Source organism: Ranitomeya imitator, chromosome 2 (genome assembly GCF_032444005.1).
Source record: "Ranitomeya imitator isolate aRanImi1 chromosome 2, aRanImi1.pri, whole genome shotgun sequence".
In the NCBI taxonomy this organism is placed as follows: Eukaryota; Metazoa; Chordata; class Amphibia; order Anura; family Dendrobatidae; genus Ranitomeya; species Ranitomeya imitator.
The window spans coordinates 764523948-764668126 of NC_091283.1; the positions used below are offsets into that span (position 1 = coordinate 764523948).

The window sequence follows — 144179 nt, forward strand, 5'->3', positions numbered from 1 at the left end:
CATGTCCGAGGTAGGACACATCCTTTGTTGGGCCGAGGAAAACCGCTTAATGATATCAGCGGTTCACATCCCGGGAGTGGAAAATTGGGAGGCAGATTTCCTCAGCCACCAAGGTCTCGACTCCAGAGAGTAGTCTCTCCATCCGGAGATCTTCCACCAGATCTGTTGTCGTTGGGGAACCCCGGACGTGGATCTGATGGCCTCACGGCTAAATTCCAAGGTTACCAAATTCATAGCTCGATTCCACAATCCGGCGGCCATCGGGGCAGATGCACTCGTTCTCTAGTGGCATCAGTTCCAGCTTCCGTACATTTTTTCCCCGCTCCCCTTACGGCTGAGAGTCATCAAGAAGATCAGAGCGGAGGGGATACCAGTAATCGTCATTGCACCAGATTGGCCGCGCAGGGCATGGTACACCGAACTAGTTCAACTAGTCGCTGATGTCCCCTGACTATTACCGAATCGCACAGACCTGTTGTCCCAGGGCCCCATTTACCACCAGAACTCCGAGGCCCTGTGTTTGACGGCATGGCCGTTGATTCCTAGGTCCTGACACAGGCAGGCTTTTCTCAAAAAGTCATTTCTACTATAATTAGTGCTAGGAAGCCTACGTCCATGCGTATATATTATCGCATTTGGAAGACCTTCTCATGGTGCCAGGACAGAGGACGCTCTCCTCTTGAATTTTCAGTTCCTTCCATCCTCAAATTCCTTCAGTCAGGTTGGGACTTAGGTCTCGCCCTTAGTTCTCTCAAAGCGCAGATTTCAGCCTTCTCAGTCCTGCTCCAACGTAAAATTGCCAACAGATTACAGGTGAAGACGTGCATTCAGGGAGTCTCCCATGTGGTGCCGCCCTATAAGATGCCGTTGGTACCATGGGACCTTAATTTGGTCCTCGGAGTCTTGCAGGAGGCTCCTTTTGAGCCTCTGCAGGACGTTTCCCTGTCTTTTCTGTCATGGAAGGTTGCCTTCCTGGTTGCGGTCACGTCTATCCGATGAGTTTCAGAACTGGCGGCCTTGTCTTGCCAAGTTCCTTTCCTCATTTTTCATCAGGATAAGGTGGTTTTGAGAACATCCCCATCTTTTCTACCGAAAGTTGTCTCATCTTTCCACCTCAATGAAGAGATTGTCTTGCCTTCACTATGCCCGGCGCCGGTACATCGCACCGAGAAGGCTCTCCACACACTGAATTTGGTGAGAGCTCTTAGGAGATACATCTCGATGACGGCATCTTTGCACAGGTCAGATGCCCTGTTTGTGCTCCCGGTAGGGCCAAGGAAAGGTCTAGCCGCTTCCAAGGCTACGATAGCCAAGTGGATTCGTTCAGCTATCCAGGAGTCCTACCGAGTTAGAGGTCACTCCGTCCCAGCAGGGATTAAGGCTCATTCTACTCGGTCAGTGGGTGCGTCTTGGGCCATCCAGCACCAGGTGTCGGCGGCACAAGTCTGCAGGGCTGCGACCTGGTCCAGCCTGCATACGTTTACGAAACATTACCATGTCCATTCTCAGGCCTCAACAGATGCATCCGTTGGCAGAAGAATTTTGCAGGTGGCAGTACCGCATCTGTAACTTGTGGGTACAAGGAGCAATTGCAGTGGATTGTTTTCCACCCAGGGACGGCTTTAGGACGTCCCATGGTCCTGTGTCCCCCAATGAGGCGTAGGAGAAATAGGGATTTACTCGGACTCCCATGACAGCACGACAGAGAGAGGGGATCCGCCCATTAGGAACAGGAAACCTACAGATACAAAAGGGCGGTACCTCTGCCTTGTCTCAGTTTGGTTTCCTGTTCCTGAGGGGACGGGTTCCTACAGAGAATGGAAGCCCAGGCCGGTCGGCCGATTACGGTAGCGGGGGGGTCTCCTACCTCGGCCGGTGCGGAGATCCCTGGAGACACCACGGTGGTCCTGGATGGATTGCACGCGGTGGCGTTCGCAGCAGGGAGCGGAGTCTGGAGGATTTCCTGCATCCAGGAGAGTCAGCGCAGGTAAGTATTCCCATTGGTGGCGCAGCGGTGCGGCATGGCTGCGGGTACCGGGCTCGGATGCGTGGTCGAGCTCCGGAGCGCTGCCGGTCCGTCCCCAGTGTCCTGCACCGCTCTCAGCGTGTGCTGGAGCGTTTCCGGGTGCGGTGACGTCTGGGGGCGGAGTTTGGTTGTCGCTTCCGGGTCGCCGGGCGTCTGCGCATGCGCGGGCGTTCCAAGATGGCGGCGCCCATTGCATCTGAATGCCGGTTCACCCAGATAGCCCTCTGCCCTCCTTGCGGTGTCCAGGGCCAATAGGGTTAGCGCTGACCTATCTGCTGACCGGATCCAAGGGGGATATAAGCAGGTCACATGGTCAGTACCTTGCTTTTGGTTGTATTCCGTCATGGAGAGTGGTGGTGAGCAGCAGCAGCAGCAGCAGCTGTCAGACGAGATGCGTCAGAAGCCCAAGAAGGATAGAGGTGACCAACCCAGTCGAAAGAGCTCATCCGAACAAGGATCCAGAGCTTCGACTAGAAAAGAACCCCCTCGGATTTCGGTACTTGATTGGGCGCACGGGTAAGTGATCTACGTGAAAGTTCACTCTGTGACGCGGGGCCCTTATACTTTATCTTTCTAGGGGAAGAAAAGTACGGAGAAATCCAAACATAAGGAGTGTGCCCTCTGTGGAGTCCCCTTACCCGACGCCTGTACTAAAAAGTTATGTGCCCCCTGTATACAACAGACGGTGAGGTCTACAGGAGTGGTTGGGTGGAAGTGACCTTAGGTCAGATAGTGGTTATCACCTATATTGTCCTCCCCCAGGTAGCAGAAGAGTCCGTGAGTACGGCAAATTTAAAAGAAATGATACGGCTGGAAGTAAGGGAGTCGTTACGATCCCTATCCCAAGCGGAAGGCCCGAAACATGGGAACCCTCTGGACGCTAATTCGTCAGAAGAGGAAAGAGAAGAAGATACTTATCTCTCTAGTCCTTTCTCCTCTTCATCAGACGAGGAATCTGGACGATTTTGTCTACCCCTAGATAAGGTTGATAAGGTGGTCAAGTCAGTTAGAGGCACGATGGGTATAGAGGAACCCAAATCACAGCCTTCTAAACAGGAGTTAATGTTTAGTGGGTTAGATCGTAAGAAACATAGATCTTTCCCAGTAAATGAGAAGATCAAAGAGTTGATACTCCGAGAATGGAAAAAGCCTGAAAAAAAGGGGGCCTTACCGCCAGCTTTAAAGCGCAGATATCCCTTTGATGATCCAGTGGTGGAGACATGGGATAAAGCTCCAAGGTTGGACGCGGCTGTAGCAAAGGCGTCAAAGAAAGCCTCATTACCCTTTGAGGATATGGGGACCCTCAAAGATCCCCTAGACAGAAAAGCAGATATCTTTCTAAAAAGTACCTGGGAGATGGCGGCTGGATCCCTCAGACCAGCAGTGGCCACGACATGCACAGCCAGGTCATTAATGGTCTGGCTAGACCAGTTAGAGTCTCAGCTGAAGGATGGGGCATCCAGAGATTCTATTCTCAAAGCGCTTCCGACAATTCAGAACGCTGCAGCCTTCCTATCGGATGCTTCTGTGGACTCTGTCAGGATGGCGGCCAGAGCGGCAGATCTGTCTAACGCAGCTCGCAGGGCCTTATGGTTAAAATGCTGGTCAGGTGACATCCAGTCCAGAACTAAGCTCTGCACCATTCCATGTGAAGGACAGTATCTCTTTGGTCCAACACTGGACGAGTTGCTGGAAAAGGCAGGCGATGATAAAAAGAAATTTCCCAGCCTGTATTCAGCATCCTACCGCAGACCCTTCAGTCGAAGAAGATTTGGTCGTGGAAAGAAAAGAGGGTCCTCTCCCACTAGAGAGAGTTTCAGATGGGAAGATAGACGCGGTAGAGGTACGGGATATATGTTTCGTCGTTCCTCAAAGGATCAGAAAAAACCAGATCAATGACTAGCAGTCCCTGTGGGGGGCAGACTGTCAGCATTCTCCGCAGCATGGCTTGACATTTCAAACAGTAGATGGGTCATTGACATTGTTACTAAAGGTCTAAAGTTGGACTTTAATCATTGGCCTCGGGATAAATTCAAATTAACCCCTTATCGTTCCTCCCCCCTGGAGCAAGCAGCCCTAGAGGCTGAAGTCATAAACTTATGCACCAAGAATGTAGTGGTGGAGGTTCCAGTTTCAGAAAAAGGAAGGGGATTTTATTCTCCTCTTTTTCTGATCAAAAAACCAGATGGATCGTTTAGAACGATCATTAATTTAAAGTGTCTTAATAAATTCCTGGTTAATGAGTCCTTCAAAATGGAAACAATTAATTCCGCAATAAAGATTTTGTTTGATCACTGCTTTATGGTAGTCGTAGATCTTAAAGATGCATACTATCATGTTCCAATACATGAGGATTTCCAGAAATTCTTGAGAGTAGCAGTGTTAATGGAGGGTAACATTCGCCATTTCCAGTTTAGGGCTCTTCCCTTTGGCTTATCAGCGGCTCCTAGGGTATTCACGAAACTAGTGGCTGAGGTCATGGCACACTTGCGAGAGTCCGACATCCTGATCATTCCTTACTTGGATGACTTCCTTATAGTAGGGAGCTCAGCAGATCATTGCTTGTCCCAGCTAGAGTCGGCCACATCCAGACTGGAGCGTCTGGGGTGGATCATAAATTATGAGAAATCTCGCTTACAGCCTCAAAAGATACAGAGATTCTTAGGTTTGTCATTAAACTCAGAGTTACAACAGTGTTGTCTGCCACCCGACAAAACAGTGCACATCCAGCAACAAGTATCTAAGGCAATTGACAAACCATCCATGACCCTTAGACGGGCTATGTCTCTATTGGGTTCCTTAACTTCTTGCATTCCCGCTGTCCGTTGGGCCCAATTTCACACCAGACCATTACAATCCGAGGTCCTGGTTAATGATAAGAGGTTACAGGGGTCCCTGCAGAGTCAGGTTACTTTAGGTCCAAAAGCGCTCACTTCCCTTAGGTGGTGGCTGGACAGTGAGAATTTATCAGCAGGGGTTCCCTGGGTGTCTCACGTAACACGTGTGGTAACAACTGATGCTAGCCCAGCAGGGTGGGGAGCACACATAGATGACATGACGGTTCAGGGGCTGTGGCCCCCTTCCCTAACATCAACCTCCTCCAACCAGAAAGAGTTAATGGCAGTAGAGTTTTCAGTAAATAAATTCCTCTCATATCTGCAGGGTCATCATGTCAAGATCCTATCGGACAACCAGGTGGCGGTCGCATACATAAATCATCAGGGTGGAACTCATTCCGAGTCACTGATGAGAGTGGCAGATCGTCTGTTCCAGACAGCAGAGAGTCACTTTTTATCCCTATCTGCTCTGCACATAAGAGGGAAGGAAAACGCCAAGGCGGACTTTCTAAGCCGCAACACCTTGAGGCAAGGGGAATGGTCCCTAAACAATGGCGTATTCGATCAGATTGTCCGCAAATGGGGACATCCAGAGGTAGATCTATTTGCTACCAGGGACAACCGGAAGACAACAAAATTCTGTTCCCTAAATCCCAGGGAGAATCCTCTGGCAGTAGACGCCCTTCTGATCAATTGGGATTTTCAGCTGGCTTACGCATTCCCTCCACTAGGCCTATTACCCTTAGTAGTCAGGAAAATAAGAGAAGATCGAGCCAGGATTATATTGATCGCCCCATTCTGGCCCAGAAGGGCCTGGTTCACTTGGCTCAGGATCATGTCAGTGGAGGATCCCTGGGTGCTTCCGGAGATTCCGGATTTACTCTACCAGGGGCCGATCAGTTATCCGCAGATAAAGAACCTGCATTTAACGGCATGGAGTTTGAAAGGGCGTTACTGAAAGACAAAGGGTTCTCCCCGAGTTTGATTGAAACCCTTATGAAAAGTAGGAAACAAATAACTACAACGATCTACGCTAGGACCTGGCGAAAGTTTCTGGCCTCTTCTGAGTTCAATTTAGAAGAAGGAATTCCTGTAAATCAGATATTAGAATTCCTGCAAAAAGGCTTAGAACTAGGTCTATCTACTAGTACTTTAAAGGTACAGGTCTCGGCCCTAGGGGCTCTATTCTCCTGTAACATCGCCAATAATTATTGGATTTCAAGGTTCATTAAGGCATCCAGTAGATCTAGACCCATTCAGAAAGATAGGTCTATGCCTTGGGATCTCAACTTAGTTCTATCAGCCCTGACTAAAGAACCATTTGAACCTTTACGATCAGCTTCAATTAAGGCCCTTTCTCTTAAAACAGCGTTTCTGGTAGCTATTACATCTGCCCGTAGAGTAGGAGACATACAAGCTCTCTCCAGGGTATCCCCTTATACAGAGTTTCTACCAGACAGAGTAATCCTCAGACCGGACCCAGCCTATTTGCCTAAAGTGTCATCACGGTTTCACAGGTCACAAGAGATAATTTTACCATCCTTCCTCCCTAATCCTGCTAACCCTAAGGAAGAGATACTCCATACATTAGACGTTAGGAGATGCCTGCTAGAATACATCTCTGTTACCGACACATGGAGGAAAGATGATGCATTATTTTTATCCTTCCAAAATCCTAGAAAAGGACTCAGGGTATCTAAATACACACTAGCAAAGTGGATTAGGGAGGCTATCTCTCTGGCTTACACTGCAGGTGGGGGTCCAGCTCCGCAGAATCTGAGGGCGCATTCCACCAGGGCCATGTCTACATCCTGGGCGGAAAAATCTGGAGTATCAATCGACCAGATATGTAAGGCGGCCACATGGTCATCCCCGTCCACCTTCTTTAAGCACTATAGGTTGGATTTGGGAGCTTCCTCTGATCTCACATTCGGGTTAAGGGTGCTACAGGCCATAGTCCCTCCCTAAGGTACCTTACATCTCTGTAATTCTCTCTGTCGTGCTGTCATGGGAGTCCGAGTAAAGCATTAAGCTACTTACTGGTAGCGGCGTTTCTCGGAGGCCCATGACAGCACCCTTAGTTCCCTCCCTATTCACGTGGGGGTTGCACTTCCTATAGATATATATATCTCACACATGATACCAGTTCCAAATATATAGTTGGGAATCTGTATATAATCTGTATATAATTTTGTATATAGTGTATATTTTTTGTGCCACTAACCGCGGTAGTCCTCTCAAGACTCTGAAATACAAACTGAGACAAGGGAGAGGTACCGCCCTTTTGTATCTGTAGGTTTCCTGTTCCTAATGGGCGGATCCCCTCTCTCTGTCGTGCTGTCATGGGCCTCCGAGAAACGCCGCTACCAGTAAGTAGCTTAATGCTTTTTGTGTACTCACCGTAAAATCCTTTTCTCCGAGCCAATCATTGGGGGACACAGTACCCACCCTGTTAGCTTATTGGCTTTAGTTTTTTTTTTGTTGACCTGGTTTTGACATAGTTCATTCTTGCTACTTGTTAACCTCCTACTGCTTTGTTACCGAACTGGTTCACTTAGAGCCAGCAGGAGGGTGTATACTGCAGGGGAGGAGTTAATCTTTATGTATTCTGCCACCGATATACGTGGATGAGATGTGTCTGAGGGATGTGATCACGAATCGCTATATAAACAATGGCAGGTAGCGTTACTCACTAACTGTGCCACCAGTCTCTATCAGCCGCGCGTGGTGATCCGGAAGGATGATGCAGTGATACAGTCAACAGGTTTATTTACAGTACCTTGGTGAGATGAGGACTGTAGGTTAGAGCTGTTACAGAATCACCAGATAGAGATAATAGAAGCTTCAGGTTAGAGGTAACAAGAGAATCCTTTCTCCAGCTCTGCAGCACATGTGGGATCCAAGATGGCACGGAGTACAAAACAGGAAGAGAAGGAAAAAGATAGGAGGAGCTAAAGACAGAAAGGTGTTGTGGGAAAATTCCATAACAAATATTACAGTGATATAGCAAACGGCCAGTAGATGGCAGCAAAGTATAACAAATGATAGAACCAGGCTTATTAGCACTACATAATGTCCATGTATGGCTGAAAGTCTATCATAATAAACTGAGCAGCACACTCCCAGTCTGAAATCCTTGGATTTCACTATACCATAAGTCTCGAATTGGGAGTGTTCACCAGAAGTGCATGGAGGGATACCTCAACCTGTAAGATAAAAACAACGCATGCAATGCAACAATAACATATTGAATAACAAGTCTAGAACGATTTCTTGAAGTAATCCAAAGGATAACCCATCTTCGGATTGGAGAAGCCGCGCTAGGCCAAACTGTCTCCAACCCATTTGTAATCCAAAGGTTGAAGTTCCTTGAAAGAGTTCCTACTGATTGGATGGATAATCAATCCTCAACCGGTATGAGTAAAATAATCTCTGATATAGGCCTAATGAAAGTTTTGGGGTCACCTTGCTTAGTAACTGTCACTTCTACCTTGCGTACCTTGCCATCGTCACTTGGAAAGGTTTTAGATATAAGTCCCATAGGCCATTTGTTTCTTTCCTCCTTCTGGTATTTCATGAGGATATCATCTCCTACTTGTAAATTTGGCTTTACTTGTTGCCATTTTCTTCATTTTTGGAGAAGTGTCAGGTACTCCCTCTTCCATCTATTCCAGAAACAATTAGCCAGATGTTGCACATATTTCCACCGTCTCTGATATTTGTTACCAGACACAGAGTCTTCAGGCGGGTTTGGAACAGTTCCAAGTTTCTGGGTGAGGAGAGTTGCCGGAGTGAGAATTGTAGGAGATTCTGGATCCGTAGATATGGGTACAAGAGGTCTTGAGTTTACTATAGCAGAGACTTCTGCTAAGAAAGTAGTCAAGGTCTCGTGAGTGAGTCTTGAAAGATTTGAGTCCGTCAGCATAGATTCCAGTTCCTTGTGAAAAACATTCTGCTGCACATTGCGTATCACAATGAGTTCACTCAGAGCAATGTCTTCTGCAGAGAGAGGCTTATGGCAGATATGCCAACCGTGACAATCAGTGTTACTGTCCTTATTGCGATAGCATTGTACAATGTGTACTAACCTTGCAATGGCACGAACCAGCCTCGTCCATCTTGAGAAGCGATCAAAACGCCGACAGTCCAAGCCAACCTCCTCCTTGAGTTTGGTGATGAAGGTGCTGACATCAGGACGGATCTCTGGGTCGACATCTGGATCCTCAAGGCTGAAGCTGTCTTCAACGGCAGTCTCTTTGCACTGTTCGTGAAGGAACTCCGGTCCTGTCAACCAAGAAGAGCTTGCGAAGGCACCAATAGACACTGGTCTAGTAGCAAGGTCCGCAGGGTTAAGATGGGATGGGACGTGCTGCCATTGCTGGGGTTTGGAGGATTTCCTGATCCTTTCCACTCGGTTACTGACATAGACGTAGAAGCGTTTCGTCTGGTTGTATATGTAGCCCAGAACTACCTTACTGTCTGTGTAGAATCTTATGTCATCCACGTGAATAGCTAGTTCGCTCTGTATGAAGTCTGCAATCTCTATGGCTAGTACAGCCCCACAGAGCTCGAGTCTGGGTATGGTGTGCTCGGGTTTAGGAGCCAGTTTAGCCTTTCCAAACAGAAATCCAACATGGGCTTCATTGTTAGAGTCTACAACCTTCAAGTAAGCGACAGCGGCAATAGCTTCAGTGGAGGCATCAGCGAATACATGAATCTCCTTCCTTTGACTTGTAGTTAGGGATGCTGGAGTGTAACAACGTGGTATGTGGATCTTATCCAAGGCGCAAAGAGATTCTCTCCATGACTTCCACTTTAGTTGTTTGTCTGCAGGGAGTGGTATATCCCAGTCCTTAATGTACTCTGAGAGTTGTCTCAGCAGGAGCTTGCCTTGTATAGTCAGGGGTGCGACAAACCCAAGTGGATCATATAGACTGTTCACCACTGACAGAACCCCACGCTTAGTAAATGGTTTTTCTGCACCACTAACCTGAAAGCTGAAGGAGTCATTTAGCAAGTTCCACCTCAGGCCTAGACTTCTCTGTACTGGTGGATTGTCTGAGCCTAGGTTCAAGTCCCTAAATTCTGCGGCATGATCATTAGGGTGAAAGGCCTTCATGACAACAGCACTATTGGAGGCAACTTTATGCAATCTTAAATGAGCTTTAGAAAGCATACCTTGTGTCCGTTGGAGCAGATCTATGGCTTCCTCCACTGTAGGAAGGGATTTAAGACCGTCGTCCACGTAGAAGTCCTTTTCAACGAACTGTTGAGCATCCTTCCCGAACTCTGCTGCACCATCGGAGGCGGTCCTACGTAGGCCGTAGGTGGCGACTGCAGGAGAAGGACTGTTTCCGAAAACGTGCACCTTCATGCGGTATTCGATCATTTCCTTGTTGGTGTCGTTGTCTCGGTGCCATAGAAAACGGAGATAATTTCTGTGATCTTGTTGCACGATGAAACAATGGAACATTTGTTCGATGTCGGCGGTAATGGCGACCGGTTCCTTTCTGAATCTCATGAGCACTCCCACCAGGTTATTAGTCAGGTTCGGACCAGTGAGGAGAACGTCATTCAGAGATACGCCGTCATGTTTGGCGCTTGAATCAAACACCACCCTGATTTGTTTCGGCTTTCTTGGATGATACACTCCAAAGGAAGGTAGATACCAGCATTCTTCATCAGCTTGCAATGGTGGAGCTGGCTCTGCGTGATCATTGCGAAATATCTTGTCCATAAAAGCTATGAAATGTTCCTTCATTTCAGGCTTGTTCCTTAATGTTCTCTGCAGTGAGATGAATCTAGATAAGGCCTGTTCTCTGTTGTTAGGAAGCCTGGTCCTTGAAGCCTTGAAGGGTAAGGGAGCAACCCAGCGGTCAGATTCATTTTTGAAGAATCCATTGTCCATGATTTTAAGAAACTCCTTGTCTTCTATGGATAAGGCAACTTTGTTGTCATCTTTTGTTGTGTGAAACACTGTTCTCCCTAAGTCATCACCGTAGGGAGTGGGAATGATGTCAGGCTCCTGGATGGAATCAGAGAACCTCTCTTTCACTTCGTAGTGATGAAGGCATGGCTTAAAGTGAGTTGCGCGACCATTTTGGAGCACATACGTTTTACAGGCGTTGACTTCGGATGCCTTGTGACTCCTATCCAGACATACATCGCCCACGATTACCCAGCCTAGGTCGAGTCTTTGGGCGTATGGAGCATCATCTGGGCCGTTGCATTGTTGGCGTACCTTGTGGACCTTCAGAATGTCCCTTCCGAGTAGGATTAGAATATCAGCATTCATGTCCAGAGGAGGAATTTCATTAGTCAGGTGCCTCAAGTGGCGATGATAAAGTGCGGCTTCCGGAGTGGGAATCTCCTCCCTGTTATCAGGTATCTGGTCACATTCAATTAGGGTTGGCAAAGGTATATGCACGTTTCCCTTGATTGAAGAGACTATGTACCCAGAGGCTCTCCTGCCAGAAGTCTCAATACGACCAGAGCAGGTGTTGAGGGTGTATGGAGTCATTTGTCCCTTTATGTTGAAGATCTCAAAGAATTTGGGCCTTGCTAGAGATCGGTTACTTTGCTCATCTATTATGGCATACATTTTGGAGGCCTTGTCGGGTTGTCCTTCTGGATAGACCTTAATCAGACATACCTTGGCACAGCATTTAGGATCAGTCCCTTCTCCACATACCTCAGTACATGAGGAGGAAACAGCGGTTGCAGTTGGGTCAGGGACCTGTGGCTCCCCGCCATGCTTTTGAGCAGGGTTAGATGCTGCAGAAGGTTGTGAGTTGTATGGAGCTGGCGTGGGATGCATGGCTGTGACGTGTTTATCACTGCTGCATTCAGTGCACTTAATGGCGGCCTTACAGTCCTTAGCGAGGTGGTCTGAGGAGGTGCAACACCTATAACATATCCCAAGCTCCTTGAGGGTATCTTTACGCTCCTGCAAAGTCCTTGCTCTGAATCCACGGCATTCTTTAAGTGGGTGAGGCCTTTTGTGGATAGGGCACATACGGTTACTGTCCATGACTTTAGGAGCAACATTATTTGTCTTAGTGAAGGCAGGTGTAGTAAGTGGAACGTCAGTCTTTCTCACAGATACTGTGTTCCTTGAATCTCTACGTTTGGCAATGTTATCATACCTTGTAGATGATGATGATGCTGGTGGAGTAGGCTCAGTGAAGTCGAAGCTGGGATCATTCTTCTTCCGAGCTTGGTCACTGATGAACCTGGAAAAATATGAAAAGGGGGGAAAGGACACATTATACTGCCTTTTATACCGTGAGCCGTGGTCTGCCCATTTATCCTGCATGCCGTGTGGCAACTTGGACACTATTGGATTAACGCCATGAGCAGTATCTAGGTAGCTCAGTCCTGAAAGACGTGGGTCTAATTTTGCCAATTCTATTTCCTTTAGCAGGTCGCTCAGATCTTGAAGTTTTCTATTGTCCTTGTTAGTTATCTTTGGGAAGGTTTGCAGTCTTTTAAATAAGGCACATTCTATAGCTTCTGAGCTGCCATAGGTTTGTTCCAGTCTCTCCCAGGCTGCAATAAGACCTGCATCTGAATAGTCCACATGAACTGCCCTTATTGTCTTTATGCGCTCTGCTGATTCAGGGCCTAACCAGTTAACAAGCAAATCCAGTTGTTCCTTGCCGGTGAGATTAAGGTCTTGGATCACTGCTTGAAAGGTGGATTTCCAGGCTCTATAATTCTCAGCACGATCATCAAACTTTGAGAGACTAATGTTTATTAACTCCCGGCGAATCATGTATCTGGCGAAGTCAGACATATCCGATCTCCCGGTCATTGTTGCAGGATGAACTTGTGGTATCCGTAGGGAATGTAAGTTCTCTGGCTTATATGACTGCGACAAATCAGGACGAAATGATGCGGCATAAGGGTTAAACTGCGGTTTAGTCTCTATAGGTTCTGCTGGCTGTGGCCTAAATTGTGAGTTAGTGCTGGAAGTTACCTTGTCGGCAGTAGGTGGCGACATTTCTTGACTTGCGGGCGCATCCGTGTTAGAAACTGGAGGTGGTGCTGGTGCAGATGTTAGATGTCTTAGCACGTAGTCAGAGGTTCGATCAGCTGCGTCTTCCATTTCTTCTGGAATAAGACAGTCCGGATTATCATCTTGTCCCAGTGCTTGTTCAAGGACCTTCAGTTTAGCAAGGGCTGTTGCTTCTTCCTTTTCTGCTTGGAGTATTTTTTAATTTCCTTTGAGCTTCCATCTCATTTCTTTGAGCTTCCACTTTGTTTCTTTGAGCTTCCACTTCCACTTCAGCCTCCCTTTTAGCAAAGGAGCTTTTTACCCTAGCTTCCTCTGCAGCTGCACGGATCTCCAGTAGCTTGTCAGACAATGTTGATTTCCTGGAGTGAGATGATCTGGAAGACCGAGCTGTGATTTTGGTCGATGTTGTGCGATGTGACCTAACCTCTTGGAGGTGAGCGACGCAGAGTTCTGCTTTATCCTGGGCATCTCGTACTAATGAGGTCTTTTCTTGGAGAAGAGTTTCCCTTTCAGTTACTTCTGCATGGGCATCTTCCATGTCACAGTTACTCAGGAATGTGATGTACTTTGCAGACAGTCTCTGGTAGCGATCATAGGCGGCAGATAAACTCTTCAATGTGGCTGTTAAACCTGCAGCGTCACTGTGATAGCGTGGAAGAGCTGCTGAATAGTGATCAACTCTGCCCCATAAATGTTCTAGGTTATAATGGAACTCGTCTCTAGTAGTCTCAAAGTTCTCTCTGGCCTTTTGTGTCGGCTTGGTTACACGTTTGGGTCGTACGTCCTGCTCTGCAGTAAGTGTGGACTCTGCTCCTGCAGCATCTATGGTGTCGGGAACCTGATGTGCTTCACTTGCAGATGGGTCCACGGTGCCCTTCGTGGACATGTTTTAGATAAGATGGCGGACGGTTAAGACTTGCTAGCAGACAATGCATATGCACACAGACACTATTGACTTAGGTCTCTTGTTACTATTCTGCCACCGATATACGTGGATGAGATGTGTCTGAGGGATGTGATCACAAATCGCTATATAAACAATGGCAGGTAGCGTTACTCACTAACTGTGCCACCAGTCTCTATCAGCCGCGCGTGGTGATCCGGAAGGATGATGCAGTGATACAGTCAACAGGTTTATTTACAGTACCTTGGTGAGATGAGGACTGTAGGTTAGAGCTGTTACAGAATCACCAGATAGAGATAATAGAAGCTTCAGGTTAGAGGTAACAAGAGAATCCTTTCTCCAGCTCTGCAGCACATATGGGATCCAAGATGGCACGGAGTACAAAACAGGAAGAGAAGGAAAAAGATAGGAGGAGCTAAAGACAGAAAGGTGTTGTGGGAAAATTCCATAACAAATATTACAGTGATATAGCAAACGGCCAGTAGATGGCAGCAAAGTATAACAAATGATAGAACCAGGCTTATTAGCACTACATAATGTCCATGTATGGCTGAAAGTCTATCATAATAAACTGAGCAGCACATTATGTGTTAACTTGGTGTCCTCCTAGTGGCAGCAGCATAACACCCATGGTCCTGTGTCCCCCAATGATTGGCTCGGAGAAAAAGATTTTACGGTGAGTACACAAAAATCCCTATTTTCCACTGGAACTGACATTTTCTTAATATCTTCTCGTTTTCTTTCCGATTTAATAGTATTGAGTTTCACTGATGGCTCCCTATAAAATGTGTGTTGGATGTCAGGTGAAGGGGCTAAAATTACCATCCCCTTTGCTCTCAGATGAGCACTTACATTGATGGTTATGGTCATGGTGAAAAGGCAATCTCCTTTTTATAAAGAAGTTATAATTGATTGATTGTACTTTTTCTCCTTCCTCACTGGATGTTATTACATAACATAAAAACCTGCAGCATGCAATTCTTACTCTTTTGACTGGCAATAGTTTGAAAAATGATCTGTGAACAATTACAAAAAATATACTAATTTGCCAATGTGTTCTGTTATGGCCATGTTGAAGAAGTACTCAAAATGTTGCAAATACATTAAAAAGTATTTGGTCACTCTCCACATGTCTGGTAGTGATCCTTTTGGCTCGACATGCTTAAAAGTTAATATTGATGAACTATTGATGGTCCTTACAGTCAGTTTTTTTTTTATTCCTATAAGATTATATAGGATCATTTTATCTCAAGACTCCTGTGCACTCTCACGCCATGCACTTTTGTGTTGTATGTTGCATCATAAGAATGTGTCTGTGCAAATGACTCATTCCTCGCAGCTTAATCAATATCTAGTCCCAGCAATAAACCCAGAAAAGAGTGTTAATGATTTAACCAACGAAGTGAATCACTGCAGCCTTTGTCATTTTCTCAGTCTTCCGGTGAGAGTTTGATGTGGACCCTACTGCTATAGACTATTATTTTATACGCCTTGATTGAAAATGTTTGCTGTACATTTAGTATCGTTTTGGTTCACAAAACTAAAAGAAGATCAGATAACAAAGGTAAGTACTGTTATTCTATTTTTACCTGTCAACAAATTTATCAGGTAATAGAATTAGTAAATAGGTGTATTTTAGGTCATTTGATCTCTCAAAAAACGTTGTGTTTTTTTTTTTAAATACCTAATCCTAATACTTGCTAACCTGCATCTTTTGGGTGATGGTATGAATTATTTATTGTTTGGCTAGCTTTACATTTTTACCTTGCTCTCTGTTGAGAACTTTGTCAGGGTCATTATCGGACTCCTTGAAAAAACAGTATTCCCAGGGGCAGACAAATCATTGGTGCAACCTGAGCAGTAGCACAGGGGCCCTTAGGTAAGGAGGCAACTTCTACCTCCAATATAGGTTGAATTGTGCATTATAATGAGCTGTTTAATTGCAAAGGGCCCATATATTGTTTTTGCTGAGTGGTCCTCTTCTGTCTGGGTCCACCTGTGAGTAAACCAAGCGGAAACCTGACACAGCCATAATCGCGTTTGCCAATCATTGCCATGGTACCCCTGATATCATTTGATTACCGAGGGTACGGTGGCCTGTGAGGTCAAGCTATAAACTGGGTCTCATATGCTGTGTCAGTGATTGACTGACAGATCTCAGGCACTGCAGTATCGCTTCACTCCTTCCTGCAGCAGTGCCCCTACCTCATGGGTCTCCGCTTCACCGCAGCCACTTCCCTTGGTAAGCTACCGTAAAAGCAGTATAAGGCACACCACCATTCTATAAAAAATAAAAAGTCCCCCCCAAAAAAAAAAAATTGTGGGTGCGCCTTATAAGCCACAAAATCTGGTAATTGATATATCCACACCTGGAACAACCTGATCTATAAAACTGGCACGTTATTTTTTCATTACGGCCAATGCGGTAAGAGAATAAGAAAAAAAAATAATTGAAACAACAAAACTATATCTTTTTTCATCATGCTGACACAAAAAAAAATGAAGTGATCAAAAAGTCATGTAAAAAAAGGTATAAATAGAAATGCCAAAACATCTTGCAAAAAAAACAAGCCCCAATATGGCTCATTCAGGAAAAAAAAGAAAAAAAAGTTGTAGCTCTCTGAGAATATGGTGATGCAAAGGAAATTCATTTTTGTCAAATATTGTTTTTAGTCTGTAAAAGCAGCAAAGTATAGAAAAAATATATAAATGTGGTATCACTGTAATCTTACTGACCCAACAATCAAATCAGTCTTCTCATTTTTATCGCATGGTAAACGGTGCAAAAAAAAAAAAAAAAGGTTAAATAATTACTAAATTGCTGATTTTTGTTTATTTTGTGTCTGAAAAATCTGAATAAAAAGTGACCAAAAAACAGTAAGTGCTTCAAAAGTTGTCTCTCAAAAAGTACACCCTCATATAGCTCTGTTCACCAAAAAATAAAAAAATTAGAGTCCTCAGAATTTGGCAACAAAATAACTATTATTGTTTTTTAAATAAAAAATAATTTTTACTGTGTGATAGCAGTAAAACCTTAAAAAAATATATAAATTATTATTATTATTTATATAGCACCATTAATTCCATGGTGCTGTACATGAGAAGGGGTTACATCAAATTACAAATATCACTTAGAGTAAACAAAACTAACAATGACAGACTGAAACAGAGGGGTGAGGACCCTGCCCTTGCGGGCTTACATTCTACCGGATTGTGGGGAAGGAGACAGTAGATCAAGAGTTGCAGTAGCTCCGATGGTGTTGAGGTGGCCGTGTGGTCATTGCAGGTTGTAAGCTTCTTTGAAGAGGTGGATTTTCAGGTTTCTTTTGAAGGATATAAATGTGATGAATAACCGGATGTGTTGGGGCACAGAATTCCAGAGGATGGGGGATATTCGGGAGAAGTCTTGGAGGCGATTGTGTGAGGAGCGAATAAGCGTGGAGGAGAGAAGGAGGTCTTGGGAGGACCGGAGATTACGTGAGGGAAGATATTGAGAGATTAGTTTGGAAATATACGGAGGAGAAAGGTTATGGATGGCTTTGTAAGTCAGTGTTAGTAGTTTAAACTAGATACGCTGGGAAATTGGGAGCCAGTGAAGGGATTTGCAAAGAGGGAAAGCAGGAGTGTAGCGAGGAGAGAGATTAATTAATAAGAATGGACTGGAGGGGTGTGAGAGTGTTAGAAGGTAGGCCACAGAGGAGGATGTTGCAGTAGTCGAGGCGGGAGTTGATTAGGGCATGCACAAGCATTTTAGTAGAGTGAAGGTTGAGGAAAGGACGGATTCTGGAAATATTTTTGAGCTGGAGGCGACAGGAGGTGGCGAGAGCTTGGATGTGCGGTTTGAAGGACAGGGCAGAATCTAGGGTTACTCCGAGGCAGCGGATTTTGGGGACAGGGGAAAATATGATTTCATTTATTTTGATAGATAGATCAGGTAGGGAAGATATACGAGATGGAGGAAATAAAATTATTTCAGATTTGTCCACATTGAGCTTGGGAAGTGAGAGGAGAAGGAGGATATGGCTGATAGAAACTCTGGGATTCTGGAGAGCAGAGAGGTGACATCTGGGCCAGAGAGGTAGATCTGATTGTCATCAGCATATAGATGGTACTGGAAGCCATAGGACCTTATGAGTTGTCCGAGGCCGAGTGTTTAGATTGAGAAGAGTAAGGGCCCAAGGACAGAGCCTTGAGGGACACCAACAGAGAGGGGGCAAGATGAAGAGGTAGTATGGGAGCAGGAAACGCTAAATGTGCGGTTGGTAAGGTATGAGGAGATCCAATATAGGGCGAGGTCTATGACCCCAAAGGAAGCGAGGATCTGTAGTAGGAGGCAGTGGTCAATTGTGTCGAAGGCAGAGGACAGTTCTAGAAGGAGGAGTATAGAGAATTGTCTGTTAGCTTTGGCTGTAAGTCGTTAGTAATTTTGGTCAGGGCAGTTTCAGTGGAATGGTGGGGACGGAAGTCAGATTGTAGGTTGTCGAAGAGAGAGTTAGATGCAAAGTGAGAGGAAAGTTCAACATGGACGTGCTGCTCAAGGAGTTTGGATGCAAATGGGAGCAAAGATATGAGGCGATAGCTGGACACAGTGCTTGGGTCAAGGGATGGCTTTTTGAGGATAGGTGTGATTGTGGCATGTTTGAAAGCAGAAGGGAAGGTACCAGAAGTTAGTGATAGGTTGAAGAGATGGGATTAGTGTGGTGGTGAGGTTGGGGAGGAGGTGGGATGGGATGGAGTCAAGTGCACAAGTGGTGAGGTGTGATTTGGAGAGAAGATGAGCAAGCTCCCCTTCAGTGATTTTGGAGAGGGAAGTTATGGGTTTGGGCATTGGTCTGGTATACAAAGGGTATCACAAAGGGTATAAATCTGGTATCAATGTAATTGCTCCAACCCGAAGAATAAATTCATCTTACCACTTATACCATATATAATCATCAACATTAACAGAAATAAACACTTGAAATAGACCACTCTGTTTGCTAACACTATATATATATGAGTTTCACTTTTTGTATTGAAGAACTGAAATAAATTAACTTTTCAATGATATTCTAATTTTGTGAGAAACACCTGTATATACGGAACCAGCTTGAGGAGTTGACCCATTCTTTTTTTTTTTTTAACCCCTTTACCCCCAAGGGTGGTTTGCACGTTAATGACCAGGCCAATTTTTACAATTCTGACCACTGTCCCATTATGAGGTTATAACTCTGGAACGCTTCAACGGATCCCAGTGATTCTGACATAATTTTCTCATGACATATTGTACTTCATGATAGTGGTAAAAATTTCTTTGATATTACTTGCGTTTATTTGTGGCAAAAATGTTGAAAATTTCGCAATTTCCAACTTTGAATTTTCATGCCCTTAAATCACAGAGATATAGTTAGGTCCATATATATTTGGACAGAGACAACATTTTTCTAATTTTGGTTATAGACATTACCACAATGAATTTTAAACAAAACAATTCAGATGCAGTTGAAGTTCAGACTTTCAGCTTTCATTTGAGGGTGTCCACATTAAAATTGGATGTAGGGTTTAGGAGTTTCAGCTCCTTAACATGTGCCACCCTGTTTTTAAAGGGACCAAAAGTAATTGGATAGATTCAATAATTTTAAATAAAATGTTCATTTTTAGTACTTGGTTGAAAACCCTTTGTTGGCAATGACTGCCTGAAGTCTTGTACTCATGGACATCACCAGACGCTGTGTTTCCTCCTTTTTGATGCTCTGCCAGGCCTTCAGTGCGGTGGTTTTCAGTTGCTGTATGTTTGTGGGCCTTTCTGTCTGAAGTTTAGTCTTTAACAAGTGAAATGCATGCTTAATTGGGTTGAGATCAGGTGACTGACTTGGCCATTCAAGAATATTCCACTTCTTTGCTTTAATAAACTCCTGGGTTGCTTTGGCTTTATGTTTTGGGTCATTGTCCATCTGTAGTATGAAACGACGACCAATCAGTTTGGCTGCATTTGGCTGGATCTGAGCACACAGTATGGCTCTGAATAACTCAGAATTCATTCGGCTGCTTCTGTCCGGTGTCACATCATCAATAAACACTAGTGACCCAGTGCCACTGGCAGCCATGCATGCCCAAGCCATCACACTGCCTCCGCCATGTTTTACAGATGATGTGGTATGCTTTGGATCATGAGCTGTACCACGCCTTCGCCAAACTTTTCTCTTTCCATCATTCTGGTAGAGGTTGATCTTGGTTTCATCTGTCCAAAGAATGTTCTTCCAGAACTGTGCTGGCTTTTTTTAGATGTTTTTTAGCAAAGTCCAGTCTAGCCTTTTTATTCTTGATGCTTATGAGTTGCTTGCACCGTGCAGTGAACCCTCTGTATTTACTTTCATGCAGTCTTCTCTTTATGGTAGATTTGGATATTGATACGCCGACCTCCTGGAGAGTGTTGTTCACTTGGTTGGCTGTTGTGAAGGGGTTTCTCTTCACCATGGAGATTATTCTGCTATCATCCACCACTGTTGTCTTCCGTGGGCGCCCAGGTCTTTTTGCATTGATGAGCTCACCAGTGCTTTCTTTCTTTCTCAGGATGTACCAAACTGTAGATTTTGCCACTCCTAATATTGTAGCAATTTCTCGGATGGGTTTTTTCTGTTTTCACAGCTTAAGGATGGCTTGTTTCACCTGCATGGAGAGCTCCTTTGATGTCATGTTTACTTCACAGCAAAACCTTCCAAATGGAAGCACCACACCTCAAATCAACTCCAGGCCTTTTATCTGCTTAATTGAGAATGACATAACGAAGGGATTGCCCACACCTGTCCATGAAATAGCCTTGGAGTCAATTGTCCAATTACTTTTGGTCCCTTTAAAAACAGGGTGGCACATGTTAAGGAGCTGAAACTCCTAAACCCTTCATCCAATTTTAATGTGGATACCCTCAAATGAAAGCTGAAAGTCTGATCTTCAACTGCATCTGAATTGTTTTGTTTCAAATTCATTGTGGTAATGTCTATAACCAAAATTAGAAAAATGTTGGACAGATTAAATAATTTTAAATAAAATGTTGATTTTTAGTACTTGTTTGAAAACCCTTTGTTGGCAATGACTGCCTGAAGTCTTGAACTCATGGACATCACCAAACGCTGTGTTTCCTCCTTTTTGATGCTCTGCCAGGCCTTCACTGCGGTGGTTTTCAGTTGCTGTTTGTTTGTGGGCCTTTCTGTCTGAAGTTTAGTCTTTAACAAGTGAAATGCATGCTGCATCTGAGCACACAGTATGTCTCTGAATAGCTCAGAATTCATTCAGCTGCTTCTGTCCTGTGTCACATCATCAATAAACACTAGTGACCCAGTGCCACTGGCAGCCATGCATGCCCAAGCCATCACACTGCCTCCACATTGTTTTACAGATGATGTGGTATGCTTTGGATCATGAACTGTACCTCGCCTTCGCCATACTTTTCTCTTTCCATCATTCTGGTAGAGGTTGATCTTGGTTTCATCTGTCCAAAGAATGTTCTTCCAGAACTGTGCTGGCTTTTTTAGATTTTTTTTAACAAAGTCCAGTCTAGCCTTTTTATTCTTAATGCTTATGAGTGGCTTGCACCGTGCAGTGAACCCTCTGTATTTACTTTCATGCAGTCTTCTCTTTATGGTAGATTTGGATATTGATACGCCTACCTCCTGGAGAGTGTTGTTCACTTGGTTGGCTGTTGTGAAGGGGTTTCTCTTCACCATGGAGATTATTCTCCTATCATCCACCACTGTTATCTTCCGTGGGCGCCCAGGTCTTTCTGCATTGATGAGTTCACCAGTGCTTTCTTTCTTTCTCAGGATATACCAAACTGTAGATTTTGCCACTCCTAATATTGTAGCAATTTCTCGGATGGGTTTTTTCTGTTTTTGCAGCTTAAGGATGGCTTGTTTCACCTGCATGGAGAGCTCCTTTGACCGCATGTTTACTTCACAGCAAAACCTTCCAAATGCAAGCACCACACCTCAAATCAACTCCAGGCCTTTTATCTGCTTAATTGAGAATGACATAATGAAGGGATTGCCCACACCTGTCCATGAAATAGCCTCGGAGTCAATTGTCCAATTACTTTTGGCCCCTTTAAAAACAGGGTGGCACATGTTAAGGAGCTGAAACTCCTAAACCCTACATCCAATTTTAATGTGGACACCCTCAAATGAAAGCTGAAAGTCTAAACTTCAACTGTATCTGAATTGTTCTGTTTAAAATTAATAATATATGGACCTAACTGTGTATATATATATATATATATATATATATATATATATATATATATAGTTATGATCTGGTGGCCTAGGAGCAGCATGGGACAGACTCTGGAGAGGGTGGTCCCTGTACTGACCGCAAACCCTGAAACTAGCAGCACAACTAGAAGTAGCCGTGGGGGGTACCTAACACTCCCTAGACCCCTCGGCACAGCCTAAGATCTAACTACCCCTAAAGACAGAAACAGGAAACCTATCTTGCCTCAGAGAAAATCCCCAAAGGATAGATAGCCCCCCACAAATATTGACTGTGAGAGGAGAGGGAAATAACATACGCAGAAATGAAATCAGATTTTAGCATAGGAGGCCACACTAGCTAAAAAGAAAGAATAGAACAGAGTACTATGCGGTCAGTATAAAAACACTAAAAAATATCCACCACAGAACATACGAATCACCACATCTGACTAAAGACATGGGGGGCACATCTGCATCTCCAGAGGAAAAGCTAGGCTGCAAAAAATCCTTCACAGACTAAGCTGGACAAGACAAAAACATGAAAATGCACAGAACTATAAGGTCCACATCAGGTGGACAGCAAAAACAAAGCCAGGACTTATCTTTGTAGAAAAGCACAGCAAACTGGAAAGACCAGCAGGGAAGTGAAACCTTCAAAAACAATGGACAACTGGCACTGACTAAAGGATCCTGCAAAGCTATATACCCCAGTCATATATATATATATATATAATTTTTTTTTCTTTCTTTAGGTTTTTTTTTTTAATTTTTTTACAGAGTGTAATATTTTTTTTTTTTACATTGTCCCAGGGTGGGACATCACTATATATTGTCAGATCGCTAATCTGACACTTTGCAGAGCACTGTGTCAGATCAGCGAACTGACAGGCAGTGCAGGAGGCTTCTCAGCGCCTGCTCTCAGCAGGCACTGACTAGCCACCTCCCTGTAGGACCTGGAAGGACCCGGCAGCCATCTTGGATTGCATTGTTCTGAGGGTCTCAAGGAAGCACGCAGGGACCTCCCTCCCTGCGCGATGCTTCCCTATGCCACTGGAATGCTGCGATCTTGTTTGATCGCAGTATTCCGGGGGTTAAATTGCCGGTAGCGGTCCGTGACCGCTCCTGGCACATAGTGCCAGATGTCAGCTGTGATAATCAGCTGACATCCGGCCGCAATCGGCCATGCTCACCCCGTGAGCACGGCTGATCTCATATGACGTATTATCCCATCGATGGTCATACGGGCCCAGGTCAACTCGACGGGATAGTACGTCTGAAGTCAGAAAGGGGTTAATCAAGTACTTTTTATTAAGGCATATATCAAAAATGTAATACAGTCTGACACAAACTTCAGACAGATACCAACATTACAAAGCAGATTGATACATTTTCATGTAACATGAACTAGCCCCTTTACCAGTACCTCCCCCAAAGCTCAGCCACACAACTACAATTTCTGCAGAGGTAATTAACCGACTCCCAACCTACTCTGCAAAAGCTCAACAGACGCCACGCCCGGACAATCCATCCATCCGCCCCACACATTTTCAAATTTTGTATGTTGACCTCTCTTAACGTATATATTCCTTTCCATGAGGACAATAAAGTTTATTTTATTCACAAACTCTTTTCTGACTGGTGGTTTTTCATCTAACCAATGCATCGCAATAAGCTTCCTAGCAGCATATAGTGATCTTGCGATAGCCAGTTTCCCACATTCATCAGTAGCATTATCATCCATACATCCCAGGAGGCAAGTCAGCGGGTTACGCACAATATTTACCCCCATCACTTCTTGAATCAGATTGAGCACTTTCACCCAAAAGGGCTGAAGGCGAGAACACGACCACATCATGTGTAGAAGGTCGGCTCCTTCCTCAGATCACCTTGGACATTTTGAGTCTCCTCTCAGACCTGGCTTCATCATCCATAACGGGGTCCTGTAAACTCTATAGACTAAATATAGCTGTGACACCCTTTTAGCCTCACTTTAAGAAACCGTGAGAATATATTGTAGTATGGACTCCCACTGAGACTCCGATAAAGGACCCAGATCTGCCATCCATTTTTCTCTCAACATTAACGGATGTCTCAGTAAAAAAGTGTCCAACAGGCCCCTGTACAACAAGGTGATGAACCCCCTCGAATTCCTCCGAGGTCCTATGAGATTCAACAAACTATCTGACTGCAAAACCACATGTGACACTTCGTTTTATTTATTTAGGGCATGTCTCCGCTGCAGATACTGGAAAAACATCTTCTGGCTCGAAGGAAACTCATTCCTGACTATTTCAAAAGTTTTAATAAGACCCATTCAAGTTGTTAATGTGCCTTACAACATGGACATGGTTAGAGGTGCGAACAAGATGTCATCTATCAGTGCCTAAAAATAAAAGTAAAAAGTCAAGAAAAAAAACCTTTACAAACGATCTAAAAAAAAATACAGAAGTTTAAATCGCCCCCTTTTCCCCATTCCAAAATATAGAAACTTACCAGTTCAAGTTAACGTCATTTTCACTCGTTCCTGGTTTCAAGTATTTTCACATATGCAGTTCAACGCTGTAATGTAATATTACGTACATGTACGTGATTATAGGGGTGATCGCTAGTGATGAGCGAGTATACTCGTTACTCGAGATTTCCCATGCACGCTTGGGTGATCTCTGAGTATTTGGGCGTGCTCGGAGATTTAGTTTCTGTTGCCGTAGCTGAATGATTTGCGGCTGCTAGACAGCCTGAATACATGTGGGGATTTCCTAACAAACGGACAATCCTCATATGTACTCATGCTGGCTAGGAGCCACAAATCATTCAGCTACGGCGACAGAAACTAAATCTCCGAGCACACCCAAATACTCGGAGATCACCTGAGCATGCTCGGGAAATCTCATGTAACAAGTATACTCGCTCATCATTAGTGATCGCATGTGAGAGGGCACAGGAGCTGGACTCTATGAATGCTTGACAGATACCTCAGCTATAATAAATAGCCTGCATCTATATCTAACAGACGTGGCAGAGATGAACTCACACCATGGCTGTTAACCATTTAAACACTGCTGTCAATCGTGACAAAAAAAATGGCCTTTGGGTTAGCATTATTGAATGGGGTTACTCCCTATGCTGATCACAGCAGCTGAATATGCAAATCCGCATCAGAAATCCAAGGTTCTCCCGCAGATCTTTATCATGGATTCCTGAACAAATATTATACCCAGCAGATTTTTCTAATGTGTATATACTTCATGAGACTACAATATATACCCTGTCATTTATGTGATTAGATATCAGGGAGGAATTTGCTCCAACTGCAAATGCATGCAAGCATGTAGCAAACCAGTCAGGGAAATCGAGTTCTTTAATATCAACTGAGTATTTTAAGTTTGTAAACTTAAAGGGAACCTGTCACCCCGAAAATCCCGGGTGAGGTAAGCCCACCGGCATCAGGGGCTTATCTACAGCATTCTGTAATGCTGTAGATAAGCCCCCGATGTAACCTGAAAAGGGAGAAAAAGACGTTATATTATACTCACCCAGGGGCAGTCCCGCTGCTGGTCAGGTCGGATGGGCGTCTCCGGTCCGCTGCGGCGCCTCCTATCTTCTTTCCATGACGTCCTCTTCTGATCTTCAGCCACGGCTCCGGCGCAGGCGTACTTTGCTCTGCCCTGTTGAGGGCAGACAAAGTACTGCAGTGCGCAGGCACCGGGCCTCTGACCTTTCCGGCGCCTGCGCACTGCAGTACTATCCTCTGCCCTCAAGAGGGCAGAGCAAAGTACGCCTGCGCCGGAGCCGTGGCTGAAGATCAGAAGAGGACGTCATGGAAAGAAGATAGGAGGCGCCGCAGCGGACCGGAGACGCCCATCCGACCTGACCAGCAGCGGGACTGCCCCTGGGTGAGTATAATATAACGTCTTTTTCTCCCTTTTCAGGTTACATCGGGGGCTTATCTACCGCATTACAGAATGCTGTAGATAAGCCCCTGATGCCGGTGGGCTTACCTCACCCGGGATTTTCGGGGTGACAAGTTCCCTTTAATTAATAGTGGACGCCAGAGCAGCCATTGTAGCCCTGATATGTGGTAACTTATTCATTAAGTGTATTAATGTCAATAATTTTTAGGTTGACCGATTCCTGTACCATATGCGCCTGTCAGATGAAACTTTGCTGGATATTATGGCACGTTTCCAAGCAGAGATGGAGAAAGGCCTGAAGAAAGACGCAAACCCAACAGCAACAGTGAAAATGTTACCAACATACGTCAGGTCAACTCCTGATGGATCTGGTAAGTGGTCCACTCTACTGATATCAGATATGATGGGTGGATTAGAAGGTCACATTATATCATAAGACGTCTGCGGCTCTCTTCATTTTGATATACATTTGTCCTAAGATCCACATACACCTAAGTCTAACGTCAGTCGATATCGACGAGCTTGGCCGACACTCTGATGTGTATGGGTGCCCCAGATTGTCAGGTGAGATGCTAATCAGGCATGTCTGTTTCAGACTGCCGAGAGCTTTGTTCTCCCTGAGCTGCCGGCAAAGATGTCTGTTGACGACTTTCTCATAGAGAACAGCAGAGCACCGCACCTCTGTGAATAGGAGATTTGACCGAGATGGCTGAAAGCTAAATGGTTGTCTGAAACATTGTTCAACAGCCATCTAATGTATATTGGAGGCTTTACTCTTGAAGGCAAGTGCAACATGTTGATAGAGTTTGTATGTTCTCTCCATGGTTGCATTGATTTTATACTTGAAAGGTATACTACTATGACCCCACAAGGACAGGGATGGTTGTTCACATTGTCTTACTTCACAGTATAGGTAAATCTCAGTGCACATAGGGCATCACCAATATAAGGGAATAGAGGATGGATCAAAGATATCAGATCTGCAAACCTGATGGTTGCATAGTTACATAGGTAGAAAAAACGACCTAGGTCCATCAAGTTCAATCTTTCTTCAACAATTATACATTTTGTCACTAATTTAACTATTACCCACAATATTATTTGTACTGAGGAAGTCATCCAGCCCTTTTTTTAAAGCTGTTAGTGTCTGCCATTACTACCTCTTGTGGTCGGCATTCCATGTTCTCACTGCTCTAACTGTAAAAATCCCTTTCCAATTTAGCTAAAGGGATCGCCTTACTTCCACCCGTAATGAGTGCCCCCTGGTCCTAAGTATGGTCTTTATAAGGAATAAGTAATGTACTCGTCCTTTGTATTAACCGCAAATGTATTTGTACATATAAATGAGATCTCCTCTGAGATGTGTTTTCTGTAAGCTAAATAAGGCCAACTTTTCCAACCTCTCATCATATGAGAAGCCTTCCATCCCTTGCAATAATCTAGTTGCCGCCTTTGAACTGATTCTAACTTCTGAATATCCTTTTCAAAATGTGGAGCCCAAAACCAGATCCCATATTTTAGATGTGGTCTCACAAGTGATTTATAAAGGGGTAATAATACGTTGGGATTGCAGGATTTGTTTGCTTTTGCGGCGGCTGCTTGACATTGAGTGCTGCTGCTCAGCCTACTTGTAATCAGAATACCCAAATCCTTCTCCTGTTCTGTAGTCCAGCGTATGCGCCCATTTAATATATATGCAGCTATAGGATTATTCCGTCCTATGTGCATTATCTACATTATATACATTATATAAATTTATCTACATTAAACTTCATTTCCCAAGTGTTTGCCCATTCAGACATATTATCCAGATCATTTTGCGATATTGTAAAGTCAAGGTCAGATTTTAGTATCCTACATAGTTTGGTGTCGTCAGCAAAGACTGACACCTTACTCTTAATCCCATCCACAAAGTCATTAATAAAGAGGTTTAGTAATTCAACTCACGTGGCGGTATACGGAGGTAGAAATTAGGAACACTGTGTCTTTAAATCTTCGGTTGTTTTAATATTATGCGGCATAAACCAACAAGACGGGAAAATAAACACCGCCTTTCCAGCTAAAACAGGAAAAACAGTAAGGCCTTTTTCACACTTCCGTTTTTACAATCTGCACAGGATCTGTCAAAATGTTGAAAAGACGGATCCTGTGCAGATTGTAAAAAAACGGGTGCACTGGGTTCGTTTTTTTGACGGACCCGTTGAGGCTATGACGTAGCGGTCATCTGGGGTCATTGCCGCGATGCATTACTGGGAACAGGAGCATCGCGAGTGTCACAAGCATCGGGAAGGCTGCGGGTGACGCCGGAAGGTAAGAATATCAAGATTTTTAAAATTATTTTTAACATTCTATCCTTTTACTATTGATGCTGCGAGACCACTACGTCATCACAGGTCATTGCCGCAAAGCATCACTGGAAACGCGAGCATCACGAGAAGAGGGAAGACTGCCGGGGACGCCGGAAGGTGAGAATATCATGATTTTTTATTTTAATTCTTTCTTTTCTTTTTTTTTTTAACAATTATATGGTTCCCAGGGCCTGGAGGAGAGTCTCCTCTCCTCAGATCATGAGTAAGACTCTATAGTTGAAACGCGTTGATCGTCCTCACTGATGTGCCTAGGTGTTTGCTATGTATAGATTTTTTTGAAAAACGCTATATTGTTTTAGTTGTCCAATAAAGTTTCACAAAGCTTGAATCACCTCCACCTTCAGCTGGATCATTTCTCCTCTTGTCTTCGAGAGTCTCCTCTCCTCCACCCTAGGTACCAACCGCACATAATCCGCTTACTTCCCGCATGGTGGGCATAGCCACATGCGGAAAGTAAGCGGATCAATGCATTCCTATGTGTGCGGAATCCCCACGATTCCGCACAAAGAATGAACATGCTGCGCTTTTTTTCCCGGAACGCGATTCCGCCGTGGGAAAAAAGCGCAACATGTGCACAGAAGTTGCAGATTGCATTCTAATAATTTTTTTCTCATTTTTATCACGTTATTATAGTGAAAAAACGCGAATATTCCTGAACGTGTGCACATAGCCTTATGGTTGCTGCTTCCCAAATGCTCCATGATGACCTGTAGATCTGAAATTGTATCTAGTTTATGTGACAGGACCCGATCCAGCAAATTACCTCCCCTGGTTTGTTCATTCACCAGTTTAGAGAGTTTTCTTGAACTGCGGATAAGAACATGCAGTTTTTAGCACATCCAGAAGATAGCTAAAATCCCCAATATTAAGGACTCTATTTTTATTTGCTGCCTTTTTAATTTGTTGCACCATTTCATCCTCAACCTGTTAAGCTATATTTGGAGGTTTGTAGCAAACTCCATTATTGGAGTTTATAATCATTCCCATGTACATTTAGCCATACTGACTCTATATTGTCACAGCTCCCCCCAATGTCATCATTTAACCAAGGTCTTAACTTGGATTTAAGGAAAATACACCCCCACCTTTTTTGTCTTTCCTGTTTTTTCTGAATGTAATGTAACCCTGTGTGGCTGACATAAGAGTATCCAATTCATTAATTCTGTTTGCAAGACTTCATACATTTGCCAGCAGACATTTAATACTATTAGCACATTTATTACTCCTACTCACCTCCCTGCTTTCCTTGCATGTCCCAGACTCCTAATCCTCATTTACCTGTACTGTCTCACACTCTCTCTCCATATATCCCTTTATTTGCACAACTATCCTTCCACCCCCCCAGATCCTAGTTCAAAAGCTCCTCCATCTGTCTAACCCTTTTTCCCCAAGGACAGGTGCACCCTCCCCAGGGCCGGCATCTGCACCCGATTCACCCGGGCAAGTGCTGGGGCCCTGACGAGACGGGGGGGGGGCCCATTCACGGTACGACCTCCCAACGTCCCGGATCCAGCGGGGCAGTCCCGATTTTGAGTCTGCCTCATGGTCACGGGCGGGATCGTACTTTTCCCGCACTGCACTGACTGTGATGGATCACCGACTAGTTGCTAAGAGACGTTGGGAAACTTCGGATGGCTGCTCTATGCGCACAGGACCTATGATGAGGTCATAGGAGGGGAGGAGTCATGGGTCACATGATCAGGGACTCTGTGTATTCAGGACTCTGCTGTGCTGAACTGGTTGTCATGGTCATAGGTCCTTTTCACGCATGGCCTCAGACCAAATGTACCGCTGCTTTAAACTGCTAGCGCGATCGCTAGCTGTGTCAGATTGGAGCAGATATTGCTCCTTGCTCCAACACTGACTGGCACAAGAGACACGGAGAGGTCTTTATCAGTGGCGTACCGGAGCTGCAGTGACGTGAGCAGTCAGCAATGCGGCTGGATGAGATCATTCAGCGCCGCGGGAGAGGAAGCTGTCGGCTGCTGCGAGGGAGCGCGATGAGAGGTGTGTTTGTGTGTGTGTGGTGTTGGAGAAAGCAATGATGGGGGTGGGGTAACTATGTGTTGCCATTATACTGTACGCAGCATCATGTAGGGCCATTATACTGTACCCAGCATCATGTGGAGCCATTATACAGTATGGAGCATCATGTGTGGCCATTATACAGTATGGAGCATCATGTGGAGCCATTATACAGTATGGACCACTATGTGTGGCCATTACACAGTATGAAGCATCATGTGTGGCCATTATACAGTATGGAGCACTGCGTGGCCATTATACAGTATGGAGCACTGTCTGGCCATTATACAGTATGAAGCATCACGTAGGGCCATTATACAGTATGGAGCACTATGTCTGGTCATTATACAGTATGGAGCATCATGTGTGGCCATTATACTGTATGGAGCATCATGTGGGGCAATTATACTGTACACAGCATCATGTGGGACCATTATACAGTATGGAGCACTGTGTGGCCATTATACAATATGGAGCATCATGTGGGGCCATTGTACAGTATTGCGCATCATGTGTGGCCATTGTACAGTATTGCACATCATGTGTGGCCATTATACAGTATTGAGCATCATGTGGGACCATTATACAGTATGAAGCATCATGTGTGACCATTATACAGTATGGAGCATCATGTGTGGCCATTATACAGTATGGAGCATCATGTGGGGCCATTATACAGTATGGAGCATCATGTGTTGCCATTATACAGTATGGAGCAGTATGTGGGGCCATTATACAGTATGGAGAATCATGTGTGGCCATTATACAGTATGGAGCATCATGTGTGGCCATTATACAGTATGGAGCATCATGTGTGGCCATTGTACAGTATTGCACATCATGTGTGGCCATTATACAGTATTGAGCATCATGTGGGACCATTATACAGTATGAAGCATCATGTGTGACCATTATACAGTATGGAGCATCATGTGTGGCCATTATACAGTATGGAGCATCATGTAGGGCCATTATACAGTATGGAGCATCATGTGAGGCCATTATACAGTATGGAGCAGTATGTGGGGCCATTATACAGTATGGAGAATCATGTGTGGCCATTATACAGTATGGAGCACTATGTGTGGCCATTATACAGAATGGAGCACTGCGTGGCCATTATACAGTATGGAGCACTGTCTGGCCATTATACAGTATGAAGCATCACGTAGGGCCATTATACAGTATGGAGCACTATGTCTGGTCATTATACAGTATGGAGCATCATGTGTGGCCATTATACTGTATGGAGCATCATGTGGGGCAATTATACTGTACACAGCATCATGTGGGACCATTATACAGTATGGAGCACTGTGTGGCCATTATACAATATGGAGCATCATGTGGGGCCATTGTACAGTATTGCGCATCATGTGTGGCCATTGTACAGTATTGCACATCATGTGTGGCCATTATACAGTATTGAGCATCATGTGGGACCATTATACAGTATGAAGCATCATGTGTGACCATTATACAGTATGGAGCATCATGTGTGGCCATTATACAGTATGGAGCATCATGTGGGGCCATTATACAGTATGGAGCATCATGTGAGGCCATTATACAGTATGGAGCAGTATGTGGGGCCATTATACAGTATGGAGAATCATGTGTGGCCATTATACAGTATGGAGCATCATGTGTGGCCATTATACAGTATTGAGCATCATGTGGGACCATTATACAGTATGAAGCATCATGTGTGACCATTATACAGTATGGAGCATCATGTGTGGCCATTATACAGTATGGAGCATCATGTGGGGCCATTATACAGTATGGAGCATCATGTGAGGCCATTATACAGTATGGAGCAGTATGTGGGGCCATTATACAGTATGGAGAATCATGTGTGGCCATTATACAGTATGGAGCACTATGTGTGGCCATTATACAGAATGGAGCACTGTGTGGCCATTATACAGTATTGAGCATCATGTGTGGCCATTATACAGTATGAAGCATCATGTGTGGCCATATTTTTTTGTTTATAATTATTGTTTGTGAACAGTGTGATCAGCAGTGCTAAATGGGTGTGGTTGGGGTATGGATATGGGTGTGTCTAGTTGTGAAATGGGTGTGGTCAGAGGCATGGCCTAAAATTTGCTACGTGGTCTGTGTTATAAACTACATGGGTTGTGTTATATGCTACATGGTTGGCTGTGCTATATACTACGTGGGCTGTTAGGCCAGGTTCACATTGCATGTCAAAGGCAATGGGCTGACGGCATCCGTTACATAGCGGCACTAACGCTATGTAACGGATGCGTTAGCGCACGCATTGACTGCCACTATGTAGCGCATCGTTAACGCATGTCATAATCGGCATGCGTTAGCGATGTGCCGTCATTCTGTGATGGACCCTTGGACGCGGGCTGCAGCATTTCTGGGCCCATCACAGATAGCGCAGATGGAGCATCTGCGCGATCGCATAACGTGATCTTGAAAAGGCACTAGCGTTGCGCAGTCCGTTTAACGCATGCGTTGAACGGACTGCAGCAACGCAACATGAACCTAGCCTTGTATACTATGTGGCTGTGCTATATACTAAGTGGCTGTGCTATATACTATGTGGGCTGTGTTATGTACTACGTGTGCTGTGTTATATACTACGTGGGCTGTGTTATACACTATGTGGGCTGTGCTATATACTAGAAGGGCTGTGTTATATGCTACTTTGGGTGTGCTATATACTATGTGGGCTGTGTTATATACTACATGGCTGTGCTATATACTATGTGGCTGTGCTATATATTACGTGGCTGTGCTATATATTACGTGGCTGTGCTATATACTATGTGGGCTGTGTTATATACTACGTGGCTGTGCTATATACTACGTGGCTGTGCTATATGCTATGTGGGCTGTGTTATATACTACATGGGCTGTGTTATATACTACGTGGGCTGTGTTATATACTACTTGGGCTGTGTTATATGCTACGTGGGCTGTGCTATATACTAGAAGGGCTGTGTTATATGCTACGTGGCTGTGCTATATACTATGTGGGCTGTGTTATATACTACATGGCTGTGCTATATACTATGTGGCTGTGCTATATATTACGTGGCTGTGCTATATATTACGTGGCTGTGCTATATATTACGTGGCTGTGCTATATACTACGTGGCTGTGCTATATACTACGTGGCTGTGCTATATACTACGTGGGCTGTGTTATATACTACGTGGCTGTGCTATATACTATGTGGCTGTGCTATATACTACGTGGCTGTTCTATATGCTACCCATTTTGCACTTTTACAAATGTTCTAGGTTAATACGTTAATGTTTTACTTTAAAAAGTTTTCCATTAAAACATTGTCATATTCAATGTATGCCGTTTTTTCTTTGCAGCAAGTTCAGCTAACAATAAAATGTCTACTGGTAACTGAGGAAGAGGGAGTAGGTCACAAAAATTGGCATATAAGGGGTTGCCTTATATAAAGCCCCTCTGCTGTATGGTATTGTAGAATTTACAATAGCTATCACTCATGTAAGAAGTGAAATCTGGCATTGTACTATACCTATATTTCTCTGCTGTATCTGTGCATCATGAATCGTGGTATGTGTTAAAGGCGGGGCTCACTGAGACACTTTTGCCCGGGGCCCTCAAAAACCTGGAGCCGGCCCTGACCCTCCCCATGCAGGTGCAGCCTGTTCCTACCATAGAGCCTGTGGCCGACAGAGAAGTCGGACTAGTTGTCCATGAACCGAAACCTTTCCTTTCTGCATCAATTTCTAAGCCACATATATTCATCTCCCTAAGCTCCCTCTGTCTTTTAAGTGACGCTCGTGGCACTGGCAGTATTTCTGAAAACACCACCTTGCAGTTCCTGGCCTTCAGCTTCTCTCCTAGTTCCCTGTAATAATTTTTAAGAACATTAAACCTCCCTCTAACTTTGTCATTGATACTTATATGTACCATGACCACTGGGTTTTCACCAGCCCCTCCCAGCAATCTGTATATCAGATCCACAATATGCCAAACCCAAGCACCCGGCAGTCACCCGGTCTTATGCTAGGTGCAGGACAACCATGAGGACATACAATACTGATAACAGGATGCTGCCCCCTACGGTCTCATCAGAATCCAGCCATCAGATAGAGCAGTGATCCCCAACCTTTCTTACCTCGAGAGTCACATTCAGCTCTAAGCGAGAGTAACATAGTAACATAGTTAGTAAGGCCGAAAAAAGACATTTGTCCATCCAGTTCAGCCTATATTCCATCATAATAAATCCCCAGATCTACGTCCTTCTACAGAACCTAATAATTGTATGATACAATATTGTTCTGCTCCAGGAAGACATCCAGGCCTCTCTTGAACCCCTCGACTGAGTTCGCCATCACCACCTCCTCAGGCAAGCAATTCCAGATTCTCACTGCCCTAACAGTAAAGAATCCTCTTCTATGTTGGTGGAAAAACCTTCTCTCCTCCAGACGCAAAGAATGCCCCCTTGTGCCCATCACCTTCCTTGGTATAAACAGATCCTCAGCGAGATATTTGTATTGTCCCCTTATATACTTATACATGGTTATTAGATCGCCCCTCAGTCGTCTTTTTTCTAGACTAAATAATCCTAATTTCGCTAATCTATCTGGGTATTGTAGTTCTCCCATCCCCTTTATTAATTTTGTTGCCCTCCTTTGTACTCTCTCTAGTTCCATTATATCCTTCATGAGCACCGGTGCCCAAAACTGGACACAGTACTCCATGTGCGGTCTAACTAGGGATTTGTACAGAGGCAGTATAATGCTCTCATCATGTGTATCCAGACCTCTTTTAATGCACCCCATGATCCTGTTTGCCTTGGCAGCTGCTGCCTGGCACTGGCTGCTCCAGGTAAGTTTATCATTAACTAGGATCCCCAAGTCCTTCTCCCTGTCAGATTTACCCAGTGGTTTCCCATTCAGTGTGTAATGGTGATATTGATTCCTTCTTCCCATGTGTATAACCTTACATTTATCATTGTTAAACCTCATCTGCCACCTTTCAGCCCAAGTTTCCAACTTATCCAGATCCATCTGTAGCAGAATACTATCTTCTCTTGTATTAACTGCTTTACATAGTTTTGTATCATCTGCAAATATCGATATTTTACTGTGTAAACCTTCTACCAGATCATTAATGAATATGTTGAAGAGAACAGGTCCCAATACTGACCCCTGCGGTACCCCACTGGTCACAGCGACCCAGTTAGAGACTATTCCATTTATAACCACCCTCTGCTTTCTATCACTAAGCCAGTTACTAACCCATTTACACACATTTTCCCCCAGACCAAGCATTCTCATTTTGTGTACCAACCTCTTGTGCGGCACGGTATCAAACGCTTTGGAAAAATCGAGATATACCACGTCCAATGACTCACCGTGGTCCAGCCTATAGCTTACCTCTTCATAAAAACTGATTAGATTGGTTTGACAGGAGCGATTTCTCATAAACCCATGCTGATATGGAGTTAAACAGTTATTCTCATTGAGATAATTCAGAATAACATCCCTCAGAAACCCTTCAAATATTTTACCAACAATAGAGGTTAGACTTACTGGCCTATAATTTCCAGGTTCACTTTTAGAGCCCTTTTTGAATATTGGCACCACATTTGCTATGCGCCAGTCCTGCGGAACAGACCCTGTCGCTATAGAGTCCCTAAAAATAAGAAATAATGGTTTATCTATTACATTACTTAGTTCTCTTAGTACTCGTGGGTGTATGCCATCCGGACCCGGAGATTTATCTATTTTAATCTTATTTAGCCGATTTCGCACCTCTTCTTGGGTTAGATTGGTGACCCTTAATATAGGGTTTTCATTGTTTCTTGGGATTTCACCTAGCATTTCATTTTCCACCGTGAATACCGTGGAGAAGAAGGTGTTTAATATGTTAGCTTTTTCCTCGTCATCTACAACCATTCTTTCCTCACTATTTTTTAAGGGGCCTACATTTTCAGTTTTTATTCTTTTACTATTGATATAGTTGAAGAACAGTTTGGGATTAGTTTTACTCTCCTTAGCAATGTGCTTCTCTGTTTCCTTTTTGGCAGCTTTAATTAGTTTTTTAGATAAAGTATTTTTCTCCCTATAGTTTTTTAGAGCTTCAATGGTGCCATCCTGCTTTAGTAGTGCAAATGCTTTCTTTTTACTGTTAATTGCCTGTCTTACTTCTTTGTTTAGCCACATTGGGTTTTTCCTATTTCTAGTCCTTTTATTCCCACAAGGTATAAACCGCTTACACTGCCTATTTAGGATGTTCTTAAACATTTCCCATTTATTATCTGTATTCTTATTTCTGAGGATATTGTCCCAGTCTACCAGATTAAGGGCATCTCTAAGCTGGTCAAACTTTGCCTTCCTAAAGTTCAGTGTTTTTGTGACTCCCTGACAAGTCCCCCTAGTGAAAGACAGGTGAAACTGTACAATATTGTGGTCGCTATTTCCTAGATGCCCAACCACCTGCAGATTTGTTATTCTGTCAGGTCTATTAGATAGTATTAGGTCTAAAAGTGCTGCTCCTCTGGTTGGATTCTGCACCAATTGTGAAAGATCATTTTTCTTGGTTATTAGCAGAAACCTGTTGCCTTTATGGGTTTCACAGGTTTCACTTTCCCAGTTAATATCCGGGTAGTTAAAGTCCCCCATAACTAGGACCTCATTATGGGTTGCAGCTTCATCTATCTGCTTTAGAAGTAGACTTTCCATGGTTTCTATTATATTTGGGGGTTTGTAACAGACCCCAATGAGAATTTTGTTACCATTTTTCCCTCCATGAATTTCGACCCATATGGACTCGACATCCTCATTTCCTTCGCTAATATCCTCCCTTAAAGTGGACTTTAGACAAGACTTTACATAGAGACAAACCCCTCCTCCTCTCCGATTTTTACGATCCTTTCTAAACAGACTGTAACCCTGTAAGTTAACTGCCCAGTCATAGCTTTCATCTAACCATGTCTCGGTTTTTCCCACTATGTCAAAGTTACCTGTAGATATTTCTGCTTCTAGTTCTTCCATCTTGTTTGTCAGGCTTCTGGCGTTTGCGAGCATGCAGTTTAGAGGATTTTGTTTTGTTCCAATCTCCTCGCTGTGGATTGTTTTAGAAATGTTCTTACCTCCCATCTGAGTATGTTTTCCTGGGTCTTCTTTGTTCAAGTCTAATGTTTTTCTTCCCGTCCCCTCTTCTTCTAGTTTAACGCCCTCCTGATGAGTGTAGCGAGTCTTCTGGCGAATGTGTGTTTCCCAGGTTTGTTGAGGTGTAGTCCATCTCTGGCGAGGAGTCCATCGTACCAGTAATTCACACCGTGGTCCAGGAATCTGAATCCTTGTTGTTTGCATCAAGGATCCTGTTCCATCTCCTGGTGCCATGCCCGTCTACTGGAAGGATAGAAGAAAAAACTACCTGTGCATCCAGTCCCTTTACTTTCTTCCCCAACTCTTCAAAGTCTTTGCAGATTGTCGGTAGGTCTTTCCTTGCCGTGTCATTGGTGCCAACATGTATCAGAAGAAATGGGTGGACGTCCTTGGAGCTGAAGAGCTTTGGTATCCTATTGGTCACATCCTTGATCATCGCACCTGGAAGGCAGCATACTTCTCTTGCAGTTATGTCCGGTCTGCAGATGGCTGCTTCTGTGCCTCTCAGTAGTGAGTCTCCCACCACCACCACTCTTCGTTGCTTCTTGGCTGTACTTTTTGCTGTCACATGTTGCTGTGTGCCCTTTTCTTTTTTGCTTGCTGGTATTGCTTCATCCTTAGGTGTGCCATCTTCATCCTCTACAAAGATTTGATATCGGTTCTTCAGTTGTGTGGTTGGTGATTTCTCCATGGTCTTCTTGCTTCTTTTGGTCACATGCTTCCACTCATCTGCTTTTGGAGGTTCTCTGACACTTTTTTCACCTTCTGTGACCAGTATAGATGCTTCTGTTCTGTCTAGAAAGTCTTCATTCTCTTTGATGAGTTTCAAAGTTGCTATTCTTTCTTCCAGACCCCGCACCTTTTCTTCTAAAAGGGCCACTAGTCTACACTTCTGACAGGTGAAATTTGATTCTTCTTCTGGTCGGTCTGTGAACATGTAGCACATGCTGCAGCTCACCATGTAGGTTGTCACATCTGCCATGTTGCTCCTAGATCCTGCTGACTTGGAGCTCCCCTGATTATTCAGAGCTCCCCTGAATAATAACATCCAGCTCCTGCCTCCTCCACAGTAAAATGGTGGGGACATCTAGAGTTCCAAGGAGTCTTCATAGAAATCACACAAAGGCAGAATACTTTCGTCTAGGTGTTACCACCATAGTAGGTATTCTTGTTTCACCTACTACCACCAAGCTATCACATGCAGATTCAAGCACTCCCTCTATCTGGCTCTATCATCATAATTCCAGCTTAGAACTTACTTCATTTATCTCTCCAACCCCAAGGGTTTCTCATCCAGATCTGCTTTTCTGTGTGGGGCTACTCCCAAAAGTAACCATCTAAACACCTACTCTTCATAGCTTTTTGCTATCCCTGGTGCTAATGCATCAAGCTGCCAAACAGCCACGAACCACATATTATGGTCCCGCAAGGCACATGTGGCTCCCAAGCCACAGGTTGGGGATCCCTGACATAGAGGATCAGGAAGTGTGCAATAGAGACTGATCATCTTGCTCGGCACTGCTTCCCCAGAGGTGTAAATAGTTCCATACAATAAAAAATTCATCAAAAGAGTTCCTTTATTGAAGTTACTCCTTCATCAGGTCTGACCCTGGATCCCAAGATATAGTCAAGTCATTAATCATATGTGTTGCTTGTCCTGGATGCGGTAGCATATAAAGCATGGGTTCCCAACCTGTGGCTTGGGAGCCACAAGTGTCTCGTGGGCCCAGGATGTGTAGCTCGTTGCTGTCAGCCAGCTTGGTACATTAACCCCAAGTCTAGCAAACAGCTATAAAGAGCGGGTCTCCAGATTATGACTTTTGTCACAGAAGAGCGGATTTAGATGCACATATACTGTCCTTGAAGGTTTTTGAGATTAATTACGGATAGTAATCTAGAGATCCTTAAAGCTTGATGTGGTAATATGGTGGGGTGCCTGATATGAGAATACCAAATCGGGGTGAGGTGGGAACCCCTAGATGTAAGTAATCAGTGTGAGATTACTTTGAGAAAACTTTGGCTGTCATTATACCTTTAATGGGGGCTTTGTGTGTCGCTACTTTTGAGGGGTATGCATGGAAGCAGTATGTAACAACTCCAGAGGGAGGTCTTCATGTGGTTTGCAACCCTCTCTCTGAATGTTGCTCTTCAGGTAAAATAAGATTGGGGACTACTGATATAAAATATTAAAATGAAGTTGTTTTATAGACACAGTTGTATGTCCTCTAACCTACATCCAGGCAATCCAATGTATCCTAACTTTGACACCAAATTATTTCTTCATCCCTTGCTGTACAGAAAAGGGGGACTTCCTTGCTCTGGATCTTGGAGGATCAAAATTCAAAGTTCTTAGAGTGAAAGTATCTGAAGATGGAAAACAAAATGTTCAGATGGAAAGTCAGTTCTATCCCACGCCCAGTGAAATAGTAAATGGAAGCAAACATGAGGTATGTCTGACTACAATTCACACATTACTACACGCATTTATAAGGAGCAATATAAAATATATAAGTAGTTACTATTATTCATACACATATTTCTGTGCCTTTGCAGCTCTTTGATTATGTTGCGGACTGTCTGGGTGATTTTATGAAGAAAAGACAGATAACAGAAAAGCTTCCGCTTGGTTTCACCTTCTCGTTTCCTTGCAAGAAGACGAGGCTCGATGAGGTTAGATGTTTATTGAGTCTTATACTGGATTTTACCATAGTTAAGTAACCAATAGTCATTAATAAATCAAAAAAACCGTTTGACACTTCTACAGAGGCTGGACAGACATCCGTCTGAGATGGTTTAGTGAATCCTGCATTGAGCAGGGGGTTGGACGTGAGGACCATGGCCGTCCCTTCCAACTCTAACATTCTAGGATTCTATGTTTCTAAGGGTGACCAGAAAAATGCCCACAGGAAAAATACCCACAGGAAAAATACCCACAGGAAAATTGCCCACAGGAATATTGGCCACATGGAAATTTGACCACACGGAAAATTGACCACACAGAAAATTGCCAATTGCAGCATCACAAAGTTTCAGATCCATGATATTTGAGGTGCAAGGTGAAGAATGCCCACAGAAAATTGCCCACAGGCTGAATTAGAGGTTAAATGCTCTGCAGGACAGGGGATAGTATGCAGGTATACGTGAGATGCTCTGCAGGGCAGAAGAATAATATATAATTATAGGTGAGATGCTCTGCAGGGCAGAAGAATAATATAGAATTATAGGTGAGATGCTCTGCAGAACAGAAAATAGCAAAGACCTATAGGTTAAATGCTCTGCAGGACAGGGGGATAGTATGCAAGTATACGTGAGATGCTCTGCAGGGCAGAAGAATAATATAGAATTATAGGTGAGATGCTCTGCAGCAGAGAATAGCAAAGACCTATAGGTTAAATGCTCTGCAGGACAGGGGGATAGTATGCAGGTATTCGTGAGATGCTCTGCAGGGCAGAAGAATAATATAGAATTATAGGTGAGATGCTCTGCAGGGCAGGGCAGAGAATAGCAAAGACCTATAGGTTAAATGCTCTGCAGGACAGGGGGATAGTATGCAGGTATACATGAGATGCTCTGCAGGGAAGAATAATAATATAGAATTATAGGTGAGATGCTCTGCAGGGCAGAAGAATAATATAGAATTATAGGTGAGATGCTCTGCAGGACAGAGAATAGCAAAGATCTATAGGTTAAATGCTCTGCAGGACGGGGGATAGTATGCAGGTATACATGAGATGCTCTGCAGGGCAGAAGAATAATATAGAATTATAGGTGAGATGCTCTGCAGCACAGAGAATAGCAAAGACCTATAGGTTAAATGCTCTGCAGGACAGGGGGATAGTATGCAGGTATTCGTGAGATGCTCTGCAGGGCAGAAGAATAATATAGAATTATAGGTGAGATGCTCTGCAGGGCAGGGCAGAGAATAGCAAAGACCTATAGGTTAAATGCTCTGCAGGACAGGGGGATAGTATGCAGGTATACATGAGATGCTCTGCAGGGAAGAAGAATAATATAGAATTATAGGTGAGATGCTCTGCAGGGCAGAAGAATAATATAGAATTATAGGTGAGATGCTCTGCAGCACAGAGAATAGCAAAGACCTATAGGTTAAATGCTCTGCAGGACAGGGGGATAGTATGCAGGTATTCGTGAGATGCTCTGCAGGGCAGAAGAATAATATAGAATTATAGGTGAGATGCTCGGCAGGGCAGAGAATAGCAAAGACCTATAGGTTAAATGCTCTGCAGGACAGGGGGATAGTATGCAGGTATACATGAGATGCTCTGCAGGGAAGAAGAATAATATAGAATTATAGGTGAGATGCTCTGCAGGGCAGAAGAATAATATAGAATTATAGGTGAGATGCTCTGCAGGACAGAGAATAGCAAAGATCTATAGGTTAAATGCTCTGCAGGACAGGGGGATAGTATGCAGGTATACATGAGATGCTCTGCAGGGCAGAAGAATAATATAGAATTATAGGTGAGATGCTCTGCAGGGCAGGGCAGAGAATAGCAAAGACCTATAGGTTAAATGCTCTGCAGGACAGGGGGATAGTATGCAGGTATACATGAGATGCTCTGCAGGGAAGAATAATAATATAGAATTACAGGTGAGATGCTCTGCAGGGCAGAAGAATAATATAGAATTATAGGTGAGATGCTCTGCAGGACAGAGAATAGCAAAGATCTATAGGTTAAATGCTCTGCAGGACAGGGGGATAGTATGCAGGTATACATGAGATGCTCTGCAGAACAGAGAATAGTATAGAATTATAGGTGAGATGCTCTGCAGCACAGAAGAATGTCGGTGAAAATTGCGCACACAGAAAACTACCATCAAGTTTATTAAGAACAGTTTATTAAGGAGTTCTAATAACAACAATAACTTAAGTTTATTAACCCCTTAACGACCGCCAATATGCCTTTTAACGGTGGCAGTTAAGGGTACTTAAAAGTGAATAGCGCCCCCAGAGTCGGATTTTCTCTGGGGTCTCGGTTGCCGGGGGTAGCCGAGACCAGAGAGAACATGATTTGTTTGTTTTTTTACCGACTCCCGGGTTGCGATCGCAGGTGATAAACAGTTTACCGGCAGTCCCAAAAAAAACCCAAAAATGCGATTTCCCATTTAATTTCTCTGTCCTCCGATGTGATCGCACATCAGAGGACAGAGAAATGGGGTCCCCGATAGCCCCCGATACTCACCTGTCTCCCCCGGTGCTCCTCGTGGCTCCCGATGGGCGCCGCCATCTTGCAAGCACTCCTTCTCTTCCAACCTCTGCGGTGCACCCAAACAGTGGTTTACACCCACATATGGGGTATCGACGTACTCAGGAGAATTTGCACAACAACTTTTGTGGTCTAATTTCTCCTGTTACCCTTGTGAAAATAAAAAATTTTGGGGCAAAAAGATCATTTTTGTGTAAACAAATTAAATTTTTTATTTTCACGGCTCTACGTTATAAACTTCTGTGAAGCACTTGGGGGTTCAAAGTGCTCACCACACATCTAGATAAGTTCCTTAAGGGGTCTAGTTTCCAAAATGGTGTCACTTGTGGAGCGTTTCCACTGTTTAGGCACATCAGGGGCTCTCCAAACATGACATGGCGTCCAATCTCAATTCCAGCCAATTCTGCATTGAAAAAGTCAAACGGTGCCCCTTCTCTTCCAAGTTCTGCGGTGCGCCGAAACAGTGGTTTACTCCCACATATGGGGTATCGGCGTATTCAGGAGAAATTGCACAACAAAATTTATTGTTAAATTTATGTTTTTACACTTGTGAAAATAAAAAAAAATGGTTCTGAAGTAAAATGTTTGCAAAAAAAGTTAAATGTTAATTTTTTCCTTCCACATTGTTTCAGTTCCTGTGAAGCACATAAAGGGTTAATAAACTTCTTGAATGTGGTTTTGAGAACCTTGAGGGGTGTAGTTTTTAGAATGGTGTCACACTTGGTTATTTTCTATCATATAGACCCCTCAAAATGACTTCAAATGTGATGTGGTCCCTAAAAAAAAATGGTGTTGTAAAAATGAGAAATTGCTGGTCAACTTTTAACCCTTATAACTCCCTAACAAAAAAAAGTTTTGTTTCCAAAATTGTGCTGATGTAAAGTAGACATGTGGGAAATCTTATTTATTAACTATTTTTTTTGTGACATATCTCTCTGATTTAAGGGCATAAAAATACAAAGTTTGAAAATTGCAAAATTTTAAAAATTTTCGCCATATTTCTATTTTTTTCATAAATAATCGCAAGTAATATCGAAGAAATGTTACCACTAACATGAAGTACAATATGTCACGAAAAAACAATCTCTGAATCAGCGGGATCTGTTAAAGCGTTCCAGAGTTATAACCTCATAAAGTGACAGTGGTCAGAATTGTAAAAATTGGCTCGGTCATTAAGGACCAAATTGGCTCTGTCACTAAGGGGTTAAGCAATCATTGCACACCTGCAAATAATTAGCTGCCGGGTGATAGTCATTGACTTCCATGGGCTCCATTGAAATACAATACAGCACAACACAGGCAGCAAAGAAAATGCAGAATGGATTTCAACAAAGGTCTCTGGGCCCAGTTTACTTCTCCAGGTTCTACAGGTTCGGGTGACTCATCCCTAGTCCCAGAGTACGGATTCAGTAGTTGTCATTCCACTCAGGTATGGACTGGTGTTGGAATTCAGCCCTGGCATTTGAAATCACACAGGCCCATGCTGTCCTCGTCCCCAAGCATCAGATGTGGATATATTACTAATATTACCCTGGATGGAGGAAAGGAAGATTTTCTACAAGACCAATATGTCTACTGATACCCGTGGTCTGCTGGTTTAAGTGATGGAGTCAGCAACTTTGTGCTCCATCAAAACTCTTGACAGTATGGGTGTCTTGAGAACACCAATTCTGTTAATAACGTAGCAGACAAGGCAGCCCATGACCAGACTGGCCCTTCTGGCATTTGCCAGAATTGCCAGATGGCCAGTCCGGCCCTGATTCCACTGTGATAACAATAATTCTACTCTCGGTGTGCTGTGTCTGTGTCTGTGTCCCTTACTCCACTCTGTGTGGTGTGTCTGGACCTAGAGACCCTTATTCCACTCTGTGTGGTCTGTCTGGGCCTAGAGACCCTTATTCCACTCTCATTGTGGTGTGTCTGGACCTAGAGACCCTTATTCAAATTCACTCTACATTTCCTTCCATCCTATGCCGGCCTGCACCTGCAGTATATGTGTATGATATATAACTAGGTAGGGTCTGTTCACTCTTACTCTTGGTAGTCATAAGTGGTCAGGGAAGGAAGTGCAGGCGCCAGATTCACTGCCACTGAAGTCAATGGGAGAGCGGAGCTGCTATGGCACTTCCGCTCCTCTGACAGATTCTGACAGAATCTCACCTTTCTGTGGTGCCTTCTGGGCTTCCAGGACCATCTATCTCAGCCAGCAGCACCCTGCTTTTGGTGGGCTCCCACTGAGATGATAATGTATTAGATCTGACCTGCAGTCCCATGTAACTCCACAGATAATACAGTGATTCTTTTGCGGGTACTGATAGCAGTGATGGCTCCTCTGGATCACACTGCTGCTGGTGGGAGGAGTAAGGCAGAATCATGAGAGATGAGAGAAGACTAGATCTATCTATTGCTGATAATGACAGACTGCTACAAACCACAGATCTTCAGCATGTTTGCAGTTTTGCACTAGGTCATCTGTAAATCACAATTTGATCACACATCATGTGAACATCCTCACCTTTCACCTCAAATATCATAGATCTGAAACTTTGTGATGCTGCATTTGGCAATTTTCCATGTGGGCAATTTTCCGTGTGGGCAAATTTATGTGTGGGCAATTTTCCGTGAGGGCAATTTTTCGTGTGGGCAATTTTCCTGTGGGCATTTTCAGGGAACCATTTCTAAGAAATACAGAGCTCATTTACTAACAGCGAACTGATCTCTTTAGCCCCTTAACCCCCTGAGCTTTTTTCGGTTTTGCGTTTTCGTTTTTTGCTCCCTCATAACTTTTTTATTTTTCCGTCAATGTGGCCATGTGAGGGCTTGTTTTTTGAAGGACGAGTTGTACTTTTGAACAACACCATTGGTTTTATCATGTCATGTACTAGAAACCGGGAAGAAAATTCCAAGTGCCGCGAAATTGCAAAAAAAGTGCAAACCCACACTTGGTTTTTGTTTGGCTTTTTTATTAAGTTGACTAAATGCTAAAACTACCCGGCCATTATGAATCTCCAGTTCATTACAAGTGCATAGACACCAAACTTGCCTAGGTTTTTTTTTATCTAAGTGGTGAAACAAAATTCCAAACTTTGTTAAAAAAAAAATACAATAATAATAATAATAAATTGCACCATTTCCCGATACCCATAGCATCTCCATTTTTCGTGATCCCGGATTGGGTGAGGGCTTATTTAATGCGAGCTGAGCTGACGTTTTTAATGTTACCATTTTAATGCAATGTCACTGCGACCAAAAAAACGTAATTTTGACGTTTTTACTTTTTTCTCGCTACACCACTTAGCGATCAGGATAATCCTTTTTTTATTGATAGATCGGGTGATTCTGAACGCGGTGATACCAAATATGTGTAGGTTTGATTTTATTTTTATTGTATTATTTTGAATGGGACGAATGGGGGTGATTTTAACTTTTATATTTTTAATTTTATTTTATATTTTTAAAAACATTTTTTTTACTTTTGCCATGCTTTAAGGCTATGTGCACACGTATTCTTGGCTACTGCAGATTTATCGCGGATTTACCGCGTTTTTTCTGCGGTTTTTACTGCGGTTTTACAACTGCGGATTTCCATAGGGGCAGTTGTAAAACCGCTGCGGAATCCGCAGAAAGAAGTGACATGCTGCGGAATGTAAACTGCTGCGTTTCCGCCCTTTTTTTTCCGCGGCATGTGCACAGCGTTTTTGGTTTACATTGAACTGTAAACGCATGGGAAACTGCTGCGGATCCGCATCGTGTGCACATACCCTAATAGTCTCCATATTAAAAGCTGCCATAGCCCGATCGGCTCTGCTACATAGAGGCAATTGTCAGAGCCGACCACTGGGTGGCGCTCACAGCAATCCGGCACTGACAACCATAGAGGTCTCCAGGAGACCTCGGGTTGTCATGCCAACACACTCGTGACCCGCGATCACGTGATGCAAGTCTCCGGTGTGCGTATTTCCGGCGTGATTGCTAAAAGCGACATTTAAATGCCGCTGTCAGCGTTTGACAGTGGCATATAAATAGTTAATAGCCACGGGTGGATCGCAATTAAACCCGCGTCTATTGCGGGCACATGTCAGCTGGTCAAAACAGCTGGCATGTCCCGGGAAAGATGTGGGGTCACCGCCGACGCCCACATCAAAGGGAGGGATACCGACATCGGCGTACTATTACGCCCAATGTCAGTAAGGGGTTAATATGACAAAAAATTGTAATATGAAGAATATTAGATTTGCATAACTTTTAATTTACATGATAATTAGGCATTGTTAAGGATCAATATCTTCAGGAATCAATCCATACATTGATAAAAGACTGATGGAAATGTTTAGTTTACAATGCGTGTATAAGAGGAGCAGATTTGACTAAAATGAATGTCATCCTTTATGGTGTAGGGAGTCTTGTTATCATGGACAAAAGACTATAAAGTAAGAGGGGTTCACCAAACAGATGTCGTTAAAGCACTGAGGAAAACGCTGAAGAAGAAAAGGGTATGTAAAAAAAATTTCTCAATATGACGTATAGTAGGAATACACAAGCTTTTCTGATCTCTTGTTCATGGATGGCCATTTTCACATATCGGGCTACAAGGAAAAGAATTGGCTATTACCATCTGAGACATTTATGTCCTGTCATAAGTATATACTATAAATGTCTTATAGGTGCAGGTTCCACTTCCAGGAACTAGGAAAGTGGAAAACAGTTCCCTTCTCTCCTAGTCAGGACTCCAGGAAAGAGAAGAACATGCATGTGGCTCTCGCCATAGAAGACTATGAGTATTGTAATATCAGTCCAGTATTTCACAGCTCTTATCTACCATAGAGAGAGCTGTATGTAACAGTCTCTCCTATAGCTCTTCCTGGCTTGCCCAAAAGGGATTTAGAGACTCCATTCCCCTTATCTATGGAAGACATCATGAGGGAGGGCTAGGGTACTATATAGTGCCTGTATCTGCTACATTTGCAGCCATGTACAAAATATTTTTTGTGTCCCAATGGTTTGGACTGTATGGTATGACCTTGTGGGCCACATGTGGTACACCACTGATGTGTGGCTATCAAGATCTCAGTTGCTCGTAAGATGCTGAAAATTGCCTTGTACTAGAAACCGAATAAGATATGTTATGTTTGATTTCTTTGACATTAGGGATATTTTCTATGTATATTGTTTGATTTCTTTGACATTAGGGATGTTTTTTATGTATATTGTATACTTTTTACACAACTTACTGCCCTTTGTTGATTTACATGTGAATATTTTTCTCTTATTAGAACAATAATGTGGAAGTTCTGGCTTTGGTTAATGATACAGTGGGCACCATGATGACCTGTGGCTATGACGACCAGTTGTGTGAGGTTGGCGTTATTGTAGGTAAAAGAACTTTATGAATGTTTGGATCGGGCTTTTAATGGGACAAGATGTAAAATAGCCCGATTATTACTGCCATGTAGCAAATAATTGTAAAGTTATTATCATCTAGTACTTCCTTGCACCTGGTAAAACCTTGATGTCTTTGCCTATGAAGGCAGAGATTATTTCCCATCAACTGGAAGTCTTAACCTAACCCTCTTCAATCATAATAACGAACTGATTGAAGGACTTTTTTTCTAGTGATTAGTTGGAGAGACACTAGTTGTAGCCCTGGCAATCAATCTTTGGTTGTAAATACTTCTGAAATGCCTTAATTTCTCAATTGAGACAACTTCTTTAGTTTATTTCTAAGTCTCAAGGAATTGCTTTGGTCATGTGCATTTGTGAAGGACATGTTCGTGTAATGTAAGCCTGTAGGGAATTTGTGTGTCACTGCAAAGGGTCTAGTTCACGTCATAAATTTGGCTGCATTTACAACAGGGCAATACACAGATAAAAAGGACCATGTGCAGGCACAATATATGGGCCATTTCTAGTCCAATAGCTCATCATAATGCACAATTCCACCTGGTTTGGATTGAGAAGTGGCCCCTTACCTCTTGGGCTGCTGTATGGCTGCCCAGTTTGCGCCACTGGTATATCTGACTTCCAGCACGGTCAGTGGAATGCAAGTTCCATTTATAGCCACTATATTCCATAAATCCTGCAATCAATGTATATTAGTAAATCGATAACTTGCATATTACTAAGATTTCTGATTCCTTGTTGTGCAGGGACTGGAACGAATGCCTGTTACATGGAGAACCTGAATAATATTGACCTAGTAGAAGGTGATGAGGGGAGGATGTGCATTAATACAGAGTGGGGAGCATTTGGAGACGATGGTGTCTTAGATGACATCAGAACACACTTTGATAATGAAATAGATTTAGGATCAGTGAATCCTGGCAAGCAACTGTAAGTATATACCGTATTAAGTATATTTATTTTTATCATTGTGATATGGACACAATAGAATGTTTTTTATAACTTAAAATAAGCAAAAAAGGACATATTACATGCCCCATTAGATAAGATGTTCCACCTTGAAATAAAAAAGCAGCATAATACTTACGTATCTCATTAACAAACACTTTCCAGGAACAAATAAATAACATTTAGCACAGTAAAAAAAATAAGACTCAGCGTTCCTTTAAGTCTATACCGTTCTGTATGTACACACTGTAATGATAACTTAGTTTTCCCGGACTATGAAATTGATGGTTTCTCCTTGACTTCTAACATCCCCAATCTTATGATTTATGTGCCTGCTAGGCTTCAGTGGCTATAGGCTACAACAATGACTAATAAAGAATGTATATGTAAACAGGAACAAAATATATCTTGGTACCATGTTAGCCAGTAGATAGAAAAATATTTAGAATTGAGAGTCCTCAGTGGTTGATACCTTTTAATGGCTAACTGAAAAGATGGTAACAAATTGCAAGCTTTTGAGACTACACAGGTCTCTTCATCAGGCAAAGACTAAAAGAAATTCTGAATTCAGAATTTGTTTTAGTCTTTGCCTGATGAAGAGACCTGTGTAGTCTCGAAAGCTTGCAATTTGTTACCATCTTTTCAGTTAGCCATCAAAAGCTATCAACCACTGAGGACTCTCAATTCTAAATATTTTTGTATATGTAAAGACGCTATAACCACAGAATATCTGTCATGCTAGACTACATCCTTCATGTAAGCAGCACCTAGGTTTTTTGTCAGTCCCTTTTGTCTTTCTTGTCCCACCAAATTAAATAAATGTCCAAAAACACAAAATTCAAGCAGGTATTTATATGCCAATTTTCCCTCTAGCTAGCGCCATTCCTGTGGGGCCACTAATATCCTCATATCTATTGTGTTTTCTAGGTAAATCCTGCCCCCTCCACTTATACATTAAGTTACTGCTGGCTGAACCCATTAATTTTGGAGAACCATCTGATCTGTATACTCGACAGATGATATTGGGGGAGATAATGATTGGGCAGTTTAATGTAATATTCAGATCGTTTTGTTCGCAGGACAGATAAGCCTAGGCCAAAAGTGTTTGGCAGCTGCTTTCTCTCCGCTCTCTACTGAAAATACATGAATTCTCAGATAAGCAGATATGTGTATAGAGGAATCAGGAGAGATAGCTGTTGACAGCTATCCCATAAGATTGGGTACCTTAAGGCTTAAGGCCCCTTCACATTTAGCGACGCTGCAGCGATACCGACAACGATCCGGATCGCTGCAGCGTCGCTGTTTGGTCGCTGGAGAGCTGTCACACAGACCGCTCTCCAGCGACCAACGATGCCGGTAACCAGGGTAAACATCGGGTAACTAAGCGCAGGGCCGCGCTTAGTAACCCGATATTTACCCTGGTTACCATCCTAAAAGTAAAAAAAAACAAACACTAGATACTTACCTACCGCTGTCTGTCCTCCAGCGCTGCGCTCTGCTTCTCTGCTCTCCTCCTGTACTGTCTGGGAGCCGGAAAGCAGAGCGGTGACGTCACCGCTCTGCTTTCCGGCTCACAGCCAGTACAGGAGGAGTGCAGAGCACAGCGCTGGAGGACAGACAGCGTTAGGTAAGTATCTAGTGTTTGTTTTTTTTTACTTTTAGCATGGTAACCAGGGTAAACATCGGGTTACTAAGCGCGGCCCTGCGCTTAGTTACCCGATGTTTACCCTGGTTACCAGTGAAGACATCGCTGGATCGGTGTCACACACGCCGATCCAGCGATGTCTCCAGGGAGTCCAGCGACGAAATAAAGTTCTGGACTTTATTCAGCGACCAACGATCTCCCAGCAGGGGCCTGATCGTTGGTCGCTGTCACACATAACGATTTCATTAACGATATCGTTGCTACGTCACAAATAGCAACGATATCGTTAACAATATCGTTATGTGTGAAGGTACCTTTACACTTTCATTTCTGTAATTTTTTAAATTTGTTTTATTTAAAAAAATTGCAATTGTGTCTTGTTTTATGATAGATTCGAGAAAATGATCAGTGGTTTGTACATGGGAGAACTCGTCAGACTCATTCTGCTAAAGATGGCAAAAAAAGGTCTACTTTTCGGTGGCAAGGTCTCTACTGCTCTCCGTACCAAGGGAAAGATCGAAACAAGTCATGTGGCTGCCATGGAAAAGTAAGGACTGCTTCATAATATGCATTTGCTACTTATAGAGAAATAGCACAGTATAGAGGTCTAGCAATTCCTGCTTAAACATGTGTATTTGGTTTCCTCATGCAGATATAATGAAGGTCTAGCTAACACTAGACAAATACTACTGGACCTTGGCCTGGAAATATCAGAGGATGACTGCATTGCAGTTCAGCATGTCGCCACTATAGTATCATTCCGATCAGCCAACTTGTGTGCTGCTGCTCTTGCCGCCATCTTGACAAGACTTCGTAAGAACAAGAAGTTGGATAGAATGAGAACAACTGTTGGAATGGATGGCACAGTTTATAGAACACATCCCCAGTAAGTAATCATATATGGAATAATTTGATATATATAAAATAATAAAAATATAGTAACATTTTCACCATCTTGCCCATTCTGGGTCATTAACGATTGCAAGGCGGCCATACACATTAGGTAGCACAAGGTTAATGGTTGAACCAATGACCATCTGGTGAAGAATTGCTTTAAACACCCAGTGTCATGACTCAGCTGTCGCGTGGCCTGGGACCAGGGGCTCCTTCCCTGTCCCTAACACTAGTTAGTGCCCTAGCTCGCCCTGTTCCCCAGGATTCTTCTGAAGGTGAAGATGCTGGGGCTGCCACCCTTGCCTAATCTCTTGAGTTAGCCCTCCGTCTGTTGTCTTCCCCCACCCAGGGAAGAGGAGCACTACTGTGCACTGTAGTACACCAACCCGATAAACAAGGCTACACAAACAAGGGTAAACTGAAAACATCAGCCATACAAATATTCACTCACATACAACAGAGGAATGCACCTGGGAGTGGAGGATGCGGAAAAAAAACAAAGTAGAGGAGGGAAGGGAATTATCACACTTACAAACCACGCAACAGTCACAGATAACTCCTCCAAAACTCCTCATATGAACACCTCTCCTCCTACGCCATGCAGCAAATGCTAGCTCTGACATGGATTTGAATCAGGACCTAGATTATAAAGGGAATAGGAGTGGTTAACTGAACTCAGCTGAGAGCTCAGAGCTCCCAACATGGCTGATTAACCCCTGTTATGTCAAAAGAAATAAATACTATTAAAACGAAGAAGTGCTTCTTCTCAGCACAGGAATAGGAGCAATCAGACGCTGCAGTCTTCTGACTCCTCTCTGTTGCAGTAAAGGCCCCTTCACATTTAGCGACGCTGCAGCGATACCGACAACGATCCGGATCGCTGCAGCGTCGCTGTTTGGTCGCTGGAGAGCTGTCACACAGACCGCTCTCCAGCGACCAACGATGCCGGTAACCAGGGTAAACATCGGGTAACTAAGCGCAGGGCCGCGCTTAGTAACCCGATATTTACCCTGGTTACCATCCTAAAAGTAAAAAAAAACAAACACTAGATACTTACCTACCGCTGTCTGTCCTCCAGCGCTGCGCTCTGCTTCTCTGCTCTCCTCCTGTACTGTCTGGGAGCCGGAAAGCAGAGCGGTGACGTCACCGCTCTGCTTTCCGGCTCACAGCCAGTACAGGAGGAGTGCAGAGCACAGCGCTGGAGGACAGACAGCGTTAGGTAAGTATCTAGTGTTTGTTTTTTTTTACTTTTAGCATGGTAACCAGGGTAAACATCGGGTTACTAAGCGCGGCCCTGCGCTTAGTTACCCGATGTTTACCCTGGTTACCAGTGAAGACATCGCTGGATCGGTGTCACACACGCCGATCCAGCGATGTCTCCAGGGAGTCCAGCGACGAAATAAAGTTCTGGACTTTATTCAGCGACCAACGATCTCCCAGCAGGGGCCTGATCGTTGGTCGCTGTCACACATAACGATTTCATTAACGATATCGTTGCTACGTCACAAATAGCAACGATATCGTTAACAATATCGTTATGTGTGAAGGTACCTTAACCCCGTGACACCCAGCCATACATATTTGTTCCTTACATTTGTTGAGCCTTGCCATACATTTCTAATTATACTGGGCCAAGAAGGAAACACACTTCTGCAATGTTTCTTCAAAGATATAATAAGTGTTACTCCATAATAATAAAAAAATCATTCAAATGTCTATAAACAATAAATATTTTATTGAGGTACACAACTATACAATAAAAATAAAAATTAAAAGATAATAATTAAAATCAATAAGCAATGAAAGTAAAGGGAGGCCAATAAGACGCACAATAATGAAGAGAAGAAGAGAATGCAAGGGGTAGCCAGCAGATGACCGAATACTACCAAAGAATTATGATAACAGGTATGTATATGAACATAAGTATATGCACAAAGTTAATTACAATGCAATTCTGAAAGTTAAATCTATAGAAATTTGGTATATAATAATGCACACAAATAGTGCAATGTAATACAGAAAATTAAATCAATAGTAATGAGATAGATGCATTATGGTCAGACATACTCAAAAATAAAAATAGAATGTGCCATCACGTCAGCCTCCACCTTAGACCCCGACACGTGCTTCGACGCTACTTCATTTGAGAGTCCAATATGGTTGTCTAAAGCGATAGCGCATTGTTTCATTTCACCGACAGACATTTGTTATGATTGGATTTGTCCATTTCCATCATCTTTACATGAATTTATTCACAAGAAATATCTGTTGGTCAAATACTTGCTTAACGGAAAATTATATTTCCCATTTCTCCCATACTCATCAGATAGTTAGCCAGTCTCGCCAAAATTCGCAAGTGTGGCAGACTTTGAGTTAATGCATATGGGAGCCTTTAGTGTTCAGTTATAGAGCAGCATATCCTAATCAAAGATATCAGAAAAATTCTCCAAATTATTCCTGGTGCTTGTTAGAAAAAATAATGTAATAATAGAAAAATATAAGATGTGACAACAAAACTTTTGATCTTTCTTAAAGGGACACACTAAACCTTTAAAATTAATATTTTAAAAAATATATAAGCGAGTCATGCACATTTTATTCAAATGTCACTGGAGATCTATATACACAATAAGAGCAAACTATGTAGAATAACCCCCAAATCATTTATTTTCCAGGTATGCTAAACGATTACACAAGGTTGTAAGGCGACTGCTTCCTAACTGTGACGTGCGCTTCCTTCTCTCCGAGAGCGGCAGCGGTAAAGGAGCAGCTATGGTAACAGCAGTGGCCTGTAGGTTGCTCTCACAACGCAAACAGATTGATGAGGTTCTAGAGCAGCTGCAGATATCAGACGAGAAACTTGTGGAAATTAAATTAAGGATGATTGCAGAGTTAAAATATGGACTTAAGAAAGAAACACATGACTCTGCAACTGTGAAAATGTTACCGACTTATGTTTATGGAACCCCGGATGGTACAGGTAATTGCTATAGTTTATTCTTTTATTATTAACAAGACTCTTTGGCCCCGATTCATCTTTTTTTTTTTTTTAGACACTTTTCTTTTTTTTGCCTTAGCATATTTGCTTTTTTTGTGCCATATTTTCAAAATTGTGCACGTGGCTAAATAATTTGTCTCAAAATCAAAAATGCTCCTTATTGTTGTATTTACCAATTTTTACTGACTTTTTAGTGCAAAAAATCGTAAATCCTTTAAAAAGTTTCACTGAGAGTGCACCAAATTAAAAGTTCTGCCAGAAACTTTTCTTCAGGCAGAGACTGGAATGAGATGCGCAAAAAAAAAAAGAAGTGAGGTTAGGTAAAAGTCACATATCATTAACCCCTTCTTGACCTTTGATGTCTATTTACATCCAATGTCGTGTCCCTGCCTTTGATGTGGGCTCACACGCTGAGCACACATCTTTCCCCGCACATGATGACTGATCTAAATGGTTGGCCTCGATTAAATAAAAAAGCTATACTCGTGCAGGTGCCATTCCAGCGGTGTCATCACTCGTGTTCCCAGGGCTCCCGTGCAGTTGTTATATGACATGTGAACTAGGCGCCAATTCTGCTCTGACGTCACTCTCCCCCCTTCGTACAAATTGAAAATGAAGCGAAAGTCCAGGCTGCAGCTAATCTTTCAATTCCTCTTCATGTTCAATCCATACAAAGTCAGATACAGTGACGCCAGCGCTGATTCGGCACAGGGATCACGTGTCATAACAACTGCACAGGAGCCCCGGTAACACAACTGCTGACACCGCTGGAACAGGTAGGTGAATATAGGCTGTTTTATTTTCTCAGGGCAAACATTTAGATCAAGAAGGGGTTGTCCTAGTAGTGGACAACCTCTTTAACAGCCGCAGGTGGAGCAGTGATCTGCCTGCAGCTGTTAACCAGCTAAATGCTACTGTCAATCACAGACAGAGGGATTTAACAAGCACTTGGCCGGAAGTGCTTCATTCATTCCGCTGATCAACGCCCCTGTCCCGTGATTGAGAAGAGCTGAGGGGTTGCCATGACAGACGGGGGTCTGCTGATGACCAACATGTCTGTCATTACGATTCTCCTCTGAAAGCCGGTCCACGGAAAACTGGGTAAGCTTATTGACTCGAGTATAAGCCGGGTATGCATTGTCCCCTCATCTCTGTCCTGCTATGTGTGGCTCCCTCTGTTGTATGCATGGCTCGGCGTCCTCCCCCTTGTATGCATGGCTCCCCCGTGTATGCATGGCTCCCCCGTGTATGCATGGCTCCCCTGTGTATGCATGGCTCCCCTGTGTATGCATGGTTTCCCTGTGTATGCATGGCTCCCCTGTACTCCCCCGTATATGCATGGCTCCCCCGTGTATGCATGGCTCCCCCGTACTCCCCCGTGGATGCATGGCTCCCCTGTACTCCCCCGTGGATGCATGGCTCCCCCGTACTCCCCCGTGTATGCATGGCTCCCCCGTACTCCCCCGTGTATGCATGGCTCTCCCGTACTCGTGTATGCATGGCTCCCCCATACTCCTGGTGTATGCATGGCTCCCCCGTACTCCCCTGTGTATGCATGGCTCGCCGTACTCCTTTGTGTATGCATGGCTCCCCCGTACTCCCCGTGTATGCATGGATCCCCGTACTCCCTTGTGTATGCATGGCTCCCCCGTACTCCCCCGTGTATGCATGGTTCCCTCTATTCCTCCATGTATGCGTGGCTCCCCCGTCCTCCACCTTGTATGCATGGCATGGCTCGGCTCCCCTGCCCTCCCGGTCATACTCATGCCCTCCTGGCGCGGTCTCTGCACTTCCCTGCTTCTCTGTTGTCCCCGGGACCGGCAGCTTCTTCCTGTGCAGAGCGGTCACATGGTACCGCTCATTAAGGTAATGAATATGCGCTCCATGCCTATGGGAGTGGAGACGCGTACATATTCATTACCTTAATGAGCGGTCCCACGTGACCGCTCTGCGCAGGAAGAAGCTGCCGGCTCCCAGACAACGGAGATGCAGGGATGGAGATCCAGCGACGGAGGGTGAGTATTGATGTCTGACTCGGGTATAAGCCGAGGGGGCGTTTTCAGCACAAAAAAATGTGCTGAAAATCTCGGCTTATACACGAGTTATATAGGGTATCGCTGTGTTCAGAAATGTCTGATCTGTCAAAATATAAAATAAATTAATCTGATCAGTAAACCAAATGAAGATTGCCAGAATTATGTTTTTTTTTTTTACCACTGCAACATTGCAATAAAGCACAATAAGAGGCAATTAAAACATCATATCTTCCTAAAATGGTATCAATTGAACGTCACCTGAGGGCACAAAAAATAAGCCCTCACCCAGTCCCAGATCTCGAAAAATTTAAACGTTATGGGTCTAGGGAAATGGCTGCACAAGCTTAATTTTTTTCTTACAAATTTCAGAATTTTTGTTTTTACTACTTAAAAAAAACTATACATGTTTGGTATCTGCGCAAGAGTACTGACCTGGAGAATCATATTGCCAGACACGTTTTACGATATGGTGAACATGGTTGGTAAAAAAAAACAAACAAAAAAAACAATTGTAGAATTGCACTTTTTTGTAGTTTCAACACACTTGGAAATTTTTTCCTGCTTTCCAATGCATTACATCATAAATATGTACATATGAAATTACCTTACCTCAAGTCCAAGACTGCTTATGTTTTAGTAATTATAAAAAACAACAACCCAGGAGCAGCCTGGGAGTCACCTAGGCCTATGGGCAATAAGGGTCAAAGGCTCCTTACAGCACAAGCTAGGTTTTTTAATACTTTTAAGATGTATTCTATTTTCCAAAATCCATGCATTCTTTTCAACAACCAGAATTCTGTTTGCTTGAATCTGTCACTTTGCAGTGTGTACAGATTTATACAGCACCTATTGAGCATCGTGAGAGGCGTATAAATCTGTATGCAGAAAGCGCCCCCTTCTAGCAGTTGCAGGCAGCAGAATTTCACCAAGAAGCAGGATATTGCATGGTCGATATAACAAAAAATGCTCTTACCTATCAAACAGTTATAGAATTCATGTCACGCAGTGCCTTGGGACTGTGGGTGCTAGCTAGGTCCCTAGAACTAGGAGCGCCCTTTCTATCCCTGTCTCCTGGATTACTCCTAAAGGTTGATACGCCGGGTTCACATGCCTTGCTATACTCCCATATCATCACTTACCTGTCCTGTCCCCCCACCCAGGGAGTTGGGAAGTAAAAGTGTATAGAATAGCACTAACCAGACAAACAAGGAAAGACGGACAGAGATAAATGAAAAAAACAGTAATAGAAAATACATTCATCAAACAACAGAGTGGAACACAGAGGATGTTCACACAAACAAAACTCCAAGCAATAAATCACCAAACGCCAACTCCAACCATGAACTACACTTCCAACTCCAAACCAGGCAGTAAGAACTAACACTGGAAATCACTAAGTGCCAGAAGCGAGTATACAGTCGAAATCAGAAGTGTATATATACTATATAAAAAGACACTTATGCATGTTTTTCTCAAACTTTGACATGAAATCAGATTAAACCTATCCTGTTTTAGGTAAATTAGGATTACCATAATTATTAATATTTGCCAAATGCCGGAATAATGAGAGAGAATGTTTTAAGGCATTTTTATTACTTACTGCAATTCAAAAGTTTACATACATTTCATTAGTATTTGGTACAATTGCCACTTTGTTACCATTTTGGCAGTATGATTCGGGGCAGTGTCCATTTGGAAGACCCATTTTCGCCCAAGCTTTAACTTCCTGGTGCAACACAAAGAAGCAGTGTGTTTCGGGTGTGCATTAAAATGCATCCACAGGCCTGTCTCTAACTTAGATGTTGCCAAAAAACCTAGCAGAAGCATCCAAACACATGACATCATCATATGGGCAGTCAAGAATTGTTTAAAGGCATAGTAATCTTAGTGTATGCAAACTTTTGACTTTGCAGTAAGTAATGAAAAATGCCTTAAAACATTCTCTCTCTCTCATTATTCTGGCATTTAGCAAATATTAATAATTATGGTAATCCTAACTGACCTAAAATGGGAAAGGTTTATTCTGATTTCATATCAGATACTGAGAAAAACATGCATATGTGTCTTTTTATATAGTGTATGTAAACTTCTGGTTTCAACTGCATACAGCAGAGGGGAGTGGCCAACACTGAACAGCTGAGACAATCCAGGTAGGAAAGCTCCATGAGCTTCAACTGAACAGGTTAACCCTTACACTGCCAGCAAATAAATAACCTGCACTGTTTAATACCATGGTGAAGTACTTATAGTAGTGCAGGAGTTCGTGAAACCAGACACCGTGATCTTCCTGCCTCTCTCTGCCATGGTATCCCCCGTGACAATTCAGTTTCTGGGAGATGAGCTATGGACTCTTGGGTACTGGTTGGGAAAAGTACAAATGTATAAATTGATTTAATGTAATATTTCCAATTTGTATCCTAGAAAATGGAAATTTTCTAGCTCTGGACCTCGGGGGAACAAACTTCCGTGTGTTGCTAGTTAAAATCAGGAGTGGAAGAAGACGTTATGTAAGGATGTATAATAAGATCTTTGCAATACCACTAGAAATAATGCAAGGCACTGGGGAAGAGGTAAGAGTACTAGTAGCTATTAAATAGCATGTAAGGTGTACTATCATTCTGTGCCATAATTACATCGGAAAAAAAAACTGCCCTAAACATGTGATGCCATATTGGCGGTGACAAAATTCTTTTTATATTCTGTGTAGTGTTAGGTTTTAATGTTAAAAAGATTTGCATATATATGCACAAGATAAAAGACCTTTAAAAATAACAATACTTCTCTATTCCTGCGCTGATCCAGGCAGTAGCTCCTGTGGCCATTGTTTATAAGAGGCCGGTATGGGATCACCACAGACAGTCCGTGGTCTCAGTGGTCACCTGACATGTTACTGTATCATAGCTCCCATGTGACTTCTGAGGCCACTGATTGGCTGTTTGCTTTATTTTGGTATACAGTTGTGCTCAAAAGTTTACATATCCCGGCAGATGTTTTGCTTTCTTGGCCTTTTATTCAGAGCATATAATAATTAATAATAATAATTTTTATTTATATAGTGCCAACATATACCGCAGCACTTTACAATTAAAATATGAATGATAACACCAAAACTTTTTTTCCACTCATGGTTAGTGCTTGGGTGAAGTCATTTGTTGTCAAAATACTGTGTTTTCTCTCTTTAAATCGTAATGCCAACCCAAAACATCCAAATGGCACTGATCAAAAGTTCACATACCCCATTTTTTAATACCATTTATTGCCCCCTCTAACATCAATGACAGCTTGAAATCTTTTGTGGTAGTTGTGGATGAGGTTCTGCCGGGATAGGTAAACTTTTGAGCACAACTGTATTACATTTGTAATTAATCACCTTAATTTGTTTGAAACCCTGCACAGAATCATCTATTGATTATCTACCCCTAATTGTACCATGTAGTGCCCAAATAACAATTATACAGTGTCTGTAAATATTGTACTGAATGTAAAAAAAAAATACTATAATCCCGCCAGCCCCAAAGGTAACAGATATCTTAAAATTTGTTCACATGCCACATTCTTGCACCGTTTCTTATGCAAATTAAAATCTGTGTTTTAAAGTACCAACAAAAGAAAACTGCAGCATTTTTTTTTATTTTGCAGCATGTCAGCATTTTTGCAGTTTTTTTTCCATCCATAGAAAGCAATTGAGAGTGAAAAGATGCTGCAAAAACGCAACAAATGTTTTTTCAGTGTTTTTGGTGAATAAAACTAACTTTATTAAACATGTACTGTAGACATAGCGCACATGTAATACACACCGAAAACAATGCTGGAAAAAAGAGACAAAAACACAGCAAAAAATGCTGTAAAATCACCACAATGAAGCCTTTTTACTGCCAAGAAAGCAGGTTTTGGCTGCAGCAATAACTCTGCGATTAAACATCCCCTTACTCCATTAACTGCAGCTCCTCTTCTTGTTTTCTAGCTGTTTGACCACATTGTGGAATGTATCGCAGAATTCCTAGATTACATGGGAATTAAAGGGGCCCCACTGCCCCTTGGATTTACATTTTCCTTTCCATGTCAGCAAGATCGCATTGACAAGGTATGTATATCTTGGTTCTATCTTACATGCTGTATTAGTTGTCTGTGACAGCAATAAAGAAGATGGAGTAGACAACAAAATAATATAATTGAGTGTTTGTACAGTTTAATCAACCATTCACCTCACAATAAATGCATAATCACTTACCTGGGAAATACCTCCTTTTTAGGCCTTGTTCACATGTATTATATAGGCTGCTTTTTCCTTTTTTTTGTCTGCATGCTTTCTGCAGGTGTTTTTTGCACCAACTACTCAATAACAATCACTTGATTATTGAATTTTGCTGCTGTGTCAGCAATGCTTAGTGTGCAGAGTCATGCTCATTCTCTGCTCTAGTAGACCACTCTGGAGCAATGGAAGTGTCTCAGACTTCTACAGTGCAGCGTGCAATGGATGCCGTTGACAGCCATTGTGCAGCTCCCCCCAACACACAGTATAATGCAGCTCCCCCAACACACAGTATAGTGCAGTTACCCAACACACAGTACAGTGCAGCTACCCAACACACAGTATAGTGCATCTCCCCCAACACACAGTATAGTGCAGCTCCCCAACACACAGTATAGTGCAGCTCCCCAACACATAATATAGTGCAGTTCCCCCAACACACAGTATAGTGCAGCACCCCAACACACAGTATAGTGCAGCTTCCCCCAACACACAGTATAGTGCAACTTCCCCAACACACAGTATAGTGCAGCTCCCCCCAACACACAGTAGAGTGCAGCTCCTCCAACACACAGTATAGTGCAACTTTCCCCAACACACAGTATAGTGCAGCTCCCCTCAACACACAGTAGAGTGCAGCTCCTCCAACGCACAGTATAGCGCAGCTCCCACAACACACAGTATAGTGCATACACACACTTGCACAATACTCACCCCTCCTCCTTGTTCCACGTGCTGCTTCAGGCTCTGCTGCTCCAGGCTCTGCTGCTCCACACTAATGGCACAGCGTGGAGCATGATGAAGAGACGTAATTGCTCATCTGCTGAGTCACAGGCAGGGGGAGTGATGGGAGAGGGAGCGCCAGCTGACGTTCTCTCCTCCATCAATGCTTTCAACTGTATCGGCATCTATGATGCCGATAAGTTGAATCAGCGATGGGGGGTGGCGCCGGGCCCCTCAGCGGCCATGTGGTGTGACGCTATTAGTGGCACGCCACTGGCTCAGCTGGGGGTCACTGGAGGAGTGGGGGCCCTAGGCAGCTGCCTGGTCTTCCTGCCCCCAACGCCGGCCCTGCTGGGAGGGGAAGTGGAGGAGCAAAATGAGGAGGCAGTGACACATATGGCCACTATCGAGTAAGTGTTTATCTCACCCCAGAGCATGATTTACAGCTACACTGCTCAGTAGTGCTATTAATGTTCATCATGTGCTGCATAGACATTGGAGAGCAAGAATACCTCATGTCTATGTTTAGTGTGTAGGAAATCTAACAGCTAGTCTCCACCCACTAACTCAGAAACAACTGAAAATAAAAGTAGAGACTGCAGGGGAAACATCTGATTTAGGCTAGGTTCCCATTGCGTTAATGGGACCGCGCTAACGGACAGCGTTGCACGTCGAAATTAATGCCGTGCAACGCGTCCGTTAGCGCGCCCATTAACAGCAATGGGGGTGCGCATCACTAGCGTGTGCCACTTTCGGCACGCGCTAGCGATGTGCCGGTGTTTTGTGGCGCGCCGAGGACGCTGCTTGCAGCGTCCGAGGCGCGCCCATGGTCCGTTCCCCGCTCTCACAGATCGGAGATCTGCGAGAGCGGGGACGTTTAACGCGACCTCTTTAAAACACATTGCGTTAGCGCAATCCGCTAGCGCTAGGCGCTAAACGGATTGCACTAACGCAATCTGAACCTAGCCTAATAGTTCAGGAGATCAGTCAAATAATAGCCAGAAATAGTGTTATTACTTATGTACACAAACAACATATTCTAAATCTAGACAGTGATGTTAAGATATATATATATATATATATATATATATATATATATATATATATATATATATATATATTTCACTTGTAATACTTCCCCATAATAGAGACCAACTTAATAATACATATGGTTATCCTCATTACAAGTAGTCTGATTAGACATAATGGAAAATTGTATAGTTTAATAATATCACTTTTCGTGACATTCCTTATAAGATCCGCACCTACAGAGTGATGTTGTGAAAACCTCTCTCACTGCAATGTGCCCATTTACTGAGTATTGTTGTGTTTCATAGGGAAAATTGGTTGGATGGACAAAAGGCTTCAAAGCCACCGACTGTGAAGGACAGGATGTCGTTGACATGTTGAGAGAAGCCATTAAGAGAAGGAATGTAAGTAAGCCTCATGATTCTACAGGTTGTTGTACCACTGAAAATAATAATAATAGTGGAAACTTCACACTAGACTTCAAGCAGCTTGGATTGTCTGTCTCTCCACTCTTCCTCCAGACTCTGGGAACTTGAGCACAAGGTCTAGTGTGAAGTTTCCACGATCAGTGATGGTTTGGGGAGCCATGTCATCTGCTGGTGTAGGGCCACTGTGTTTTATCAAGACCAAAGTCAGTGCAGCCGTCTACCAGGACATTTTAGAGCACTTCATGCTTCCCTCTGCCAACAAGCTTTTTGGAGATGGAGATTTCGTTCTTCAGCAGGACTTGGCACCTGTCCACACTGCCAAAAGTACCAATACCTGGTTTAAAAACAACAGTATCACTGTGCTTGATTGGCCAGCAAACTCATCTGATCTTAACCCCATAAATAATCTATGGAGTATTGTCAAGAAGAAGATGACACCAGACCCAACAATGCAGACAAGCTGAAGGCTGCTATCAGATAACGCCTTATCCGAGCACATTCGCCCATCACTAGAAACCATCTAACTTGAAGGAGCTGGAGCAGTTTTGCCTTGAGGAATGGGCAACAATCTCAGTGGCAAAATGTGGAAAGCTCATAGAGGCTTATCCAAAGTGACTTGCAGCTATAATTGCCGTAAAAGGAGGCTCTACAAAGTACTGACTTTAGGGGGTGCATAGCTAAGCACACTGAAGTTTTCAGTTATTTTGTCCTATTTGTTGTTTGCTTCACAATAGAATATTAAAATGAACTCTTCTTGATAGCCTTATTTGATAAATGCAGTATACTATACTATGCAGGATACAGTATACTAGTATAAGTTTTATTAGACTTGACAAGCTAAGAGGGATCCGGTCTTGTAATTATTCCTTACCCAATAACAGCTCTTTGCCGTATGTAAATAAAACACATGACTTCTTGTGATTTGGGTAAAATGGCCACAGCAGCCTTTTATTAAATTTTAACTTAACAAAACCCGGAACGGCCCCGCAACTATAAACATTTTTAACTACCTAAAGGCTAATGGGCCCAGGCCAGAGGCAAACCCCATGTCCTAGAGAACATTCTCTGGCCGCACCACACCAGCCCAGGGGGTAAGGTATTAACACCATACGGGTAATACCCCTGGCCTTGCAGGAGCTACGACCGGCATTTATATTGGGATATAACCAGATAAACTATCCCCCAATAGAGCCCTTCATGCAAAAGGGCACAACACTTAACGAATACAAATAAGAATACAACAATACACATGTGAAAACATCCCCTTCATCAACTGTTAATATGCCCACATATCCATTTTCATTCTTTTTTTGTACACTTTAATTTTAAACGCACATTTTTATTTATTTTTAATTAATTAATTAATTAATTTATTTATTTTTATATATACACAAGGGGCGGGTGGGCGTTATGACAATTCCTGCTGGATCAAGAGGAGGTACCTGCTCACCCCTCACCTTATATTGTCCCCTATAACCCAACCCCATTCCATCCCCCTTGCCAATCAAATCCCTGACAAGTCCACCACTAAACAATGTATTTAACTCTGACCTTTAAAATCCCCTTTACCCCTTTCACTCCCACCTTCTGTCTTATCATGTTGCCTGTACGCCCTATTAGGGCTCCCTGGCTTTTCTGAGATAGAAATCGCAAAGGATATGGGTGTGGAAACTCTGTTTAAAAAAGAGAACGAAAAACTGAGCAAAGAAATCATACGGGTGTGAAAGGAGGGGGGGGGGAGATAATTAATTTAGAGAGAATAGTAAAAAGTGATAGAATGGGGTGGACATATCATTGGGGCAACATCTGCAGAGGTAAAGGGGCACATTTCTACATCCAAAACAGTAATAGAGGGAACTCGTGCACGATTGCAGCATATTAGGAATATAAATGCATACTCTTATGTCTGGAATGTAGCTCAAATTCTGCTGACATACATAATTGACAAAAATGCGGACAAGTCATCAAACATAGAGATAAGAAGGGGGGTGGGAACACCGAAAATGACTGAAAGGTCCATTGCACGTAGAAAATGTAGCAACTTTATTACAAACAATGCAAAAAGACAGGTGTGGGAACACATGGGACAATGCCACATGGAACTGGGTGCACAAACGCAGAAGGGCGCACGGAGATCGGTAAGTCAATAAAATCCCACAATGTAGACATAATTGTACCATTCATCAAAAAAAGGTATTTAACCAAAGATATAGATACAGGGATGGAAGTGGAAAAGCCTATCCTATATAACTGTTCAACGGTCAACAGGCATGATCCCTGACGAAGGAACAACATCGGAAACGAGTGTTGGGGCGGACGCACGCACCCGGTGAGCCCCTGCCTGCCCAAACACAGGTACTATGCAATGCCATTGAGTTTAACCTTTTTACACAGGTCACTTACGTGTTTATATTAGGCACATTACATACAACATCTAGTTTCAGTTTGATTGTTGAACATTTATATACAGTGGGTACGGAAAGTATTCAGACCCCTTTAAATTTCTCCTTCGCCTCATTGGGGGACACAGGACTGTGGGTGTATGCTTCTGCCGCCAGGAGGCTGACACTAAGTAAACTTGAAAAAAAGTTAGCTCCTCCTCCATCGTATACACCCTGACACTGGCTACCAGAGACTCCAGTTTATGCTTAGTGTCTCAAGGAGGCACATCTCTGGGTCCTGGATCGTGGACCCGATTTTTCAACACCTTTGGATTGAAGGGGCGACGGACCTTTTTGAGGGTCCGATCTCCCCAAACCATCAACGGGCAAGTACGTGCGATATTTCTCCACGTATCCTTTCCCGCTACGTGGGATTATTCACCGGACTTAGCCCTGACCACCCTGAGGTACCTAGACTCCAGGCTGTACAGGTGCCCGTGAGTTGTCCGTGTGTTCCCCCTGATTTCTACACCCCTGTGGGTGTTAGCTGGGGTGATGACGGTCCCTCTCCTTATCCTGGGGATAATGGAGATAGGGTTCCTGCACCGTCATTTTTTCTACCCCTCGTTGAGGGATCTAGTGGCGGGGACGTCGGCACCAATCTAACAGTTGGCGTCTATCCAGTGGATTCTTTGTCCACTGGTTTGTGCTGGAAAGGATATGTCCAGATTTGTTCACAGCCCCCCCCCCCGCCAATGTCTATAGGAGGCGGTGTCTTCACAAGGGGGGCTCCTGGCTTTACCTGTACATCCTCCGGGAGTGCGGTACCTCTTTTCAGCGGCCGGCGCGACGCTGCGGCATGATCCGGGTGGTCCCGGCTGCTGTGTCATGCGGCGCTGTAGCGTTGTCAGCGCTGCAGCGCAGCGACGCTGCAGCGTGGTCCGGCGGTGCGCGGTGTTAGGAGCGGCGCTGCAGGTACAGCGCCGCTATCCCCCCATAGGCTTCGGACCTGCCTGGCTGCTTCTCCTCATGGGGCAACTTCCTGGAGCCGGAACTTCCGGCCTTCGGACCGCGCTGTGAGGCTCCGCCCCCTCCGGCGCGTCACTTCCGGTTCCGGCTCTCCGTGCCCTACGGGGGGAAAATTGAAGCCCCGGCTTTGGGCCTGCTCCAGGCCGCAGCATCTCTGGCGGTCCCTCCCCCTAAGGCCTGCTGTACATTTAAGACAGCGTTTGTTGGGCTTCACATCGTGCCTTTAGGATCCATCTCGGTACTCGTGGGGACACAGGACTGGGGTAAGTGCTTCTTCCTGCATCTGGCTGAAGCATTCTTTTTTGTCCCAGTCTCTGGCCCTGGGTATAGCATTACGGATCGTTATGTCTAGAAAGGTTAAGACTCACACGGTTCTTTTTTCCAGTTGTGTATCTTGTAGTACCCTTTTTCCGCACACCCAAAGTAGTCGCCTATGTGAGGCCTGTGACGCTGAACGTGTCCAGGAGCCCCCCCCTGCCAGTCCTCCAGTAGTCTCTCCGGCTCCGGTCCCTCAGGCAGACGCTGTGGTAGCCCCACCGGAATGGGTCACGTCCTTGTCACAATCCATGGCGTCCCTTACTGAAGCGATCAAATCTCTGCAGACCCCGGCGGTCGGGACCGATAGTCCACCTGTCTCAGAGAGGGCCTCGGGATCTCAGGAGTCTTCGGCCTGCAGGGGCCGCGCTCTCACTCGACAGACGCATGGAAAGCGGATTCGCAAAGCGTCTCCCAGGCACTCAGGTGCTTCCGCATCTTGGAGTTCCGTATCTCGCTCTCCTTCCCCTGCAGAAAGCGGTGAAGTTGAGACTGACTACGAGTCGGAAGGGTCTCTTAATTTTGATAAACCTGGATTTCAGGAGTCAGTAGACAGCCTAATTGAAGCTGTCAATCAGTCTTTGGGGATAGAGGACGAGCTCGTCTCTGCCTCCGATCATAAGGTCTCGTTTAAGCGGACTAAACGGGCCCATAGGGTTTTTTCCTCTCATCCTGAGTTCGAGGACCTGATTCGTCGCAATCGGGAGCACCCGGACAAACGCTTTTCAGGGCAAAGAGCTCTGAAGGCTAGGTATCCCTTTGCTTCGGAACTTTGTAGCGATTGGGCAGAAAATCCTTCTGTAGATCCTCCAGTGTCCCGTTTAGCCTCTAACACGTTGCTATCTCTCCCTAATGGATCATCAATTAAGGATCCTACGGATCGTCTTATAGAGAGCTTGGCTCGTTCCGTCTTTGAGGCCTCAAGTTCAGCACTTTTTCCTTCCTTTGCAGCAACTTGGGTTGCCAGGGCTATGATTTCTTGGTCAGACTCATTATCTAAGGCTCTCCAAGAAGGTAATGTGTCAGCAGAATTGGCTGAAATGGCGTCTCAGGTAGCTATGGCCGGTAGCTATCTGATTAACGCATCTCTGGACGCGGCAGATTGTGCTTCTTCGGCTGCGTCTAATGCTATTGCCATCAGAAGGGCCCTTTGGTTAAGGTCCTGGCGGGCTGATTCTACCTCTAAAAAATCTCTTACATCCCTGCCGTATCAGGGTGGTCGTTTGTTCGGAGAAAAGCTGGATCAGCTCATTTCTGACTCCACAGGAGGGAAAAGTAAGTTTCTTCCTCAGCAGAGGGCTAGACAGCCTTTTCGGCGCCAATTCCAGGCCCGTTTCAGAACCTTTCGCTATGTCAGATGGGCCGCAGCAGCAAGTTCTCCTGCGCAGGGTCGGCCCAAGCAGGACCGAGACGGTCGGACCCCTTATACAGCCAGCCAGGGGGGAAGAATGCGTCCCCAGTCCTCTAGATCCAGAGGTTCTAGGACGCAAAGATTTTCGGCCAAGTGACTGGAGTCCTCTTCCGAACGTCTCCAAAAAAGTAGGCGGACGTCTACTTTTATTTCGCCAGGTCTGGTGTCAGGTAATCCACGACCAGTGGGTGGCAGAGCTCGTATCTTCAGGTTACAAGATAGAGCTGGTTCAGCTGCCCCCTCCCCGGTTCTTCCCATCCCGTCTTCCCAGGTGCAAATCTCTTCGTCAAAGCCTGTTCAATTCCATAGAGTCTCTCCGTATCAGCGGTGTCATTTCTCCTGTTCCAAAGGAAGAAAGGTTTCAGGGCTTTTATTCCAATCTTTTTGTAGTGCCCAAAAAGGATGGAGCAGTGAGGCCTATCCTAGATCTCAAGCTCTTAAACAGGTTTGTCCGCGTTGGTCACTTTCGGATGGAGTCTCTACGGTCGGTCATCGCTTCTCTGGAAAAGGGAGAATTTTTGGCCTCAGTAGACATTCAGGATGCTTATCTTCATATTCCCATCTTTCCGCTCCATCAAAGATTTCTCCGGTTTGCCGTAAACAATCTACACTTCCAGTTCACGGCATTACCTTTCGGACTGGCCTCCGCTCCCAGGGTGTTCACAAAAGTCATGTCAACTGTGGTGTCCATTCTGCACTCCCGAGGTATAGTCGTCTTGCCATACCTAGACGATCTGCTGATCAAGGGACCGACATTTCTATCTTGCAGGGAAAATGTCGGCATCACTCTGGACACCCTTTCCCGTCTAGGTTGGGTGGTAAATTTAAAGAAGTCTTCCCTACAGCCGTCTCGAAAAATCTCTTTTTTAGGCATGATCTTCGACACCTCTCAAGCCCTAACTATCCTTCCCCAGGACAAGGTCTTAGCCCTTCGGCGGGAAGTGAAGAATCTTCTACAACCATACCCTCATACGATTCGGTCCGGGATGAGGGTGTTAGGAAAGATGGTTGCAACCATAGAGGCGGTTCCGTTTGCACTGTTTCATCTTCGACCCCTCCAGTGTGCAATCCTATCAGTATGGAACAGAAATCCTCTCTCAACCGCAAATTTCAGTTGTCTTTCCAGACCAAGCAGGCTCTCGCTTGGTGGCTAAACAGCTCATCTCTACTCAGGGGAAAGCCTTTTCCCCCAACCAATTGGCTAGTGGTCACAACAGATGCCAGTCTCCTGGGTTGGGGAGCAGTGTTCTTCCATCATACAGCTCAGGGACGCTGGTCTCCTCAGGAATCAGATCTCCCCATCAATATCTTAGAGATTCGAGCAGTCCGGCTAGCCTTGTTGCGTTTCCACCACCTTCTGGCGGGTCGCCCTGTCCGAATTCAATCGGACAACGCAACGGCGGTAGCCTACATAAATCACCAGGGGGGCACCCGCAGCAAGGCAGCCATGCAGGAGGTAAAACAGATTCTACTCTGGGCGGAGAGAAATCACTCTGTGATCTCGGCGGTCCACATTCCGGGCGAAGAAAACTGGGCGGCAGATTTCTTAAGCCGTCTGGGCCTAGCCTCCGGGGAATGGTCTCTCCATCCCGAGGTTTTTTTGCAGATATGCCATCTTTGGGGAACTCCAGACGTGGTTCTAATGGCATCCAAGTTGAATGCCAAGGTGCCCAGTTTTGTCTCTCGTTACCGAGATCCCCAGGCTATCGCTGTGGATGCGCTGGTACTGTCTTGGAACCAATTTCGTCTCGCTTATCTGTTCCCTCCTCTGGCACTGCTCCCGAGAGTAATCAAGAAGATCAAATCAGAGAGAGTGCCGGCCATCCTGATAGCTCCGGATTGGCCACGACGGACCTGGTATGCAGACCTGGTACAACTTCTCGCCGGGGTTCCTTGGCGGCTCCCCGATCGGCCGGATCTTCTATCTCAAGGGCCGATCTACCACCAGAACTCAGAGGTCCTACGTTTGACGGCCTGGCCGTTGAATCTTGGGTTTTAACTCAGGCTGGGTTTTCTCAAGAAGTGGCTGATACCATGATCAGTGCACGTAAGTCTGTCTCGGCCAGGATTTATTATCACACTTGGAAGGTGTTTCTTTCCTGGTGTAGAGAGCGCGGGCTGCCTCCTCTGCGTTTTTCCGTTCCAAACATTCTAGCCTTCCTTCAAGCAGGCCTGGTTTCTGGGCTTGCTCCTAGTACTCTTAAAAGGCAGGTTTCGGCTTTATCAGTTCTCTTTCAGCACAAGATTGCTCCTAATCGTCAAGTCAGGACTTTTTTTCAGGGAGTCGCTCATAAGGTCCCTCCTTATAAGACTCCTTTGGAAGCTTGGGACCTTAATCTGGTCTTAAGGGCTTTACAGGACGCTCCTTTTGAGCCTCTTCAAGAGGTTTCTTTGATGTTTCTTTCTTGGAAAGTCGTATTTTTAGTGGCCATAACGTCCATAAGACGGGTATCGGAGCTGGCAGCCCTTTCTTGTCGTCCTCCTTTTTTGCGTTTTCATCAGGACAAGGTGGTGCTCAGACCATCACCGTCCTTTTTGCCGAAAGTTGTTTCATCATTTCATATCAATGAAGATATTGTTCTGCCCTCTTTTTGTCCGGCACCTGCGCACCATGTAGAAAAAGCTCTCCATACGTTGGATCTGGTGAGGGCTCTGAGGAGGTACGTTACCCGTACGGCTCCTTTTCGCCAGACAGATGCTCTGTTTGCCCTTCCGCAGGGTCGCAGGAAGGGATGCGCGGCTTCAAAATCTACCTTGGCCAGGTGGATAAGGGCGACCATTCAGGAGGCTTATCGCTCCATGGGCATGACGGTTCCGGCCGGAATCAAGGCTCATTCGACTAGAGCGGTGGGGGCTTTCTGGGCCGTTCGGCACCAGGCCTCAGCAGAGCAGGTTTGCAAGGCTGCGACCTGGTCTAGTCTGCACACATTTGTTAAGCATTATAATATTCACTCCCAGACCTCTGCAGATGCAAGTCTGGGTAGAAGAATTCTTCAAGCGGCAGTGGCGCATTTGTAGACAAACATTATCTGGATGTCTTTTACTGGTGAGTATTTTTCCCACCCAGGGACTGCTTTAGGACATCCCACAGTCCTGTGTCCCCCAATGAGGCGAAGGAGAAATAGGGATTTTTGTGTTACTCACTGTAAAATCCTTTTCTCCGAGACGCTCATTGGGGGACACAGCTCCCTCCCTGGTAGCCTTATGGCTGCTTTGGTTATATCTTATTACATTAGTCAGTAGGATCTTTTCTAGACATAAAGTTTCTGTATTTATGCTGTTATACTATTTTTTGTGTTTTTGTTCTCCTACTGCTTTTTGCACCAAACTGGAGTCTCTGGTAGCCAGTGTCAGGGTGTATACGATGGAGGAGGAGCTAACTTTTTTTCAAGTTTACTTAGTGTCAGCCTCCTGGCGGCAGAAGCATACACCCACAGTCCTGTGTCCCCCAATGAGCATCTCGGAGAAAAGGATTTTACGGTGAGTAACACAAAAATCCCTATTTTTCACTCCTAGTTTCATTGCTGCCATTTGGTAAATTCAAAAAAGTTCATTTTTTCACATTAATGTACACTCTGCACCCCATCACCGAAATGTAGACATTTTTGTAAATGTAATAAAAAAGAAAAACTGAAATATCACATGGCCATAAGTTGTCAGACCCTTTGTTCAGACACCCATATTTAAGTCACATGCAGTCCATTTTCTTGTGATCCTTTTTGAGATAGTTCTACTCCTTAATTGGAGTCCAGCTGTGTTTAATTAAACTGATAGGACTTGATTTGGAAAGGCACACACCTGTCTATATAAGACCTCACAGCTCACAGTGCATGTCAGAACAAATGAGAATCATGAAGTAAAAGGAACTGGCCAAGGAGCTCAGAGACAGAATTGTGGCAAGGCACAGATCTGGCCAAGGTTACAACAGCATTTCTGCAGTACTCAAGGTTCCTAAAAGCACAGTGGCCTCCATAATCCTTAAATGGAAAAAGTTTGGGACCATCAGAAGTCTTCCTAGACCTGGCCGTCCAGCCAAACTGAGCAATCGTGGGAGAAGAGCCTTTGTGAGATAGGTAAAGACGAATCCCAAGATCACTGTGGCTGAGCTCCAGAGATGCAGTAGGGAGACAGGAGAAAGTTCCACAAAGTCAACTATCACTGCAGCCCTCCACCAGTCAGGCTTTTATGGCAGAGTGGCCCGACGGAAGCCTCTCCTCAGTGCAAGACATATGAAAGACCACATAGAGTTTGCTAAAAACATATGAAGGTCTCCCAGACTATGAGAAATAAGATTCTCTGATCTGACGAGATGAAGATAGACCTTTTTGGTGATAATTCTAAGCAGTATGTGTGGAGAAAACCTGGCACTGCTCATCACCTGCCCAATACAATCCCAATAGTGAAACATGGTTGTGGCAGCATCATGCTATGGGGGTGTTTTTCAGCCCCAGGGACAGGACGACTGGTTGTCATTGAAGAAAAGATGAATGCAGCCAGCTACAGAGATATCCTGGATGAAAACCTCTTCCATAGTGCTCTGGACCTCAGACTTGGCCAAAGGTTCACCTTCCAACAAGACAATAACCCTAAGCACACAGCTAAAATAACAAAGCAGTGGCTTCAGAACAACTATGTGACCATTCTTGACTGGCCTAGCCAGGGCCTGACCTAAACCCAATTGAGCATCTCTGGAGAGACCTGAAAATGGGTGTCCACCAACGTTCACCATCCAAGCTGATGGAATTGGAGAGCATCTGCAAGGAAGAATGACAGAGGATCCCCAAATCCAGGTGTGAAAAACTTGTTGCATCATTCCCAAGAAGACTCATGGCTGCACTTTCTCCAAAGGGTGCTTCTACTCAATACCGAGCAAAGGATCTGAATACTTATGACCATGTGATATTTCAGTTTTTCTTTTTTAATAAATTTGCAAACATTTCTACATATCTTTTTTTTTTTTAGTCAAGATGGGGTGCAGAGTGTACATTAATGAGAAAAAAAATGAACTTGAATTTACCAAATGACTGCAATGAACCAAAATGTGAAAAAATGTAAAGGGATATGAATACTTTCCGTACCCACTGTAGGATAGGCTTTCGCACTTCCATCCCTGTATCTATATCGTTAAATACCTTTTTTTGAAGAATGGTACAATTACAGTATGTTTACATTGTGGGATTTTATTGGCTTACCGGTGTTTGTGCTCCTTCTGCGTTTGGGCTGACCGGTTCCCTTTAAGAGGGTTATCCAACATTAAGCTACAAGTCTGCAGTCGCTCTATGATTACAGATTTGTGAATCTTCACATTACGCGCACTGCACTCTTTTTAGGATTCTTCAGCGCTTGCACCAGGAGCGGCGAGCGTGTGACCGCAAATATGTGATTTGCATACATACAGTCACATGCCGACTAGAAGTGCGCAACCTCACTCAATGCAAATGTATGGGGTTAGACCAGTCACAGTCTAGTCGGAATGTGGCTGGGAGTATGCAAATCACATACTTGCAGTCACATGACCGCCTGCTCCTGGGGCCGACACAGTGCATGTGTTAGTTGGGTGAATTGGGGTGACTGTCCTATATAGTGCTGTGCAGCCACCTAATCCAATAGTATGAGGGTCATTAATAGGCTTTTAGCCAAACACCCTGCATCTGGTTTATTTTAATAAAAATAATGGGGAAATCCAGGGAAAATAGGCTGACAGAGTATTCTAAGCAAAGAACCAACTGAATCAATATATCAGTATATTAGTATGTTTTCGACACTAGTATGGGACATCCAAAATAGTGAGACTCTGTAGGAAAAAGAAATACAAATTGTATGCTTTGGTTCATTTTTGATTACGAATGATCAGGTAATGAAATCCAACTGTGCCTGGGGATAATACTTGCAGGAGGTTGTGCTGTAGTTACTGTTTTTCCAACAAATTTTATTGATTTTATAAATTTAATAGAGGTGAAGGGTAAAGGGTAAGGGTGAAAGGAAAAGAAAAGACAGGCATACATATATATATATATATATATATATATACTGTAGCTTACACAAACAGAAAATGACTGTAGCTTACTCAAACAGATTAAATGTAGCTCAGTATCAAACCCAATATAACTGTCGCTTCTCAATAAAAAAAGTAAGTACGTTGTATGATGTATAAAAGGGACTATCCTGTCTGGAATCACTTAAAGGTGATCCTAGGACTTTGTGGGGGCAAAGTACGGTTCATTTACAAGCCCCAATTGAGGAATAAATGGAAAACAGCTTTTCTAGGAACTTGAAGAATAAAGTTACCAACTTCAATAAATATGTAGATCAAAAAATGAAGAAAGACGCGGCAACACTCACCGATCCTGTAAAGCGGGCTTTACCTCTTTATTCAAGTAAGTGTGAGACCATCTTCACGGCACGGGGGAAACAAAATGAAGGAGGTGAGCGGGGGAGAGGACCAGGAGAGCCCACGGAGGAAACTATGCCGGCACACTTCAAGAAGTCAACTCTTTCCGTTGGAGAAGAAATAGTACCGTATATACTCGAGTATAAACCGACCCGAGTATAAGCCGACCCCCCTAATTTTGCCACAAAAAAACTGGGAAAACTTATTGACTCGAGTATAAGCCTAGGGTAGGAAATGCAGCAGCTACCGGTGAATTTCAAAAATAAAAATAGATGCTCCATACAGTTCATTATTGCCCCATAGATGCTCCATATAAAGCTGTGCCCCATATAATGCTCTGCACCGTTCATTATGGCCCCATAGATGTTCCATAGAAAGCTGTGCCATATAGAATGCTCTGCAGCATTCAATATTGCCCCATAGATGCTCCATATAAAGCTGTGCCACATATAAGCTCTGCATCTGTTGTGAATTCTGTTATCGAACTCCCTCCTGTGGTCATGAATGGTACTTCGGCGAGTTCTGTCCATGGACTCCCTCTGGTGGCTGTGAGTGGAGTTGCTGGTTCTGAGGTTCCTTCCACAGGTGACCTAGGTTATTCTTAGGCTGGCTTCTCTATTTAACTCCACTCAGATCGTTACTCCATGCCAGCTGTCAATGTTCCTGTACTGGTTCAGTTCGCTCTTGGATCTTTCTGGTTACCTGTCTCTTCCTGCAAGAAGCTAAGTCCCCGACTGTTATTTTCTGTTCATAGTTTTCTTGTCCAGCTTGCTTTCATGATTTTGCTTTGCTAGCTGGAAGCTCTGGGATGCAGAGTGGCACCTCCGCACCGTGAGTCGGTGCGGGGGTCTTTTTGCACACTCTGCATGGTCTTTTGTAGTTTTTTGTGCTGACCGCACAGATATTTTTCCTATCCTCTGTCTGTTTAGTTAGTCTGGCCTCCCTTTGCTAAAACCTGTTTCATTTCTGTGTTTGTGACTTTCATCTTTGCTCACAGTTAATATTTGTGGGGGGCTGCCTTTTCCTTTGGGGAAATTTCTCTGAGGCAAGGTAGGCTTTATTTTCTATCTCTAGGGCTAGCTAGTTCTTAGGCTGTGTCGAGGCGTCTAGGCCATGTTAGGTACGCTCCACGGCTATTTCTAGTGTGTGTGATAGGATTAGGGATTGCGGTCAGCAGAGTTTCCACTTCCCAGAGCTTGTCCTGTATCGGTTTAACTATCAGGTCTTTTCGGGTGCTCTTAACCACCAGGTCCATAACAGTACAGCTGGCCTGAAAGTGTTAATGCATCTCAATAGAGGGATAAGAGAAGTTCTGAGACCATTTTTTTTTCTTTGCAGTGTGATTTGTCTTCCTTTTCCCCTTGATCTCTGGGTGGTTCAGGGCACAGGTGTAGATATGGACATTCAAGGTCTGTCCTCTTGTGTGGATCATCTCACTGCAAGGGTACAAAGCATTCAAGATTTTGTAGTTCAGAATCCGATGTTAGAACCTAGAATTCCAATTCCTGATTTGTTTTCTGGGGATAGATCTAAGTTTTTGAATTTCAAAAATAATTGTAAACTGTTTCTAGCTTTGAAACCCCGCTCCTCTGGTGACCCCGTTCAACAAGTAAAAATCATTATTTCTTTGTTGCGTGGTGACCCTCAAGACTGGGCATTTTCCCTTGCGCCAGGAGATCCTGCATTGCGTAATGTTGATGCGTTTTTTCTGGTGCTTGGATTGCTTTATGATGAACCAAATTCAGTGGATCAGGCAGAGAAAATCTTGCTGGCTTTGTGTCAGGGTCAGGATGAAGCGGAGGTATATTGTCAGAAATTTAGAAAGTGGTCTGTGTGTGGAATGAGTGTGCCCTGGCGGCAATTTTCAGAAAGGGTCTTTCGGAAACCCTTAAGGATACTATGGTGGGATTTCCCACGCCTGCTGGTCTGAATGAGTCTATGTCCTTGACCATTCAGATCGATCGGCGTTTGCGTGAGCGCAAAGCTGTGCACCATTTGGCGGTACTCTCTGAGCATAGGCCTGGGCCCATGCAATGCGATAGGACTTTGACCAGAGCTGAACGGCAGGAACACAGACGTCAGAATGGGCTGTGTTTTTACTGTGGTGACTCCACTCATGCTATTTCCAATTGTCCTAAGCGCACTAAGCGGTTCGCTAGGTCTGCCACCATTGGTACTGTACAATCTAAATTTCTTTTGTCCGTTACTCTGATTTGCTCTTTGTCGTCCTATTCTGTTATGGCATTTGTGGATTCAGGCGCTGCCCTGAATTTGATGGACTTAGAGTTTGCCAGGCACTGTGGTTTTTTCTTGGAGCCCTTGCAGTATCCTATTCCATTGAGAGGAATTGATGCTACGCCTTTGGCCAAGAATAAGCCTCAGTACTGGACTCATTTGACCATGTGCATGGCTCCTGCACATCAGGAGGATATTCGCTTTTTGGTGTTGCATAATCTGCATGATGTGGTCGTTTTGGGGTTGCCATGGCTACAGGTTCACAACCCAGTATTGGATTGGAAATCAATGTCTGTGTCCAGCTGGGGTTGTCAAGGGGTACATGGTGATGTTCCATTGCTGTCAATTTCGTCTTCCACTCCTTCTGAAGTCCCTGAGTTTTTGTCGGATTACCGGGATGTATTTGATGAGCCCAAATCCGGTGCCCTACCTCCTCATAGGGATTGTGATTGTGCTATTAATTTGATTCCTGGTAGTAAGTTTCCTAAGGGTCGACTGTTCAATTTATCTGTGCCAGAACACGCCGCTAAGCAGGGCCGTATTTAGAGTTTCTGCTGCCCTAGGCACTTTTCGTGCAGCCTCCCCCATTGGTGAGTCTGACTAATGCAGACACTATCGGCAGTGACTTAGGCTACTTTCACATCAGCGATTTTTGACATTTGCGGCAGATCCGGCAGTTTTTCCGCATCCGTAATGGATCACTTATGGCAACACTGTGTTTGGCCTCATTCATTCCCTATGGGACTTGCGGCACTTGCGGTTTTGCTGCGATCCGGCAAATGCGGTACTTGCAGCAACAGGAAAAAAAATGCTGCTAGCAGTGTTTTTTTTTGTCTCACCTCAAGTGCCGCACATGTCCGCAAGTCCCATAGGGAATAAATGAGGCCGAAGGCAGAGTTGCCAACCTGTAAGTGATATGTTACGCAACAGAGGCGGAAAACCTGCAGTATCTGCCGCGAATGGAGAAAATCGCTGATGTGAAAGGAGCCTTAGCAAACCTTTCCATTAGTTGTCATGTGAGAATCTGGTGGATCTCATGCACAGTACATGGTCAGTTGATTCTGCCATGGTTGCAAGGTTTGGCTGACAGGTTTTTAAGGGGAACCTGTCAGTCGATTCATATTAACAAAACCACGGGCAGCATCACTCAGACTGCAAACAGGGAAGTTTATCTCTGCAATGCTGGGACGTTTCACAGAGAATAGTTTGAAGAGCTGGATGGGTAATTTAGTGAGTGAACGGACTAATCTGTGGGCTTCTCACTCCATGTCTCAAGATCAGGGGTGGGCAATTTATTTTCCCGAGGGGCCAGATGAAAGACCATGACTGTTGTGGAGGCCGAACCAATAGCATGAAAATAATTCTACTCAATATTAATTAATATTAATTGTATCACTTAATATTGAGCAGAATTAAGTATGCTGACACCCCCTATATATCTTTAAACCCCCACAGCCCCTTAAATACAGCATGAGCCCCACACAGCCTCCCCATATACAGCATGAGACCAGCCTCTCATCTCCTCTCCTCAGCAGCCTCCCCTCTCCTTTCCAGCCTCTCATCTCCTTTCCAGCCTCTCATCTCCTCTCCTTACCAGCCTCTCATCTCCTCTCCTTACCAGCCTCTCATCTCCTCTCCTTTCCAGTCTCTCATCTCCTCTCCTTTCCAGCCTCTCCTTTCCTGCCTCTCCTCTCCAGCCTCTCCTCTCCAGTCTCTCCTCTCCTTTCCAGCCTCTCATCTCCTCTCCAGCCTCTCATCTCCTCTCCTCTCCAGCCTCTCCTCTCCTTTCCAACCTCTCATCTCATCTTCTTTCCAGCCTCTCATCTCCTCTCCAGCCTCTCATCTCCTCTCCTCTCCAGCCTCTAATCTCCTTTCCAGCTTCTCATCTCCTCTCCAGTCTCTCATCTCATCTCCTCTCCAGCCTCTCATCTCCTCTCCAGCCTCTCATCTCCTTTCCAGCCTCTCATCTCCTTTCCAGCCTCTCATCTCATCTCCTCTCCAGCCTCTCATCTCCTCTCCAGCCTCATATCCTCTCCAGCCTCTCATCTCCTCTCCTTTCCAGCCTCTCATCTCCTCTCCTTTCCAGCCTCTCATCTCCTCACCAGCCTCTCATCTCCTCACCAGCCTCTCCTCTCCTTTCCAGCCTCTCCTCTCCTTTCCAGCCTCTCCTCTCCTTTCCAGCCTCTCTTCTCCTTTCCAGCCTCTCCTCTCCTTACCAGCCTCTCATCTCCTCTCCTTACCAGCCTCTCCTCTCCTTTCCAACCTCTCCTCTCCTTTCCAGCCTCTCCTCTCCTTTCCAGCCTCTCCTCTCCTTTCCAGCCTCTCATCTCCTTTCCAGCCTCTCATCTCCTCTCCAGCCTCTCATCTCCTTTCCAGCCTCTCATCTCCTTTCCAGCCTCTCATCTCCTTTCCAGCCTCTCATCTCCTTTCCAGCCTCTCCTCTCCTTACCAGCCTCTCATATCCTCTCCTTTCCAGCCTCTCCTCTCCTTTCCAGCCTCTCCTCTCCAGCCTCTCCTCTCCTTTCCAGCCTCTCCTCTCCAGCCTTTCCTCTCCTTTCCAGCCTCTCATCTCCTTTCCAGCCTCTCATCTCCTTTCCAGCCTCTCCTCTCCTTACCAGCCTCTCATATCCTCTCCTTTCCAGCCTCTCCTCTACTTTCCAGCCTCTCCTCTCCAGCCTCTCCTCTCCTTTCCAGCCTCTCCTCTCCAGCCTTTCCTCTCCTTTCCAGCCTCTCATCTCCTTTCCAGCCTCTCATCTCCTTTCCAGCCTCTCCTCTCCAGCCTCTCCTCTCCTTTCCAGCCTCTCATCTCCTTTCCAGCCTCTCCTCTCCAGCCTCTCCTCTCCTTTCCAGCCTCTCATCTCCTCTCCAGCCTCTCATCTCCTCTCCAGCCTCTCATCTCCTCTCCAGCGCCTCATCTCCTCTCCAGCCTCTCATCTCCTTTCCAGCCTCTCATCTCATCGCCTCTCATCTCTCCTTTCCAGCCTCTCATATCCTTTCCAGCCTCTCATCTCCTTTTCAGCCTCTCATCTCCTCTCCAGCCTCTCATCTCATCTCCTCTCCTGCCTCTCCTCTCCTCTCCAGCCTCTCCTCTCCTTTCCAGCCTCTCCTCTCCTTTCCAGCCTCTCCTCTCCTTTCCAGCTTCTCATCTCCAGCCTCTCATCTCCTCTCCTTTCCAGCCTCTCATCTCCTCTCCTTACCAGCCTCTCATCGCCTCTCCTCTCCTTTCCAGCCTCTCCTCTCCTTTCCAGCCTCTCCTCTCCTGCCTCTCATTTCCTCTCCTTACCAGCCTGTCATCTCCTTTCCTTTCCAGCTTCTCCTCTCCTGCCTCTCATCTCCTTACCAGCCTCTCATCTCCTCTCCTTTCTAGCCTCTCCTCTCCTTTCCAGCCTCTCCTCTCCTACCTCTCATCTCCTGACTCTCATCTCCTTTCCAGCCTCTCATCTCCTTACCAGCCTCTCATCTCCTCTCCTTTCCAGCCTCTCCTCTCCTTTCCAGCCTCTCCTCTCATTTCCAGCCTCTCCTCTCCTTACCAGCCTCTCATCTCCTCTCCTTTCCAGCCTCTCATCTCCTGCCTCTGATCTCCTTTCCAGCCTCTCCTCTCCTTACCAGCCTCTCATCTCCTCTCCTTTCCAGCCTCTCCTCTCCAGCCTCTCCTCTCCTTTCCAGCCTCTCCTCTCCTTACCAGCCTCTCATCCCCTCCCCTTAGCAGCCTCCCCTCTCCTCACTCACTCACTCACATCAGCAGACTCCCGTCTCCTCTCTCACCTCACTCCTCTCTGCAGCTTCCTCTGAGTCCTCACACACTGCCCGCCTCCTCTCCCTGCTCACCGCCGACTTCAGTATCTTCTCCCACAAACCTGCTTCTCTGCAGTCTGCTCCAGTGCTCTTACAGTAAGAAGAGCGCGCAGCGTGTCACATGACCAGCATCAGGAGGAACATGATGCACTTGGGCTGCTGCTGCTTAAAGGTACAGCACCCATTTCTGCCCCATACAGTAGTCAGGGCAGCAATGCCCTGATGGCGGCCTTGTGCCCGAGACCCCCTCCCCCCGCAGCAACTGGGACTGAGGTGGGTGGGCGGGGGGACCCCCGGACTTAAAAAAAAAAAAAAAAAAACCTGGCTGACACTGGCTACCAGATACTCCAGTTTATGCTTAGTGTCTCAAGGAGGCACATCTCTGGGTCCTGGATCGTGGACCCGATTTTTCAACACCTTTGGATTGAAGGGGCGACGGACCTTTTTGAGGGTCCGATCTCCCCAAACCATCAACGGGCAAGTACGTGCGATATTTCTCCACGTATCCTTTCCCGCTACGTGGGATTATTCACCGGACTTAGCCCTGACCACCCTGAGGTACCTAGACTCCAGGCTGTACAGGTGCCCGTGAGTTGTCCGTGTGTTCCCCCTGATTTCTACACCCCTGTGGGTGTTAGCTGGGGTGATGACGGTCCCTCTCCTTATCCTGGGGATAATGGAGATAGGGTTCCTGCACCGTCATTTTTTCTACCCCTCGTTGAGGGGTAGTGGCGGGGACGTCGGCACCAATCTAACAGTTGGCGTCTATCCAGTGGATTCTTTGTCCACTAGTTTGTGCTGGAAAGGATATGTCCAGATTTGTTCACAGCCCTCCCCCCCCCCCGCCAATGTCTATAGGAGGCGGTGTCTTCACAAGGGGGGCTCCTGGCTTTACCTGTACATCCTCCGGGAGTGCGGTACCTCTTTTCAGCGGCCGGCGCGACGCTGCGGCATGATCCGGGTGGTCCCGGCTGCTGTGTCATGCGGCGCTGTAGCGTTGTCGGCGCTGCAGCACAGCGACGCTGCAGTGTGGTCCGGCGGTGTGCGGTGTTAGGAGCGGCGCTGCAGGTACAGCGCCGCTATCCCCCCATAGGCTTCGGACCTGCCTGGCTGCTTCTCCTCATGGGGCAACTTCCTGGAGCCGGGACTTCCGGCCTTCGGACCGCGCTGTGAGGCTCCGCCCCCTCCGGCGCGTCACTTCCGGTTCCGGCTCTCCGTGCCCTACGGGGGGAAAATTGAAGCCCCGGCTTTGGGCCTGCTCCAGGCCGCAGCATCTCTGGCGGTCCCTCCCCCTAAGGCCTGCTGTACATTTAAGACAGCGTTTGTTGGGCTTCACATCGTGCCTTTAGGATCCATCTCGGTACTCGTGGGGACACAGGACTGGGGTAAGTGCTTCTTCCTGCATCTGGCTGAAGCATTCTTTTTTGTCCCAGTCTCTGGCCCTGGGTATAGCATTACGGATCGTTATGTCTAGAAAGGTTAAGACTCACACGGTTCTTTTTTCCAGTTGTGTATCTTGTAGTACCCTTTTTCCGCACACCCAAAGTAGTCGCCTATGTGAGGCCTGTGACGCTGAACGTGTCCAGGAGCCCCCCCCCTGCCAGTCCTCCAGTAGTCTCTCCGGCTCCGGTCCCTCAGGCAGACGCTGTGGTAGCCCCACCGGAATGGGTCACGTCCTTGTCACAATCCATGGCGTCCCTTACTGAAGCGATCAAATCTCTGCAGACCCCGGCGGTCGGGACCGATAATCCACCTGTCTCAGAGAGGGCCTCGGGATCTCAGGAGTCTTCGGCCTGCAGGGGCCGCGCTCTCACTCGACAGACGCATGGAAAGCGGATTCGCAAGGCGTCTCCCATGCACTCAGGTGCTTCCGCATCTTGGAGTTCCGTATCTCGCTCTCCTTCCCCTGCAGAAAGCGGTGAAGTTGAGACTGACTACGAGTCGGAAGGGTCTCTTAATTTTGATAAACCTGGATTTCAGGAGTCAGTAGACAGCCTAATTGAAGCTGTCAATCAGTCTTTGGGGATAGAGGACGAGCTCGTCTCTGCCTCCGATCATAAGGTCTCGTTTAAGCGGACTAAACGGGCCCATAGGGTTTTTTCCTCTCATCCTGAGTTCGAGGACCTGATTCGTCGCAATCGGGAGCACCCGGACAAACGCTTTTCAGGGCAAAGAGCTCTGAAGGCTAGGTATCCCTTTGCTTCGGAACTTTGTAGCGATTGGGCAGAAAATCCTTCTGTAGATCCTCCAGTGTCCCGTTTAGCCTCTAACACGTTGCTATCTCTCCCTAATGGATAATCAATTAAGGATCCTACGGATCGTCTTATAGAGAGCTTGGCTCATTCCGTCTTTGAGGCCTCAAGTTCAGCACTTTTTCCTTCCTTTGCAGCAACTTGGGTTGCCAGGGCTATGATTTCTTGGTCAGACTCATTATCTAAGGCTCTCCAAGAAGGTAATGTGTCAGCAGAATTGGCTGAAATGGCGTCTCAGGTAGCTATGGCCGGTAGCTATCTGATTAACGCATCTCTGGACGCGGCAGATTGTGCTTCTTCGGCTGCGTCTAATGCTATTGCCATCAGAAGGGCCCTTTGGTTAAGGTCCTGGCGGGCTGATTCTACCTCTAAAAAATCTCTTACATCCCTGCCGTATCAGGGTGGTCGTTTGTTCGGAGAAAAGCTGGATCAGCTCATTTCTGACTCCACAGGAGGGAAAAGTAAGTTTCTTCCTCAGCAGAGGGCTAGACAGCCTTTTCGGCGCCAATTCCAGGCCCGTTTCAGAACCTTTCGCTATGTCAGATGGGCCGCAGCAGCAAGTTCTCCTGCGCAGGGTCGGCCCAAGCAGGACCGAGACGGTCGGACCCCTTATACAGCCAGCCAGGGGGGAAGAATGCATCCCCAGTCCTCTAGATCCAGAGGTTCTAGGACGCAAAGATTTTCGGCCAAGTGACTGGAGGCCACTTCCGGACGTCTCCAAAAAAATAGGCGGACGTCTACTTTTATTTCGCCAGGTCTGGTGTCAGGTAATCCACGACCAGTGGGTGGCAGAGCTCGTATCTTCAGGTTACAAGATAGAGCTGGTTCAGCTGCCCCCTCCCCGGTTCTTCCCATCCCGTCTTCCCAGGTGCAAATCTCTTCGTCAAAGCCTGTTCAATTCCATAGAGTCTCTCCGTATCAGCGGTGTCATTTCTCCTGTTCCAAAGGAAGAAAGGTTTCAGGGCTTTTATTCCAATCTTTTTGTAGTCCCCAAAAAGGATGGAGCAGTGAGGCCTATCCTAGATCTCAAGCTCTTAAACAGGTTTGTCCGCGTTGGTCACTTTCGGATGGAGTCTCTACGGTCGGTCATCGCTTCTCTGGAAAAGGGAGAATTTTTGGCCTCAGTAGACATTCAGGATGCTTATCTTCATATTCCCATCTTTCCGCTCCATCAAAGATTTCTCCGGTTTGCCGTAAACAATCTACACTTCCAGTTCACGGCATTACCTTTCGGACTGGCCTCCGCTCCCAGGGTGTTCACAAAAGTCATGTCAACTGTGGTGTCTATTCTGCACTCCCGAGGTATAGTCGTCTTGCCATACCTAGACGATCTGCTGATCAAGGGACCGACATTTCTATCTTGCAGGGAAAATGTCGGCATCACTCTGGACACCCTTTCCCGTCTAGGTTGGGTGGTAAATTTAAAGAAGTCTTCCCTACAGCCGTCTCGAAAAATCTCTTTTTTAGGCATGATCTTCGACACCTCTCAAGCCCTAACTATCCTTCCCCAGGACAAGGTCTTAGCCCTTCGGCGGGAAGTGAAGAATCTTCTACAACCATACCCTCATACGATTCGGTCCGGGATGAGGGTGTTAGGAAAGATGGTTGCAACCATAGAGGCGGTTCCGTTTGCACTGTTTCATCTTCGACCCCTCCAGCGTGCAATCCTATCAGTATGGAACAGAAATCCTCTCTCAACCGCAAATTTCAGTTGTCTTTCCAGACCAAGCAGGCTCTCGCTTGGTGGCTAAACAGCTCATCTCCACTCAGGGGAAAGCCTTTTCCCCCAACCAATTGGCTAGTGGTCACAACAGATGCCAGTCTCCTGGGTTGGGGAGCAGTGTTCTTCCATCATACAGCTCAGGGACGCTGGTCTCCTCAGGAATCAGATCTCCCCATCAATATCTTAGAGATTCGAGCAGTCCGGCTAGCCTTGTTGCGTTTCCACCACCTTCTGGCGGGTCGCCCTGTCCGAATTCAATCGGACAACGCAACGGCGGTAGCCTACATAAATCACCAGGGGGGCACCCGCAGCAAGGCAGCCATGCAGGAGGTAAAACAGATTCTACTCTGGGCGGAGAGAAATCACTCTGTGATCTCGGCGGTCCACATTCCGGGCGAAGAAAACTGGGCGGCAGATTTCTTAAGCCGTCAGGGCCTAGCCTCCGGGGAATGGTCTCTCCATCCCGAGGTTTTTTTGCAGATATGCCATCTTTGGGGAACTCCAGACGTGGTTCTAATGGCATCCAAGTTGAATGCCAAGGTGCCCAGTTTTGTCTCTTGTTACCGAGATCCCCAGGCTATCGCTGTGGATGCGCTGGTACTGTCTTGGAACCAATTTCGTCTCGCTTATCTGTTCCCTCCTCTGGCACTGCTCCCGAGAGTAATCATGAAGATCAAATCAGAGAGAGTGCCGGCCATCCTGATAGCTCCGGATTGGCCACGACGGACCTGGTATGCAGACCTGGTACAACTTCTCGCCGGGGTTCCTTGGCGGCTCCCCGATCGGCCGGATCTTCTATCTCAAGGGCCGATCTACCACCAGAACTCAGAGGTCCTACGTTTGACGGCCTGGCCGTTGAATCTTGGGTTTTAACTCAGGCTGGGTTTTCTCAAGAAGTGGCTGATACCATGATCAGTGCACGTAAGTCTGTCTCGGCCAGGATTTATTATCACACTTGGAAGGTGTTTCTTTCCTGGTGTAGAGAGCGCGGGCTGCCTCCTCTGCGTTTTTCCGTTCCAAACATTCTAGCCTTCCTTCAAGCAGGCCTGGTTTCTGGGCTTGCTCCTAGTACTCTTAAAAGGCAGGTTTCGGCTTTATCAGTTCTCTTTCAGCACAAGATTGCTCCTAATCGTCAAGTCAGGACTTTTTTTCAGGGAGTCGCTCATAAGGTCCCTCCTTATAAGACTCCTTTGGAAGCTTGGGACCTTAATCTGGTCTTAAGGGCTTTACAGGACGCTCCTTTTGAGCCTCTTCAAGAGGTTTCTTTGATGTTTCTTTCTTGGAAAGTCGTATTTTTAGTGGCCATAACGTCCATAAGACGGGTATCGGAGCTGGCAGCCCTTTCTTGTCGTCCTCCTTTTTTGCGTTTTCATCAGGACAAGGTGGTGCTCAGACCATCACCGTCCTTTTTGCCGAAAGTTGTTTCATCATTTCATATCAATGAAGATATTGTTCTGCCCTCTTTTTGTCCGGCACCTGCGCACCATGTAGAAAAAGCTCTCCATACGTTGGATCTGGTGAGGGCTCTGAGGAGGTACGTTTCCCGTACGGCTCCTTTTCGCCAGACAGATGCTCTGTTTGCCCTTCCGCAGGGTCGCAGGAAGGGATGCGCGGTTTCAAAATCTACCTTGGCCAGGTGGATAAGGGCGACCATTCAGGAGGCTTATCGCTCCATGGGCATGACGGTTCCGGCCGGAATCAAGGCTCATTCGACTAGAGCGGTGGGGGCTTTCTGGGCCGTTCGGCACCAGGCCTCAGCAGAGCAGGTTTGCAAGGCTGCGACCTGGTCTAGTCTGCACACATTTGTTAAGCATTATAATATTCACTCCCAGACCTCTGCAGATGCAAGTTTGGGTAGAAGAATTCTTCAAGCGGCAGTGGCGCATTTGTAGACAAACATTATCTGGATGTCTTTTACTGGTGAGTATTTTTCCCACCCAGGGACTGCTTTAGGACATCCCACAGTCCTGTGTCCCCCAATGAGGCGAAGGAGAAATAGGGATTTTTGTGTTACTCACTGTAAAATCCTTTTCTCCGAGACGCTCATTGGGGGACACAGCTCCCTCCCTGGTAGCCTTATGGCTGCTTTGGTTATATCTTATTACATTAGTCAGTAGGATCTTTTCTAGACATAAAGTTTCTGTATTTATGCTGTTATACTATTTTTTGTGTTTTTGTTCTCCTACTGCTTTTTGCACCAAACTGGAGTCTCTGGTAGCCAGTGTCAGGGTGTATACGATGGAGGAGGAGCTAACTTTTTTTCAAGTTTACTTAGTGTCAGCCTCCTGGCGGCAGAAGCATACACCCACAGTCCTGTGTCCCCCAATGAGCGTCTCGGAGAAAAGGATTTTACGGTGAGTAACACAAAAATCCCTATTTTTCACTCCTAGTTTCATTGCTGCCATTTGGTAAATTCAAAAAAGTTCATTTTTTCACATTAATGTACACTCTGCACCCCATCACTGAAATGTAGACATTTTTGTAAATGTAATAAAAAAGAAAAACTGAAATATCACATGGCCATAAGTTGTCAGACCCTTTGTTCAGACACCCATATTTAAGTCACATGCAGTCCATTTTCTTGTGATCCTTTTTGAGATAGTTCTACTCCTTAATTGGAGTCCAGCTGTGTTTAATTAAACTGATAGGACTTGATTTGGAAAGGCACACACCTGTCTATATAAGACCTCACAGCTCACAGTGCATGTCAGAACAAATGAGAATCATGAAGTAAAAGGAACTGGCCAAGGAGCTCAGAGACAGAATTGTGGCAAGGCACAGATCTGGCCAAGGTTACAACAGCATTTCTGCAGTACTCAAGGTTCCTAAAAGCACAGTGGCCTCCATAATCCTTAAATGGAAAAAGTTTGGGACCATCAGAAGTCTTCCTAGACCTGGCCGTCCAGCCAAACTGAGCAATCGTGGGAGAAGAGCCTTTGTGAGATAGGTAAAGACGAATCCCAAGATCACTGTGGCTGAGCTCCAGAGATGCAGTAGGGAGACAGGAGAAAGTTCCACAAAGTCAACTATCACTGCAGCCCTCCACCAGTCAGGCTTTTATGGCAGAGTGGCCCGACGGAAGCCTCTCCTCAGTGCAAGACATATGAAAGACCACATAGAGTTTGCTAAAAACATATGAAGGTCTCCCAGACTATGAGAAATAAGATTCTCTGATCTGACGAGATGAAGATAGACCTTTTTGGTGATAATTCTAAGCAGTATGTGTGGAGAAAACCTGGCACTGCTCATCACCTGCCCAATACAATCCCAATAGTGAAACATGGTTGTGGCAGCATCATGCTATGGGGGTGTTTTTCAGCTGCAGGGACAGGACGACTGGTTGTCATTGAAGAAAAGATGAATGCAGCCAGCTACAGAGATATCCTGGATGAAAACCTCTTCCATAGTGCTCTGGACCTCAGACTTGGCCAAAGGTTCACCTTCCAACAAGACAATAACCCTAAGCACACAGCTAAAATAACAAAGCAGTGGCTTCAGAACAACTATGTGACCATTCTTGACTGGCCTAGCCAGGGCCTGACCTAAACCCAATTGAGCATCTCTGGAGAGACCTGAAAATGGGTGTCCACCAACGTTCACCATCCAAGCTGATGGAATTGGAGAGCATCTGCAAGGAAGAATGACAGAGGATCCCCAAATCCAGGTGTGAAAAACTTGTTGCATCATTCCCAAGAAGACTCATGGCTGCACTTTCTCCAAAGGGTGCTTCTACTCAATACCGAGCAAAGGATCTGAATACTTATGACCATGTGATATTTCAGTTTTTCTTTTTTAATAAATTTGCAAACATTTCTACATATCTTTTTTTTTTTTAGTCAAGATGGGGTGCAGAGTGTACATTAATGAGAAAAAAAATGAACTTGAATTTACCAAATGACTGCAATGAACCAAAATGTGAAAAAATGTAAAGGGATATGAATACTTTCCGTACCCACTGTAGGATAGGCTTTCGCACTTCCATCCCTGTATCTATATCGTTAAATACCTTTTTTTGAAGAATGGTACAATTACAGTATGTTTACATTGTGGGATTTTATTGGCTTACCGGTGTTTGTGCTCCTTCTGCGTTTGGGCTGACCGGTTCCCTTTAAGAGGGTTATCCAACATTAAGCTACAAGTCTGCAGTCACTCTATGACTACAGATTTGTGAATCTTCACATTACGCGCACTGCACTCTTTTTAGGATTCTTCAGCGCTTGCACCAGGAGCGGCGAGCGTGTGACCGCAAATATGTGATTTGCATACATACAGTCACATGCCGACTAGAAGTGCGCAACCTCACTCAATGCAAATGTATGGGGTTAGACCAGTCACAGTCTAGTCGGAATGTGGCTGGGAGTATGCAAATCACATACTTGCAGTCACATGACCGCCTGCTCCTGGGGCCGACACAGTGCATGTGTTAGTTGGGTGAATTGGGGTGACTGTCCTATATAGTGCTGTGCAGCCACCTAATCCAATAGTATGAGGGTCATTAATAGGCTTTTAGCCAAACACCCTGCATCTGGTTTATTTTAATAAAAATAATGGGGAAATCCAGGGAAAATAGGCTGACAGAGTATTCTAAGCAAAGAACCAACTGAATCAATATATCAGTATATTAGTATGTTTTCGACACTAGTATGGGACATCCAAAATAGTGAGACTCTGTAGGAAAAAGAAATACAAATTGTATGCTTTGGTTCATTTTTGATTACGAATGATCAGGTAATGAAATCCAACTGTGCCTGGGGATAATACTTGCAGGAGGTTGTGCTGTAGTTACTGTTTTTCCAACAAATTTTATTGATTTTATAAATTTAATAGAGGTGAAGGGTAAAGGGTAAGGGTGAAAGGAAACGAAAAGACAGGCATACATATATATATATATATATATATATATATATATATATATATATATATATATATATATATATACTGTAGCTTACACAAACAGAAAATGACTGTAGCTTACTCAAACAGATTAAATGTAGCTCAGTATCAAACCCAATATAACTGTCGCTTCTCAATAAAAAAAGTAAGTACGTTGTATGATGTATAAAAGGGACTATCCTGTCTGGAATCACTTAAAGGTGATCCTAGGACTTTGTGGGGGCAAAGTACGGTTCATTTACAAGCCCCAATTGAGGAATAAATGGAAAACAGCTTTTCTAGGAACTTGAAGAATAAAGTTACCAACTTCAATAAATGTTGATTGTAGTACTTTTCACTTGGGACGTAGGTTTGATTTGGACATAGAAAGGAGACCAGGAGAGCCCACGGAGGAAACTATGCCGGCACACTTCAAGAAGTCAACTCCTTCCGTTGGAGAAGAAATAGTACCGTATATACTCGAGTATAAACCGACCCGAGTATAAGCCGACCCCCCTAATTTTGCCACAAAAAAACTGGGAAAACTTATTGACTCGAGTATAAGCCTAGGGTAGGAAATGCAGCAGCTACCGGTGAATTTCAAAAATAAAAATAGATGCTCCATACAGTTCATTATTGCCCCATAGATGCTCCATATAAAGCTGTGCCCCATATAATGCTCTGCACCGTTCATTATGGCCCCATAGATGTTCCATAGAAAGCTGTGCCATATAGAATGCTCTGCAGCATTCAATATTGCCCCATAGATGCTCCATATAAAGCTGTGCCACATATAAGCTCTGCATCTGTTGTGAATTCTGTTATCGAACTCCCTCCTGTGGTCATGAATGGTACTTCGGCGAGTTCTGTCCATGGACTCCCTCTGGTGGCTGTGAGTGGAGTTGCTGGTTCTGAGGTTCCTTCCACAGGTGACCTAGGTTATTCTTAGGCTGGCTTCTCTATTTAACTCCACTCAGATCGTTACTCCATGCCAGCTGTCAATGTTCCTGTACTGGTTCAGTTCGCTCTTGGATCTTTCTGGTTACCTGTCTCTTCCTGCAAGAAGCTAAGTCCCCGACTGTTATTTTCTGTTCATAGTTTTCTTGTCCAGCTTGCTTTCATGATTTTGCTTTGCTAGCTGGAAGCTCTGGGATGCAGAGTGGCACCTCCGCACCGTGAGTCGGTGCGGGGGTCTTTTTGCACACTCTGCATGGTCTTTTGTAGTTTTTTGTGCTGACCGCACAGATATTTTTCCTATCCTCTGTCTGTTTAGTTAGTCTGGCCTCCCTTTGCTAAAACCTGTTTCATTTCTGTGTTTGTGACTTTCATCTTTGCTCACAGTTAATATTTGTGGGGGGCTGCCTTTTCCTTTGGGGAAATTTCTCTGAGGCAAGGTAGGCTTTATTTTCTATCTCTAGGGCTAGCTAGTTCTTAGGCTGTGTCGAGGCGTCTAGGCCATGTTAGGTACGCTCCACGGCTATTTCTAGTGTGTGTGATAGGATTAGGGATTGCGGTCAGCAGAGTTTCCACTTCCCAGAGCTTGTCCTGTATCGGTTTAACTATCAGGTCTTTTCGGGTGCTCTTAACCACCAGGTCCATAACAGTACAGCTGGCCTGAAAGTGTTAATGCATCTCAATAGAGGGATAAGAGAAGTTCTGAGACCATTTTTTTTTCTTTGCAGTGTGATTTGTCTTCCTTTTCCCCTTGATCTCTGGGTGGTTCAGGGCACAGGTGTAGATATGGACATTCAAGGTCTGTCCTCTTGTGTGGATCATCTCACTGCAAGGGTACAAAGCATTCAAGATTTTGTAGTTCAGAATCCGATGTTAGAACCTAGAATTCCAATTCCTGATTTGTTTTCTGGGGATAGATCTAAGTTTTTGAATTTCAAAAATAATTGTAAACTGTTTCTAGCTTTGAAACCCCGCTCCTCTGGTGACCCCGTTCAACAAGTAAAAATCATTATTTCTTTGATGCGTGGTGACCCTCAAGACTGGGCATTTTCCCTTGCGCCAGGAGATCCTGCATTGCGTAATGTTGATGCGTTTTTTCTGGTGCTTGGATTGCTTTATGATGAACCAAATTCAGTGGATCAGGCAGAGAAAATCTTGCTGGCTTTGTGTCAGGGTCAGGATGAAGCGGAGGTATATTGTCAGAAATTTAGAAAGTGGTCTGTGTGTGGAATGAGTGTGCCCTGGCGGCAATTTTCAGAAAGGGTCTTTCGGAAACCCTTAAGGATACTATGGTGGGATTTCCCACGCCTGCTGGTCTGAATGAGTCTATGTCCTTGACCATTCAGATCGATCGGCGTTTGCGTGAGCGCAAAGCTGTGCACCATTTGGCGGTACTCTCTGAGCATAGGCCTGGGCCCATGCAATGCGATAGGACTTTGACCAGAGCTGAACGGCAGGAACACAGACGTCAGAATGGGCTGTGTTTTTACTGTGGTGACTCCACTCATGCTATTTCCAATTGTCCTAAGCGCACTAAGCGGTTCGCTAGGTTTGCCACCATTGGTACTGTACAATCTAAATTTCTTTTGTCCGTTACTCTGATTTGCTCTTTGTCGTCCTATTCTGTTATGGCATTTGTGGATTCAGGCGCTGCCCTGAATTTGATGGACTTAGAGTTTGCCAGGCACTGTGGTTTTTTCTTGGAGCCCTTGCAGTATCCTATTCCATTGAGAGGAATTGATGCTACGCCTTTGGCCAAGAATAAGCCTCAGTACTGGACTCATTTGACCATGTGCATGGCTCCTGCACATCAGGAGGATATTCGCTTTTTGGTGTTGCATAATCTGCATGATGTGGTCGTTTTGGGGTTGCCATGGCTACAGGTTCACAACCCAGTATTGGATTGGAAATCAATGTCTGTGTCCAGCTGGGGTTGTCAAGGGGTACATGGTGATGTTCCATTGCTGTCAATTTCGTCTTCCACTCCTTCTGAAGTCCCTGAGTTTTTGTCGGATTACCGGGATGTATTTGATGAGCCCAAATCCGGTGCCCTACCTCCTCATAGGGATTGTGATTGTGCTATTAATTTGATTCCTGGTAGTAAGTTTCCTAAGGGTCGACTGTTCAATTTATCTGTGCCAGAACACGCCGCTAAGCAGGGCCGTATTTAGAGTTTCTGCTGCCCTAGGCACTTTTCGTGCAGCCTCCCACATTGGTGAGTCTGACTAATGCAGACACTATCGGCAGTGACTTAGCCTACTTTCACATCAGCGATTTTTGACATTTGCGGCAGATCCGGCAGTTTTTCCGCATCCGTAATGGATCACTTATGGCAACACTGTGTTTGGCCTCATTCATTCCCTATGGGACTTGCGGCACTTGCGGTTTTGCTGCGATCCGGCAAATGCGGTACTTGCAGCAACAGGAAAAAAAATGCTGCTAGCAGTGTTTTTTTTTTGTCTCACCTCAAGTGCCGCATATGTCCGCAAGTCCCATAGGGAATAAATGAGGCCGAAGGCAGAGTTGCCAACCTGTAAGTGATATGTTACGCAACAGAGGCGGAAAACCTGCAGTATCTGCCGCGAATGGAGAAAATCGCTGATGTGAAAGGAGCCTTAGCAAACCTTTCCATTAGTTGTCATGTGAGAATCTGGTGGATCTCATGCACAGTACATGGTCAGTTGATTCTGCCATGGTTGCAAGGTTTGGCTGACAGGTTTTTAAGGGGAACCTGTCAGTCGATTCATATTAACAAAACCACGGGCAGCATCACTCAGACTGCAAACAGGGAAGTTTATCTCTGCAATACTGGGACGTTTCACAGAGAATAGTTTGAAGAGCTGGATGGGTAATTTAGTGAGTGAACGGACTAATCTGTGGGCTTCTCACTCCATGTCTCAAGATCAGGGGTGGGCAATTTATTTTCCCGAGGGGCCAGATGAAAGACCATGACTGTTGTGGAGGCCGAACCAATAGCATGAAAATAATTCTACTCAATATTAATTAATATTAATTGTATCACTTAATATTGAGCAGAATTAAGTATGCTGACACCCCCTATATATCTTTAAACCCCCACAGCCCCTTAAATACAGCATGAGCCCCACACAGCCTCCCCATATACAGCATGAGACCAGCCTCTCATCTCCTCTCCTCAGCAGCCTCCCCTCTCCTTTCCAGCCTCTCATCTCCTTTCCAGCCTCTCATCTCCTCTCCTTTCCAGTCTCTCATCTCCTCTCCTTTCCAGCCTCTCCTCTCCTTTCCTGCCTCTCCTCTCCAGCCTCTCCTCTCCAGTCTCTCCTCTCCTTTCCAGCCTCTCATCTCCTCTCCAGCCTCTCATCTCCTCTCCTCTCCAGCCTCTCCTCTCCTTTCCAACCTCTCATCTCATCTTCTTTCTAGCCTCTCATCTCCTCTCCAGCCTCTCATCTCCTCTCCTCTCCAGCCTCTCCTCTCCGTTCCAGCCTCTCATCTCCTCTCCAGTCTCTCATCTCATCTCCTCTACAGCCTCTCATCTCCTCTCCAGCCTCTCATCTCCTCTCCAGCCTCTCATCTCCTTTTCAGCCTCTCATCTCCTTTCCAGCCTCTCATCTCATCTCCTCTCCAGCCTCTCATCTCCTCTCCAGCCTCTCATCTCCTCTCCAGCCTCTCATCTCATCTCCTCTCCAGCCTCTCATCTCCTCTCCTTTCCAGCCTCTCATCTCCTCTCCTTTCCAGCCTCTCATCTCCTCACCAGCCTCTCATCTCCTCACCAGCCTCTCCTCTCCTTTCCAGCCTCTCCTCTCCTTTCCAGCCTCTCCTCTCCTTTCCAGCCTCTCCTCTCCTCTCTTTACCAGCCTATCATCTCCTCTCCTTACCAGCCTCTCATCTCCTCTCCTTACCAGCCTCTCATCTCCTCTCCTTACCAGCCTCTCCTCTCCTTTCCAACCTCTCCTCTCCTTTCCAGCCTCTCCTCTCCTTTCCAGCCTCTCATCTCCTTTCCAGCCTCTCATCTCCTCTCCAGCCTCTCATCTCCTTTCCAGCCTCTCATCTCCTTTCCAGCCTCTCATCTCCTTTCCAGCCTCTCATCTCCTTTCCAGCCTCTCATCTCCTTTCCAGCCTCTCCTCTCCTTACCAGCCTCTCATATCCTCTCCTTTCCAGCCTCTCCTCTCCTTTCCAGCCTCTCCTCTCCAGCCTCTCCTCTCCTTTCCAGCCTCTCCTCTCCAGCCTTTCCTCTCCTTTCCAGCCTCTCATCTCCTTTCCAGCCTCTCATCTCCTTTCCAGCCTCTCCTCTCCTTACCAGCCTCTCATATCCTCTCCTTTCCAGCCTCTCATCTCCTTTCCAGCCTCTCCTCTCCAGCCTCTCCTCTCCTTTCCAGCCTCTCCTCTCCAGCCTTTCCTCTCCTTTCCAGCCTCTCATCTCCTTTCCAGCCTCTCATCTCCTTTCCAGCCTCTCATCTCCTTTCCAGCCTCTCATCTCCTTTCCAGCCTCTCCTCTCCAGCCTCTCCTCTCCTTTCCAACCTCTCATCTCCTTTCCAGCCTCTCCTCTCCAGCCTCTCCTCTCCTTTCCAGCCTCTCATCTCCTCTCCAGCCTCTCATCTCCTCTCCAGCCTCTCATCTCCTCTCCAGCCTCTCATCTCCTTTCCAGCCTCTCATCTCATCGCCTCTCATCTCTCCTTTCCAGCCTCTCATATCCTTTCCAGCCTCTCATCTCTTTTCCAGCCTCTCATCTCCTCTCCAGCCTCTCATCTCATCTCCTCTCCAGCCTCTCCTCTCCTCTCCAGCCTCTCCTCTCCTTTCCAGCCTCTCCTCTCCTTTCCAGCCTCTCCTCTCCTTTCCAGCCTCTCCTCTCCTTTCCAGCTTCTCCTCTCCAGCCTCTCATCTCCACTCCTTTCCAGCCTCTCATCTCCTCTCCTTACCAGCCTCTCATCGCCTCTCCTCTCCTTTCCAGCCTCTCCTCTCCTTTCCAGCCTCTCCTCTCCTGCCTCTCATTTCCTCTCCTTACCAGCCTGTCATCTCCTTTCCTTTCCAGCTTCTCCTCTCCTGCCTCTCATCTCCTTACCAGCCTCTCATCTCCTCTCCTTTCTAGCCTCTCCTCTCCTTTCCAGCCTCTCCTCTCCTGCCTCTCATCTCCTTTCCAGACTCTCATCTCCTTACCAGCCTCTCATCTCCTCTCCTTTCCAGCCTCTCCTCTCATTTAAAGCCTCTCCTCTCATTTCCAGCCTCTCCTCTCCTTACCAGCCTCTCATCTCCTCTCCTTTCCAGCCTCTCATCTCCTTTCCAGCCTCTCATCTCCTGCCTCTGATCTCCTTTCCAGCCTCTCCTCTCCTTACCAGCCTCTCATCTCCTCTCCTTTCCAGCCTCTCCTCTCCAGCCTCTCCTCTCCTTTCCAGCCTCTCCTCTCCTTACCAGCCTCTCATCCCCTCCCCTTAGCAGCCTCCCCTCTCCTCACTCACTCACTCACATCAGCAGACTCCCGTCTCCTCTCTCACCTCACTCCTCTCTGCAGCTTCCTCTGAGTCCTCACACACTGCCCGCCTCCTCTCCCTGCTCACCGCCGACTTCAGTATCTTCTCCCACAAACCTGCTTCTCTGCAGTCTGCTCCAGTGCTCTTACAGTAAGAAGAGCGCGCAGCGTGTCACATGACCAGCGTCAGGAGGAACATGATGCACTTGGGCTGCTGCTGCTTAAAGGTACAGCACCCATTTCTGCCCCATACAGTAGTCAGGGCAGCAATGCCCTGATGGCGGCCTTGTGCCCGAGACCCCCTCCCCCCGCAGCAACTGGGACTGAGGTGGGTGGGCGGGGGGACCCCCGGACTTTAAAAAAAAAAAAAAAAAAAAAATTTTTTTTTTTAAACTTGCTCAGGTGCCGCCCCCCTGCATTGTCCCCGCCCTAGGCACGTGCCCTCAAGTGCCTAGTGGCAAATACGGCCCTGCCGCTAAGTGGAGTTATATAAAGGAGTCCTTGGAGAAAGGGCATATTCGCCCGTCGTCATCACCGTTGGGAGCAGGGTTCTTTTTCGTGGCCAAGAAGGATGGTTCTTTGAGACCTTGTATTGATTACCGCCTTCTTAATAAGATCACGGTCAAATTTCAGTACCCTTTGCCGTTACTGTCTGATTTGTTTGCTCGGATTAAGGGGGCTAGTTGGTTCACCAAGATAGATCTCCGAGGGGTGTATAATCTTGTGCGTATTAAACAGGGCGATGAATGGAAAACAGCATTTAATACGCCCGAGGGCCATTTTGAGTACCTGGTGATGCCATTCGGGCTTTCTAATGCTCCATCTGTGTTTCAGTCCTTTATGCATGACATCTTCCGAGAGTATCTGGATAGATTCATGATTGTATATTTGGATGATATTTTGGTCTTTTCGGATGATTGGGAGTCTCATGTGAAGCAGGTCAGAATGGTGTTCCAGGTCCTTCGTGCGAATTCCTTGTTTGTGAAGGGGTCTAAATGTCTCTTTGGGGTTCAGAAGGTTTCATTTTTGGGTTTCATTTTTTCCCCTTCTACTATCGAGATGGACCCTGTTAAAGTTCAGGCCATTTATGATTGGACTCAGCCTACATCTGTGAAGAGCCTGCAGAAGTTCCTGGGCTTTACTAATTTTTACCGTCGCTTCATCGCTAATTTTTCTAGTGTTGTTAAACCGTTGACTGATTTGACCAAGAAAGGTGCTGATGTGGTCAATTGGTCCTCTGCGGCCGTTGGGGCTTTTCAGGAGTTGAAGCGTCATTTTTCTACTGCCCCTGTGTTGTGCCAGCCAGATGTTTCGCTCCCGTTTCAGGTCGAGGTTGATGCTTCTGAGATTGGAGCAGGGGCTGTTTTGTCGCAAAGAAGTTCGGATGACTCGGTGATGAAACCATGTGCTTTCTTTTCTAGAAAGTTCTCGCCTGCTGAGCGCAATTATGATGTTGGCAATCGAGAGTTGTTGGCTATGAAGTGGGCATTCGAGGAGTGGCGACATTGGCTTGAAGGAGCCAAGCATCGCGTGGTGGTATTGACAGATCACAAGAATTTGACTTATCTCGAGTCTGCCAAACGGTTGAATCCTAGACAGGCTCGATGGTCGCTGTTTTTCTCCCGTTTCAATTTTGTGGTTTCATACCTTCCGGGCTCTAAGAATGTGAAGGCTGATGCCCTTTCAAGGAGCTTCGTGCCTGACTCTCCGGATGTTCCTGAGCCGGCTGGTATTCTCAAAGAGGGGGTAATTTTGTCTGCCATCTCCCCTGATTTGCGGCGGGTCCTGCAGAAGTTTCAGGCTGATAAACCTGACCGTTGTCCAGCGGAGAAACTGTTTGTCCCTGATAGATGGACTAGTAGATGTTAGCTGGTCATCCTGGAATCTTTGGTACCAGAGATTTGGTGGCTAGATCATTTTGGTGGCCTTCCTTGTCACGGGATGTGCGTTCTTTTGTGCAGTCCTGTGGGATTTGTGCTCGGGCTAAGCCCTGCTGTTCTCGTGCCAGTGGGTTGCTTTTGCCCTTGCCGGTCCCGAAGAGGCCCTGGACGCATATTTCCATGGATTTTATTTCAGATCTCCCTGTCTCTCAAAGGATATCGGTCTTCTGGGTGGTTTGTGATCGCTTCTCTAAGATGGTCCATTTGGTGCCCTTGTCTAAATTGCCTTCCTCCTCCGATTTGGTGCCATTGTTTTTCCAACATGTGGTTCGTTTGCATGGCATTCCGGAGAACATCGTCTCGGACAGAGGTTCCCAGTTTGTTTCAAGGTTTTGGCGGTCCTTTTGTGCGAAGATGGGCATTGATTTGTCTTTTTCTTCGGCTTTCCATCCTCAGACAAATGGCCAAACCGAACGAACCAATCAGACTTTGGAAACATATCTGAGATGTTTTGTTTCTGCTGATCAGGATAATTGGGTGTCCTTCTTGCCTTTGGCTGAGTTCGCCCTTAATAATCGGGCCAGCTCGGCTACTTTGGTTTTGCCTTTTTTCTGTAATTCTGGTTTCCATCCTCGTTTTTCTTCAGGGCAGGTTGAGCCTTCGGACTGTCCTGGTGTAGATTCTGTGGTGGACAGGTTGCAGCAAATTTGGACTCACGTAGTGGACAATTTGACTTTGTCCCAGGAGAAGGCTCAACGTTTCGCTAACCGCCGTCACTGTGTTGGTCCCCGACTTCGTGTTGGTGATTTGGTTTCGTTGTCGTCTCGTTATGTTCCTATGAAGGTTTCCTCTCCTAAATTTAAGCCTTGTTTCATTGGCCCTTATAAGATTTCTGAGGTTCTCAATCCTGTGTCATTTCGTTTGGCCCTTCCAGCTTCTTTTGCCATCCATAATGTGTTCCATAGGTCGTTGTTGCGGAGATATGTGGCGCCTATGGTTCCCTCCATCGACCCCCCTGCCCCGGTGTTGGTCGAGGGGGAGTTGGAGTACGTGGTGGAGAAGATTTTGGATTCTCGTATTTCGAGACGGAAACTCCAGTACCTGGTCAAGTGGAAGGGTTATGGTCAGGAAGATAATTCCTGGGTTGTTGTCTCTGATGTTCATTCTGCCGATCTGGTTCGTGCCTTTCATTTGGCTCGTCCTGATCGGCCTGGGGGTTCTGGTGAGGGTTCGGTGACCCCTCCTCAAGGGGGGGGGTACTGTTGTGAATTCTGTTATCGAACTCCCTCCTGTGGTCATGAATGGTACTTCGGCGAGTTCTGTCCATGGACTCCCTCTGGTGGCTGTGAGTGGAGTTGCTGGTTCTGAGGTTCCTTCCACAGGTGACCTAGGTTATTCTTAGGCTGGCTTCTCTATTTAACTCCACTCAGATCGTTACTCCATGCCAGCTGTCAATGTTCCTGTACTGGTTCAGTTCGCTCTTGGATCTTTCTGGTTACCTGTCTCTTCCTGCAAGAAGCTAAGTCCCCGATTGTTATTTTCTGTTCATAGTTTTCTTGTCCAGCTTGCTTTCATGATTTAGCTTTGCTAGCTGGAAGCTCTGGGATGCAGAGTGGCACCTCCTCACCGTGAGTCGGTGCGGGGGTCTTTTTGCACACTTTGCGTGGTCTTTTGTAGTTTTTTGTGCTGACCACACAGATATCTTTCCTATCCTCTGTCTGTTTAGTTAGTCTGGCCTCCCTTTGCTAAAACCTGTTTCATTTCTGTGTTTGTGACTTTCATCTTTACTCACAGTTAATATTTGTGGGGGGCTGCCTTTTCCTTTGGGGAAATTTCTCTGAGGCAAGGTAGGCTTTATTTTCTATCTCTAGGGCTAGCTAGTTCTTAGGCTGTGTCGAGGCGTCTAGGCCATGTTAGGTACGCTCCACGGCTATTTCTAGTGTGTGTGATAGGATTAGGGATTGCGGTCAGCAGAGTTTCCACTTCCCAGAGCTTGTCCTGTATCGGTTTAACTATCAGGTCTTTTCGGGTGCTCTTAACCACCAGGTCCATAACAGCACCGTTCATTATGGCCCCATAGATGCTCCATATTAAACTGTGCCATATAGAATGCTCTGCACCGTTTATATGGAGCATCTATGGGGCCATAATGAAGCTGTGCCATATAGAATGCTCTGCACCGTTCATTATTGCACCATAGATGCTCCATATAAAACTGTGCCATATAGAATGCTCTGCACCGTTCATTATGGCCCCATAGATGCTCCACATAAAGCTGTGCCATATGGAATGCTCTGCACCGTTCATTATTGCCCCACAGATGCTCCACATAAAGCTGTGCCATATGGAATGCTCTGTACCGTTCATTATGGCCCCATAGATGCTCCACATAAAGCTGTGCCCCATATAGAATGCTCTGCACTGTTCATTATGGCCCCATAGATGCTCCATAGAAAGCTGTGCCATATATAATGCTCTGCACCGTTGGTTATTGCCCCATAGTTGCTCCATATAAAGCTGTCCAATATATAATGCTATAAAAAAAAAATCACATACTCACCTCTCTTGCTCAGGACGCCGGCGCTTTCAATATTTACCTGCTCCTCGTGCGGCTCCGTCTCCAGCACTGACGCTCAGCAGAGGGCGCGCACTGACTACGTCACCGCGCCCTCTAACCTGAGCGTCACTGCCAGAGGACGCTGGAGACGGAGCCGCACTGGAGCGAGGAGCAGGTAAATATCGCGCAGCGCTCCCCTCCCCGTATACTTACCTGCTCCTGGCGCGGTCCCTGCTTCTCCCGGCGCTGCATCTTCTTCCTGTATTGAGCGGTCACAGTTACCGCTCATTTTCAGTCATGAACATTCGGCTCCACCTCTATGGGAGGTGGAGCTGCATATTCATGACGGTAATGAGCGGTACCATGTGACCGCTCAGTACAGGAAGAAGATGCAGCGCTGGAAGAAGCAGGGACTGCAGGGACCGCAGGGACCGCGCCGGGAGTAGGTAAGTATAACTAGACAGCCCCCGCTCCCCCTCCCCTGCCGACCCCCGGGTATGACTCGAGTATAAGCCGAGAGGGGGACTTTCAGCCCCCCAAAAATGGGCTGAAAATCTCGGCTTATACTCGAGTATATACGGTAATCAGTTTAGATGCAAATTTAATTTATAGCGTAGAGAACTGAGTCCAATTGTACGGTATTCTGGCTTTTAGAAGCTCAGGAGTAGTGGATTGAAATAATTTACGCTTTTGCAGAGTTTCTTTAGATACCGTATTTTTCTGACCATAAGACGCACTTTTTTTCCTCCAAATTTGTGATGTAGCATGTGGGGAGGAGGGCAGCAGTGAGTGGGATCGCACTGTTATCCCACTCAGGATGTCCCAGCTGCCCGGAATCAGTGCTGGGGAAACCATGTGGTCCCGATGATTAAGTGCAGTGAATATTCATTAGCTACTCCCCGCCCACCTATCAGCTGAGTGGTGAGCCTGGAGAGGAAAATGAATACTGCACTTAAGCAGGGACACACATGGCTTCCCCAGCGCTGATTCCTGCAGCAGCTGGGGAGATCTGTTTGTCCGGGGCAGGAGGAGGCAGCAGCAGGGTCTGGGGGAGAGGAGATCGCTGCATACCTGCCTGGGCTGGAGCTGAGTGCTGTGCAGTGTGCACAAGGAGGACATGTGATGATGTCAGAAGTGGGCGGGCTGGAGCATCACATGGCAGCACAGAGCCCTCCCTCTTCTTGACATCATCACAGGTCCTTCAGACTCCAACACTAGAATCTGCTGGCTTCCATTACCTGTGCTGTGGAAAGGCAACAAGAGGGATGACTCTGTGTGCAGTCATGGGATGCTTTTACCTCACCACAGTGTGGCTGGCTGCCACAATTAAGAGGTTAGTCTTTCCAAAACACAATAAAGCACTCTGCCACTTCTTTAGTGAACTATAACTCCCAACATGTCATAGGATCTGCAGGACATGCTGGGAGTTATAGTTCTCCCATTGGATTTTAAAGCAGCACTCCATTGTTATTTTGCAGTGCTGGAGTGGTGCTTTAAATATAAGCCCTGTGCCCCCATTCTTATACTCACCCTCCAGCATCTTCATATAGTACTGTACAGACACCACACTGGTCCCGCAGCTTCCAACATAATAACATACTATTATATGTGCTGTTATTACTGTATATATAATTGTATGTTATTAAATATTTTACCACATTTTTTTGCTTCAAATATTTTTTCCCTATTTTCCACCTCTAAAACCTGGGTGCGCCTTATAGTCCGGTGCGTCTTATAGTCCGAAAAATACGGTAGGTCTTTAAAAAAGGTTAAATGACTATACGAAGAAGAGAGGAATCTTGGCTCTTTTGATATACCCAGTAGTGTGTTTCTTACCCAGTTGGGGTAAAATGAGACAATAACATCTGTAGCAACATCAGATGGAAGAGCAGATGGCCTGCGTACTCTAAAGGCCTTTTCAATTAAGTTTTCCCCTTTGGCGTTAGGAATTATATGAGAAATTAGCAAAGAAATGTAATCCCTTAACTGAAAGTTTTCAACCGACTTCAGAATCCCTCTGATCTTCACATTGTTTTTCCTTTTGAAGTCTTCAAAATTAGCTAGACTGTTTCTGAAGGAAGTAATATCCATCTGGATGTTTTCCAATGAATCTGAGATTGTAGGGAGATCCTGCATTCCTTTAGTGTGTGAAGTCTCATAAATTTTGTATGAGGAATTAATTCTTTCTGTGACATCGGAAGATCTGTTAGATGCCCCTTTAATATTTGAGAGTGTAGCATCAGCTATGTGCGAAAAAGTATCTTTAAAAAGTTTCTTGATGAAAGTCTCGGATGCCTTAGCTATATTCAAATGCGTAGAATCAACAAATTCTGTTTCGCTTTAAGAAGATATTTTTGAGTTGCCATCTTTAATAGAATCTTTTCTTAGAATATTCACCGATAATAAAAGGGCCTTGCACATGTTGATCATGAAATTTTCTGATGAATGATCCTCAGTGGCTCGTATATTGTCTATTAATGAATTATGAGAAGCGCATTGCCCTTCTAGTTCTCTTTGTACCAATTTTCCAGAATCATTTTTTTTGTAGAAATTCTCCTATGGTTTCGGAATTTTCACAACTTTTTGAATCTTTTGAGGAAGGAAATGAATATGAATATAAGGATGAAATATCATTGGGATCCATGTCGTCGGATGAATAACCAAAAGAATCCATCTCTTCAAAAAATTTCTCAGAGTGAATACTCTCCAAATGTCCCAATAAGTTAAGGGATCCATTTGATTGATCCAAATTATTTATTGTTTTTATTGTTGCTTTAGCATATTCAGGAGAGCAGGAAGTTACATTGGGAAACATCCCTTTAATTTTCTCCAAATTGTAGTCTCTGATGATATGTATGGAATTAGAAAGGGTATCTTCTCTTGGTAAATAACAAAGTTGCAAACTTACATCATTCCCATTAGGTAGACGTTTGGCCCCGTTTAACTGTAGTTTAGTCATGTGCCCCTTAGTAGTGTTATCGCTCAATATAATTAGGTGGTTGATGAGGAATTTTGGATTTAAGTATTGGTATTCTGCTTATCTTATCAGATGATCTGAGAGAAGTGTCATTCCTGAAAACCTTTCTCTGTTTTCCTTCATTTTGTGTAAACAAGATAACCTTCCCCTCTGGGACATGCTGTATATGATGAGCCTCTGAGGATTCTCTCATTATCCTGTCAGAATGGAACTCCTTTGGCAGACTTCCCTGCTTTGCAGCACTCCCTTCCCCCTTTATCACCATTGTTAGACTCCCTTTTCCCTCACCTTCTATTACCTTCGGGATGAACTCTGGGGCGTCATGTCTGAGGCTTCCTCCTGAGTCATGGTAAGCAGAGGAGAACCTGCAGAGTCTATGTAGTGCTGAAGATGGCAATTCATCCCTCTCCTCTGATGCGTCACATTACCAGGAATTCTCGCGGCTCCCCGACATCTCCACAGGTCTGTGTCGACTGGCACAGTTCCAGGAACCACCACAGTCTGCCTTCGCCTCCTTAAATCTCTGTCAGCCGGCACCGGAGCCTCGGTAAGGTCAGGAAACTTTGCAGCATCATCGTTTTTTCCCCAATTGCAGCGTCACAGTCTAAGTGTACGTCGCGCTCACCCGCCTTCCCACGGGTCACTATCAGCTGATATATCAGAGCCACAATAAGAGCAGGAGTCTTTATTACAGATTTCCGACAGGTCTTCTTAGATCTATAAGGCTTTGATACTGTTGGGTTTTGGCAGTGATCCAATTTATGAGGTAAATGTCCAGTCAGTTTTACCTCAGGAGAATGCAGGCCTCCATTAGGGTTCCCTCCGGTACCTCCCCGTCTCGGCAAAGGAAATTTGTTTGATGTGTCATATTTTGTCTTATTATTTCCCAGTCCAGGCATATTCTTACAGGTTTTAGGACCAAATATACCCCAAATAAGTAAGCTGAAGTAGCTGAAAATAGGGGATTATCAGGAGCTATGCAGAAGCACGTCCGCTCCTGTCCCCTGAAAACCACCCCCTGTGCTGTAGTTACTGTACTAGTGCAATATGGAGGTGTTTGACTTCTGAAATTTGTAATTTTTTTCTTTGCTGCTTTGAAGGAGTTTGACTTAGACATTGTGGCTATTGTCAATGACACGGTGGGAACCATGATGACCTGCGGGTATGAAGAGCCAGACTGTGAAATTGGGCTCATAGCAGGTAATTCATGTTACTAAATATACATTGTGATCAAGCCATGAGAAGCATATTGTATTTCAGATACTGTGAGAATGCATGCATACATAATGGAAAGCAGTAAACAGTCCGAAAAACATAGTTACTAAGTTTTCGGACTTTACTACTTCTTGGTTCCCAAAAAATAATGGAGCTTGGGAGTTTTTTCCTTCATTGGATTCTGTTAGTAGTTGCAATGCAAGTTTTCTTTTTAGGTATGGTATGGGGTGAAACTGTCGCACCCCTCTGTCCACTATACAGTACACACCTACACAACACAACAAAAAAGTATGCACTATGAGCTACTGTATGTCTTACTTCCCCAGGTACTGGGAGCAATGTGTGTTATATGGAAGAAATGAAGAACATTGAACTTGTAGATGGAGATGAAGGGAAAATGTGTATTAACACAGAATGGGGAGGATTCGGGAACAATGGCCGTCTCTCTGACATCCAGACACAATATGACATACATGTGGATGAAAAGTCTTTAAACCCTGGAAAACAAAGGTAAAATTAATAAAAAATAAAAATTAAAAAAAGTGCAATATGATGTTTTTCTTTGGGCATCTGTTTTATTTTTCCATTTTACTAGTTTTGACAAATTTTTGCAAAAGTGTTTTAATGGGGTTAAATATTGATGACCCAACAGAGCTTGTAACAACTGATACCTAAGGATAGATCATCTGTATGTTTTGATCAGGCATCCCCTTCAAATGGTTTGTGTAGTCAAAATTAACCCCCTAAATGCCTTGTAACATTTGAGTGATGGTCCAGACTTCACATCTTAGTCTACTCTATACCAAACAACTTATATCTTTATGTGTCTTCTCTCTACTGACAAATGGTTCCACAAATAAGGCTAAGCAGAAATTGGGGGGGGGGGGGGGGGGGGTGGAATATTCTCTTACTATGAAACAGTGTTACTTGGTATGATTCTAATTATAAAAAAATGCATGAAAATAATTCTTGTAAATGTTGATTTTATATACTGTATATGCAGAAAAGACCATGCCATGCACTGAATAGTTCCAATCCACTTTTTCTGCAGCCTGCAAATAACTAATTTATGTGTATATTTCATGCAGATATGAAAAGATGACAAGCGGGATGTATCTGGGAGAAATTGTGAGGCAGATCCTGATTGATCTTACCAAAAGAGGCCTTTTATTCCGAGGACAGATTTCTGAGCGGCTGAGGACGAAAGGAATATTTGAAACTAAATTTCTGTCTCAAATAGAAAGGTTATATGTCTTCTGAGATCCCGTATAGACTAATGTCCAAGCATATTTAAAAGTAAAACTACACCACTAAAAAGCATATCTAACAAGGTGGCACGGGGTGGTAGTCGTGGGTGAGTCTACTAAATCACAGTCAGTGAGCACCCCGGCCCCTTGCACATGAAACAGGTGAAGTCCCAGTTCTGCAGTACAGTCAGTTACCTTCAGCTCACAGTCACTCAAGATGCAGGGGACGAATTCTCAGGAAAACACCACAATCCAAAGTTCTGTTCCAACAGCAAAACTTTACTGAACAGCGTGCAAACAAGACAATGCTCTCTGCTCTTTCCCTGCAGTTTCAATTGCCGGTACGACAGCAGCTCCTGTCCCGCTTCCGATCCCCGTATTTCTCCTGGGGTTGATCCCGCTGAGCCAGTGTCCATCAACGCTGCCCGTCAAGCTAGGGAAGCTTCTATTCCCCCGACCGTGGAATCCTCTGTCCTTGCTATGGTGCATGTCCTGCCCTGAGCAAACCTGCCCGGGCTCTGTTCCCGAAGCAGGAAGTCCTCTTCCTAAGTTAAAGGGCCACTGTCACCCCCCTCCAGCCGTTATAAACTAAAAGAGCCACCTTGTGCAGCAGTAATGCTGCATTCTAACAAGGTGGCATTATGCACAGTGCGGGGCTGGGATTCCTGGGCAGATTCCTGCACAGACCGACGCTGGAAGGCGGGGAACCTGGAGGAGCGTCTGACAAGCGCAGTGAGCATGCCCAGGAATCCCAGCCCCGCACTGTGCATAATGCATAACACAGTGCGGGGCGCGGATTCAGTAACAGGGTGGCCGCACTGCACGCACAGGCGCAGGCAGGAACCCGGCATCTGAGAGCTATGACGGCCAATTCTCACTGCGCCTGCCCCAGGCAGGCACGCACAGCGCAGGTACCGGATTTCTGAAGAAAACAGCGCGCAGGGGGCGGCGACCATCGCCCCAGATGAGATGAGTGACTGCAGTTGGGCGCTTCACAGAGGAGGCTTCAGACCTGCCTCCCTGGACAAAGACAGGTATTTTTGAAAAGTTTCAAAACGCTTTATTTTAGTAATACATGAACACAAAACTAAAAGAGCCACCTTGTTAGAATGCAGCATTACTGCTGCACAAGGAGGCTCTTTTAGTTTATAACGGCTGGAGGGGGGTGACAGTGGCCCTTTAAGAGGCTTTGCACCGTCTCCCTTTGAACTCCTCCCAACTGTTTAACCCTTAGCTCTCTATCCCTAAGCTAAACATGTACAAATGCATTCACATTACAGTGTAAAACATTAAGAGAACATATACAACACATTACATTCATAAAACATTAGGAAGCTGCACGTAACACATGTGCTCTTTACTCAGGAGGGAGAAGGTAACTGAGGGTCCCAGCCACCTCCTTACACATATTTAATTAATACAGTGGGGGAATAAGTATTTGATCCCTTGCTGACTCTAACCCATGCTGTAGAGGTTAGAGCCTGACTAATTAATTGAGTCTGTGGACAGGAGTCCTTTATAAAGGTGACTATGTAAGGGTACCGTTACACTATACCGATTTACCAACGAACACGACCAGCGATACGACCTGGCCGTGATCGTTGGTAAGTCGTTGTGTGGTCGCTGGAGAGCTGTCACACAGACAGCTCTCCAGCGACCAACGATGCCGAAGTCCCCGAGTAACCAGGGTAAACATCGGGTTACTAAGCGCAGGGCCGCGCTTAGTAACCTGATGTTTACCCTGGTTACCAGCGTAAAAAAAACCAAACAGTACATACTTACATTCCGGTGTCTGTCCCTTGACATCTGCTTCGCTTCCCGCACTGACTGACTGCCGGCCGGCCGTAAAGTGAAAGCACAGCGCGCTGCGCTCTGATTTCACTTTACGGCCGACAGTCAGTGTTTGTTTTTTATTAAATTTACGCTGGTAACCAGGGTAAACATCGGGTTACTAAGCACGGCCCTGCGCTTAGTAACCCGATGTTTACCCTGATTACAAGCGAACGCATCGCTGGATCGGTGTCACACACACCGATCCAGCGATGACAGCGGGAGATCCAGTGACGAAAGAATGTTCCAAACGATCTGCTACGACATACGATTCTCAGCATGGTCCCTGATCGCTGCTGCGTGTCAGACACAGCGATATCGTATGGATATCGCTGGAACGTCACGAATCGTACCGTCGTAGCGATCAAAATGGCACTGTGTGACGGTACCCTAAGACAGCTGTCTTTAATGCAGGTAACGAGTTGATTAAGAGCGTCTAAGGCTATGTGCACATGTTGCGGATTTACTGCGGATCCACAGCATTTTTTCCATGCAGAAATGCTGCAGAACCGCCTGTGATTTACAGTACAATGTAAATCAATGGGAAAATAAAAATGCTGTGCAAATGGTGCAGAAAATTCCACAAGGAATCCACAGTGGATTAAAAAAAAGGACCATGTCAATTCTTTGTGCGTTTCTGCTCCCATTCCATAATAGGAAAACACAGAGGTAAAAACGCATGAAATCTGCACAGACTCCGCAGGAAAAACGCACAAAATCCGCATTAAAAAACGCAAAGGTTTTGACCTGCGTTTTCTGCTAAGAGATGCAGAGTCCTCACGAAAAATTCCACAGGCAAATCTGCAACGTGTGCACATAGCCTTACTGTTCTGTAGGAGCCAGAACTCTTAATGGTTGGTAGTAGATCAAATATTTATTTCTCACTGCAAAATGCAAATCTAATATATAAAGCTGAATGTGTGTGTGTGTGTGTGTCCGGGATTGGCATCTGCACCGTCGCAGCTACAGCCACAAAATTTTGCACAGTCACATGTCTGGACCCCGAGAGCGTCATAGGCTATGTTGTGAGGTGAAATTTTAACCCCGCGCTTTCCAATTCACCAAACAATTTTGCCCCTATCTACATAATGGGGAAAAAGTGAAAGGAAAAGTGTTGGAGGGGTCGCAGCTACAGCCACAAAATTTTGCACAGTCACACGTCTGGACCTCGAGAGCGTCATAGGCTATGTTGTGAGGTGAAATTTTAACCCCGGGCTTTCCAATTCACCAAACAATTTTGCCCCTATCTACATAATGGGGAAAAGTGAAAGGAAAAGTGTTGGAGGCAAATTGACAGCTGCCAGATGTGAACAAGGGGGACTTAAAGAATGAGAGCGATGGCGCCAAAGAGTATATACCGGACAGTTGCTAAGGTGGGGCCCCGACATGGGATACTCACCACACACGGGGATATGAACACACACAAAATGCGCCACACACAACCACATGCTTGAACACATATTACCCTCAGCACACATTTCACCACACATACACCAACCTCGCCACATAAAAGTCGAAACACAAAAGTCGCCGCTCAAAACTCGCCATGCGCAAAACTCACCACATGCAAAAACTAGGCTCACGCAAAACTCGCCACAAGTGCAAAACTCACCTCATGGAAAACTCACCACACGCAAAACTTGCACACGCGCAAAAATTGCCACATGCACAAAAGTTGCAACACATGCAAAAGTTGCCTCACACAAAACTTGCACATACTCAAAAGGCACCACACATAAAACTCGCCACGCGCAAAAACTCGCCATGCGCAAAACTTGCTGCACACAACTTGCTGCACTAACCTGTCACATGCAACTCGACACACAAAAAGTTGCTACACACATGTTGCCACACAAAACTCATCTCACAAAAGTCGCTACATGCATGTCGCCACACGCAACTCAACACACACAACTTGACAAACGAAACTCGCCCTAAAACACACACAAGTCTGGTATTATCCTTCAAAAATAAAAATCTGATTAATAAGCAGACAAACTACAAGAGCAACAAATGTACCATATAGGAAATACGGCAGCTGTCAGTCACATGACCTGTCTATTATGTGTATGTGTGAGCTAATATATACTGCCAGGGGGAGGGCTTCCTGTTGGCTGGGGATTTATCAGGCTGCCAATTTAGCTTACAAATACTGAGGTAAAAATACTGAGCAAACAACGTGTGAACGAGGTCTAATACAGGAGGAGATGACACACAGGTATATACTATATACAGGGGAGATGACACACAGGTATATACTATATAGAGGAGGAGATGACATACAGGTATATACTATATACAGGAGGAGATGACACACAGATATATACTATATACAGGGGAGATGACACACAGGTATATACTATATACAGGAGGAGATGACATACAGGTATATACTATATATAGAAGGCAATGACATACAGGTATATACTATATATAGGAGGAGATGACATACAGGTATATACTATATACAGGGGAGATGACACACAGCAGGTATATACTACATACAGGGAAGATGACATATAGGTATATACTATATACAGGAGATGACATACAGGTGTATACTATATATAAGGGAGATGACAAACATGTATATACTGAGGTGAAAATGAGAGGTGTGAGGTGAAAATGAAAAGGTGTGAGTGCAAAATGAGAGGAGTGAGGGAGAAAATGAGAGATGTGAGGGGGAAAATGAAAGATGTGATTGGGAAAATGAGAGACGTGATGGGAAAATAGGAGAAGTGAGGTGCTATAACTAACCACAGATATTTACTATGCCCAGGCAACGCCGGGCTCTTCAGTTAGTAAATTTATATAATTTATACAATGTGATTTTCTGGATTTTATTTTTGATATTCTATCTCTCAATGTTAAAATTAACCTAACCTTAAAATTATAGACTGTTCATGTCTTTGTCAGTGGGTAAATTTACAAAATCAGCAAGGGGTCAAATACTTATTACTCCCACTGTATACTATGGAAAGAGCATGACCACCAAATGCTCAACGCTAGCAGTCATATCACCATAATTTTTTTTTTTTTACTTAGAAAAAAAAAAAAAATTCTATCTCCGACCCTAACACAACCATAACCCCAACCCTAACCCTAACACAACCCCAACGCAACCCTAACCACAGCCTCAAACCTAACCCTCACCCTAACCCCAACCTTAACTGCAAAGAATGGAAAAAAAATTATGTTACAATTTTTTTTCTAACTAAGGGGGTGACAAAGGGGTATTTGATTTACTATTTTTGTTATCTTGGGTCTATCACAGTGATCAAAATGAACCAATAGGAAAAATTCCCTATTGTTGCCGGGTGCTGGGTGGCAGATCTTGGCAGATGCACTGTGCATGTGCCTGCCATTTTTTTCCAGGACTATGACGCAGATGGCCAGTTGTCAGATCAGGAGGTCCCGGGGATGGCGGAGGCCGGGGCACACTGGGTGAACCCATTTCTCTCTTCCCTGATATGTTAGATCCTATCAGACTTTTTTTTTGTGATCGCCGTTATTCAGTGAATAACTTTGATCACGTGACAGGGGACAGTACTGTATAAACCGGCCCTCATCCTGTTCTCAAGAGTCTCTGCTACTCCTGGTAGCCGAGACCCTGGAGGTTTTCCGACACTGGGGTACGGTGCGCTATACCCTTATTTCTCAGAGCCGTTAAAAAGCGGCGCAGAATAATAAGTATACTTTCCTGCCACGGTTAAAAGGCGTATCAGCGGTCGTTAAGGGGTTAAAGCATGACACACCAAAAAGAGACCAAAAAACGCAGCATCAAAAAAGCAATTAAAACGCATGGTAAAAAAACGCAATAAACATTAAAGTGAGTTTGTCACCTACTTTTTCACATATAAGCTGTGGCCACCGCCATCAGGGGCTTATCTACAGCATTCTGTAATGCTGTAAATAAGCCCCCGATGTAACCCTGAAGATAAGAAAAACAAGTTAGATTATACTCACCTGGGGGGCTGTCCGGTCCGATGGGCGTCGCAGTCCGGGTCCAGCACCTCCCATCTTCATGCGATGATGTCCTCTTCCTTCTTTTCTGTAGCAGCTCCCGCGCAGGCGTACTTTATCTGCCATGTTGAGGGCAGCGCAAAGTACTGCAGTGTGCAGGCGTTGGGCTACTCGGACGTTTCCCGGCGCCTGAACAATGCAGTACTTTGCTCTGCCCTCAACAGGGCAGATAAAGTACGCCTGCACAGGAGCCGCCACAGGAAGCCAGAAAGAGGACTTCATCGCATGAAGATGGGAGGCCCCGGGCCGCGACGCCAATTTAATCCTATACTTCTGTTCTCAATTGCGTTTTTTTGTTGTTGCTCTGATCAGCTTGCGATCGCACAGGAAAAATATCTCAGCATGCTGAATTCGGATCGCACGCATCCATATAAGTGTATGGGTGCATGTGAAACATCGCACTGCACTCGGATTCCCGCCGACGCTAGCAGCAGAGAAAATGGAGAAATTACTTTCTCAGTCTCTTCTGCAGCCCTGCTGTAATCCCCTCCCCCTACCACTGGTAGCAGAGCAGGAGCTGAGTGCCATTAGCATATCGCTTCCGATGCTCTCGCCTGAGCGAATAAATTGGATGCCATGCGCTAATGGGACCTCGGCCGTACTCTGCAAATAGCCTCATCCTTTTAAATGATCAAGGAACCCCTCTACTTAGGCTATATTCACACGATGCATTTTTGTAACATTTTTTTCTGCAGGCAAAACCTGCTCTCTTGGCAGCAAAGAAGCTGCTTACAAAAATCAGGTTTTGCTCAGATTGTGCTGCGTTTTTATTGTCTCTTGTGCATGTTGATAAAGTTTAGTGTCCTCAAAAAAAAAAAACCATGATGCAACTTCCTTAAGTTTTTGCACTAAAAACGCAGCAAAACCTGATACCTGCGGTTTTTGGTGTGGTTTTTCACTTACCCATTGCTTTCTGTGGGTGAAAAACCGCTGCAAAAGCGCTGAAAAAAAACACTGAAAGAAGTGACATGCTGCTTCATACAAAAATGCAGCAGTTTTCCAATTCAGTCAGGAAATAAAAACAATTTGCTGGTACTGTAAAATGCAGCTTAAAATTTGTATTAAAAAACGCAGCAAAAATGCAACGTGTGAGTCCATTTTGTAGATATTTTTCACTGATCATTACTTTTTTCCTTACACAGTGATCGCTTAGCTCTTCTCCAGGTTCGGAAGATCCTTCAACAGCTTGGTTTAGACAGCACATGTGATGACAGTATCATTGTGAAGGAGGTCTGTGGTGCAGTGTCAACAAGAGCAGCAAAATTATGTGGAGCCGGCTTGGCTGCAGTTGTAGATAAAATCAGAGAAAACCGTGGTCTGGATCATCTTAAAACTACAGTTGGTGTTGATGGTACTTTGTATAAATTACACCCACAGTAAGTTATTCTAGTAATATACTATAGATTCAATAAAGTACATGGGGATCGAACCCAAGAAAACTCATAAAATGCTCTATAAATGATCTGTACCATATGAATCTATAATACCTATTCTAAAAAGTAACAAAGTAGTCAAAGTAATTAGTACTGGCTCCATCTACGACGCTGTCACACTCACGGACAAGCTGTGAAACAGGGTAGCCTGGAGGTCCAAGGCCAGAAACCAGGAGGGCTTGTAGTACAGAGGGGCAATACAAAGGGGTGGTCAAGTAATAGTGGTCAAATGCCAGGACAATACGTCAAGCTAAGGGGATAAAACAAACGGATAGTCAGAGGCCAAGTCCGGGGTCAGGTACCTGAGGTCAGAGTGCATCAAGAGCAAAAGGTATAACACACACACGGTAGTCACAGCAAATCCTAGGTCCAGTAGCAACATTAACATCAGATTGGGCAGCTGGGCTATCAATCACAATACAGGCAGTCCAGCGCACTTCAAATCCCATAGCATCCCTAGGCCACAGTGAATGATGAAACTGTGACACCATCGTACAGTATCTGTCTCTCCTATACTGTTCTCTGGTGGAATTATTCAAGACAGCCCATACAGACCCAGCATACTGAGGGCAAAGTGATATAGATTTTAAAGAGAACCTGTCAGTGGGTTTTTAGACCACAAAGTAACATCATCACAGTAAAAATACTTGTAATGGTGATGATTTCCAAACTATTAAATTATAAGTCCATGTCTATGCTGTCTAGTAATCTGCCAGCAATTGATAGGTCACTCCTCTCTGCACCTGCTCCCCCAGCCAAAATCTCAAGCAGGTGCCGTCATTTCCACGGGCAGCACATGCACTGTAACACTCTGATGATGCATGCAAAGGTGCCCCCTGGGAATTACGGAGTGTGCTGCCATTTTGGGAACAAGATAGTTGTTTAGTACATGAGAAAAGCTGTTAGTACGCAAAGAAAATCTGTAATAGTTAAATATTAATATTACTATGTTAGAAAGTGCCACAAAACCATGTCATAAACACATTTGCTAAACCAACGAAAAAGTGTCCTCTCTCTTTAAATTCAATGAGGACAAAGTAGCAGGCAACTTGCAACCTAAATTACAATAGTTAGATTATTTTTTTTCCATGTTTGATTTGCAGTTGCAACACAAATCTGTTGACAGTCATTATATTGGTGGCCTACAATCTAATGGACCAAACGTAAAATATCAAGACCGCAAATAATCAGGTTTATCAATACCAAAATGTGTAAAGTATTTGCCTCAGCAAATATGATTATATTAAAACACCAGAACCGCCGAAAAATAACAAACATTTTTCCATACAAATTCAAAGTCACCCCTAAATTAGATTGTCCAGTGAGGAGGGGTACTCATACTTGACAAAGGCCATGTTTGGCCGAAACGTTGTATGATGTGATGGCAGAATAAAGACTTCTTTTGATATATCCTTCACCTGGAATGGATGCTGCTTCCTTTTCTACATCAGTGAGGAGGGGTACTGTCACGACTCTGTTGTTGGGTGTCTTGGGACCAGGGGCTCCTTCCCTGTCCCTAACGCTAGGGGTGCCCTAGCTCGCCCTGCTCCCAGGTTTACTTCTGATGGTGTAGATGCCAGGGACACGTATCTTGCCTTAGTTCCTGAATCCACTCCTATGACTTTTTCCACTAGAAAGCAATAAAGGGATTTAAAGAAGTAAAACTTGTTTTGTGGATAGTCAGCAGCAATGTAGCAATTTTCAATGTGGGACTGCTGTGGGATAATTATAGACAATCCATCTGTGAGTAGGTGTACAAAACTATGCATTTAGCATGACAAACCCCACCACAAAACAGTTGATGGGTCTATAGGTTAATCTGAGGGCAGTTTGGTCTCTATTGACTATATTGATTTTATCCTCTTGCTACCTGTTACTACACTTCACCTTAATATTATTATCTATACAGCCCTGACTATAATGCAGTTCTTCCCTTTCTGATATAAGATATATAAAAGTAAAGATTATTATTATTATTATTTTTTTATTATTTATGGCTACTTATCATGTAATCTCTCTATACATCTGCCCTATAGTCTATATTAGGGCCTTGCAGGGACAATAGGGTCAGCTGCTGAGGAGCTGGGGCACCACTGTCATTTACCATAGGGTGCCAACCTCCGCTGATAGGCAGGCAACAGTGGAGGGTCTTGTGCAGGGCTATGATAGCTGACGGCACACTGCAGTGTACTAAAATTATGGATTAAGTCACTCACTATCACCAGCTGCTCCCGTCATCTCTTTATTGGTCCCACTGATAGATTAGTTCTGGTTGTTCACTATATATCCTTGGACGCATTAGCACCATACTACAACCAGATTGGTTGTCCAGGTAACAGTTGTTTTTTTTTTTTTTTTTTTTTCATTTTTTACCTAGGTCTGCACACACCTACATGTCTCTCTTTATATCCAGGGTCATTTAGCGTTAACAGGGACATCCGCCGAGATTCGGGAGAACCACTGTCCTACCCCCGAGGGTGCCAACCTTTGCTGGTAGGCAGGCAACAGAATAGATCATTGGCTAGGGCGGAGGTAGCAAGTCCCTTTATTTATTCGTATTTATACCTTTATCACAATATATTCTTTTTTTGCATGAATGTCTGTTTTTGGATGTTTTCATCCTTTTAATGCATATCTAATAAACATAATTTTAGGTCTTTTTCTCTATCCTAACTAATAGATCATTCAGTACACATAAGCTGACAATGTTCTCTGTAGAGCAGGTCCTGTTTAATTAGGACAATGCACTGCCGAGATCGATGATCTTTTGTTCAACCAAAAGGCCATTTAACCAAACGAATGAGTGGTGATGGGCAGCCTGTTTAGACTCTGCGATTAGCGTGAACTAGCGTTCATTCTTGTAGTGTAAATGCACTATATTTATATTTGGCTACAACTTAGATTTAATTTCAATCACAACTTCCAGACATGTTTCTTTTTTCTTGTTCTTATAGTTTCTCTAGAATCTTGCAAGAAACCGTGAGGAAATTGTCTCCACAATGTGATGTGACATTTATCCTCTCTGAAGATGGCAGTGGGAAGGGAGCGGCGCTAATTACAGCAGTGGCCAAGCGGTTTCACAGTCAAGAGGAAGAAGACAAGAGTTAAAAATGGTTTACTAAATGAGAACTATCAAAGGTGCTCATAAGTTTAGGATGAACAATAAGATCTCTGCATTGCACACTATAATAATGTGTTAAAGCCTGTGAACACCTTCAGACTTGCATTGTTTTTATATTGTTCAGTTGCTTCCAAAATGCAAAATTAAACAATTTTCAAACTAGCCCTTATTAAAAATCTCATACCATTTTACTGTTGTAGAGTCTGTGTAAATCCTTCACTTAGCCAGCTGTCCTGCTGAGTCTGATAAACATCTGACTTCTCCTCCCTGTGTAAAGGTACCGTTACACTAAACGATTTACCAACGATCACGACCAGCGATACGACCTGGCCGTGATCGTTGGTAAGTCGCTGTGTGGTCGCTGGGGAGCTGTCACACAGACAGCTCTCTCCAGCGACCAACGATCAGGGGAAAGACTTCGGCATCGTTGAAACTGTCTTCAACGATGCCGAAGTCCCCGGGTAACCAGGGTAAACATCGGGTTACTAAGTGCAGGGCCGCGCTTAGTAACCCGATATTTACCCTGGTTACCATTGTAAAAGTAAAAAAAAACAAAACAGTACATACTCACATTCTGATGTCTGTCACGTCCCCCGGCATCCACAGGGTTAAAACTGCTTTCGGCAAGGGCGCTGCTAATGCACGCTCTCCGGCCGAGAGCTTCCCTGCACTGACTGTCAGTGCCGATCATAAAGCAGAGCACAGCGGTGACGTCACCGCTGTGCTCTGCTTTTGCTTTGCGGCCGGCGCTGAGTCAGTGCAGGGAAGCTGACGGCGAGGGACGTGACAGACATCAGAATGTAAGTATGTAGTGTTTTTTTTTTTTTACTTTTACAATGGTAACCAGGGTAAATATCGGGTTACTAAGCGCGGCCCTGCACTTAGTAACCCGATATTTACCCTGGTTACAGGTGAACACATCGCTAAATCGGCGTCACACATGCCGATCTAGCGATGACAGCGGGGTGATCAGCGACCAAAAAAAGGTCCTGATCATTCCCCACGACCAACGATCTCCCAGCAGGGGCCTAATCGTTGGTCGCTGTCGCACATAAAGATATCGTTAGTGGGATCGTTGCTACGTCACAAAAAGTGTGACGTTGCAACGATATCGTTAACAATATCGTTATGTGTGAAGGTACCTTAAGCTTTTCCCTTCTGTTCTTTCAGTGTTAGAAATCTTAGCATGGAGGGGAAGAAGGTTGAACACAGCAAATCAGAGTATGGATAGTTTAGAAAGCATGCAAGACTTCTGTGCTGGCAGGTTACATGTGCAAACACATAGCAGACTGCAGAGGAAAGATCACACAGGCTGTGGATTGGTGGAGGAAAAGAAAAGGTGATAAGACTCTGCAGTGGGAGAAAAAGAGAAATCATACTCTTCAGCTTCCGTGTCTTGTCTACACAATGTACAGTTGTGCTCAAAGTTTACATACCCCAGCAGAATGTTTGCTTTCTTGGCCTTTTTTCAGAGAATATGAATGATAAAACCGAAACCTTTTCTCCACTCATGGTTAGTGGTTGGCTGAAGCCATTTATTGTCAAACTACTGTGTTTTCTCGTTTTAAATCATAATGACAACCCAAAACATCCAAATGACCTTGATCAAAAGTTTACATAACCTGGTGATTTTGGCCTGATAACATGCACAGAAGTTGACACAAATGGGTTTGACTGGCTACTAAAGGTAACATCCTCACCTGGGACCTGTTTGCTTGTGAACAGTGTGTGTGCATAAAAGCTGAGTGAGTTTCTGGGATCCAGACACACGCATGTTTCATCCAGCCACTGACGTTTCTGGATTGTGAGTCATGGGGAATGGATCTATGGGAAAAGGTAGTTGAACTGTATAAAACAGGAAAGGGATACAAAAAGATATCCATGGAATTGATAATGCCAGTGAGCAGCGTTCAAACTGTGATTAACAAATGGAAAATCAGGGGCTCTGTAAAAACAAAACCATGGTCAGGTAGACCAACAAAAATTTAGTCCACAACTGCCAGGAAAATTGTTCGGGATGCAAAGAAAAACCCACAAATAACATCAGCTGAAATACTGGACTCTCTGAAAACTAGCGGTGTGGCTGTGTCAAGATGCACAATAAGGAGGCACTTGAAGAAAAATGGGCTGCATGGTCGAGTTGCCAGAAAAAAGCCGTTACTGTGCAAATGCCACAAAGTATCTTGCCTACAATATGCAAAATAGTACAGAGACAAGCCTCAAAACTTCTGGAACAAGGTAATTTGGAGTGATGAGACCAAAATTGATCTTTTTGGCCACAACCATAAACGTTACACTTGGAGAGATGTCAACAAGGCCTATGATGAAAGGAACACCATTCATACTGTAAAGCACGGAGGTGGATCGCTGATGTTTTAGAGATGTGTGCACTACAAAGGCACAGGAAACTTGGTCACAGTTGAAGGAAAAATGAATGCAGCACATTATCAGCAAATACTGCAGCACATTGGAAGTCCTTGGACGTTCCAACATGACAACGATCCAAAACACAAGGCCATGTCGACCTGTCATTGGCTATAGCAGAACATAGTGCAGGTTCTGGAGTGGCCATCTCAGTCTCCTGACCTCAATATCATTGAGCCACTCTGGGGAGATCTCAAATGCCCAGTTCATGCTAGACAGCCCAGGAATTTACAGGAACTGGAGGCTTTTTGCCAAGAAGAGTGGGCAGCTTTACCATCTGGGAAAATAAAGAACCTCATCCACAACTACCACAAAAGACTTCAAGCTGTCATTGATGATAGAGGGGACAATACATGGTATTAAGAAATGTGGTATGTGAACTTTTGATCCGGGTCATTTGGATGTTTTGGGTTGTCATTATGATTTAAAAAGAGAAACCACAGTAGTTTGACAATAAATGGCTTCACCAAACCAATAAATATGAGTGGAGAAAAAGTTTTGATGTTATCATTCATATTCTCTGAAAAAAAGGCCAAGAAAGCAAAAATTCTGCTGGGGTATGTAAACTTTTAAGCACAACTGTAAATGTAAGAATTTGATTATGCCTTCTTTTGAAAAGCATTCTTTAATATGTTACAATTCATTTGTGTGCTGCTTCTCTCAGCAATTTCTTGAAAGAATGCAGCCTTCCATAAAGTGTATCAATACTCTGTTTTACACTAGAACACAGACATTTTGAAAAATAATATAGGATTCAGAGTGTTAGAGATTTGTAGTTTCCCAATGAGTCTCAGTTAACTCCATTAGGAATAAAGAACGGTGCATACAGTCACTTAGTGGAATTGTCTTAGTCTTATTGGATGGAGCGACTGTGACTGAAAGTACAGTAAGTACGGTCTCATTTAGATCTCTATTGGAAGCAGTTTACATCAGTTTTTGGAATAAAGAAACCCCCAAAAGTTGTAATTTTTTAAAAGTCATAAATGACACATTTTATATTTCTGCATTTTGCTTGCAAAAGTTGAAAAAAGTGGGATTGAGTACTTAGAGGGGTGAAGTCAACAACTTTTAGACTAATTTATTAGACTCTGTTCTAATGTTGTGGGTCACTGCATTTTGTTACTGAATCACTATTAAAATGTATTATTTTCCAATATCCTGGCGAAAACATTGCATTTCTGCCTAAATCGCTGCAAAAAATGTAAGGCAGCAAGCTTTATGCCAGACCATGTTGCAGATTTTGAAGCAAAATCTCCTCCTGGTCATGGGTGGTGTAAATTTCACGTAAGGAATTAACTCTTTTCTTTCTTTTCTTAAACTGGGATATAACATGTGAGTCTTGACAAATCTGTCCTACAGTGTTTCTTTAGAGGGAGGGGTTCTCCACATTGGACAATTTCTACTTGCTACAAGTGTCTCAGAACATTAAGATAATCACAAGGGTTCACCTGCTGGGACCCCCAGCAATCATCTAGAATCTGTGGGGAAACATAGCAGTTATTGTTCAGTTTGCCATCAGTGCCACCACTGTAGAGTAAGTATACATTAGTCACATGTGTGACAGGCAGTCATGCTGGATCCAGTTGTAGAAAGTCATTGCGGTTAGCTCTACAAGCCCCTTCTTGATGTTTGCATCTCTGTTATGCAGTGATATCCTTCTCCCTCTAGGACCCAACAGTTACCTCCATCTTCTGCTGCTATTTAACACACCCTTGCTGAAGGCTTAAATACCTTCAGTCACTTCAGCAAGGTGCTGGTGTTAGATCAATTTCCCTCTGTCTGGTTGGAAGTACTAACAGTCGGCTAGTGTTGTCTTGGAGGATTGCTGACGTGTTATCTCAGTGGTATTCTCACGCTAAGTGTATCCCCTCGTTTGTCTTTCCTCTCTGTCTTTAGTTGTAGTGGGGGCTCACTAGCCCCAACCCTGTCCCCCCTATCCAGGGCCTATCACTAGGGACAAGCGGGGATTAGGTTCCTGCTCAGCGATTTGAGCGGAACTTATTTAGGGATGTCAGGTGAAACAGGGTGTTGCTAGATCTGCCTAGGGGTCTCCGCTCCCCCCTTTCCTAGTGTTTGGGCTTCCCCTCTCTCTCCTCGTTGTTGTGCACCTTGCTACTCCCTCACCCAGCATGACATTTACACACTGACCATTGTGTTGTCTGTGTAGGACAGGACAGACAGGTCTTCCAGAGCGAGATAAAGTCTTTCAAGTCTTTCTAACCACTCCACAGCTTGACCAAGAGCTAAGGTTTCCTGTACAGGGGACCATCTGTATTAAAGGGAACCTGGCATCAGAATCATGCTACCCAAATGGTGGTCAGCATGAATCAGAGCCAGGCTGCAGGTATTTTTCTTCAAAACTCTCCAGTATTTCAGAGAAAGTAAACTTTAAAGATCTGACTGGGGACCATAGCCGGAGTTGAGATTAGTCCAGCTCTGCTCCCAGGTAGCTTCTCCCAACGCCCCTCCAGGCCGATGAATGTTCTCTTTCTCATGTATACATAGGGAGAGACCTGTCAATCTCCTGCAGCAGTGCAAGGAAGAGCCGGCAGGGGGCAAAACCAGACTGGTCTTATCTCTGTCAATGGTCGGATATTTAATGTTTATATTCTCTAAAGCACCGGAACATTACAGAAAGAAGAGCACTTGGCTGCAAACGTGCCGCCTGTCTCTGATTCATGCAGTATCCGCTGAACACGCACGCAAGGATAGGGGAAAGCGGACATGACACTGGAAGAGAGTTAGTGGTTTGGAAAAGACAGGGAGGTGGAGGGGATGGGGGGGGCTGGGTGAAAGGGACAGCAGGGAAGAAATGACATAGGACAATGGGAGGTGGGGTCTCAGGGAAGGGTTAAAAGGACTGGGCAGGACGTAGGTGTTCTCTTTGACCACAGACAGACGGCTGAATAACAAGTACTCACCGAGTATGGAGGACCTGATAGGTAAATTGCAGGCCGCTGCATCCATTCACCCTCCGGGCTAGTTAGAGACGACCATTAGTGGGATCCTAGGTGGTAGTGGTGGGGGTAGCCCAGCTATGTCGACTGGAGCACGTAGATCCAGAGCGGGGACAAATAGACGTCGGGTCGGTGCAGCTGGGCGAAGGTCCGGCGCTCTGAGAGGCCCATGTGCCAGCACGCCCGGGACGGGATCCTCACGTAGCGGGGGTCTCGGAGATGGGCTGCCAGAGGGTGTCCCCGGTGGCTCCAACGGTCAAGAGAGGTGAGCAGAGAGCCGGGGCCCCCCCTCTGTGCAGCCTGTGCGGCCTGGAAGAGTGCAGGCCAGGAGAGGTGCAGGTGTCGACCCCCCCGCAGAGCCGTCCGAACGAGCAATCCCCCAGCGCAGGAGCCACATAGCAGGGAGGCGCAGCGATCCCCCTGCGTGGCCTTCAGCAGCGGTAATCCCCCAGCGCGGCGGCCACATAGCTGGGAGACGCAGCGACCCCCCCCGCCGCTCAGCCTGCAAATGTCAGGCAGCGATCTGGCAGGCTAGCGGTACAGGGGCAGCGCTGCGGAGCCAGGGAACACGTGGAGGAATGGGCGCCACCATCTTGCTTCCGTGGTCCTTCATAAAGGACCCTGGAAAAAGAGCTGGCTAGCACGGCGCCTGTTAAATCTAACAAACATAGGGGGCTGGCTGTGGGCATGCCTGCAGTAACCGAAAGGCCCATAAGGCCTGCCCGCAGAACTAGGCCCCCAGAAAGGCTGTCCATGGACATGCCTGTGTGGGCACAGCGACGCTGTAGGAGCCCCTCCAGGGATGGGACGGGCCCACGGCAGAGAAGGAAGGGCAGGCCCCAGGGGGAGAGGGAACTTAGCCCACAAGGGAGTCCTTTTTCATGTCGGAAGGAGAGTCCCGACAATGAAGAAGGAGGATCAGTCTCCTACGCCATGGGAGCCGGGGAGAGAAGATCGCCAGCCCGGCCCTTTGGGGACATGCCACATGCCCAGTCCGGAGAAGAAGACGACTTTGAGGACTACGAAACGACCAGAGGGACTTCGGCTCCGGGGGAGCATGGTAATTATGAGTCTATGTTTGGTTTGTCTCCCGTTGCTGGCCAGTATGCAGGAAACAGAGATAGTCGGGGGTCCAAGGATGATAACGTTGTAGTTGACAAGTCACCCCCTGATCTAGTCAGCAACGAGCTGATAGCGTTAGTAGCCAGGTTAGAGAAGAGGTTAGACCGGCTAGAGGAACCGGGGCCAGCTCACCTATCAGCCTGGACGACCCCTTACACCCATCATAGAGGGGGCACGAGTGTAAGTAACGGCACCGTCGAAGTGTCGGATGCGACTTCAACTGGGGAGGGGGAAAATTTTCCCTTAGATGATAGGGCCCGGGGGGAGGTGTATATTTGTTTCTCAGGCCCCCTAGGCGCCCATCTCAAAAAAGAGGTGAGGGAAAAAATTTGGAGGAATGAGTACGTTGACATATTTTCATTGCTGCTCATCGATAAATTGAGTGTTGAGAGGATTGGGAAAGAAGGGAATAAAAAGGAGGAAGAGGAAAGGCGACGGAGTCAGATGGTGCCGCAGACGTTCTCGAATTGGTTGCAGGCCTTTGCAATTCTAGCCAGCATTATAGGGGAGAAAGCGCCAGAGAACTGTTCACAATTGTTCTGCTACATGGATTCCATAGGGGAAGCTTATAGAACTTATGGGGGGCATGCATGGTTGCGGTATGACGAGCAGTTCCGCCAGCGGAAGGCCATTCGTCCCTCCATCAGGTGGGATCAAAAAGATATTGGGCTTTGGTCAAAGATTATGGCCCCTAGCAATAGATTTGGGAACCCCTTTCAAGGGTGGGCCGGGAGAACCGGCCAAGCGGGTTATGGATCAGGGGCTCAAGCATCAGGAGGTTTTCAAGCCCGGGGGGATACAAAAACTCGGTATATGTTGGCAGTTTAACGAGAGCCAATGTAAGTTCGGGCCCAGCTGTAAATTCAGACATCAATGCTCGGTGTGCAACGGGTTCTCACACGGAGCCAGTAGATGTGTCAGGAAGAACAGCGCTAGTGCCGAGGGAAACAACCATGGCCAAGGGCCAAACCCCAATCAAACTGCACGCGATGCTCCCCTTTCTAGATAGGTACCCTGATAGACTAAAGGCAGATCTATTAATCAGAGGCTTTAGGGATGGTTTCATAATTCCTGCCAAAAATCGTCAATTTACCAACAAAATTAAAAAATCTAAATTCGGCCTATCAGCACTCCGAAGTTGTGAAGGAAAAACTAATAAAAGAGGTGCTACTAGGCCGAATCGCAGGTCTATTCAAGTCGCCGCCTTTTTCGGACCTGGTGGTTTCCCCTTTGGGCATTGTGCCCAAGAAGGAACCAAATAAGTTCCGAATGATTCACCATCTGTCATATCCCCGTGGCAAGTCCGTTAACGACGGCATTGATTCTGAGTTGTGTTCAGTTGTATACGCATCGTTTGATGAGGCGGTGCAGTGGGTTAGGAAGTGTGGTAAAGGAGCTCTAATGGCGAAGACTGGCGTAGAATCTGCCTTTCGGTTACTGCCTGTACATCCGGTTAGTCAACGCCTGCTTGGGTGCTATTGGGAGGGAGAGTACTTTGTGGACAGGTGCTTACCCATGGGATGCTCTCTATCTTGTTCCTTGTTTGAGGCCTTTAGCTGTTTTCTGGAATGGGTAGTTAAGGACATTTCCGGTTTGAAATCTGTGATACATTACTTAGATGATTTTTGGTGTGCAGGCCCCCCGGAATCGGATGAGTGCGAGGTGATTTTGAGGAGCTTAGAGTGGGTGGCAAAGGAATTCGGTGTATTGTTAGCGCCTGAAAAATCGGTCCGTCCAACGACATGTATTTCCTTTCTGGGTATTGTGATTGATACAGTCAAGTGGGAATGTCGGCTCCTGGAGGATAAGGTGTCATCCCTTAAAGAAGAAATACACAGGGCATTGAAACTAAAAAAATTGAGGTTACGGGAGGTGCAGTCCTTACTAGGCAGTTTAAACTTCGCATGTCGGGTGTTGCCTATGGGCAGGGTTTTTTCAAGAAGGATGGCAGGAGCTACGGCTGGTGTGAAGCTGACTCATCATTATGTTCGATTATCGGCTGACAACAGAGCTGATCTGGCAGTCTGGGACACATTTCTGTGAAATTACAAAGGGCGATCATTAATGATGGATGGGGTGTGTTGCAATTCCGACATTGATCTATACACGGACGCAGCTGGGAGTTGCGGCTTTGGAGCTTATTTTCAGCGGCAATGGTGCGCGGCCAAATTGCCTAATGAATGGGTCCGGTTGGGTCTGGTTAAGAACGTAGCGTTACTAGAGATTTTTCCCATTTTGGTAGCTGTCAATTTGTGGAAAGGGCGGCTGGCAAACAGGAGGATTCGTTTCAAATGTGACAACATGGGTGTGGTGTTGGCGATAAATAACATAACCGCTTCTTCCCCTCCAGTTATCAGTGTTTTGCGGCAGCTAGTATTGGACTGCCTATCTATCAATGCTCATTTTACTGCATCACATGTACCGGGGGAATTTAACTCAATAGCTGACGCACTTTCTCGTTTCCAGTGGGAGCGGTTCCGGGCTCTGGCACCGGAGGCGGAAGAAAAGGGCATACCCTGCCCTCCCGGACTCTGGAATGTGGTATCAGGGCGGGCGGACCATTAATTAGGTCATCATTGGCAAGCAGCACATGGGCAGTCTATCATCGGTCATGGGAAACGTGGGAACATTGGCTAGGACAGGGAGGGGAACACCTAAAGGATGAGGAAAAAGTGGGGGTGTTATTGATGGGAATCAGGCAGGCAGCTGATGATAAGTGGTCCGCAGCGAGGGTTAATCAGTTAATTTCCGGGTTGGCTTTCGGTTTTAAACTTAGGAATAGGACTGATTTGACAAAAAAGTTTATACTCAGACAGGCGCTTAGAGGTTTTCGTAGAAAAAGAAGCCAAACGGATAATAGGCGGCCAGTTTCATTTGAATTACTAGAGAAGTTGGGATTGCGACTAAAGGCAGTTTGCAGATCCCCCTTTGAGGTAAGATTATTCAGGCTGGCATTTTCTTTGGCTTTTTTCGGTGCAATGAGGTTGGGAGAATTAGTTGCGCCAAGTAAGACCAAGGTTGGGGGCATTTTAGTCGAGGACATAATGATTACCAAAAGGGGAGTTGAATTCTGGATCAGGAAATCAAAGACGGACCAGTTAGGAAAAGGACAGAGAGTGCTGTTGGGCAGGGTGAAAGATTCCTTTGTGTCCATCTCGATGCTTAGAGCAATTTATGGCCGTTAGGTCACTTCTGGGAGGATCGTTGTTATGCCACGAAGAGGGGACATTCCTATCCAAGTATCAGTTTGTTAAGATATTTCACAGGTGTTTGAGGGAATCGGGAATAGAGCCACGCAGTTATGGAGGGCATTCGTTTCGCATTGGGGCTGCAACGGAGGCGGCGGTGGGAGGCTTGAGCACCGAAGTTTTAAAGAGCATTGGCCGCTGGGAATCAAAGCGTTACCGGTCGTACGTGCGACCTTATTGAAACGGAGGGGCCGAGCCGGCTGCTATTTAAACATGTCACTAACATATGTTTGCTTTGTTGCAGGGCAAGTTCCACTGTCAATCTGGATCTTTGGCCACTCTTACATTCACTGGGGAGCGCTGCGAGCGGACAAACAGACAGACGGCAGACAGTTGGGTTACACAAAAGACGTGGCGTCCATTAGGTGGCTGGGTTTTAGGGGGTTGGTCTGGAAGCGGGTTCTTCATGAGTTTCACTTAGCAGTTCACTCCCACAGAGCCCCTGATATTCTAGTTTTACATGTAGGGGGGAATGATCTGGCAGCTCGCTCTGGGAAAGGGTTAGTGGACGACATCAAAAAAGATCTGAGGCAGCTATGGTCAGCCTTCCCGGGGATAAAAGTAGTATGGTCTGACATTGTGCCTATAAAATTCTGGCGAGGAGCGCGGTCAGTGCTGAAGGTTAACAAAGCAAGCATGAAAGTTAATAAAGCAATATCCAAATTCGTAGTGCAGAAAGGGGGAGTGGCGGTTCGCCATGCGGGCCTGGAGGATGTGCATAGGGCATTTTGGCGAGCTGACGGGGTACACCTGAATGCAGCCGGGATGGATGTGTGGATCGCAGGGCTGCAAGGAGGGATAATGAAGGCCACAGCATTGCTAGTTGGTGGGGTCTCGAGCTCCTGAGGCGAGGTGCTCTCGGTGTGGCGTTGGTGGGTCCTCGAAGTCGGTAAAAATTTGAAGTGGGGATTCTTTAAAAGGCCACGAACCCCCTTCATTGGTTGGTTACCTGGTGGTGGTCTGGTGGTAATGGGTGGCACCCGGCGATGGTATGTCGGGGTCACATGGTCGTGAGTTTTGGGTGACACCTGGCGATGGAACGTCGGGGTCACGTTAACAGAATGGAGGTAACCTCTTCCCCTGGACTCGCGGTGCTCCTGAGCTAAAATTAAACGCGGCTAGGAGTAAAAAGCGGGGGGGGGGGGGGGGGAAGGGGCAATGCCATGGAAACATAGACCACCAGACTTTAGAATTTTTACGACTTCAAGGACCCTACCAAGAGTCTTGGTAATTACTAATAAATTGGCTGCTGTGGCCGTTTAATATCCAAAAGAAAATGTGTCTGTCATTTTTCAGGGGAGTGAGGTCAAAAAGGGGGGAGGGGGGTAATCACGGATAATCGATCTGTCCAGGGTCATGCCCATGGTTTGGAAAGCATGAATCAGACGACAGGTTGCCTTTAACTCCAAATTCACTAATAAGTCATATGACCACAGATTTTCATGCATTTTATTTTACCTTTTTCTTTATTTACTCCTATTATCAATAAGAAAAAGTAGGAATGACTTCACAACAGATAAGCCAAGGAGGTAGGTGGGGTGAGGACACAATGACTTATGCTGTTTGCACAAAAAGATGCAAATCTCAGATCTCACTATCCAGACTACTAGCCATGCCTGTTAGCTATCATTCCCAGGTATAACTTTTAGGCCTCATTAAAATATCCATTTTTTTTTTTTTTAACAGGAAAGCATTTTTGGTCAGATTTTCATCAGTGTTTCATTAGTTTTTACCATCAGTGTTTCATAAATGATTTTGTGGTATAAAAAATAATTGCAAAGCTTCTACCAATGTTAAAAACAAACAGCACACGGTTTGCACTTGGATGGCATCTATGTGCTGTTCATGATTTTATTGGAACCATACACTTGTAGGGATGATTTTTATCCATTCTCAAAATTGGACATCTCTTAATGATGCCCCCTGGGTTATAATAGGTATGTTTTCTATCTGTAAAAATATGGATCCAACACGTACCATATGAGCCCTTACACTTTGACCCTTTGGCTTCATACCAATTTACACATTGATAAGGCAGAAAAAAAAATTAATACCCAGTTATATGATGAGAATAGGATATAGTATACACTTGATTGTATCAGTCACATCCAAAAAGCTAACACGTTAGGTTAGTCTAACCACAAAGCAGAGTTTTCATTGAGTGCCAGTATTGTCATTGAGGAGGAAAGTAATGTGCAGGGCTTGGCAGTGCTGATCGTGGATGTGACCCAGCTGGCACAGATTAATACCAAACTCCATCATCCTTAATGTAATCTCATATATACAATAGATATACCCATTCATACCACTATATGTGTTTGGCCGCCAGGATCGTTAAATCATTTAATCACAACATAACGCATTAGTCCAAAAAAAGAAAACACATAGGTCTAATAGTGATCCTCAGCGCTGGGCATGAGTCTTGTTGTTATAAAGTGTATTCACAGCCAGGCTGAAATTTGGATAATTTGCAAGGTCATTTATTTTATACAAAAAGCAAAATGCCATTCCAAACAGAGGGCTGAACAGTGGAATTGTTAAAGAATGAACTCTGCTTATTCAATAAGGTCACTTCAAGGCAGCTCCCAGGAGCAAAACAAATGTTATTTCCAGTAGACGTCTAACAGTAAAGCAGGGAGTCCGTGGCCTGTACGTGAGCGTCTCTGCGCACTAATCGGTATCACATGACAGAGGAGGTAAGATTATTATTAATATTTGATAAGACATCAGTACCCTTAGACCTGTTTTGCACAACCAAAATGTATGGTCCATGATGTCCAGACCGGCCACGTGTCTCCTGATAACTCAACCACCTCATCTATGTCTTCTGGGCTCAGGAGACCCACGGCCACTCTGGTTGTCATAGTCTGTTAAATGCTTTTTGCAAAGGGCTGATGTCTTAATGTCTCTTATTGGGTTCCATCATGTTTTTCCAAAAAGGAGGTTGATTGATCTTTTGGGAAAACCAAATGAGATATTTTCCTGAAATGAGTTTGGTTACAGTAGTGGGAATTGGTTCTCTTATGTTATTAAAAAGCAATATTGTTCTCTTTTGATTTAGCCTTAAAATGAAACCTATCATAAGTTTTTGGACCATTATACCATCAGTTCTCACTCAGCGGAGTGATGCGCCTGTGTATGGGAAAGACGGCTGAGGTGGCTGTTGGCTGAACGATCAGCGGATGCATCATTCGGCTCACAGCCATCTAATGTGTATGACAAGGTTAATATTCTTTTTTTTTGTCAATTAGTGATTTCATCAATTCAACGCTTTGCATAATCACTAAGGGTCTCATTGTGCTTTTGTTATATCAGAAGTTTCCATGCCATCATTATGATTCTTACAAATAACCACTTTAACCTTCTAATAATTATTATTACAGCCCATACAAATCAATTATTTATACAGTGGGGTCTAGGTATAGAAGTAATTATCCACGCCATTGCAGTGGCTGGTGCACTCTCTTACCACAGACACAAACGACATGAAAGTAAGGCAAAAAAAATTATGATTTTGTACAATTAGGCAATTTGTGCAATTATTGCATAATCCTAGTATTTTATTGTGACATAACAATAGCCCTGGATGCCTACATAGAGCCATTTGTACCAAGGCACAGCAAAAAAAAGAAAAGTTAAAATATATTCCTTAAACAATAATTTTAAGGGCATGTTCCATGACAGTACATGAGCCCCATAATGTACCTGAACATTGCTTTGATCTTATGTGATGGGACTGATGGCATAACGAGTTTTTTCTGCTGAAAAACAAATGTGCCATCAGACTCCATAAATATGGAGCAGGGCCGGACTGGGACTAAAAAGCAGCCCTGGCACACAAATCCCTCCAGCTTACATAAAATAATCCCTCCTATCAATGATTAATAGCAGCTCACAATGCAAAATTCAGGGAATTTTGCTTTACTTTAACATGTCTCTCAACTTGACTTCATACCAAAAAAAAGTTATCCTCTATCCTAAGGATAAGGATAACTTGCTGATTGTTAAGGGGTTGACCACTGTGACCACCAGTGATCCCAAGATTGGGGCTTTAGAACTATACCACCAAGTCCTGTATGGAATAAAGGAGGGCATGGTCGGCCTTTGCTCTAATCATGGGATTTCTGGAAAGAGCTAACTGCTGTAGTTGGCAGTTTCATATTCAACAAATGGAGCAGAGGTAGAATATGTTCGCCTGCTTTATTGAGGATGTGGGTTGTAGAACACCATTCTCAGAGTTCAGAACCCCTAACCTTCAGATCGTGGGTGATCCAGCGCTCGTACTCCTAGCGATCAGCATGTTATGCCCAATCAGTGAGCTCAGCGGCAATGAATGGAGCAGGATACAAGTATGTGTACCTCCACTTGTTTTCAGGATCTCTGTGGTCCAAACATTTCAAGTCAGCAAGGGGATCAGCAAATTATCCCTATCCTATGCAGAGGGGATAACTTGTTATTTTTGGAACCTACAAACCTTACAATCCCACTCTCCATCAAATACATTACATAAATCCAGAACAAATAGTGACATATATCCCAAAGATAAAATCTTAACTGCACTTATAAAATAACGTAAAACACAGATAATGTTCCCAAATATTGACAAATGTTTGACACCCAAAGGATTCTCTTTTTGCCATATAATGGGTACATGTTGATGTATAAGTTAAAGGGTGGATATAGCTTTAACTATGCAAACAAAGGAAAATATGTCAAATGGGCTGACGATGATTTTGTAAAAGAGCATAACAAAGGGCGCTGTGAAAGTTGATCTTAGTTTGGGCCTGACTCTGGTTGCAGAGATTTATATATTTCCTATAATATTTTCTATTATTCAAAACTTTGTGTCATAAATCCATTATATCTGCTCTTTTATTGATTTTGACAAGTGGCACTACATCAATTTGCTGTGCATGCATAATTTAGTGGCGATAGATCTGTGACATAGTGTCAATTGACATTGGCGGTAAGAAAACAGTATGATGCCGTGTGCCATTTGTGCTATTAGAAAATTCAAATATATTGAGTTTATATATATGTATTGATGGCCTATCCTAAGAACGGGCCATTGATGGCACCCCCGTTGATCAGCTGTTCCTGGTGTTGGTGGTGACTGGAACTGCTCAGTTTTGGAGATGCACAGCTCTATCATCAGAATAGTGGTCATAGTCAGGCACTGCATATCTGCCCCCTATTGTTTCGAATAGGGGGAGGATATGCAGCAACCAGTCACAACCACTATAAAGTTGATGGAGCTGTGCAGCTCTGTAACTGAGCAGTTCCACCTGTCGCCACTGGGAACAGCTGATTGGAGGGGTCCCCTGTGTCGCACCCCCAATCCATTGATGACCTATCCTAAGGATAGGCAATCATTATTAAAGTTCCATATAACTTCTTTAAATTAAATATGACCTTTCACTGGATTTTTTAATTTAAACTAAGTACTTCCTCCAATGGGTGCTGCAAGTACCAACTCCAAGTTGCACTGCTCCACTGGTTCTGGTTCTTCTTTTTCTTCTGTGCTTCCCTCCTCTTCCAAACTTATATCATCCTAGTAATAAAGAGAACCCAGTATGCAAATTTTCCCTTCAAGGAACATGGCATATACCACTTTTTGGCAATTCCTTTTTCTACTATATGATGCTGGCCAATTAGAACACGGCAATATCATAGCGGAAAAAGCTAATGCTCACAGAGAAAGGCCGGTTTCACATGTCAGTGGCTCGGGTACGTGAGGTGAGTTTCCTCACGTACCGGAGACACTGACTCACGTAGACACATTGAAATCAATGTGTCACTGCATATGTCAGCGTGTTTTCACGGACCCATAGGGGTGGAGCCGCATATTCATGACTGTAATGGGCGGCACCACGTGACCGCTCATATAGGAGAAGGTGCGGCGAGGACAGGACGCTGAGAGGGAGCCGGGTGAGTATTTTAGCAACAGCGGGGTGGGAGGGGGTTGGGGACAGGAATCTTTATTTTAAACACGGAAAAAAACAAAAAAAAGGATTTTTCATATCTTCTAGCCAGCGAACGCTGCTGGAAAGAAGATATGAATGGCGGCTTCAGCACCAGATGCAGGGGACAGCGCTTACTTGTAGCGATGTCTCCTACAAGGTCCGTGTGGCACCCAGTTGCCACACGGGCGGCACACGGCTGCCGCACGTATGCCACACTGATGTTCACGGTAAGCACACGGACACACGGACACGGATAATTCCGGTACCGATTTTTCCGGAAACGGAATTATCTGGACGTGTGAGACTGGCCAAAAACAAGGCTGCAGACTGGCTCAGTGTGTTCTCACTTTGCAGTTGCTGCGTATCTTCCTGCTATTGGAGCGCCAGATCTCCTGTGCAGCACTGGAGAGCCAGTGCAGAGGTGAGCAACAACACTGGAGAGAAAGAGCAAAGAAGAGCAGTTGGAGAGCCAGAACACAGGAAATCAGCAGGGCTGGAAGGCCAAAGGACAAGATAGCAGCAGTTGTGGAGAGCCAGAGCTCAGTAGAAAAGCACCACAGTGCATTGCTTGTAACAAAGTTGCTTGTAACAAAGTCTGGCTCTCCAGTGCTACTATTCGCTTGTGTTCCTGCAAGCTACGGTAATAACAAGAAGGGACTTGGTGACTTCATGAGACAAATCTCAGGCTGCAGCTGTGACCTTTTGTTGGCTTCTGCTTTTTTCCTTTATGAACCGGCCCATGTTTTGATTGGCCAGTGTCATAGAGGGGAAAAAGCAAATCCCACACAGATGTTCTGTGCCATATGCCCAGTTGATTGAAAGAAACTTTGCATACAAGGCTCTCTTAGTTTTGGAAGAGAGAAGAAAAATAAATTGTTCAAGAATCAGCAGAGCAACTCCAAATGAAGGAGGTACACAGTTTAAATAAAATACACTAGTGACAGGTCCTCTTTAGGTATAGGTGGTTTTCATCACTGCATTTTTCTTCATGGAGCAATATTCAATCCACTGGAGATGATCAGTGTTCCTTAAAGTACATTATATTCAAGATATATCCAAATGTAACTAGCTGTAACTCATATTTTCTTACATTAAATTCTTGCTGATATGGATCATATAAACAGTCTCATAGAGTTTGTATGGTAATGCATAGAGACTCTCCTCTAGAGACAAAGTATACCCCTATAGACATTGAGTACAATTCAATTTGGTAAACGATTGTAAGAAAAACTGCAGATGAATGTTGCACAAAGATACAGGGCACTGTCAAGCATTATTTTTTTGTCTAGAGGTGGAAGAGCACACCCTTATATCAGTTAAACTGCATTCTTGCATACATGCCTACAAGTATTGCATTGTTAGGTTGGCCTACTACTTCATCTTAATTCAAAACCTTGACAAAAACCTGACTTCCCATTTAACCCAGACATTCTGAAAAACCACATAACAATTGCCATACTTCCCCATTAACTGATCTATAGTGTTACGGTTTCTTCTATTTCTATATGAGGTTGTTAATGTATCATGATTGCCTGAAACATATCAGGACATACAGCAAGGATTTCGTAATAGAAAATGTATCTATGTGAAATTTTTCTTAAAAAGTATCCAATAATTTTATTAAAAGGGGCTGTCTTATATTCTTAAATGGGTAGAAATGACTATTGTTTTTAAAATAAAACAATTTTGTAATTTATCTCATCTTAAAAATCCTCCCCATTCTTAAGAAAAGAGAACTTTATAATTTTATGACGCTTTGCACCACTCTGTACCAGGCCGGTACAATGTCCCTTTGCTTCTCCACATGCTGCAGAGACAAGGTGTAGAGTTTGTCAGAGGCCACAGTCTCAAATATACTAACTCAGATATACTTGGCCAAGCCACTCAATCTGGCAGATTCGAGGGGAACCACGACTTTCACCCTTTAACACCCTGTACAGAGATCTGGTCTTACGACAAAGTCCACTGAATTTCGTCTATGGAAGGACAAACCAGAGGCAAGAGAGGTAGTCACGTGGGGGTCAATACAGAGAAATCATGTCAGGGACCAAATCAAGAGGCAAGCTGGTGGTCAAAATTCACACCGAGGTGAGACAGGAGGATAAACAATATAGCACAAAGGAGCCAAGTATCAGAGAGACCAGGTCTAGCAACATGCAGCTAAAGACTGTCTGCTGGGGTTCATATAGAAAAGAACCGTGCTCATGGCCCCCAGCAGAGAGCTAATTACATACCAGCTCACTGCAGCAAAACACAGGTGGACAGCAAAGGGACAACTAAAAAATAGTTGAGATCGTCCAGGCTTTGGTGATACAAAAAATAACTTTTTTCACTCTGCTTCTGCTAGCAGCATGGACGAGTGCTCATTCTGGACCAGTACTGCAAGCATGCTACTGGTCTAAACTTTTAATCTTTAGGAGAGTGATGTTCCTGGCAAAAATGCTCTTGGAGAAAGAAGCTGAGACACATCTTTTAAAAAGTTTGTTCAAGACATGGATGTTTTCTTTCAAAATCAGTGCTACACCTGACAAGTTGTGTATGGTATTAAAACTCATTCATGGAACTGAGCTACAATACCATATACATCCTCTAGACCAGTGGTCTTCAACCTTTATGACCTCGAGAACCATATTCAGCTCTGAGAGATGTCTGAGAGACACATTGTATCCAAAGAAATCCTAAAAGCCACATAAACAATAGAAAATAGGAAAAAATGAAATATGGAGGTTGGAGGCCTCCTCCAGACTAAGACCCTATTGATCATGGCAACTTTAGGGTTGCGCTTCCAGGGTTGGAATTATTTTTTGCCTTGACAACTGCCTGTGGGTGTAGACTATGTGAAGTATTTAGCACCCACACAGATGTGACCAATGACAGATATATCTGAAACTAGAAATTAAAGGGTTATTCTGACTCCACTCAGTCCTGTATCGGGATGCAAGCAGTGCTGGCAGGGGCATAACCATTGTGATCACAGATGGTGCGACCAAGACCAAGCGGGAGGGATGCCTATTTCAGCTGGCTGTGCATGGTATTTTGTCTCTCCATACAACATGTTTCCACTGTTCCAGAGTCCATTAGCTGTATGTTTTAACGCAACTCCACCTAACAATTGGCATTATAATTTGTGATATAAGAGTTGCATGAAGCTTTGTGACCATTGAAATGGATCGCCCTCGCGTGTAGGGCAAGGGGTACTCGGTACCGGGTCCTTTGGTTCTCGGGGGATGTCACGGTGGCTGACCCGGTCTGTTGCCCTTAGGGACGTCCGTGTAAAAGGGGAAAGGTCTTTAAAGGGATAATGTTCATGACGCCACCTGTGGTATTCGGTCAGGGTGACCGACGCTGCTTAGGGGTCCGCTGGGGTGATGTTATGGCAGCTAGATGGTATACCTTTCCACAGGTGAAGTATATCCCCAGGGCTTCCCAGTGTGTAGATGTTGGATGGTGTGAGGCTGTTGTGAATTCTGCTCTTGGGCTAACTCCGGTGGTTATGAGTGGTAGTGCTGCTGTCTTTGGATCGCAGTATTTATCAGGTGTGTCCACTTATTGCAATTTGGACTGGGCTATTTAGTCTTGCTTGATCCTTTAGTCAGTGCCAGTTGTCCATTGTTTTTGGAGGATTCAGATCCATACCTGGTCTCTCCTGTTTTGCTGTTCATTTCAACAAAGATAAGTTCTGGCTTTGTTTTTTGCTGTCCACATGCTGTGGACCTTATAGTTCAGTGGATTTTCATGTTTTGTCTTGTCCAGCTTTGTCTGTGAAGGATTTTTTTTGCAGCCAAGCTGTGTCTCTGGAGATGCAGATATACCCCCCCATGTCTTTAGTCAGATGTGGAGATTTGTATTTTCTAGTGTTTTAATACTGACCGCATAGTACTCTGTCCTATTCTTTCTTTTTAGCTAGAATGGCCTCCTTTGCTAAATCCTGATTTCAGTCTGCGTATGTCATTTCCCTCTCCTCTCACAGTCAATATTTGTGGGGGGCTGTCTATCCTTTGGGAATTTTCTCTGAGGCAAGATAGTTTTCCCGTTTCTATCTTTAGGGGAAGTTAGTTCTTAGGCTGTGTCGAGGTGTCTAGGGAGCGTTAGGTACATCCCACGGCTACTTCTAGTTGCGGTGCTAAGTTCAGGGTCTGCGGTCAGTACAGGTACCACCTTCTCCAGAGTACGTCTCATGCTGCTCCTCGGCCACCAGATCATAACAGAGGCGCAGTGAAGAACGATGACACAAGGTTGCAGTCTCTACCATTTTACTGTAGACTTCAGCATCCACAGTCCAGAGCACCAGACCACAGGCCAGGCAGAGTCCGGATGGTTTGGAGGCAAATCCAGAGTCCCCTTATCCAGGTGGAAATTAGTAGCCTTCCTCTAGCACCTGGGTGTTGTAGTACCTTACTGCTGAGCCTATCATAAGGTCCTCACAACTGTTGTAGATGTTCTAGATGTTATGTCTCTCTCTGTCCACCAGATGGATAGGACAAACCCGTATGACTGGTGGCTTGAGGCTTTTTACAGGGGCACTAGCATGCCCCAGCCTCCGAGAGTTGCCACCGTGACTCCTGGGTATAGGGCGGATCAGTAACTTGCAATTAGCTATCTCTGGAGCAAGGCATAAAGGACTGTTGCTCCCTCGGTGTTCCGGCTACCGGATCCTGCACCTCAGAAGGAGGCAGCCTGTGTAGGGCAGAACTCCTTCTGGTTTCCACTCCTTTTGCTATGACTTCTTCTCACGCTCTACAATACAGTTCTCTGTTCGTGTCCTTTCTTAGGAACTGCCGCACGTGGGGCAGGCGCAGCTTCGTGTCCTTCTGTCTAGGCCTCTGACAGGATCCCACCCCTGTCAGGGACCAACTACCTAAGCGGATCTTAGCTAGCAACCGCCTGAGCGAAGCTCAGCCAGCTTCTGTCTAACTTCCTATCCAGGCCACCAGTTTTACCTAATTGTGAAGAGTGCCCTAATAAATAGGAGCATAGCTCCCCCTGGTGGACTGGAGTATGAAATCTGTTGTATGCTTGTGGTACCTGGTAAAGAGATCTCCTTTATTTCCTCCAAACATAACATCACTCCCCCTAGAGGGAAATGATATTACTGCAACGACCAGGACCCTTATGCCATGAAGCTCCTACCTTATGGTTTCATATTGATGTTAGTGCAAAATGAGGTTTGGAACTATGAAGTTATTGAGTCTGGAGAGCGTTGGTACTATGCTCCTCAGCACTTGGCCATTTCTCCAAAGTGTCCCAGAGGCCATTTTTCGACCACATAACACCATGCCACAAGTTAATTGTGCTACTATGAGCAGACTGCATACCCGATACATGCTACTATCACCTGCAGTGTATCTAAACTTGTGTCCCTGTTGTGAATTCCGCTCTTGGGCTCCCTCCGGTGGTTGTAAGTGGCACTTTTGTGAGTTCTGCTCTTGGGCTCCCTGTTGTGAATTCTGTTGTCGGGCTCCCTCCTGTGGTCATGAATGGTACTTCGGCTGGTTCTGTCCATGGACTTTCTCTGGTGGCTGTGGGTGTTTCTGAGTTTCCTTCCACAGGTGACGAGGTTAATTCGTTAGCTGCTGCTCTATTTAACTTCACTTAGATCTTTGCTCTATGCCACCTGTCAATGTTCCAGTATTGGTCTAGTTCACTCCTGGATCGTTCTTGTGACCTGTCTTCCCAGCAGAAGCTAAGTGACTGCTTGTTTTTCTCTGGTTTGCTATTTTTCTGTCCAGCTTGCTATTTTGATTGTTGTCTTGCTTGCTGGAAGCTCTGGGACGCAGAGGGAGCGCCTCCGCACCGTGAGTCGGTGCGGAGGGTCTTTTTGCGCCCTCTGCGTGGTCTTTTTGTAGGTTTTTGTGCTGACCGCAAAGCTACCTTTCCTATCCTCAGTCTGTTCAGTAAGTCGGGCCTCGCTTTGCTTAATCTATTTCATCTCTGTGTTTGTATTTTCATCTTTACTCACAGTCATTATATGTGGGGGGCTGCCTTTTCCTTTGGGGAATTTCTCTGAGGCAAGGTAGGCTTTATTTTTCTATCTTTAGGGCTAGCTAGTTTCTTAGGCTGTGCCGAGTTGCATAGGGAGCGTTAGGAGCAATCCACGGCTATTTCTAGTGTGGTTGATAGGATTAGGGATTGCGGTCAGCAGAGTTCCCACGTCTCAGAGCTCGTCCTATATTATTTGCAACTATCAGGTCATTCCGTGTGCTCTTAACCACCAGGTCCATTGTTGTCCTGACCACCAGGTCATAACAGCTCCCTCTTGTGGTTTCAAGTGGTATGGCTGCTCCTTGGAGTTAGCTGTCATCAGCTGCCTCCACTTATCGTCTCTTCTGCTCGGCTATTTAGGCCTGGCTGTTCCTTCAGCCAGTGCCACTTGTAAATGGTTCCTGGTTGGATTCACATCTCTTTGGATTTCCCTGTTATCCTGACCAGTTCTGCAAAGCTAAGTTTTTGCTTGCGCTTTTCTGTTCACAGATTGTGGACTTATCCGTTCAGTGCTTTCTATGTTTGTCCAGCGTTATCAGTATAAATTAATTCTGTCTTGCTGGAAGCTCTGGGAAACAGATTTACGCTCCACACCTTTTGTCAGGTGTGGAGATTTTTTTTTTGTAAACTCTGCGTGGATTTTTGTAGTGTTTTATACTGACCGCACAGTATTCCATCCTGTCCTATCTATCAAGCTAGACTGGCCTCCTGTGCTCATCCTGGTTTCATTCTGTGTATGTCTTTTTCCTCTCCACTCAGTCATTATTTGTGGGGGGCTAATCTATCCTTTGGGGATTTTCTCTGAGGCAAGATAGTTTTCCTGCTTCTGTCTTTAGGGGTAGTTAGCTCTTAGGCTGTGACGAGATGCCTAAGGAGAGTTAGGAGCATTCCACGGCTACTTCTAGTGTTGTGTTGAGCTTAGGGACTGCGGTCAGTACAGTTACCACTTCCTTCAGAGCTCGTTCCATGTTGCTCCTAGACCACCGTATCATAACAGTACAAGTGGCCAAAAATGAATTAAATGCATCTCAAAAGAAGGAAAAGAAAGTTCTGAACCATTTTTTTTCTGTGCTCTGGTTTGTCTTTTTTTTCCTCTTGATATCTGGGTGGTTCAGGATATAAGCTTTGGCATGGATGTTCAGGGTTTGTTTTCTCGTGTGGATCAACTTGCTACAAGAGTACAGAGTATCCAGGACTATGTTGTCCAGACTCCGGCTTTAGAGCCTAGAATTCCTACTCCTGATTTGTTTTTTTGGGGACAGATCCAAGTTTTTGAACTTTAAAAATAACTGCAGATTGTTTTTTGCTTTGAAACCCCGTTCTTCTGGTGATCCCATTCAGCAAGTAAAAATCATCATATCCTTGCTGCGTGGTGACCCTCAAGATTGGGCTTTTTCTCTTGAAACAGGGGATCCGGCATTATTGAATGTTGATGCATTTTTTCAAGCGCTCGGATTATTGTATGACGAACCTAATTCTGTGGATCATGCAGAAAAAACCCTGTTGGCCTTGTGGCAAGGTCAGGAAGCGGCAGAGTTATACTGCCAGAAATTTAGAAAATGGTCTGTGCTCACTAAATGGAATGAAGAGGCTCTGGCTGCTATTTTCAGAAAAGGTCTTTCTGAAGCCCTTAAAGATGTTATGGTGGGCTTTCCTACGCCTGCCGGTTTGAGCGAATCTGTCTCTAGCCATTCAGAACGATCGGCGTCTGCGCGAGCGCAAAGCGGTGCACCATATGGCAGTATCCTCTGAGCAGAGTCCAGAACCTATGCAATGTGATAGGATTTGGCAAGAACAGAACGGCAGGAATTCAGACGTCCGAATAGGCTGTGTTTTTACTGTGGTGATTCTGCTCATGTTATCTCTGATTGCCCTAAGCGTACTAAGAGAGTCGCTAGGTCTGTTACCATTAGTACTATACAGCCTAAATTTCTCTTATCTGTGACCCTGATTTGCTCATTGTCGTCCTTTTCTGTCATGGCATTTGTGGATTCAGGCGCTGCCCTGAACTTAATGGACTTAGAATTCGCCAGGCGCTGTGGTTTTTCCTTGCAGCTTTTGCAGAGCCCTATTCCTTTGAGGGGTATTGATGCTACACCCTTGGCCAAGGATAAACCTCAGTACTGGACACAGATGACTATGTACATGGCTCCAGCACTTCAGGAAGATTGCCGTTTTCTGGTGTTGCATAACCTGCATGATGTTGTTGTACTGGGTTTTCCATGGTTACAGGAACATAATCCGGTGCTGGATTGGAAAACTATGTCGGTGACTAGTTGGGGTTGTCAAGGGGTACATAGTGACGTTCCTTTGATGTCAATTTCCTCTTCCCCCTCTTCTGAGGTCCCTGAGTTTTTGTCAGATTTCCAGGATGTATTTGATGAGCCCAAGTCCAGTTCCCTTCCTCCGCACAGGGACTGTGATTGTGCTATTAACTTGATTCCTGGTTGCAAGTTCCCTAAGGGCCGACTTTTCAATCTGTCTGTGCCAGAGCATGCTGCCATGCGGAGCTATGTTAAGGAATCTTTGAAGAAAGGGCATATTCGGCCCTCTTCGTCACCATTGGGAGCGGGTTTCTTTTTTTGTTGCTAAGAAGGATGGCTCCTTGAGACCCTGTATTGATTATCGTCTTCTTAATAAGATCACGGTCAAATTCCAATACCCCTTGCCTTTGCTTACTGATTTGTTTGCTCAGATTAAGGGGGCTAGTTGGTTTACTAAGATTGACCTCCGAGGGGCATATAATCTTGTTCGTATTAAACAGGGTGACGAATGGAAAACTGCATTTAATACGCCCGAAGGCCATTTTGAATATCTTGTGATGCCATTTGGGCTCTCTAATGCTCCATCTGTGTTCCAGTCTTTCATGCATGATATTTTCCGCAATTATCTTGATAAATTCATGGTCGTATATTTGGATGATATTTTGATTTTTTCCGATGATTGGGAGTCTCATGTGAAGCAGGTCAGGATGGTATTCCAGATCCTTCGTGAAAATGCTTTGTTTGTGAAGGGGTCTAAGTGCCTATTCAGAGTTCAGAAGGTCTCTTTTTTGGGTTTTATTTTTTCTCCCTCGTCTATAGAAATGGATCCTGTTAAGGTCCAAGCTATTCATGACTGGATCCAACCCACATCTGTGAAGGGCCTTCAAAAATTTTTGGGCTTTGCTAATTTCTATCGCCGTTTCATTGCCAACTTTTCCAGTGTGGTTAAGCCCCTTACTGATTTGACGAAGAAATGCGCTGATGTGACGAATTGGTCCTCTGAGGCTGTTGAGGCCTTTCAGGAGCTTAAACGCCGATTTACTTCTGCCCCTGTGTTGCGTCAGCCGGATGTTTCTCTTCCTTTTCAGGTTGAGGTCGACGCTTCTGAGATTGGGGCAGAGGCCGTTTTGTCTCAGAGGGAGTCTGATGGTTCTTTGATGAAACTGTGTGCTTTTTTTTCCAGAAAGTTTTCGCCTGCGGAACGCAATTATGATGTCGGCAATCGGGAGTTGTTGGCTATGAAGTGGGCGTTTGAGGAGTGGCGACATTGGCTTGAGGGAGCTAAACACCGTGTTGTGGTCCTGACCGATCATAAGAATCTGATTTACCTCGAGTCGGCCAAGCGGCTGAATCCTAGACAGGCTCGATGGTCCCTGTTTTTCTCCCGTTTTGATTTTGTGGTCTCGTATCTTCCGGGATCTAAGAATGTTAAGGCTGATGCCCTCTCTAGGAGTTTTTCGCCTGATTCTCCTGGAGTCCTTGAGCCGGTTGGCATTCTTAAGGAGGGGGTGATTCTTTCTGCTATCTCCCCTGATTTGCGGCGGGTGCTTCAGGAATTTCAGGCTGATAGGCCTGACCGCTGTCCAGTGGGGAAGCTGTTTGTTCCCGATAGATGGACAAGTAAGGTTATTTCTGAGGTTCATTGTTCAGTGTTGGCTGGTCATCCTGGGATTTTTGGTACCAGAGATTTGGTAGCTAGGTCCTTTTGGTGGCCTTCCTTGTCGCGCGATGTGCGTGCTTTTGTGCAGTCCTGTGGGACTTGCGCCCGGGCCAAGCCTTGCTGTTCCCGCGCTAGTGGGTTGCTTTTGCCTTTGCCGGTCCCTGAGAGGCCCTGGACGCATATTTCCATGGATTTTATTTTGGATCTTCCTGTTTCCCAGAAGATGTTTGTTATCTGGGTTGTTTGTGACCGATTCTCTAAAATGGTCCATCTGGTACCTTTGCCTAAGTTGCCTTCCTCCTCAGATCTGGTTCCATTATTTTTTCAGCATGTGGTTCGTTTGCATTGGCATTCCGGAGAATATTGTCTCTGACAGAGGTTCTCAGTTTGTCTCTAGATTTTGGCGGGCCTTTTGTGCTAGGATGGGCATTGATTTGTCTTTTTCTTCGGCGTTTCATCCTCAGACTAATGGCCAAACTGAGCGAACTAATCAGACCTTGGAGACCTATTTGAGATGCTTTGTGTCTGCTGATCAGGATGATTGGGTGTCTTTCTTGCCATTGGCCGAGTTTGCCCTTAATAATCGGGCTAGTTCGGCTACTTTGGTTTCACCTTTCTTTTGTAATTTTGGTTTTCATCCTCGTTTTTCTTCTGGGCAGGTTGAGCCTTCTGATTGTCCTGGTGTTGATTCTGTGGTGGACAGACTGCAGCAGATTTGGACTCATGTGGTGGACAATTTGACGTTGTCTCAGGAAAGGGCTCAACGTTTTGCTAACCGCCGTCGGTGTGTTGGTCCCCGGCTTCGTGTGGGGGATTTGGTTTGGTTGTCTTCTCGTCATGTTCCTATGAAGATTTCTTCCCCTAAGTTTAAGCCTCGGTTTATTGGTTCTTATAAAATTTCTGAAATTATTAATCCGGTGTCTTTTTGTTTGGCTCTTCCAGCCTCTTTTGCCATTCATTATGTTTTCCATAGATCTTTGTTGCGGAGATATGTGGTGCCCGTTGTTCCCTCGGTTGACCCTCCTGCCCCGATGTTGGTTGAGGGAGAGTTGGGATATGAGGTTGAGAAGATTTTGGATTCTCGTTTTTCGAGGCGGAGGCTTTAGTATCTTGTAAAGTGGAAGGGTTATGGCCAGGAGGATAATTCTTGGGTTGTTGCCTCCGATGTCCATGCCACCGATTTGGTTCGTGCTTTTCATTTGGCTCGTCCTGATCGGCCTGGGGGCTCTGGTGAAGGTTCGGTGACCCCTCCTCAAGGGGAGGGTACTGTTGTGAATTCCGCTCTTGGGCTCCATCCGGTGGTTGTAAGTGGCACTTTTGTGAGTTCTGCTCTTGGGCTCCCTCTTGTGGTTTCAAGTGGTATGGCTGCTCCTTGGAGTTAGCTGTCATCAGCTGCCTCCACTTATCGTCTCTTCTGCTCGGCTATTTAGGCCTGGCTGTTCCTTCAGCCAGTGCCACTTGTAAATGGTTCCTGGTTGGATTCACATCTCTTTGGATTTCCCTGTTATCCTGACCAGTTCTGCAAAGCTAAGTTTTTGCTTGCGCTTTTCTGTTCACAGATTGTGGACTTATCCGTTTAGTGCTTTCTATGTTTGTCCAGCGTTATCAGTATGAATTAATTCTGTCTTGCTGGAAGCTCTGGGAAGCAGATTTACCCTCCACACCTTTAGTCAGGTGTGGAGATTTTTTTTGTAAACTCTGCGTGGATTTTTGTAGTGTTTTATACTGACCGCACAGTATTCCATCCTGTCCTATCTATCAAGCTAGACTGGCCTCCTGGGCTCATCCTGGTTTCATTCTGTGTATGTTTTTTTTCCTCTCCACTCACAGTCATTATTTGTGGGGGGCTAATCTATCCTTTGGGGATTTTCTCTGAGGCAAGATAGTTTTCCTGCTTCTGTCTTTAGGGGTAGTTAGCTCTTAGGCTGTGACGAGATGCCTAGGGAGAGTTAGGAGCATTCCACGACTACTTCTAGTGTTGTGTTGAGCTTAGGGACTGCGGTCAGTACAGTTACCACTTCCTTCAGAGCTCGTTCCATGTTGCTCCTATACCACCGTATCATAAAATGTCCCATCAAACGTATCTGGGATGGCATCAGAAATTGCACGGGGAGCTGCCAGCAGCGGATCTTGATGATCTGCTCAAGTGCATTCAGCGTGGCAGAACTTTCCTCAAACAACCATTAAAGGGAATCTGTCACCTCTGGGTAGTATATGACCTATTAATATGGGCATACAGGTGATAGAAATGTTAAACTAGTCCTACCTGTATGCCTCATATTAATGGTCTTGTTGTTGAGAAATCTTATATTCTTTCCTTATGCTAATCATTTCTTCCAGGTTTTGGGGAGTACGGTGCCTAAAAGAAATCCTTTACAGGCAAAAAACGATGATGCGGCAAAAAAAAGAAATTGCTACCAGCTGCGTCCTACGCTAGTCGCC

At 45.1% G+C, this 144179-nt stretch overlaps 1 protein-coding gene across 1 annotated transcript; it reads left to right on the forward strand.

Moving 5' to 3' along the window:
- The first annotated feature begins 15214 nt into the window (after positions 1-15214).
- LOC138665695 (hexokinase HKDC1-like) lies at positions 15215-116305 on the forward strand. Its single transcript, XM_069753411.1, has 18 exons — positions 15215-15348; positions 26126-26288; positions 39749-39897; positions 40004-40120; positions 47076-47171; positions 47952-48051; positions 48825-49008; positions 51063-51218; positions 51324-51557; positions 54241-54545; positions 59021-59169; positions 60564-60683; positions 62912-63007; positions 104349-104448; positions 104790-104973; positions 105552-105707; positions 112706-112939; positions 115951-116305. The coding sequence occupies exons 1-18, from the start codon at positions 15286-15288 to the stop codon at positions 116102-116104; spliced, it is 2760 nt and encodes a 919-aa protein (XP_069609512.1). The 5' UTR covers positions 15215-15285; the 3' UTR covers positions 116105-116305.
- The last annotated feature ends 27874 nt before the right edge of the window (positions 116306-144179 follow it).

Bases quoted from the DNA above. Each gene is read 5' to 3' on its own strand.
- LOC138665695 (XM_069753411.1), top strand. From the start codon at position 15,286: ATGTTTGCTGTACATTTAGTATCGTTTTGGTTCACAAAACTAAAAGAA. The intron at 54,546-59,020 runs GTAATTGCTATA...TTTGTATCCTAG, and splicing joins TGGAACCCCGGATGGTACAG to AAAATGGAAATTTTCTAGCT. The intron at 60,684-62,911 runs GTATGTATATCT...TGTGTTTCATAG, and splicing joins AGCAAGATCGCATTGACAAG to GGAAAATTGGTTGGATGGAC.